At 33.6% G+C, this 101,593-nt stretch overlaps 1 protein-coding gene across 1 annotated transcript; it reads left to right on the plus strand.

Moving 5' to 3' along the window:
* The first annotated feature begins 41,116 nt into the window (after positions 1–41,116).
* LOC118181404 (protein SpAN-like) lies at positions 41,117–101,175 on the plus strand. The gene is made up of 10 exons (XM_085812885.1): positions 41,117–41,274; positions 45,604–45,778; positions 60,743–60,869; positions 68,670–68,745; positions 72,371–72,565; positions 77,376–77,508; positions 84,575–84,724; positions 96,230–96,333; positions 96,640–96,782; positions 100,963–101,175. Exons 1-10 carry the CDS (start codon positions 41,146–41,148, stop codon positions 101,141–101,143), a joined length of 1,413 nt encoding a protein of 470 aa, XP_085669011.1. The 5' UTR covers positions 41,117–41,145; the 3' UTR covers positions 101,144–101,175.
* The last annotated feature ends 418 nt before the right edge of the window (positions 101,176–101,593 follow it).

The raw sequence follows: 101,593 nt of genomic DNA on the forward strand, positions 1-101,593 counted from the left end.
CTCTCGTTCACGATATGTACGAGCATTGTACTCTCATTTGCTCCTTTGTACTCTTGTTTACATTTGTACAGGAAGCACTAAATGGTTTTATAAAAAATCAACAATTGTAGGCAATGTTATCTTCTTATCATGGTCGATCAAGGAAGACTGCATTGAAAATTATGCTAGGTGGTGTATGTGTGTGTGATGGTGTGGTGGGGTGGGTAGGGTAAAAGCTGAAAAATTACAGGACCATATCAATCATCATGTGACTTATTCTTCAGAAACCTTATCACATAACTCATTTCTGAATTACCTTCAGGCTTACAGCTGAATTCCCATGTGACTTATTCCAAAATTATCATTCGAATTTTAACCTGAATTATCAAGTGACTGTTTAATTATCATGAAACTTACTATTGAGCAACTTCCTGAAAAGATAATTGCTAGTTATGTTGCAAAATATAGACTTTATATATGTCGTCGTTCCTAATGAAATGCCTTGTTTATGATAAAATATATATCTAGATGGCAAGCCGAAACAATATCTCGATTGTTACTGCATCTATAGCTAAACAAATTGCGATCTTATGGATTTATGTTCTGACTTAACCCTAAATAACCCAGACTGAGTCACAAAAAAACTGAATTATCCAACAAATTAAAAATTTTGAATCTATTAAATTTTATGTACTTTATTATAAAGCTCATTTTGAAATACTATTATCTAGAAATTCATTGTCAAAAATTCTTTAATCCTCAAACCACATACTTATCTGAAAACGACAAAAATTTCAAGAACACAAACTTACTGTGTTTGATAATGCGTAAGTTATTCGCATGTTATTTGAATTTATACTTCACTTCATTTCAAAATTTTCTTAATTCCTTATTCTTTCTTTTTGTATAAATTTCAGAGCTTCTATTGTCTTTTAACAAACATTTTAAGTAACAGAAATTCATCGTTATTGGTAGAATATAACGCATTATTTAACCTGTAGAGACATTAGGTTAATTTGGAAACAGGCAAGATGAAAAATGAGCAAACGCCTTCGCCGGTAATCGGACCACGGATCCCTGGAATACGCGGCTAGCGTGCAGACCACCACACCACGAAGGCTTGCCAAGAAGGCGGAAAAAATACCTTATAAACCTAAAATGCATTTTGGAAATGTTCCTACTTTCATGAGTTCTTGATTCGTAAGCAATAAAACCACAGTTTATTCATATTTTAGACAAAATAGAGTTTCTTTCCATAAAACAATTTCTCAATGCTTTAGTTCCTTAGGTTCAGAAGCTTCTACTGATATATTTTTATTTCAATTAGGGATACATATTCAAAATTTACAACATTCTTATTACTTGATATGCTCTCTGTATGTTTCTCAATAACTATGACACCTGGAACAGATTTTCCAGGCAATGTAAAGTATTTCAATATATGTCTCATATGATTTAGAAAATAATTTCTATAAATTTCCAGAGGTCTATTTTTCTATGACATGATTCTCTGGTACGATACGAATTTTCTCAAATATTTTTCTTTCGTTTTACTCCCTTGTACGAAATAAATGAATTACTGTAATCGCGAAAAATTCGGGTGTCATTACAAAGAAAATGTCCATTTTGACCGCTCTCAAAAATCCATTTGAACGATGTTTTTGCGAGATAGAAATAGGTACGAACAGAAAAAGCACTTTTTTCCCCCAAAACGAATTGAAAAATGGACTTAAAAGATGATTCAGAAGCGATATTTTCGTGATGTCTGACGTATGTATATATATGTATGCATCTCGGATAACTCAAAAACGAGTAGCCTCAGAGCGTTGAAATTTTGTACACGGGACTGAAAAAAAAAAACATTTAGTTGTTCACATCTCTTTCCGGTTGCAATTATACATTTTTTGCTTTAAAATTGATTGAATTATATTGTCCTTATACTCCGGTTAACGTTTTATGCCTTTAATTAATTTGCACGCAATAGTTATAGAATTATCAACCATTTAAAAGTTGTTTAACTGCTACTAATCCTAAACGAAGCCGCCATTTGTTTAAAGCTCTTAATAGAATAGTTCCCCCCCCCGGCAATCGACGTAGAGAATTCTGCGAAGCTACTGGCTAGGATTTGTACCTAGGCAGTCTCGGCCACGGGGGATAAAATTTATGAATTTGGTGGTTCTGAAGGACCTGGGAAAGGTCACTTATTGGCCGGCCTCGGGGTCTGGCATGTCCTGAGCGGTGTGGAACCGCTAGCCGGAGGACTAGTTCCCCTCGGTATGCTGGGTAACGGCCCACTGCGACGGGCTCGCCCATGCGACTGGCAGGAGCAATTGACGACCAGTGCTGCCTGGTGCCTTCCAGGTGGTACGCTGCTCCCTTGGAAGGGGGGAGTGGACCCGTAATGTGATTTAGTTCACGAGGCAGGGCAGCCAATATTGTTGTTGTTAACAGAATAGTGAATTAAGTCCGTTTCTGCACCTTCAGTGTCTTTTTGCTGAATGGAACCAAAAGTAAAATTTCAGTTTTGTGCACCGAAATATCTTGTTTTTCCCCCGCTAGCCGAATTGTTTGTTTTTGCGTAGAAACTATAATTTTAATTGTAGAAATTGTTTTTTTAAACTGTTGTTACTGTGTTTTTCTGTATTTTATATTTTTTAATGAAGGTGCTCTGAGTTTTCAAGTATTTGTGCCTTGCCCCGAAGTCAGAACTGAATTAATTGAATTAGAAACATATCTCTAATGAAATATAAGGAAATAAGCTTAACAGAAATTCAGCAGAAATATGTATATAATTTAACAGGCCGTTCAAAGAAGTCATCTGGTGACCACATCAGATTTTTTGTTTCAATTTTTGCAAGAATGTATTTTAACTACTCAAACAAAATACGATAGTTTCCTGTCCAAAATGTAGTACACGGTGAATATTAGTTTATATGAAACTAGGTAGACTAGCAGAACTAGCAGAGCTAGGTAGACTAGGAAACTAGCAGAGCAGCGTAATTCCTAAATATCATTCTAAATATTTAAAAAAAAATTTAAAAGGGTTGAAAACTCTTCTGCAATGGATTTTCTTTTCACTGGAAATTTATTAGTCCAAAGGAGCTTTATCCCTGAGAGACTATTGTTTTCGTTTTTCGATTTTGCTTCGAATCATTCTAAATGTCCGTTTCATTTTTCAAACTGTTGCCACTAAAAATTACCGCCCTGTATTATATTTGAAGAAATTAAATAATGAAGAATCTGCATAAATGTATGTACGTACGTTTCTCGCATTGTGATAAAACAACGGTACCTAGACCCATCAAATTTTGAACGACGTAATTTTACTGCGAATATGGGCATGTGGAAGCCCAAATTTGAAATTTGGAATTTGTTTTATTACCGATTTTATATATTGTAAAACTTTAACGAATTTTTTATTAACAATCTCAACGATTTAAAAGCGAGCAACGGCAATGTTGTACAGAAAGAAACATTTTTATCTCCAGCGCGTGAGACTGTGTATCCGAAATTCTAAAGATACGCTCAATTTAAAATTATTTTGCGATATTGCTCTTGAACTGAATTTTATGGTTTAAGTGCGAATTATATATATATATATTTAGCAGGCTTTATACAGTAAGATAGAGGCAGAAATTCTAGGAAATGCTTCAGAAAGTTAAATATGCTAACTGACAGTACGAATCGTGCTGTTATATATATATATAGAGAGAGAGTTTATTTTAGAACTTTTTTAATATTTTTTTAGTATTATAAAAGCAAAAATTAAATGTTTTTCAAAGAAATTGTTCGAGAGCAATTAATTCATTTGTTTTCATAATATATACTTATTTAAATGTTTCCCCATTAATCGATTAATCGTCTGCAACCAGTCATATAAAGAATTACACTTTTGCTGCTTTATACTTAAAGTATACTGAATATTATATTTGAGACTATATAATATAACAATAGTTAAATTTTAGTTCATAAAATAAAGTACAAATGCATATAAAAAATTCCATTTATTAAAAAAAAAATCTTTTCGTCGTTGTTTGACATTTTTAAAAATTTTAAATGACAGTATTAAAAACGTGAGCAGTTTTTGCTTGAGAATTTGACGTTTCAGAGAAACCGAATATAAATACGCGAAATATTTTTTAAATTGCAAAAATTTATGAAAGAATTCGCATTTGACATGAAACCATAGTTAAAAAGAATAATAATTCTTTTCTGCAATGAAAATACTAAATAAGAATTACAACAGCGTATTTAAATCAAGTAACTCATATATGTATTACACTTTCATTTAAAGCCGAGGCGTGCAAATCATACGCAAATTAAACCCTTGACACAACCACAATTGGAGTGAAAACGAAATCTTGATCAACTTAGTAACTGTTCTGTGCGTTAAATGTCTTGAATAATCCAAACAAATCAAATTGTTAATTAAATTAAAACAATTAGCGTTTACCCTGCAGTTGCTTCTCGCCAAAAAGGCGATAAATTTCAAAATCTAGGGATACACCATTCTCTTCGGAATAAATTAGATAATAGTTGGATCTACACTTACAGGCTATTAGTGTCCCAACCCCGCATTTTTCCGTTTACCAATAGGAGACCGCTATTTCCGCTCTTTGTTTGACGTCATGAAAAATAGAATGTTTTGAAGGAATGGAAAGAAAGGAGCTCCGGAAAAAAATGAGGAAGGTCATAGTGAAATGAAACCCTCAAAATAAAAGCAAAGATAAAAGAATAGTTTTTGATAACTATCAAGTTAAACTAGTCATTAAAGGATGTTTGTCGAAATGAAGATGACGTAGCACTATTCAGAACCTTGTTTTGATACTATTAAACATCTATTATTTTAAGATGATGTTAAAAATTCTGTTCACTTCATGGTTGAATGGCGATGTAAATATTAAGAACATGAAAAGTGGTTCAAAATTCTACAAAATAAACTTTCGAATTTTAGTTAGTAAACGTAGTAGTATAGTTATTAAAGAGCTAAGAGAGAATTTTAAATCCAGTTTAATTTACCAGCTCTCTTCTCCTTATCGGCCCACCAGCGGCCAAGTCGTTGAACGCTGGTAGTTCGAATTCCTCGAATGGGCTGGCTGCATGGGACTTTTTTTGGTTTGCCTCATGTGTAACGTGTATACGAGCCAGTTTCTCTTAGAAAGTCCTAGGCATCCTTTCTTTTAGGGAAATAGCAGTACTGCGCTTTGCCATAATCTCCATAAACTGACGCTTCTCCTCATCATTCCGATTAGCTTTTCTTACATTTTTCAGCTAATAGCTACAAATAAATCATTTCTAAATTAAAATTCGGAATTTCTTTTTCAGAACAGGACAGATGCATTCTTTTACTTTATCAATTCTGCCCATTAATTTACCTAATTTTTTTCCCCTTTAAAACAACTCCTGACTTTGCTCCATATAATGCTGGAACATTCATATCAAATCTGTAATTGTGTGATTCACCAAGTGATTCCAAAGCCATCAAAAATCCCCTCCAGCTCCCGAGCGGTAAAGTCACTAAACACTGGTAGTCCAGTTTGAGGTTCGAATCCCGCGAACGGGCCGGCTCCATGGGAGTTTTAGTGGTTTACCCATATGTAACGTGTATACGAGCCTGTTTCCTTAGAAAGTCCTCCACGAAGGCATCCTTCAGGCAGATTGGTAATCACACAAACGCCAAACAAAACCAAAATCATCAAACGTGTCTTTGGCTTAATATTTATGCTCAGTAGAATACACGTTACTCTCTATACTAAACAGAGCTTCTTTGTTTACTATCATATGAGCACCAACGCTCCTTCTCTGTCGCCTTATACGGTACACTATTCAACGTAGGATGGTTGCTATAAGTTATACACTCATGTCTATAAATTAAGGATAATGCAAAATCAGGCAAAGAAAGAGTTAGAAGCAAAACAAATTTGACTTATTTGTAAAGCTTATTTATTAAACAAAAGGTAAAGAGTAAAAAAAGATGCTATATGTTTGATATTATTAAAAAAATTAGCAATTTTTTCTCCCTGGAGCAAATTACAAAAAAACCTATTTACAAAAAACCAATATTACATGGTTGGTATGATTGTTAATACATTGTATGTCTCCCAGACGATGCAATACAGTCCGTACAACGCCTAGGCATGCTGAGTATCAAATTATCGATCTGATCTTGGGGGATATTACACCACTCAAAAAGCAATGCTCTCCGAAGTTCCGGTAGACATGTAGGAGGAGGTTGACGGGCTGCAAATCGTCGGCCAAGCATGTCCCACACGTGCTCTACTGGATTCAAGTCCGGTGAGATTGCTGGCCAGTCCATACGGGTGATATCCTCCGATTGAAGGCATTCGTTTACGATGTTTGCACGGTGAGGACGGGCGTTGTCATCCATAAACACAAATTGTGCGCCCATGGCGCCCCGAAACAAACATACATGTTATTCCAAAATGACGTCCCGATAGATTTGGCTGGTCATGGTTCCAATTTGAACATGCAGGTCAGTTCTGGAATCCAGAATAATTCCACCCCAATCGAGCACTCCTGCACCACCGATGATGTTTCGAGCAATCCCAATCGAGCACTCCTGCACCACCGATGATGTTTCGAGCAATCCCAATCGAGCACTCCTGCACCAATGATGTTTTCTTGGTGGTAACGGGTTACCTGGAGCTCTCCATATAAAAGTCCGACGAGAATCAGACTGCAAGCTAAACCTGGACTCGTCGTAAAACATAACACAAGCCCATTACTGCGGTGTCCACAATGCATGCTCTCTACTCCAGGCTAACCGCAAGCGACAGTGAGTTGCAGTAAGTGGAACGCATCTGACAGGTCTACGAGCATAGACCAATCTGCCCTAAGTGTCTGTACACGGTCTGCCTTGAAATTACCGTACCAGTGGCTGAAGAGAGCTGACGAGACAGGTCTGAGGCTGTGCTCCGCCTGTTTCTTTTGGCAGTAACTGCCAAATACCGGTCCTCATTCGGCGTTGTAACTCTGGGGCGACCTGTGCTGTAACGTCTACTCACATTACCATCATCTTGGAATTGTTGCCAAAGCCTGGAGATGACACTCTGGGCAATTCCAAGTTCGTCTGATACTTCCAGTTGGGTACGCCCACATTCCAGACGGCCGATAATTCTACCACGTAAAAAATCATCCAAATGCGTCCTTTGTGTCATAACTATTCGGTTCTTGCACTGAAATGATTATAAAGCGCCTGCGAACAACTTTACTTCTTTGCGTGTATTCCTTATATATCACTCTCTTACACTCTCGTCATTGTTACGTACCATCGGTGTCATCTGGTTACTTCCCGAAATTTCCATATGATTCTTGAAGATGTGTGTAGTGATTTTACAGGTGATATATTTATTTTAGAGTTCGATTTCCGCGTGACTCTGAATTATCCTTAATTTATGGACATGAGTGTAGTTCGTAAGACTTTGCTGTAGTTGTGTTGTCTTCCCTTCTCCCTCCATGAAAGTCTAATTTCGGTTAGCTTCAAATCATAGAACGGCGACAACATTTTTTGTGATGAGTTTTCTGAATTAATTTTGGGTTCGATGATTAGTGTCCAAACATTTCGGAGGGGGTGGCGATAATGCTTTTAGTCTATATTAATGTACATGGATTTTACACTATTTCCCATCTAGTCTATATTGCTACAATAGTAGCAGTACTTACAGTGTCTTCTGCTCATGCGCAGTCTGCAAACTTTTACGTCGGGAAATTATGCTTGCAAAACTTCCAGAAAATTATAACAGATTCCCCATTTGCGTCGTTGATTTTCATATTTTTATATTACAGTCAGAGAAGTGCCTATGTATTTTTTCACCTCAGGGAAAAAGATAAATACATTCCTATATAGGCAGTTGTAACAGCTTTAAATATTATTAAAATCTTGTAGTTTAAATAATTTAAATAGATGAACATTAAGGTATTTGTGCATGGCAATGTTTGAAACCAGGATCGAGTGCCACGTGCGATTCTCACACGAAGAATGTAATTTATATTTAAAAATGTTAGAATTCGTTTCTTCTTCTGGTTTGTATGTCGCCATTTTGTGTATTAAATAAAGACTGCCGTGTTCCATCACTGGAGTTTGCTTCAAATTGTTAAAGAAGTATTACGCAGTCAAAGTAACTATAACTGTATAATTTTATATTCAAGAAAGATATTTATATTAAAGCATAGCATAGTTCACATAATCAATTTTGATCCTAAATTAATGTATTCAGAAAATAACACATATTACAAAAATCCAAAAGCCTTCAGATTTTTATATTACGCCCAAAGGGGAATTTTTTAACGTTTTGTGTGTTACTTTTATTTATTAAATATCATGTTCTTCGCACTTAAACCATAGAATTCAATTCAACAGCAATATCACAAAATATTTAAAAAGAGCATATCTTTAGAATTTCCAGTACACAGTCTAGCGCGCAGGAGATAATTCCCTTCCCCCCTCGTCTTCCCCCGCTTTGAAATCGTTGAGTTTGTTAATAAAAGCTCATTAAAGTTTTACAAAATATGAAAGAGGTAATAAAACAAATTCCAAATTTGGGCTTCCAGATGCCCATTCGAGTGGAGGACTACGTTATTCAAAATTTGATGTCTCTAGGTACCATTGCTTTTTCACAGTGCGAGAAAAATGCATACATACATACAGATTCTTTATCATTTAATTTCTTTAAATATAATTCAGGGCTCTAATATTTGGTGGGAACAATTTGAAAAGTGAAACACTGTTTTATAGTGGACGACACAAAGTGCCAAAAGGAAATTAATAGCCCTTCTGGGCAAATTACCCCTTTGAGTTAATAATTAATTATTTTCAAATGAAAATATTAAAAAATATCGTTTGATAAGTAGCATAAATAATAGATTACATTGAAATGATATAAACAGTAATCTAATTAATATAGGTTGTATTGCACTAATATTTAAGTTTTTTTTAAAAGAAAAATGAAAAGATGCTTTTTGAAAATCTATTTAATTATTTATGTCCTATAGAGAAGACGGTAATGCGAGTTTTCTTTGCCCAAGGGAATGCTTCGTATACTAGTTATTATTATTTTTATTGTTGTTGTTATTATTGAGTTTTATGAAACTTCTTTCATCCAAGCAACAGTAATTTGCAACGTTAAAAATATTTTTAATACAGCTTTCGAATTTAGATAAGATAGAACTAAACTACATTTCTGAATCATCTTTAAAGATCTCATCATGCTCCCAAAGTTATTGAAATAGGATGGTTTTTTAAAACCAAATATTTCTGATAGAATAACGGAGCATTTATATGATTTATATGATTATGACTGTAAGGAAAGTTTTTTACATACACTGTCATCTTAACTTATATAAGATTACGATATCATATTAAAAGAATCGATTTCAGTGAACATTTTCATTCAGTATGAAATATTGGGAGCAACTAATAATAAACGCAGTAATGACGTAATTCAGATCATTATTATATTTTTCTTTATGCATCTTCGAACATTTTACATCTTTCATTATAGCGTGCTGCACCCCTTTTTCGATACAAAACTCAAAATTCAATTTTATATGACACAAGTTTGTCCTTGATTCCTAAAAGGGAAATTTATTGTAATGAAAGAAGCTCCAGAGCTGCACTCTGTGTAAGTTTAGGCTCTTAATAAATCCTCGACGACCCTGTAAGTACGAGAGTAGGTTGGTTCCGAAATGGTTACATTGAGTGGGTGCGCTTAATAGGGAAAGAGCGTAGAGGGGAGGCAGTTACGGGACGCGTGTCGAGCAGCTGCTTCGGGGTCGAAGGTCAGAAGAGAAAAATATGATGGACTGTTCACCAGTGGGAAAATAAAAAGAAGGCCTTTTCCCGCAATTTGCCTGCAATTTTCCACATGCATTTACATATGTAAAATGATTAAAAATGATTGAAATACATTAAGTTCCAGTAACAATACATAACGTTGAAAGAAAAGTAAGGTTTTTATTTACTTGTTAAAGCACTTCTTTTTCCTAATATATAAAAATGTCGTATATCACTAGCTGGAGAAAAAATGTATGTTTGTTATGCGATGCATTCTGTATTCTATGTGCATCTATGCAGCTTCCCAAATGATAGTCACTTTCAAACCACACGCTCTCAACTGCGAACTGAGCTGCTGTAAAAATTCTCTGTCAAAAACATTGCAATGTAGTAGATTTAGTACAATATAGTTTGAATCGCCAAAGCAAAATACCATAACATCATAAAACACTGCGAGTTGTGATTAAGGAATCCACGGTCATAATGTGCTCTTGAATCGGTCTAAAAATGTGAAATAGTAGTTACGCGCTGAATGCAGCTTGATATAGAAACAAAATTGCTTTCCTTTTACACGATGTATAATCATCTTTTGTATTGATAAATAATAATAATAATTTTGGAAAAATAAAAAACTCGTCCTTCTTTTCGAAAATCACTACATTTATGTAAGCCTGTAAGGTATTTTCTTCCTTCTTTCTGCTTGCCTTCGTGGTGCAGCGGTTAGCACAATCGGCGCGTAATCGAGAGGTCCAGGTTCGATTCCCGGTGAGAGCATCACATAAAAAACAACCTGATATCTCTACAGTGGCGCCCGAACTGAAAAAGGGGTGGATCATGGTTCTTCACTACCAGGATTTGGCGATTGGGTCTCCTAATCCCCAGTCGCCCTTTAAAAGGGAAAGTATATAAGACTTTTTCTTTTTCCTTTCTGTATGCTTTCGTCGTGTAACTGTTAGCACACTCGGCACGTATTCGAGAGGTCTAGATGAGAGACACGGCGAGGGCATTGTTCGTTTCTTCAGTTTCCTGAAATTTAAAATTAAAAAAAAAAGAATCCTGATGTCTATAAGTATGTCCTGATGTCTATAGGTAAAAGAAATAGTAATAAAACCATTTAATACAATTACATTCCTCCAGGAGCAGTTAAACAACAAACTCAAAATGTATTTTAAAGAAATAACTTAAATTTAAAAAAATCATAATAGAAGCCAAATTTACTCCAAGAACCAAAGCAAAACTCATGCAGATTAAAAATTATCCAAAGCGATTAAACTACTGAGGGATAATACTACAAGATACATGAGAAATAGTACAGTAAATATGTTAAATTTCCTTGAAGACACCTCGATTTCTTATCTAGATTTTATACTATATTTACAGACTTATCTACGATTCCAAAGAATAACCTAAATTTCGGCGAAGGTCACTCTGCCCATGTTGTCCACCTTTCCTCAGTCATTTTCCTTCTCTTTCCTCAAGAACACAGTTCTTTCTCCTTGAGAAGGACAAAAAAACACCAAGTATCTTAAGCAAATACTTAAACAAATTTCTTCAAGAATGCTCAGCGACTTAAAACATTGCTATTTAGAATTCAGTATTGCCTCTGTATACGTCCGCGTTCAAACACACCCAACCTGGTATACGTCCGGTTTGGGTGAGAAAAGTTTTGTTTGTTATACGACATTTATTTGCAACACGACTCGAGTTCGATGAGCCATAACTGTGTGCACTACACTTATTCCGAGGCGATGCTGCGACTGCCCTGAGTATCAGTAGGCTTGTTGCCCATGAGTGTCAATATAGGTCAGTGAACTATTCCGGGTATATCTCTGAATTTTCAAGTGATTTTACCCTTTTTCGATTTCATTTATTATAAGTTCATTAACAATGAGTTTTAGGTTAACTCATTGTTAATATGAATCAAGAAACGAAGAAAATTGCTAGGATCACCATGGAAGGGAAAAACAAGACGAAGACGGCATGCATATCCGAGACTTGTCTATTGCATACTGTTGACCAGTGGTCTCAAGCTAGTGGTCCCCGAAGCAGTTTTATACGGCCCGCGAAGACATCAGTTACGTACTTGTTGCAAATACGGTGCTGCAAAAGATTTCAAAATTTTTGTTGTTTAATGTCCGAGTTCACATCCTTTTCATTTCCATTAAAGAAAAGAATATGAATAACGAACCAGAAAATCTGTAAGAAGTTAATTAATTTACAATGTGATTTGCAATGTGTAATTTAAAATGTGATAAGTCTTATTCAGAGATATGGAGATACAGAATTTTCTAATTTTTACTGGTACTTGTCAAATATTAAATGAGCTCAGTTACAAATTTTTTCATTAACAATAATCGCTTTTGTTTGGTAATGCATTTATATGTGAACAGATTTTTTTTTCACAATTGAAAATTAACCTGATTGAGCGATGAGCATCTACAATCCATGATGAAGATAATTTCAAGTAAATGCTATCCAAGGTTATTACGAACTTTACCAGAATCGAAACACCATCAAGTGTAAAACTCAAATAAGAATTAAATTAGTTTATAATTAGAGGCAAGCAACAACCTTGGGTTTTGCGTAGATTTTAATCAAGACTATCCATTTCGAGAGGAAATACGGACAAGTCCCTCTTCATCAGGATCAAAGAAATCTGCCATAATGGGGAAAACACGGTTGCATAATCGTTGTTAGCTAAGATGAAATAACGAATATTTTTACATTTTCGTTTCGTTTTACATTTCGTTTCTGAATTAACCAATAAATTTTTGGTGAAAATGTAAAAAGAAAATTTAAGCCCTCGAAAACTGAAAATGAGTAGAAAATTTATTTCATTTATACAAATACCAGACATTTGGCCACTATGCCATTAGCCTTGATCTTACTTCCCATCCGCTTGTATTCGTGGAAAAATTTATCGCTCCGGCTGATACGGTGGACATTAAACCTGTAAGAATAAAACACATGCCGGAAAAAGAAAATTTAATTGCCGATGCCCTTTCAAGAATAAAAATCAATGAGGAGGGGAATACAGTTAAGTGTGCTATGCTCACTTCAAAAGTTATCGAAAACCGTGAATCAATAGTTGAAGAATTAAGAAAAGATATGGAATTAAAAGATATTTACGCATATCTCAAAATCCCTTGAAAAGTTTGAACATATAGATTTAACAGCTATTCGCAATAGGGCGCAGCATTACGAAATAATCGACAAACTGTTATTCTACACGAAAGTAATAAATGATAATCAGGAACACCGGCCAGTGATCCCAGCGAGTCTACGTTTAAATATTTTAGAAAAATTGCATGATCTGCCTTCCGCTGGTCATTTCGGAATTCGAAAAACCGTACAGAGGGTACGCTAAGCGGTTTATTTTCCGCAGTTACAAAGAGTAGTTACGGGCGTATGTTAAGTCGTGCCATTTGTGGCAACTAATAAATGATGTTAATTACAGCCAGGCCTAGTATTTAAAAACATAAAGACCGCTTTCCCAAATGAAATGGTTGGCATGGATTTGCTTGAACCCTATCCTAGAATAAAAATGAATAAAAATAGATATTTGTTAACAATTGTAGACCATTTTTCTAAATGAGTAGAAATAGTCCCTCTTAAACGAGCTTCAGCTAAAATAGTCGCAGATTCGTTCTTAAATAAATATATTTTAAAATACGGGGCCCCACTAAAAGTAATATCAGATAATGGAAAACAGTTTGTTAGCAGTATATTTAAAAATGTGTGCACAGGACTTGGCATACGCCATCTAAAAATGGTACCATATAGACAGCAATCGAATATTGCGGAACGCGTAAATAAGAATATTCTAAAAATTATCAGAGGATACATTAAGAATTACCATGACCGCTGGAACAGCTGTGTCAATGAGTTAGGTTTTGCTATGAGAACAGCAAAGCACGATACCCCACACAGCAAAGCAGAAGACCCCCTCGGAGTTATTTTTAGGAAGAAAAATTCTAACGCCTTTGGATAAGCTGTTCTTTGTACAGCAAAGGCAAGAAGAATTCAAGTTAAAAGACAAACAGAGAATTATCGATGAAACAATTAAGAGTTCTGATGTAGCAAGACAGAAACAAAAGTTATATTATGATGGAAATAGAAGGGAAATGGAATATAAAGTGGGGCAGAAAGTGTTTAAGTTGAAACACTCATTATCATCCGCACCCGAAAGCAGGGTCGCAAAATTTGAGCCCAGGTTTGAAGGCTCGTACATTTTTGAGAGAATACGGGAAGCCACTTTTTATTTAAAGACCAAAAATGGCCAAAAACTGGTTGCAAATATTGACCAAAGCAAGCCTTACTACTGCCGTAATAATTTTCAAATTTTTACAGGATTTATTACAGCATCCTGAAAGGGAGGAAAGAATTTCGCCAGCTCGAAAGCCCAGCTGGGGTTCCGCAACACAAAAAAGGAAACAGCAGGACCAATCACCGACCAAGCGGATCCAACCCGGAAAAGGTTCAGGCGCACAAGAAACGGAGGAAAGTAATGCCGACAGACCAACGAGCCAGAACCGAGGATTCAACCAGAAACACCAGTATTCCCGGCTAAGAGAGTGAGGTTTGCTGAGGAGGTTCCAGCGAAACAGCAATTTCAACGACGTATAGAACCAAGAAGACGTAAGCCATGTTTCCCAAAGGCAACAACTACGAGAAGGATCCAAGGAGATCCAGAATTGAGGACGAAAAGAGATAAAAGACCAGCCTGCCAAAACACCCGTGCCTGGCCAAGAAGTTAGAAGGTCCAAGTGCAAGTTCAAAGACCCACCAGAGCTCAAGAGGAGACTGAAGTTCTAAAACCTGCAGCCGTCCCGCAAGAACCCGAAGGTCGTAGACAAAGAAGAGGAAAAGGAGTGATTCAAACGGCACGGGGCTTCAAAGTTCCAGAAGAAGGCTGGAGATTCTGAATTACCCTACATTTGAACAATTCTGCCAGATCAGAATGGAGGAGTACAGAACAAGATAAGTGAAAAATTTTCTGCTTATTTTACTTTGAAAACAGATTTCAATTTATATCATCTTGTTCTAAGTTGCTAAAGATGTTTAGAAAAGTTAAATCGCAGATAGCGAGATTTTAGTTGTAAATAGCCGTAATCATAGATTTTTATGTTAGCAATTTGGCATTATTTTATAGAATATTTGTGAAAAGCTTCATAAAATCACTATAGCAATATTTTTAAGTCACAGTTTTTTCAACACTGAAAAGTTGAAAAAAAAAATAGTTTTCCAAAAAAATATGTTTAACGTAATGTAAACAGAAACAGAATGAAAGGGAAATGTTGCCAAATCTGAAACCGAAACTGCGAAACTAATATTGTTCCCGAGCACTTGATAACAAATAAAAGGTTTCAAAATGATATTTGGAACATCACCAAATGTATTCAGAAGAAACATTCTCAGTTTCAAAGTATATAGAATAATCTGTGTTCCTTTAAACATCAACTTCCGAGTTAGCAACAGCACCTTCCGTTTCAGGCGTAGAACAAGAACAGCCATAACTTTGCTTCAAATCACCTGAGAGACAAATCCAAAGTACCTCTGGGAAGCTAAATTTATGAACTTTAACCCTTAGAAAACCGAAGCCTTCGCTAACCTGTATGCGATACCAAATACCAAAACGCCAGTCCCGGTCCATTACGTTCTGTACGTTTCCTTCCCTCTCCGTTCATTAACGCACAAGGAGATGTTAAGATTTCAAATGACATCCTTTTTACTTCCTAACAAAGAAGCTTCTATTAGTCTTTTAGGACAAGTTGCTTGCAATAAACTGATACAAAGCATTTAAGTAACCTGCACCTGCTACTGCATATCTTGGAGGGATGAAAACATCGCAATGTTAGCCTTTTCTGGTGGCTGTGGTCGCTTGAATGAAAGCTTATCTTGGGCGTTTTGGCCTTCAAAGAGTGAAAATACAGTAATAAAACTTTTTTAAAAAATTTCATCAAAATTAGCAATTAGAACGTATTTGGATGCCTTTAACAATATTACTGATTGCTCTCACAATTACGCATCTCAAAATAATTACGTAATGTAAAATTGATAATTTATCTGAACGTGTATATTAAACTATGTGCATATTATTCCTCTCCCCTTCCTTCATGTGCTCTTTTCGCAATGTGCTTCACGTGTGGACTTCTGTCCACGCGGATATTTTTCCGTGAAGTGTAGATAGTTGCTTTTCTTTAACCGATAAAATTATTCTAAACAATTCCAATCGGACACTTTACCTGCAGACATTTAAGATCGATGAGCTGCTTTTGTGCGCTTCCAGGAATTTTCATCGCTAATTTTTGTTATTTCTGCATTTAGTAACTATTTTTTGATCAGCATTTTAATTCACGTTTATCACATCTCAAGCTCACGGTTTATTAATACGTTATAAGACTTTTAATTTTATCAGTATATTAATAAATCATCATGCCATATACAAATAAACGCTTTTAAAGTTTAAAAGAAAATTCTAATTATTTTCTTTTCGTGCTTAATAATTTGAATGATACAAATTTAACTATTGATGTTACAAGTTGTGAAACAAACTTTCTTAACCCCGTGAAAAGGAGAGAAAAAGAATGAAAACATTCTGATCTTTCATATTTATTTATAATGAATAATCTAGGTATATTCAAAACTAAAAATTTGTTTTCATATAATTACTAAAAAACGTTTCCATTTGACAGAACATTTGTAAAAACTATTACCTAAATTAATTATTTTTTCAAATTTTTCCTAACAACTCAACAATTATTATTTCAGTTACTACTCGAGTAATATTAATTTTTTAAATAATTTATTTCAGGGGAGTATTTATTATCCGTTATAAAGAGACATTTTATAACATTTTGTTTCTTTTAGCCCCAAAAAGAACGTTAGTCCCGAAAGGCATATTAGCCTTGAAACGGCACTTTGCGTCGAAATACTTAAATGTGTTGCATCATTTTTTAAATTGTTGCCACCAAATATTAAGCATATTTAAAGAAATTAGACAATGAAGAATCTGCGTGAAGGTATGTATATTTCCCCCACTGGAAAAAACTACAGTACCAAAATGCATCAAATTTTGAATAACTTAGTCCTCCACTTCATACTTTGTAAAACTTAAACAAATTTTGATTTAAAAAACTCAACGATTTAAAGCGAGCAGTGGCAACACTATGCGGAATAAAATATTTTTATCTTCAAGGGACGAGACTGTCTATAGGAAATTCTAAACACAAGTTGTTATTAAATATTTTGCGATTTTGCAGGTGAACCGAATTTTGAGTAAGCGCCAAGAGCGTCATATTTAATAAATAAAATAAACACACAAAACTTTAATAATAACAAGAGAAAGAAGAGTTTTATAAAGCCATCTTAGTAAGGAAACTGAACATTGATATGACAAACCGAGAAAAGACTGAACAAAGCAGAAAAATGTATGCCAGCACGTAACCCTGCATCGGGAATTCTAAAGGTATGATGTTATGCTGCTTTTAATTTTTTTATAATTTTGTTGTTGAATTGCACGTGGTGTTAAGTGCGAAGAAAACAATGCGTAATAATAAAGCTAAAAAGGCACAAAAAAGGGGGAGTAGCAATAAGTGTAACCGCAGACTGGTAGGCTGCGAGCTCAACAAGAACGTAAAAAAAAAAGGGGGAAGTAGCAATATGTGTAACCGCAGACTGGTAGGCTGCGAGCTCAACGAGAACGTAAAAAAAGGAGGGGAGTAGCAATAAGTGTAACCGCAGACTAGTAGACTGCGAGCTCAACGAGAACGTAAAAAAAAAAAAAAAAAAAAAAAAGAATGAGTAGCAATAAGTGTAACCGCAGACTAATAGACTGCGAGCTCAACGAGAACGTAAAAAAAAAAAAAAAAGAATGAGTAGCAATAAGTGTAACCGCAGACTAATAGACTGCGAGCTCAACGAGAACGTAAAAAAAAAAAAAAAAAAAAAAAGAATGAGTAGCAATAAGTGTAACCGCAGACTAATAGACTGCGAGCTCAACGAGAACGTAAAAAAAAAAAAAAAAAAGGATGAGTAGCAGTAAGTGTAACCGCAGACTGGTAGGCTGCTAGCTCAACGAGAACGTTAAAAAAAAAAAAAAAAAAAAAAAAAAAAGATGTGTTTTTGATTGTTTGTTAACATATAAAACTTTTCAGATTTCTTTTTGATTTTTTTTTTTTTTTTTTTTTTTGGGAAACACGAGAAAGAAAAAATTAAGCTTTCTATACACAGCATTTATTAAATATTTTGATTTTATGGAGTACACGCCAATACATTAGTGAAAGATTATTTGGGAACTAGATGCTAATGTTGTCCGACGAAAACACTCCGGAATATTATGTACTGTATAGTAATTACATATTTCTTCTACGTCAGCTATGTCTTCATATTTTTCTTCATCAGTATATTAGTAAACTGCAAATACTTTCTCTAATGAATTTGCTTATACTGCTTACCTATGACGGCTCATGGTTTAAGAACAAAAATAACACTCGCGAAAATTTAAACGCGATTAATTCGACATATAAATAGGCAAAAGGCATGCAGAATTAATAGACAGTCCAAAAATTGCTTTGAAACAGGCTTCATTAAATGTATTACAAGGTCTCTTTAAAATGAAAAAAAAAAAAAAAATTAACTCATTCATTTGCATAAAAATCGCATTTATTCATTTAAAAACACAGTAATTTCGAAATTTAATGCACAAAAATATCACCACAGCCCGATAATTCAAAAATTGGCTTGAATTTAGCACTGCACTGATATATGCAATATAAGTAACAAACAAACTTCATCTATAACATATATAATAATATATAAGTCCAAAATCTGAGATAGGTGTTGTGTCTTATGTAAGGCTTTCATATATGGTGATATGACACTTGCGCACATGACACTTCCGCATACGTGGTATTTGTGCGCATTATTCCTTCGGAAATATGAGATTTTTTTAACAGGCGTCACCATTGTGACGCCTGTTAAAATGACACTTCCGCACAACTTGTCAGAAACATCTCAGGCACTGTCCATTCTTTCTTTGACGGTTGTTTACAGTGCTTCTTGTGTATTATTATTTTTTTTCCCGTGTTCTTTATAGAATTCGGAAAAAATGAAATGAATTCTTAAATTTTAACAAACATGTATATACGTAAAAAAGCAAATTTAAAGTTAAAATAATTAAAAAATGTGCAAACATATAAAAGATTTAATTTTCTGACTAATCTACAATATCATTTAAATTCAGATAGCATAAGTAAATCAAGTGCAAAACCAAACCATGAAAATAAATTCACTAATTTAGGAAATTAAAATTAATCTAAAAAATTTTTTTTTAAATGCATAAGTGAATGACTGTTGAGCAGGCAGGAGGCAGACTTACCAAGGGGAAGTTGCCTTCAAACCTAACTCTCCAATCATTCAATTCGCGTTTCGTCATTCATGCAGGCAAGAGTAAAAGTCAAAACCAAAAGTAAAGAGTGAAAAATGTCCAAAAAGAAATACCAATAAAGTGGTACCTTTAAAAATTAGCAATTAAAAATTAAAGTTCTAAAAGGAAAATACCAATGAAGGTTTTTGAGAAATAAGCAATGTAAAGTCAATAATTAAATTAAACTTTTTTAAAAATTAAATTTTTAAAAAATTAATTTTTCAGAAAAATTAATTTAGAAACCAATGCATTTTAGAAACCCTTGTCTACAGAAATCTTCCCGACACGAATATGCATATCAATAAAAAGAAACTAAAAAGGAACTAGACATAATTTATATAAACCAATTAAAAAAAAGAACTAATTCATAATTTAAAAAAAAAACAAATACTACTTAAAAATATAATTTCATATCTAAAAAATACTTAAATACTACATAAAAGATATTTAAATACTTAAAGCAAGTAAATAGTAAATTTTAATTCTAACTTACCTACTATATTAGCGTCAGGGTCTGCAAAAGTATTTCCAAAGTGATGTAAGTTTGTTCTTCAAATTATATAGATGGCGCTTATGTAAGTTTGATTTACTTATGCTATCTGAATTTAAATGATATTGTAGATTAGTTCGAAAATTAAATCTTTTATATGTTTGCACATTTTTTAATTATTTTAACTTTAAATTTGCTTTTTTACGTATATACATGTTTGTTAAAATTTAAATTTGTTTAAATTTAAATTTCATTCCTTGCAGCAATGGCGCGAAGAATTAATTAATTTAATTTGTATTTAAATTAAATTTATTTAAATTCAATTTATTCTTATGAAAGAAATGAATTCTTAAGGTGGATTTCACCCGAAAGTGTTTCAGTAATGAAACATCTAAAGTCAAACCATGCGCAATCTATAACCAGGGCCGGCCCTAAGCATTTTGCATACTTCTTAAATTCTGTTGCCCGTGCTTCTACAAATTCTTAAAATTATACTACCAAGTGCGTTGGCCATTCCCTAAATTTGTGCCTCGATGCTTCACTTAATTCTAAAGTTTTTGCTTTCTCTAAATTCTGCCGCCTGGTGTGGTCGTCCCGTTTGCCCCGGCTCTGGTGCCGGCCTCGTCTATATCCACTACAGTAATCGGCAGTTTCTTGTTAAGGCAAATTCTGAAGTGACAGCATGGAAATGTATTAAAAACAAAACTGCAAAGGATGGCTGCCGACACAAAATGGAATAGTTTTGAGAGTTACTGAACATTGTAGAGACATTAGGTTATTTTAAGTAGGAGATGTGAAAAGTGAGCAATGTCCTCGTCGAGACTCGAACCTGGAACTCTCGAATAGGCGCGGAGTGTGCTATAACCGTTACACCAAGAAAGCATGCTTGAAACAGGAAGAAAATACCTTATATACTCCCACCTTTAAAGGGCGACATCCTGGTGGTATCTCCACCTTTTAGTTTGGGGGCCTCTGTAGAGTCATTAGGTTATTTTGATGCAGAATACTTGAAAAATGAGAAATGCCCTCACAGGGACTCGAACCTGGACCTCTCGAATACTGGCCGAGTGTGCTAACTGTTACACCATTAAGGCATGCTGGAAGCAGAGAGAAAATACCATATATACACTCCCCCTTTTAAAGGGCGACTGTGGATTAGGGTATCCAATCCTGGAGGTGAAGAACCATCATCCACCACCTTTTTTTTTAGTTCGGGCGCCATGTAGAGACATTAGGTATTTTAAACAGGTGATATGAAAAGTGAGCAATCCCCTCGCCGGGACTCGAACCTGGACCTCTCGAATACGTGCCGAGTGTGTTAACCGTTATACCACGAAGGCATGCTGAAAGAACAGAAAGGAGGAAAAAAATACCTTATAACATATCTGTAAGTATTTTAGGTATATTTTGGCATGTTAATGGTTCATCCCTTCTTCTTTCACGTTAACGCATACATAATATAATTATTTTTCTAAAATTATACTTGTGCTGTCAATTAATTTAATTTTTTTTATATCAATTTAATACTACAAGTCATTCTTCCAGATTACGATCAAGGCGATCATGCAGTTTGGGAGGAAACCGCCACTAAACTATGGCAGAATACCCATACAAGAAATGAATGTTCCTTGCTTACAAATGTCCTTGCTTTTCGACTTATGCGAAAGTACAAGTAAGCTTTACTTAGTTTTCTCTGCTCTTGTGGGTGTAATATCGGTCTGCTTCACTTGATAACGTTCTCAGTAATGATACCGTTAAATGACCGATACCGGATATTTGTTCAAAGACCATTCCCAATGGTCTTTGAACAAATATCCGGCAATTAGGGGGAAAAGTTATCTAAATAATTAGTATTAAAGTAAATAAATAAATAAAACTTAACAGATAAAAAATTAAAAATCGGAAAGCTTTCAGATTTTATATTACACTTAAAGGGGAGTTTTTTTAACGTTTAGTGTGTTACCTTTATTTCTTAACTGTCATGTTCTTTACACTTAAATCATATAAAATTCAATTCAACAACAATGTCGCAATCTATTTAAAAACAGCATATCTTTAGAATTTCCGATAGACAGTCTCTCATGCTAGAGATTTTTTTTTTTTTTTTTTTTTTTTTGTTCTTCATGTAATGTTGAGATTGCTCGCTTTGAAATCGTTGAGCTTGCTAATCAAAAATTCGTTAACGTTTTACAGAATATGAAATTAAAGAAAAAACAATGGAAATTTATAATTCGGGCTTCTAGATGCCCATGCTCGGACGGAGGATTACGTTATTCAAAATTTGATGGTTCTAGGTACCGTCGCTTTTTCGCAGTGCGAGAGACATACATACATTCATGCAGATTCTTCATTATTTAATTTCTTTGAATATAATGCAAGGCGATAATATTTGGTGGTTACAATTTAAAAAGGGATTCAGTCTTTTAGAGTGATTCAACGCAAATGCCGTTTCGAGACTAATAGCCCTTTTAGCCCTAACGCTCTTTTAGGCTAAAAATTTAAAGCCGATCTGACACCTCCTGAAATCCAAGTAACGATCTGTCTTTAACTAGTACTTTTTATCCACACATATATTCAACTGATATAAAAAATATACTCTATGGCTACACTGAGATTCGGCGAAAATCTATGTCGCCTACTCGGAGCAAGCCCACCCGCAACAACTTACGTACCCACCAGACTGAAATTACTAATCGCCGGCTGATGCCCACTTAACTGCCAGAGCATTACCGTCCGGTTTAATCATCGGTTTCGACACGTGCTCTTCCACCGTGCGGCGCTGCCGGCTGATGGGTACCTTATTGAGTTTAATGGAGAGGGGGACTTCGAATTGGAGATGCTTAGCGGGAGAAGTGGGTAAAGCATAAAATGTAATAAATCGAGTTTCCGGTCTGATGCTGATGGAGGGGGCGAACGAGGGAACAAGAGTTATGAAGATATCTTGCTTTCGGGGTTTTTAGTCTAAGAGGGATATTCTGGGGGAGGGGAGGACGGTGGCTTCCCCTTTCGTTTTTGTTTTACTATTTTGCTTTACATTTCTGTAAATAATTTTCCCGCAAATTGCTCTTTTATTATTTGATGAAGGATGGGTATAGTTTTATATGTGTGCCATTAACGCTTCATAAAATACACAGAAATTTCTAAAAAATACATCGGAATGGTAACTTAATATTTATGAAAATATATGGAAAAAATACATTAAATATATGAAAATATTTCATTTGAGAAGAACAAAGTAAAGACATTTTTTAAAAAAATCTTCAAAGATAATTAGATGTTTTAAAGAAAAGATTTTCAGATAATCGGATTTCGTAAAAATGTTTTGCACCTCGTCGAAACCAATTTTTAAGGACTCTTTGCTTCTAGGAATCTTACCCCGGAGGACGGGGGATCAAATTACATAGTTATCCTTTCCCTCCTTCTCCCCTCCGGGGGTTCGACGTAGAATACTCTGTGAAGCTACTGGCTAAGATCTCTATCTAGGCAGTCTCGGCCCATGGAGGTAGGAAAGGGAGGAGGGGCCATTCCGCGCTAGAAGTGAAGCACTGCTTTGAAGCTTGGGTCACCAGACGGGGTGTTCTTTGTTTACATTCAGAAGCTCGCTTGACAAGATTCTGATAGTATTTCGACACACGACAGTTCCATAGAAATCGAAAAAGGGACACTCTCGGATGAAAGAAACATTCATAGTGTGATGGATAATAGCAATTTATATAGTTTACTGACATTTACGCAAAAATCACATCTTGGTTATTTTTCGATAACTAACAACAGCGATTTTGATTATGAATTTGTTTTATAAAATTCTAAGCTGTTGCACTACAAAAATATAGATTTTAAGAAAATTGCTAAAAGAGATCTGCCAAAATTTATTTTCTAGAAGATTTGAAAAGTTTGAAACTTGATGGCTAAATGTAAATATAAAATTATGTATGTTAAAATATTTGTAATTAGGCACATAGGTCAGATTAAGTTTTTATTAAATAGAGTAACGCATGCAAGGGCTATCTGCCTAAAGAGAGAGATGCCATCGAGGAGGAATTTTGAAGAAAAACTGACCTTTGAGTGGGTATTAAAAATAATACTTATAATTTTCATTCAAATTATATTCATATATATTTTTTATGTAAAACTTTCGGGTGTATGCTAAATTAGTGTAAATTACTTTACACGAAAAATATAGTGAATGCACAGAAATTAAAGATTTGCACATGCCGGAAATGATAAATAGGAAATATGTACGGGTATTTATGCATGTGCTTGCAAAAACCATGTATCTCCCTTTGACAAAATACTTAAATATTCATTAAATTATTTATAAATGTATTTGAAATGAAGAATTTATTCACTTATAAACAACTGTGAAAATACTGTGAAGAAATCTAATGATTAAATGTATCTAATTTATAATGATTATAAATGTTATCTAACTATATAATAACCTTAATATTGAATTGTAAACATAAATTGAAATCCTGTTGACAAATACGTTATAAAACTATTTAAGCAAGAATTGTTCGTATTGGAAAGCAATCTGTTAAAAGGTATTGTAAAGCAAATGCTATAAGATGCGCACTTAAGAACGTAATAAAGAGTTTTGGAATATGTATTGTTGAAATGAAGGGTAAAAAAAAATCTGATAAGTATAATTAAAAGAATTATTCCCTTTACATTTTTTAATAACTCAGTTACAAGTTTTAAATAATACTTAAAAAAAAAAAAAAAAAAAAAAAAAAAAACCACCTTATTTTATTCCCTTTCAGAAATGTTCAGAGAAAGTCAAATACTATTTAATACCTATTTAATTATTAGGAATTAGCGAAATACTTATTTAAAGTATTTCGCTAATTCCTAATAATTCTCTAATTTAAAATGAACCGAATAGAGCATTAATTATAAATTGACTTACATTTTTCGATTTAAAAGAAGCCAAAAAATCATGTCATATTTAAGAAAGTATTTTAGGAAGAAACTCTATAAATAGAAAAGAAATAATGCATAATTTTAATATTAATAATACAATAAACTTTGATCTTAATTTTTGTACCTTAACCGAATAAAATCGAATTACCTTAATTTTTTTTTCTAATGTAATTAACGAAAACTTGTGAAAATATTTCATTCAAATTAAACCATTCTGAGAAAACTGTTCTGTGAAAAGTATGGCATTTAATTCCGTTCAGAATGAAATGTTGTTTAAAAATATGTTGTTTTCACATACTTAGGACTCTGAAGTGTTGTAGAAAAAGAAAATATATACATTTATATGTATATTTGCGACGTAATTACAAAATATTTACATCCGAACGCGTCAAATCCCATTGAACTCAATGGTAAATGACCCAATGTTTTGGTCACCACGTAGGGATCGCCAGTGCTTCAGAGCAGGGTACGGAGAAACTTGTTTAGGGCGACTCCTTCTTACTTCCTACCTCCATGTCTCGGCCACGGGGGTATAAAATTTTTTAGCCTGGCGTTTCCGACGATCCGTGGGGTGAAGCTCATCTCCACGGGTCTGGTGGCTTAAGTCCCCGTACCTAGGGTATCAGTAGCCGAATAGCGCTTGAGCCATTGAGCGTCCAGTCACCACTGTCCTCGGTATTCTGTGTAAGGCCTGGAGGAAGGGGATGCCAGCGTAGTACTGGCATCATTAACGACCAGTCTAAGCTCCAGGCAATCTGTCCACCCTATCGTGGTCTCTGATCGTTGAGACGGAGGTCTTTAGCTGATCGTGTAGCAGTGGGTCTGTTTTACAGATGGAGATTAGTTTGAAGCTGTTGTTCTCGGTGATGTGGGCACCAGGACCTCAGTTGGAATGTATGACCATCCCCAAGTTGGCTTTTTGGCTGGTAACCGTGCCTAATATTGGGTCCAAGGTGGCTATTTGACCCCGTGCCTAATATCGGGGGATTAAGTTGGGTTCACCCCGCGTAATGTATTTTAGTTGACGGGGCACGTATACAACTAGTTAGTTCCCTCCTTTTCAGAGCCGTAGCTATGTTTTTTCAGAGCCCGCAGATCTTAAATTGAACCGGAGTCCACCGGAGGCAGGCGACGGACTTCTAGCAATTTCTGAAATAAATTGGGATTCTATCGGAGAGCACCGGAGCCCTAAATAAAAGAGCTGTGGCACATCCTTCATATAAATGAAATTCAGTTTCAGTGAGCAAATGCTATTTTAATAAGGACCTTAAATTTGTTCTTATGTTGTTATTGGTCAACGTCTCTCACTAATGGATGTCTTTATTAACAAACTTCAAAATGGAGTTAGAATCATGAAACAATAAATGGAAAGGAATGGAAAAATCCATTTTTTTTCACACTTTCTCTAGTGCAAAACTACCTATACATGGTCAGTGCCCAGATGGACCAGACGTTTTTTGTAAATATCAACGAGCTGATTAGAAGAGTGTACACAAACAAATCCAAAGGACTGGGCCAATGAATGCAATTAATATTCTTCAGAGTGTATATAAAACTACCTGAGCAGAAGCTCTCATAAAACTGCTTATAAAGAAAGACACAAAATGCAAACAAAATTTTAATGACATTTTTTGGAAATTTATACCGATGGTTGGCATTGTGGAATTACAAACTCTTAAATTGGGGGCATATATAGCTGTTATACACTGTAACAGAGGGCTTTAAGGCTTACTAGATATTTTAAATTATATAGGTACGCAACATGGTGAATATGCAGTCGACAGATTTAGTAAGCTCGACATGGAGCGAATAAGTAAATCAAAATATCACTCACTACCCAGAGTAAAAATTACCACAAAAAAACAAATATGCTGAATATAAACAGAAAAACGGATAAAATTGAACAAAAGAAAGGTATAACCTATAGATATGGGGAGTTTTAGGTATTTGGGCCAAGATTTAATAATAAAAATATAGCATTTTAAACTTTAAATGCATTTTTCTCAAAATCTTTTTTTTTTTTTTAACTGGCTCACTTGGTGCAAGATAAATCTAATTATTATTAACTTATTTTTATGAAACTGTGGCCTTGGCTACTAATGTTTAAAATTAATTTATGATTAGGAACAGCATGAATTATAAACAAATAGCTAAGTTTATTGCACTTTATTTTCCAGCTATCGAAATGCGACGCTACGAGCAACGTTTTGAAACCAAAACCAAGCAATCATGAATCAGAACTAGTTGCCATTCAGCATAAAGAAATTTAAATATAAATATGAACTACTTGTTGCCATTCAGCATAAAACAAATATAAATATGAATATTAACAAAATATTAAAATTAATTTTATAAAATAATTAAACACATGAACAAATATATGAAATAAAAAATATTTATTTCTCATGTAATAACTGAGCCACTACTAAACTTTGTATGCTTAATCTGTATATAATTATCTAGGGAATGACATACCAGAATATTTATATGTTAAACATTTTAGAAATTGTGACCTGTTATTTACATAATGACATCGTGAATTTATGAATTTTTTTTATTATTTAAGATATCCTTAAAATCTTATGTCATTCCTTAGATAAAAACAAGTAATTTATTATTCTATGACTTTTTTAATATAACTTTAATATTTTTTCACATAGAATGCTTCAAATTGTTTTAAAATTTGCTTCAAATTTCACGTAAATTTAATATTTTGGGCAGGATAATAATAGTATATATTAAATTTTGATATTCCATAATTATTCTCTGTAGATAATAAATGAGAAAATGTGTTTATTAGTTGTACCTATACTGCTTTTTTGAAAAAAGTACTCCAAACGTGGTCGGATACCTTAAAACCGGCTGATGCAAGAAAAAGATTGTGAAAACTTGCAAATTAATGCAGACCTATTATAAAGTCTTTACAGAATGGTAACCTATAAATGTCTGCAAAGTTTTAAACTTAAACCAAATATAAATATTTTTCTTCAAAAGTGTTGAATCATTCTCGTTCCATTGGAACGAATCGGTTGAGCCGAAATCGGTTGAGTAAATATTTTCATTCTCGACAAAAGTCTTTAAAAATTTGAATTTTTAAAAATGTGCAAAATAGCGAATTGTGTGAAAGTGGAAGGCCGTCTGTAAATCTAATAAAATGTTATGTAACATGCTCAAACGTTTCATTACATAGTTTCCCTTTACACGCAGTTAGAACGTCTTGTTCGATTAAAGTATTGTTTGGTATCTGAAAAATTGGAATTACTTTCTACCTAAAGACACTTTTCATGCCGAAATAAAGAAATGTTTTACAGCTTAGGAAATATAACGTTCCTCGCCTTGCTCTGTCTAGACTGTGCTTAGATAGTGCTGCCATCTAGTTTTAGTAAGCTGAGTTAAAAAACTATCAATGGATCAAAATAGTTTAGCCCAGCAGTTCTCAACCTTTTGAATAACACGTGCCCACCTAAACAAAAAATTGAAAACATTAGTACCTCCACTACAAAGAACTACTACCACCTCAACTCTTGAACAAAGCTCAGATCCTATAAATTTGCGAGTCTTAGAGAAAAAACTTAATCAGGATGTTGGGGTTTTAATTTTGAATTTAATAGTTAAAAATACTTTGCTTCTTTGCATACCACCTATTTTTCTCTTGCGCACCACCAGTGGTACGTGTACCACCGGTTGAGAACCCCTGGTTAGGCTATTCCAGGTAAAGTATGAAGGCGGAACTAAGCACGATAAGCGAAGGCGGATGTTGCTATCGGGAACTCTGGAAAATTCCCGAGGTACCGGTACTGTGAGTCTTGCTTGTTGCTTAATATCGATGTTTTATGAAGATAAAACACTAATCATATCTGTAGAATTTATGCAGCCAAAAAAGCCTAAAATCGAAGGACATTCTAACAAACTAATGGTAGCTGTATTAAATTCAACTTCTTAACCTCAACGCTGTTAGCTCGTCACAAATTCATGATGTAATTCTTTACTCCATTGCGTAAAAGGAAGGAAAATTTCATGTCTCGCCAACCGGATGATTTTGTAAAATATTTTAAAGATGCCGGTACCTTTATGCAAGTCAGCAGCTGTTCGCCAACTTAAAGATTTTCACATGGTTTCCCGGCAGTCTTGATGAGGACTGCTTTCTTCAGAATATTGAACTTCACAAGGATGCCAGTAAACTTGCGCCTTTATATCAAGGCAATCTTGTGTCTTGGCGAACGGCTGCCAATGAGAAAAAAGGTGCTGGAACCCCCGTACTATGGAATCTCGGTGAAAGTGGTTAAATAAAATGCCAGCATTTTTTAAACATACCTGTAAACAATAAATTACATTTTTAATATGAATTTACAAAAAAAAAAAATTGGAAAAATCTTGCTTGCAATTTTGCTATAAAACTCATTCTCTGAATGCAGGCAAATAGCTCTTGAATGTTTTATGGTAATTAAAATAAACTAAATCAAACCTTCTGTGATGCTAAACTTATTTAAAATATTTTCTATACATCATCACCGAATTTCAATTAACTTAGAAATTTTGTATTATATCAATATACATTTGAAGTTAATCGTTGACTATTTATCGAAGCAGTCACGTAAAAGTCGTGTATCTTTCTTTCTCTACCATCCAACTCTATCTTAGACCAAGTTGAACGGTAAAGTCGCTGAACACTGGCAGTTCGGACATGAATTCGATTCCAGGTGAACTGGCTGGCTGAATGGATTTTTTTTTCTTTGTATGTGCATGCGAGTCAGTGTCCCTTAAAAAGTTCTCCACGACTGCGTCACTCCCGTTAGGCTGATAGCCGTAGCGCGCTTTGCAAATAATCAACTAAATCGATCCAAACTTACACCCAGAAATTTCATATCTTCCTAGTTCAATGAAATTTAATAGCCATACCTGCTTATTAAGACAAAATTTAAGCTTTAAAATAAGAATTCAGTAATGTCATAAAATATCATGCAATGAATTTGGAAAATTTGTCATATTAATCGAAATGGTTCATGAATCTTATTTGAAAATGTTTATGTTGTTAAAAATGGCAACGACATTTATAAATGTTTTACTTAAAAGTTCTAGCCCCTCTATAAAAATATTATTTTTCCTTGGTTATTTGAATTTATTTATCATTACTTTTATGTTATTTATTACTTACTTAAAATAAACTTACATATATTTAACTTAATAAACTGCAAATATGTGACGCTTCTTATTTTACCCAACAATTTGATAGCTGTCGTCTTTAAAAATTAAATCTAAAATTAGAAGAAAATGCAATAAGGTTTTACCCAGTTCGAGAAAAACAAATAAAATCTGTATCTACAGTTTTCTGCTAAAAATTCAAAGAACTTTCTGTGTAAAGATTTTGGTACAATTTTTTGCAGTTACACTACAACTGACTCACTAATTTTAGCATTCGCTTTACAGATCAGCTTATTATCAGAAAGCAATGCGAAACACCAGGGCGCCTTCCGTAGGAGATGATAAAGTGAGAGAAAGGGAAATATACACATTGTTTTCAAAATAAACAGTTTCTATAGAGCTTTGAAAAGTAATATAAAGTTAGAAAGTCATGGCTTCTGAATGTAGGAAAATTATCCCTTCAATTTGTTAAGTCATTTCTTCTTAAAATTATTCCTTCAGTTCGGCAATGGAATGCGCATGACATCATCTCCCTCCCCCCGGAAGAAATTTCGACTTCTTCGATGACGTACGTTTGCATTCAGTTCATTGAAATTACATTTGATTTAGAAATCCGATATGAACATCCTTGAATATCATGGCTCTGGTAATGAATGATAAAAGATTAAAATTTTTAGCTTTAAAAATAGCCTGTAATTACATTTAAGAAAACTTTAAACGAAATGGAAAAGGTTTCACTTCTGTATGGGAAAATCGTTTGAGATATTTAATTTTAAATTCTGAAAGTATATTCAGGAACTATTTACATATTGTACAGCAAAATGATTTACTTTTGTACGTAACTGAAATATTGGAAAAGGTTTCTGATATTAAGCGATGAGAACTGCTACATAGATTGTGGTAAAAAGTATTGATCGATGTAATTTTTTAGGTTTTATTCGCAGAATCTTGTAGAACTCGTGATCTAGAAAACATTAGTAGGCTTTCTTAGAAAGACCTCCACGAAGGCATCCCTCCCCTTAGGCAGATAGCCCTCGAATGCTTTGCCATAATCAGATAAAACAAAACAAACTGGCCGGCATCAGCATTGGCACTTAACCCAACACTTAACATTACTTGCTAAAGTAATAGACTTTCAAAAGAACATTAATAACACATCTTTAGCGTTTAAAAACTTATAAATTACCAGTGGGAAAATTCTTTCAGCATACAATTGTAACCAATATATTAGAAAAGTAAGTTTACAATGTGCGTGCCGCTAAAACTCAGAAACGAGTTCTGGTACGATCAAGAGAGTTATATTGTGTGTAGCCCTCTATGAAGAAAGCTTCCGTTTCTACCTGAAGGGCGTGCTTTTGAAGATATAAAGGCTGGAATTTTCACCCTCTAGAAATTTCTAGAACACTCCAGAACATTCGAGCGCATTCCACAACATTCCAGAACATTCTGGAACATGGTGGAATGCTCGAGAACAGTTTGGAACGTTCAGGAACATCCCAGATCATTGTAGAACATTCCAAAACACTCTCGAATGTTGTGGAATGTTCTTGAACATCGTGGAGCATTTGAAGCGTTTTTTGTATGGGTGGGGCTGCCCATTGGTATGGGCATATAAAGCAAGATCTGTGTGGGTTCAACCGTCAGTTTCTTATCAGTGAAAGAGCAGTGAATGAATAAAAACAAACAGTGAGATGTGAGTAATCAAAGCGATACAGTGACTGAATACAAATCGAAAATAAAGTGTGTAAAGTGTACTTAGTGTATTTCTGAATAAAAAGTTGATTTAATTTACATTTAATAGAGTGCCCAAACGTAAAAGAGGAGGAGATCTTGCCAGTTTTGAAGCAAAACGGCGAAAACATTTTTAAAAAATTTATAAAAAAAAAAACAGCGAAAAAACGAAACAGTTAAAGAGCGCAAAGCACGTTTACGTTCCCAATGAACGAGAATGAGCACCGTGAGGAGGAGAAGAGAAACCGAAGAACAACGAAACGAACGAATTGAAGAATCAAGAATTGCTATACAATCTTATAATAAAAGACTGCAAATGCAAGCCTCCCATGAAAATATCACCCTACGAGAAGCGCAGACGAAGACAAATAAACAGTACAGTGGAACCTGGAGATACGAGCACCTCTACATACGAGAAATTCAAGATAAGAGGAAAGTATGAGGGAAACTTTCGTCTCTAAATACAAGCATTGACTCGAGTAACGAGCAACGAGCCAGGCTGCGAGGCGCGTTTCTTGATCCCGCTCGACTCGGGGAATCCTCTCTTCAGATCACTCAGTGTTCTTTGGAGTTACGTGTTTGTGCGCTTGTAAGTTAATTGTTTTTTATATTTAACGTGAAAATAATTATTTCACGATGCTTCCCAAGAAGACTTGTCTCAGATAGTGCTGCAAAGAAAAGGAAGAAAGCCATGGTCTTTGAAATTAAGAAAGAAATCATAGATAAACATTAGCCTGGTTTTAGAGGGACGGAATTATTGAAGACTTACCGACAACGAAGATCTGCACTATTCTGAAGAAGAAGGAAGAAATTAAGAAACTTCATGTGGCCAAAAGATTTACTGTTACTTCCAAGCATCGTCCAAAACTCCTAGAAGATGTTGGTGTGGATTAACGATAAGCAATTAAAAGTCGATTCCGTGTCGGAAGCTATCATTTGTGCTAAGAATCTGTACTTGGACCTTCTCCGAAAAACACCAGGTACGTCGACTGAAGATGAAATGGAAATGAGATTTTTGGGGCTGCTGAACGGATTAACTGGATTTCCATTATTTGCAAAGGGGAAGTTTGTTTCTATATACGAGGATTTCGCTATACGAGCTCAATGCTGGAACAAATTAAACTCGGATCTCGAGATTTCACTGTACATCCTGACAAATGAAGCATTCTGCTACGATCTGACAAAAGAATATAACAAACACAAACACGTCGCAATCGGAAAAATGAACATCTGCCAATTTTGCAATGCGACAGATTTCAGTAAAGAAACACCAGGAATCTATTTCATGAATGGAAAAATTCAACTACCACCACTGGAAGCACCTCCGCAGGAATTTCTACATTAGATTACCGGGAAAACTTCAGAATCAAAACATTTTCTTCAAAATATAAAAGCGTACAAGGCCTGCTTCCAAATGACTTCTTTCGCTGTCACTTTGATCAACACTGACAAAGATAAAATTATGTTTTTTCCATCCAAGGACAAATCTATCCCAAAATGGGATCATTACTACCACTACCCAACGAAGACTATAAATTTTTGCAAGTATATTTCATCGGAAATGAAGAAAGAAAAATATATCAATGATGCACAAAGATCAGCGGACTGAGACGAGAAATAATCCAAGATGTACAGGGGATCTTGCACAAATGCAATCAAATTATTCACATATTCAAAGCAGCACTAGACCGAATGAGTTTTTATGTCCATAAAGTTATAATTCGAACTTGCAAGAGACCACCTGGAGAACCCGAACGTTGATTTAATGCACCTCAGATAGACGAAGACGCCATCGTAATTGTGGACAATGATAACACGAGCCATGACATAATTGTACAACGAAGAAGAGAAGGACGCATTGGAGAGACACACCGTTCATATGATGCCCTCCACTATCCATTAATATTTCTACGCGGAGAGGATGGATATCATTATAATGTGAAACAAATCCAACCTGCAAGTGGCGTAGAAACAAATAAAAATTCACCTCCATGGAGTTCTATGCTTACCACTTAATGATCAGAGACATTTAAACATACTGTAACGAAATCTACAGGCGCGGTAAGATGGCTTCCCCGCAAAGCAGTTTTAGGGTTGCCATAAAATGGCAAGTGAAGAGAGGGTTGCCACATTTGGCGAGAAATCGCCCATTTGGCGACAAAATTGGCGATATGCCATGGACGGTTGGAGAACCTTCTGGAACGAATTCTTACCGGTTTAGCCCAGAATGTTCTCGAACACAGGCCGAAAGCTATATAAACCCTGCTGGTCCGCAGTCAATCAGCTTCATCGAGAGAACGAGTGTGTGTGCCTCGTCTAGAGTGCGAGTTTCGAGTTGGTGTCTCGTCTAGCGAGTCAATTCCTGCGGAGTCGATCGAGTTGACAGCCGGGCAGCGAGTGCCGAGGGGGTCGTCGAGTGCACCGAAGGAGTCTGTTAGTGTATCGCGGTTAGTGCATCGTCGAGAGAGCGTGTTGAGCTCCGGGAACGACCGAACCTAAGAGTCGGGAGCTGTGCTCGTGTGTCGTCGAGTGCATCGCGAGTTAAAGCGTGTAGAGTCACGAGAGTACGTGGAGTTCCGAGAACGACCAAGCAGAGTCGAGAGCTGTACTCCGGAAAGCAAAGTCGGGTGCCTTGCAGGAAGCTGTCTCCACCGTTATTGCCTGACAGTGCTGTGCCGCTGATTGTTCCAGCGTGTTTATAGTAGATCTTCGACGACTGTAAAAAGTGTTATTGGAACTGTCCTGATTAACATTGGCTAAATAAAGTGTTTCGATACTTCATCCAGTATCGTCGTTATTCACTCCAAATCTACGAAATAGAGAACCCCGTACGAACTGATGTCAGGAAGAATAAAACGTAACAATACAAACAGATTCTCAACCCTCGCCATTTATTCCAACAATTCTTGGTGAGATGTATGTAAAATTAGAAGCGGAACTGATGTTTTACATAAGACTGAATTAGAAGAAGCTAGGCGCAGAAGAACACACCCACCTTCGAGATACGATCATAAATGACAGTGAAAAACATGACTCAAATTATGACGAAGTGGTAAATTTCGTAAAAATCTTGCATAGTTTTTAAAATTTAGCTCTAAAGAATTTTTCTCAACAATGTTAACAGAATTTGGTATAGATTGATTAATAACTCTGTTTTTATTAAGCTTACTTGATTCCATCTTTAACAATTCGAAATTTGGGTTCAATCCAAATAAAATTCGCAACTATTTTCAGATTTGTTTTTAAAAATTGCATTTTTTAGTAATTTTTATAATTTTTTTCAAAACGTTTTGAATTAATTTTTCACATCATCATACAGTATGTATTTTTAGGCATACCTACAAAAAACTTGAATTTTTATTCAAAATTTCGGGAGATATACGTGAATTTATTCATTGACGCTTTTTGAATTTTGGCATATTTTTATAAGCGATAATAATGTCAAATATTATTTATGCACTTTTTAAAAACTATTTGAAAGAATAAACGATGCACCTTTTAATTCCGCTCATGCACAAAGAAAAAAGCGGAAAGGAAAATATGTTACTATAAAATTAAAGATTTTGACAAGTGAATTATTCTCGGTGTAAACTGAAAAAAGTGCGCCAAGATAAACTTAAATTTTTTTAAAGTTTATCTTGGCGCACTTTTTTAAGTTTCTCACCAGATTTTAAAAAATTTAATATTTGGGCATCATTTGTGTCTTAAAATAGAAATACAGAAAAAAAAATCGGTATGTCATTTCAGAAAAAGTCCGATTTTTGTTAAAATATCTATGTTAGAACAATGCTATATATAAATCTAATATATATTCTAAATAGCGCGTTCGAGATGTAAGAATGCAAGTTAAATTTCATCAATCGGCCCAGTAGATCAGGAGATGTAGAACTGTCCCGCAAGGTGTACTTACAGCCATTTATTGTGCAATGTCTCTTGAAATTTTTATAATAAATTATCAGTTTCTTCCTTCTTCTCTGGAATAATCAGTTAAAGAAATATCAACGAAACCATAGTCCTCCACAATATTATAAAATTCTGAGAGACGTATTGCATTTAAAGTCATGACAAGGTCATTCAAGGTGAATTATGAGAAAACTGAAATTAGTTATAAGAAAACTGATATTGACAATAAGTTTGTCTCGAAAGTAAAAATATAATTTTCATAAAAATATGAGTAACGTATACAGTTATTAATACAAAATTCCAAATAATATATATATATATATATATATATATATATATAATTTATTTACTATAGAAATATTGATGATATTTTCTCCTAAGATTAATTTTAGTAGAATTATCTTAAAAGAGTGAATCCATAGTTAGTAAGTTCAATTTCGAAAATTGTTTTAAAGTAATTTGAATGTAAATTGGTAAAAATGTTTGATGGGGACTTGAATTAAATCATAAATAACAAAATTTCAAGTAATTAAATTAAATGCCAGTAATCATTGCCATTGATCGGAAGCAATGATTACTTGCATTTAATTTAATTACTTGCTTTTAATTTATTTCTTTCTACAATTGAAATTTTGTTATTCATGATTTAATTCAAGTCCCCGTCAAACATTTTTAACAATTTACATTCAAATTACTTTAAAACAATTTTCGAAATTGAACTTATTAACTATGGATTCACTCTTTTAAGATAATTCTACTAAAATTAATCTCAGGAGATAATATCATCAATATTTCTTTAGTAAATAAATTATTATTAACTTACTTTGCAGCAATTGCGCAAGTAGTAGAATAACTCGATTTCGCACTGTCGTTTAAACAATTAGTAAACAGCTAATTTTGTTTCATGATTGGTTATTTCTTTCTACCATTTTTTGTGTTTTTCGCACTCCCTCCAAATATATAATAGAATAATATATATTATATATTAGGATATATTATAATATGTATTATAACATGTATTTTAATATGATTTTTCTGTATAGAATCATTTTAATGCTCTATCATGATAAATTTAATAAACGTCAAAAATCTGAATGCATTGAAAGAAAAGCAAATTGCTATGAAGATAAAAGTAAAACCACCTTAGAAAATTGGTTCTCTAGAATTGAAGGTCAGCTGATAATTACCCTGCACTCTGCGCAGAATATAAAACTGTGTTTCTGAAGCCAATGTAGAATCAATTAGCAGTAAAATGCCCTCAACAGAGATGTGGGCTACACTCTTAAATCCTTTATTAGTTGCGGGTTCTCTTTTAGCCTGTGCGTAATCGAAGAAACTGTAGTTGTTCTGCCATTCACATATCCAGGATAAACATAAGGCTGCGCGTTTTTAGCTTATGTTTCACGGAGCAGGTGTATTAAGGAGCAGGTGTATTAAAGTATGGACACGAAGGGCCATCAATTTCACATTAGTCGTGACCGAATGAATTTAATTTATTAGTCATCTGTTGAGGTAGGGAAATATATCCACAAATATTGACCTTGTTTATGTAGTAACCATTAGATGTTTCTATAAAGAGAGGGAAAAAAGGGGGAAAGAACTAGCTGACATTAAATTAAATATCATTAAATACGTCTCATTAAAAACAATCAAGCTACTGAAACTTTAATCAAGTAAAATTTAATTACGCTGCCAAGTCTGAAGACAACGCTAGAAACTTCAGTCGAATTTGGAAAAAAAAAAAAAAAAAAAAGAGTATGATTTTTTTTCCCCAAATCCACCAGAAAATAATAATTTTAATTAAAAAAGCAAAATCGAAAGCAAAATTCAAATAAAATTTAAGTAAAAAAACTTAAGACGCAGACTACTCTAAACAAAGGAATTTGATTAAGGAAAAGAATTAAGTATTTTTCAGAAGTATATGTTTTAGTCACTCTTTCTAAATCTTTTGTATTATGTTATAATTTTATAGAACAATCCGCACATTTTTATAAAGCATTCCATTGAAGACTTAGAATAGACACAGAACAGAATTTTCCAAAGAGAGCTACAGAAATAGAGAACAAATTAGTCTAAAGAATTTACAGAAACACTTTTGATTTGCTGTATAAACTTATCAAACACTAATGCTCACTATGATACATAAATAATTTACAGAAATAGAGAATCGACTCATACATTAATGGCATATATATTTATTCTGAATTTTCCCATGTATTATTCCTTTAAAATATTAGCAATAAATTCTTATTTACAGAAATATATAACAGTATAATTTATTTATTTATTTTTGGTTTACAGAATAATTCTTATTTACAAAAATAAAGAACAGAATAGTCTAAAGAATTTACAGAAACATTTAATTTACGATATAAACTTATCAAACAGTAATTCTCACTATTGTACATAAATAATTAACAATAATAGCGAACAGAATAGTCTAAAGAATTGGCAGAAATACTTTTGATTTACGATATAAACATATCAAGCACTAATTCTCAGTATGGTACATAAAAAATTTACAGAAATAGAAGAACAGAATTTACAGAGAAATATTAAATTTTTAGCCTGGCATTTATTTCAAATAATTCTAACACATTGAATTTATTATAAAGTAACTTACCTTAATCTAAAATTTAAAAAAAAATCTGATGTGTACACCACATAACTTTCTTGTATGGAATGTGAAATTATATGCATTTTTGCTTGCATTTCATTTAAATTTATTTCCTCGAGTTTCATTAGAGATATATTTCTCATTCAATTAATTCCGTTTTCACTTCGCGACAAGGCACAAATACACAAAACCTCAAAATATCTTTATTAAAAATTGATAAACATAGAAAAATGTAAAACAGAAATACAGTTAAAACAACTTAATGAGCAATTTTTACAATTAAAATCAGAGTTTCTACTCAAAAACAAGCAATTCTGCCACCGGGCAAGAAGGCATAGTTTTTCGGTGCACAAAACTGAAAGTTTACTTTTGGTCTCAATCGCGAAAAAGACACTGAAGGCATAGAAACTGACTTAATTTGCTGAGTCAATATATTGCATAATTTAATAGCTTAAATGATAATACCAGAATGGATGATGAGCATGATTTAATTTGCAATAAAAAAGACGTTATCTTTGTTTTATCGAAGCTTAATTTCTAGAGACTGGCAACAAATCCACTGTTTTCCTAATTTTCAAATTTAAACCAATATGGCTGCTATGGTAAAAAAAATTAGGTTTAGCCGCCCTTAAACAACTTTTAAATTGTTGATAATTTTACAACTATAACATGCACGTTAAAAATATTGGAAAATAAGCAAAAATCTCTTTGTGCAGTGAAAAAACACAGAATACTCCAGAGTACTGGATATTTGGTGGGTTATACTGAAAAACTGATGAATTATTTCTCTCCAAATAGAATGACAGCCACATTTATAGTAAAATTCATTGACCATGTGCAAGAAGATCTGTGATTTATTCAGACTGTTTACGAACATGTAAAACAGAGGAACTGAAAAAACATGGTTAACATGCGGTTCTTAAACCTTGAAAGGGAGGCTAAGTCCTTCCAGTCCAGGGGCCGTACCTTGGTGTTCATGTCTATTTAACATTTTGTAAAATTTTGACAAATTTTTTATTTAAAAAACTCAACAATATCAAAGCTAGCTGTGGCAATTCTGTAGGAAATAAAACATTTTTATCTCTAGCGCGCGAAGCTGTTTATCGGCAATTCTAAAGATATGCTGTTTTTAAACATTTTTAGTCCAAAGCGGCATTAGCAAGTGCTCTCGAAACGTGTAAGTGTCTGCAAATGAAAAATAAATAAATAAATAAAATGAAACAAAAATCTGAAACCTTTCAGTTTTTACATTACACGCAAAGGGGGTGTTTTTTTTTTTTTTTTTTTTTTTTTTTTTTTTTTTTTTTTTTGTGTGTGTGTGTGTGTGTGTGTGTGTGTTACCTTTATTTATTAAATATCATATTTTTCGCACTGAAACCCTAAAATTCAGTTCAACAGCAATATCACAAAATAATTCTTAAATGATCTCTAACGTTTTATAAAATATGAAATAGATAATAAAACAAATTCCAAAATTAGGTTTCTGATGCCCGTATTTGGTTTCAAACGTACGCTATTCAAAATTTGATGGCTCTAGGTACCGTTGTTTTATCACAGTGCGAGAAACATGCGTACATTTATGTAGATCCTTCATTATTTAATTTCTTTAAATAAAATACAAGGCTCTAATATTTGGTGGCAACAATTTGAAAAGTGAACCAGCATTTATAGTGAATAAACGCAAAATGCCAAAACGAAATTAACAATCCTTCTGAGCAAATTGCCGCTTTGGACTAAAAATGCCTGTTTGTGCTTAATATAAAATCTGAAACTTTCAGTTTTTTCATCCTTTTTTTGTCCAAAGGGCTTTGTCCCTGAAGGACTATTGTTTTCTTATTGCGATTTTGCGTTGAATCACTATAAATGTCCGTTTCACTTTTCAAACTGTCGCCACCAAATGTCAGAGTCCTGCATTATATTTGAAGAAATTAAATAATGAAAAATATGCATAAATGTATGTGTATTTCTCGCCTTCTGATAAAACAACGGTACATTAAAGCCATCGAATTTCGAATGACGTAATCCTCCTACGAATATGAGCATGTGGAAGACCAAATTTAAAATTTGGAATTTGTTTTATTAGCGATTTCATATTTTGTAAAATTTTAACGAATTTTTGAGCAGCAAACTCAACGATTTAAAAGCGAGCAATGGCAACACTCTACGGCGGAAGAAAAAAACATTTTTATCTCTATCGGTCGCGACACTTGTGTATCGGAAATTCTAAAGATAGGCTCATTTTAAAATTATTTTGCGACATTGCTACAGAACTGAATTTTATACGTTAAGTGCAAAGAACATGATATTTAATAAATAAAGGTAACGCACAAAACGTTAAAAAAAAGTCCCTTTAGACGTAATTTAAAATCTGAAACCTTTCAGATTTTTTAAAAATTTTATTTATTTTATTTTATTTTTGTATTCTGAATTTTTTCTGAAATTAAATTGCATAGGATGAGTTGCATCTACTAATTGATTAATGAGGCTTAAATCATTGCATTGCAATTATCATGATTTTCTCTACGTGCGCATTAAATAATTATCGATCATTCGTTTGGGTAATAAATCAAGATACACTGTTGATTAATTACTATATCTTGTATTGTCGTAACAGAATTTACTGTTTAAATAGCAAGCCTTAAGCTATTACAAATGTTTTCCGACACAGAAGATATTTAATCTTTTGGTATTATGATATGCGTTAAATTTTTGGTATTCATGTCTTTGAAAAATTAATGAAAAAATTAATTTCTTTTCGAAAATTTTGTCACATTTTCCTGACAGCTTTCTTAACCTTCCATTGTCATGATTCATGGTCAATGAATTATCCTTAATCTTAAATCATTTGTAATAGTAACTTATCTAACTCAATAAACAACTCTGAGATGTTAATGGATGATAAATTAACCTCAACCTTCCAGCATGAAACTTACCAGCAGACCCTTCCAAACACTCAACAACCCTTTATCGTGCATCTATATATGCCTGGGCATTCATCAAGATTCAATTAAATTGCGTGAGAGTAATTAAAGCAGCAAAAAAATATATATTATGGATGAGGGTTAGTAATGACGTCATACTATTTTCGTATGTAAGGGAGAAAAGTTGGCTTGCGTTCGCAGCTGAAATCTGGACAGAAAATGGATAACTTGTGGTTGTTAATGGTCGCTTTGCTATGTTTGCTCAATTCTTTCAAGTTGAATGTCAAGGGAGACGAAGAAGATGATGACGAATTAGAAGAAGAATATCTTTATTCTTCGAAGGGTTTGGTGAGTTTGTAAAACTTAAGTAGAGCTCAAAATTCCTTTGTGATATATAATAACTTAAGTGTTTGTTGATCGTATGAAATAACTTTGAAGGATTGTAGTATTCGAATATATTGCAGTAAAATCTGTAAAAGTAATAATTCATGCAATTACATGAACGTGTGATATACAAGGCATTTATTTTTTCTATTCTACTACAGCTGGATATTTATAAAAAATTGAAAATTTGACAACATCGCAGTTATTGGAACATAAATGAGTTTAGAACGTTCTAGAAAGCAATTATTTCAATAACAAGTCTCAGATAATTATAAGAGTGTACTGTTATAATTACTGAGGCTTGATACTGAAATAACAGAATTTAACTAATTTTGCATAATACGAATAAAGTAGCATTCTTTTTTAAATTATAATATCCTTCCATAAACAAAAATTAACGCAACAAACAAAGATATCACCTATTGCAAGTATCATCTTCAATAAATTAATCACTTTCGGAAAAATGACAGGTTTTAAAACATTTTATATATCTGGAATGTGAAGAAATATAATTTTTGTCTACTCAAATTATTTAAAGTCACTAATTAGTGAACAAATTCAGTAGATCTATTTATATGATAAAACATCATAGAAACCAATGGCAAATGAGTCATTAAATGTTGTGTATAGTTAAACAGAATCTGAAACCTTTACATTTTTAAGGTAGGGAAATAAGTAACAGAAAAATACTAACAGGAAATCTTGAGAAAACTTAAAATGATACTCTAAAATTCCTCAGTGTTTACAGAATACCAGTTCTGTACTTGTTCGTTTTCATAAATTAATATCTGATGTCTACCAATAAATGTATATTGTCATTGATAAATTTTCCATTGCTTTTCTTTGTAACATTAAGCAGAGTATGTTTGTAAATTTGAACTGTTGCTCACCGTTATCGAAACTGGATAAAAATAAAGGGTTCCTATTTTAAGCTGTTTATTTAGCCCAAAAGAGATGATAGTCCCGAATTACCGAATGCGATATTAGTCTTAAAATGGCATTTTGCGTCGAAACATTTAAATGCGCTGTAACGGTACCTAGAGACATCAAATTTTGAATAACGTAGTCCTCCATCCGAGCATGGACACCTGGAAGCCCGAAATTTGAATTTGTTTCATTATCTATTTCCCATTTTTTAAAACTTTATCGAATTTTTCATTAACAGATTCAAAGATTTAAAGCAAGCAATGGCAACACAATACGGAATAAAACACATTTATCTCCAGCGCGTAAGACTGACTGTCCATGGGAAATTCTTAGGATATGCTGTTTTTAATCATTTTTTGATTTTCATGTTGAATTGGATTTTAAGTGGCATAAACTCCAATAACGTGATATTTAATAAATAAAGTAAAACACACAAAACGTTACTAATAAAAGGACAAAAAAAAAAGTTTTATAAAGCCATCTTAGTACGGAAACTGAACATTGATATGATGAATTGACTGAAAAAAAAAGTAGGAAAATGTATGCAATATTTAATGTTGCATCGGAAATTCTAAACGTATGCTGTTATGCTGCTTTTAAAATTTTTGTAATTTTGCTGTTGAATTGCATATGGCGTAATTGCGAAAAAAAATGGTGCTTAATAATAAAGCTAAAAAGACAAATAATAATAATAATAATAATAATAATAATAACAAATAAATAAAAATAAAAAAAAAAAAAAGTTTAGTAGGAGTGAGTGTGTTAGTGATTTCAGCGAGTGCATAGAAAAACCTTAACACACCCTTTTGGGCAACCGTTCAAATCTGAAATCTTAGAGATATTTTAAAAAATTTTATTATAAATTATTAACTTTTCAATAGTAACTCTCTATGGTCACATGTAACTTTTATATAATAAGCGTTTATAGCTTTCAGTTAATCATTTCTTATGCTGTACAATTAAGACCTACTCATATCTTCAGATGCGTGAAGCGCCATTTTTTAGTTGGCTCCATTTTTATTTACCAGAAAGATATTTGGAATGTTTTTTGGTGGGCAGGTAAATCGAAGGTTAGAAGAAAGTTAACGAAAATTAAAATAAAAATTTTTAAAAATCGGAAATTACAACGAAACTCGAAATTAAGAACTTAGGCAATTCCTTAGTATTTAATTTTTCTTCGTATTTATATAAGTACAATAACAAAAAAAAAAAAAAAAAAAAAAAAAAAAAAAAAAAAAAAAAAAATCTGAAAGGTTCTAGATTTTAAATTACGTCCAGAGGGGGCGTTTTTTTAACGTTACCTTTATTTATTAAATATCATATTCTTCCCACTGAAACCATAAAATTAAGTTCAACAGCAATGTCGCAAAATAATTTAAAAGGAGCCTATCTTTAGAATTTCCGATACACAGTTCCGCGCGCTGGAAATAAAAAGATTCCCCTCCCCCGTAGACTGTTGTCATTGCTCGCTTTCAAATCGTTGAGTTTGTTATTCAAAAATTCGTTAAAGTTTTACAAAATATGAAATAGATGATAAAACAAATTCCAAATTTCAAATTTGGGCTTCCACATGCCCATATTCGCAGTAGGATTACGTCATTCAAAATTCGATGGCTCTATGCACCGTTGTTTTATCACAATGCGAGAAATAGACATACATTTATGCAGATTTTTCATTATTTAATTTCTTCAAATATAATGCAGGACGCGAACATTTGGTGGCAACAGTTTGAAAAGCGAAACGGACATTTATAGTGATTCAACACAAAATCGCAAAACGAAAACAGCAGTCCTTCAGGGACAAAGCCCCTTTGGACTAAAAAAATGTTTTATCTTAGATTTTTTCCTGGAAAATACTGATTTACGAATTTTTCAAACAATCAATTTGGTATGTAACGAGGCATTTAACATTTTTTAACAATTAATGGATTGTAATTTACCCAGTAACAGCTATAATTACATTCAAATTAATTTAAACAGTTTCTCATCAGTTATCATCACCTGTGGTAGGCAACAGAAAAATAGGTGGTACGTAAAGAAGCAAAGTATTTTTAACTATTAAATTCAAAAAATAAAACCCCAACATCCTGATTTTTTCTCTAACACTCGTAAATTTATGCGATATAAGCTTTGTTCAAGGTTCTTAAAGGTCTCAATTTTTGTTTAGATAGTACGCGTTAGTCAAAAGGTTGAGAACCGCTGGGGCTTTTTCTAAAGTGTTACCATAGTTGTGAAGGTTCAGGTCAGAGTTTTATTTCATTTTATGTGTTTATTGTTTCTATAACAGGTTAGAATTTCTTGAAAGAAAATTCATTAAAAATTTCTTCAAAAAGTAACCCAATGTAATCATCGCGTCTAAAGGATAAACATAATACACCTAAATACGAGTTTGGTAATGCGTATGAGTGATATTTGCTTTCAAAAACTCAAGCTTCGTAAAATGTAAGACATGCATATTTATTTAAAATTTTCTTCTGCATTTATAAACTGAATTTTGATTTTAAAAGAATTTACGGAAAAAAACAGATTTATAATTTATGTAATCTGACAAACTTCTTAAACTTCATTATTTGTTAAAATATAGCAAGAAATTTTGGTACTATTCCGTTTTGAGGACCGTAAAAAATCGACAAACTATTGTTGAGGCCATTGCTGCCAAAAATAATTGCGGCAACCCTAATGCAAGAAAGGAAGTATAATAGTAAATTAACTAAGATTAATTTCGTTTTAATTCAGGTACAAGATTAAGTTCTTATAATACTTTTTTATTATTATAACTGATATAAAAAAAGGGTAAACATAACTGAATGGAAGCATAAGAGTAAATAACTATTTCAGATCATTATTATAATTTATATTAAAAAAGGCTAAACATAACTGAGTGGATTCCTGCATTGCCTATTTTCGCTACCGAGTTATCGCTAAAGCATTATTTTATCTCGTTGGTTGTTCAAACATAATTTTCTATAATGAATGATGCCTTTTCTTTAAAAAAAATTCTATTGCAGACTTTTCGCTACTGGCCAATTTCCAAGTTGTTAAATAGCGTTATCAAAAAAGGATTTAAAAATTAAACTAATATTTCAATAGCGTCTTAAGAAATATAGAACTATCTAAACTTACGCTATTTGAAATCAGCGTGTACTCTAGATTTGGCGCTTTTGCGCATACATTTTCGCTACAACTTTTTTACGGTTCTCAAAAAGGAATAGTACCGAAATGGGTAAATAAATACAAAGGAAATACTACTTGGACTAGAAATGCTATATTAAACTCAAAAATTGTATTTTCACATTTTATATCCTAAATAAAAGATTTATGTTTTCGCTGAAAAAATTTTAAAACTAATTTTTACAACATTTACAGCAAATTCTCACCGAACTAAATCCCACCGAAACAGAAGACGGGAAACCGATTGTAGAAGGCGATATAGTGCTGCCACCTGGAAGCAAACGGCCGAATGAAATTGAGGAACACAAAGGAATTGTTAACATCCTCACGATATGGACGAATGGAAAAGTATCGTACAACTTTCACAGCTGTAAGTCAGTTAAGTACTTTTGTGATTAATTACTGTTTATGAAAATTTAATTCACATCACATAATCTCACATTCATTTGAGTCTCTTATTTTCCTGTTTAAAATAATTTCTGTTTTTTAAAATATTAATTTTATTCGCAGTTGCTAATTTAATTATTAAATACAGTAATATACTGATTTACGAATTGATTACTAGAAAATTTGAAGCATTTTTTTTTTTTTTTTTTTACTTTTGAGATGCATAGAACATAACCAATTGTTATGTTTAAAATTCTATTCAGATTTAATGAATAATACTCGAATCAAATCCATACAGTATAATTTTTAACACCAGTTTTCATATTTGTAAAATAATACATTACATTTTCCTTCCCATTTCACGATATTTCACTTGAAAATTTACATAAATGTGCTTGTATATAAATAATATCAGAAGCTCACAAGAAAAAATAAAATATAACCTTTTTGAAGTAACCCTCAAGAATACTTTTTTTAATTGCTGTTTCAAGATTAGTCAGACAATATTTCGGTTCTAAACCATTTAACAGAGTTCTATATCTTACTAATGCTGCATTCGGGATTCAAACGATTAATGTCTTTCAGTCTTAAAATGGAAAAGGTTTTGTAAACATACGATGTCAAATTTGTGCAAACTTCTTCAAAAGGGCTATTAGTCTCGAAACATGATTTTGCGTTGATTCAGTTTAAATATCGTCTGCTGTAAATGCTTTGTTTCACTTTTCATTCCAGTCTGCTGCCATTCGCAAAAATATGAGATACTGATCATTCAAACTGAATCTGTCTGTTATGGATTAACAAACTAAGCTATCTAAAAGAAACAGATGCTGTTCTGAAGAATATTATTTTTTACTGGTAGATTTAAAAATAAATGTATTTAATTCATGGTATATTTCGTTTAAATTTTCAAATCTTTTCGTTTAAAAATCGTATTGAATGACGTTATATATCTTTTTCACTTTTCAGATGTACAGAAGATAGGTAACGTTCCTATGCTAGTCTAAAAGTAGTATAATAATCTAGTTTTGCTTTTCCACTACGGCCCTCTTATGGATGTGATTTGATTTCCACTACGGCCCCCTCTTATTATGGATAATCTTTAGTAAAAAAATCTAAATTAAACTTTTCGTTTAAAACAGCCTTTTAGGCTCTTAAAATAACCTTTCGGCAACCGCTAAAATCTTGTTTTTTTTAATTTGTTTGTTGTTAGACTTGTTTATTTAATTTCCTTGTTATTTTTGCCCTACCAATGCCAATGATTAAAAATTTCGGAGTGCCTACGGTTCAAAATCATGTACCTCCTCATCAGAATTACATAAAAGCGAGCAGATATAGGAAAATTGCATAAGTAGTAAAGTTGATGCTCAATAGAGGGAGCCACATGGCTCGAGAAAGTTTAGGGATAGCAAGAATTTATAAAACTTAAGAATACATAACTTTGCTGTAAAATTTTAGATTTTTAATCATTTTTTTTGGAAATTTTGATTTTTTTATAATTTTTTTGCTATTTTATAATTTTTTATATAAACGCGATACAATACAAAAGCATAAAGTGGACAGGAAAGATTTTACGATTAATAGGGTCATTGGCATGTGTTATTTTTACCCTCCGTTTTATTGTAATTCATACTGATAAAAATTTACAATTACTAATTTGAACTATGCATTTATAAAACAAAACCAAAGAAACTGAGTGAGTAGGCACATATGCCAGACTTATCGATGGGATGGACGTGGCTGGTTAAAATTTTATTTATATGGTCTTGAAAGTTTTCCCTTGTGACCCCTGAAAAATGTCAATAACAACCTATCTGTGTAATTATGAAGGAATTAATAATGCTGTTCGTCATTTCACTGTTCTAATATTGCCCTTCTCTTGTACCTGAAGTTAATGTATAAAACTTATGCTTTTAATTCCTTAAAATATCTGCTTTGGAGCACTGGAAGAATGTGGGCAGGTTGCACATCAAACAAAGAAGTAAAAAATGAATACAGAGCAGCTGCTTTTTTAAATAAAGGGGAATTTACATTGTGCCACATGAACTTGAAAAATAAAAATAAACGAGGTCATGAAAGAGTCCGATGGAAAAAAAAAAAAATTTCGTGGACATGACCAGCTTTTCTGTCTGTGCTGCTTGAGGAACACTCATAAGAAGACAAGGAAAAAAATATCCGTGGCAAAAAAGTTTCGGACTGGGCATTTTTCCCATAGGAAAAGTGCCAAATTGAGCAGCGTTTAGATATCTATTTCGCATATGTAGTCGCAATATTTTGCGGCGCTGGGCAAAATTGCGCCGGAAACTCTATTTCGCACAGGTGGAAAAGGAGAGGAAAACTAATTAGAAGAGGATTCTGTTTTTGTATAGCGCATTTCTGGGAGGTTTTCCTATGTATTTCTGGGAGCAACGCATTTCTCGGAAAAGTTTCTTACTGAGTTTCCCAACGAATAGTCGGTTAAGGGTTCTCGAGCGAAACAGAAGCTTCGAACAGCATACAAAAGTTCAATGAATCTCTTAAAAGTGGATTTCACGGATATTAAACCAATTATGTCTGAATACCTACTTTTTACCAGTTTTCGTTATAAGTAATTCGTTTAAACGTAAACGTTTTAAACGTAACACACGTAGAAGTAAAAAGTGGAAGTTCTTGGCAGTTCCCGCCGCTATTAAATAAATGCTATTCGCGCTTTGTATTAAGCCCAGAGCTAATACAGAATGCATTGTGCTTGGTAGGACTTCCTTTTGGCTTATGCTTAGTAGACAACTTCCTCTAGTCTGCAAATTCGCAATGTAGTGATTCTAATGGAGTGGGCGTCGATTGTTATTTGTCTGATACTACTTCATGGATTCGTCAAGAGTGCGCTGGTGACTGTTTGCTAATTATGGCACTGGACATGTGATGGTATCTATGATTTGTTCCTGTGATTTTCACAAAGGAATTACAAAAGAATCCGTCTCACATCACCGCCAATGGAAAGCGTTTAAATGCAGTTATCGTCGGTGAGCGCATGTATTCTAGAACAGGTACTATGCTTTCCTCGAACTCTGCTTCATCCATCTCTGCACGAAATGCATTGTGCATCTATTCCGATTTTCAGTAGTAAGGCATTATACAGATGTCGACTGAATTCATGACTACTTTTAAGATAGTTATAGAAAAATCAATTTAGACTGTAGCAAAAGAGAATGGCAAATCAGTGTTAAAGATATAAGTTATTTTCTCCCTCCTTCCAGCATGTCTTCGTGGTATAACGGCACAGTCGGCGTGTATTCGAGAAGTCCAGGTTGGAGTCCCGGCGCGGGAGTTGCTCATTTTTTATATCTCCTGCTTCAAAATAACCTAATGACTTTACAGAGTTGCACGAACTAAAAGGCGGTGAACGATAATTCTTCACCACCAGAATTTGGCGATTGGGTGCCTTAATCTTTTATTTAGGCTTTTCTGTGATGTTTAATTGTTTGTTCAGATCTGGGTTAACAGATGGCGTTAGTTGTCCGTATTTCTGCGAAATATACAAGCATGCTTCACACCAGTTTGCGCCAAAGATATTTATAGTTGAATTCTCAATACCCTAAGACTAATTGCTCAACATTTTGCGAGCCATATTCCTCCCAATTCCATCAAGAATGATCCTCGTACACAATGTGCTGTTTATTGTTTTAAAAAAAAAAAAAAAAAAAAAATCTGAAATGTTTCAGATTTTAAATTACGTCCAAAGGGGCGTTTTTTAACATTTTGTGTGTTACCTTTCTTTATTAAATATCATGTTCCTCGCACTTAAACCATAAAATCCAGTGCAACAGCAATATCGCAAAATAGTTTTAAAACGAGCATATCTTTAGAATTTCCGATACAGAGACTCACGCGCTGGAGATAAAAATGTTTTTTCTGCACAACGTTGCCATTGCTCGCTTTGAAATCCTTGAGTTTGTTAATCAAAAATTCGTCAAAGTTTTAAAAAATAGGAAATCGATCATAAAACAAATTTCAAATTTCAAATTGGGTCTTCCACATGCTCATATTCGTTGGAGGATTACGTTATTCAAAATTCGATGACTCTATGTACCGTTGTTTTATCACAATACGAGAAATATACATACATTTATGCAGATTTTTCATTATTAAATTTCTTCAAATATAATGTAGGACTCTAACATTTTGTGGCAACAGTTTGAAAAGTGAACCGACATTTATGAGTCCGATGCAAAATGCCAAAACAAAACTAATAGTCCTTCGGGATTCAAATCCCTTTGGACTAAAAAAAAAAACTGAAACTGGTTTAAAAAAAAAAAAATAAAATAAAAAAATAAAACGCAAAGAAACGCGAATTTGGTGCAAAGATTGGGAGGCAGGACTTTGCCTCGAGCCTTATTTCGAAGTTTATCAGACTAACTTTCATCTCTAATAAATGTTTTGCATTTTGCATATTTTCATTAGTAGATACGTTTTACCTTTCTATTTCATAAAATAAATCATAATTTAAACAAGACTAACTTTTCAAAATTTTACTTTTATATGATTATTCTTCAATTTAAATTTTTCGACAATCTTTTTTTTTTTATGATCTAATTTTAAATTGAAAAAAAAAAAAAAAAAAAAAAAAAACACTCTTTCACAAAAAGTATTTGTATAGTTTAAAATATATGTAGATTTGAAATATATAATAAAAAATACAATTAAAAGGTGTTAATTTCAATTACATTTCGTTAGTTTCAATTATAATTTTCATTCACGTATTTTTTATCTTACATATTACCCGCCCCATCAAATATGGCGACAGAAAAGCCTTTTTAGAAAAAAACATTACATAATTAGCGAAACAAGGAAAAATACAATAGTAAAAAAAAATCACAGATTTTGGATATAAATAATTTTAAAAAATAAAAAAAATCTTGTAGATATCATTTTAAACAATAAATTGAAATTGAAAATTCTATTGAAAATCTCGAATTTCATTTTCCTGTAAAACACTGTAAGGAATGTTCTAATTTTTTTCAACAAATACCCTAAAAGTTCACATTTCTGTAAAATCTTTGCTTGAATAATAATCATAATCAATGTTTTGCAGTCCTTAGCTTGTAAGTGTTTGGTTTTATACTGGTAACTGATGTTACCAATATAAGACCAACATTTTCTTTTACAGATTCATGAAATTTAAATTGATTATTTTTTAAATAATCCACATTTTCTTAATTGTAAAGCAATGTAAAATGGAACTTAGAACTTAATGCATAGTAAGTAACACAATTTAGTACAACAATAAAATAAACTTTGATAAGAGTGGGCAAATGCTCTACAATGCAAATCAGCGTGCCAACTTGCTGATGGCTGTGGGATGCTTAAATACGATTACACATAGAAACCTCCGTTCCTTAATAAAGGTAACTGTTTACACCTGTTTAGGAAAAGCTTTTAAAACTTTTCAAATATAAAAATTTCAAAATATTATATTGTAATTAAATTTTCATTTGAAACATTATTTGAAATAATATATTATTAGCATCGAAATTTCTAATTTACTTATTTTGTACAAGCGTGAAGACCCCGCAGCTTTCTCCTAGTATACACATATCCAACTATTTGAGCAGTTACTTGGAAAGGCCTCCGTTCCTTGTTTTAAAGGCAACTGGCCTTTTCTAACTGCACTAAAACATTCCATTTTTAAAAAAAATTAATTCTTGTAATAATACTAAAAAACACTGTTTGTTTATCATATTCTATACTAATTTTTCATAATTAATTACTTAAAACTGCGCAGGCCATGCAAAATGGAAGGACCTAGAAATAATGCAATCCAGAGACGTTATGACGATTTTTAAAGCAGAGAGGGAGAATTAAAAGGGTTACCGTAGTTTCAGTTATAATTTTGATTCTCATATTTTTTATCTCATATATATATATACGTAGCGTATTCGGAAACTAAGTACCGTTTCATTCGAGCGCTGTCGTAGCGCTGTGGTAGGCGTCCCGCGCATGCGCACTAGTCTTTCTTGTTCACTGACTTTCAATTGTCGCCATTTTGGTTGCTCTATGTTGTGTTTTCAGTTTCCTGTGCACATTCAAAATGTTTAAGACAATTAGTTCTCCCGCTGACTGTGAGATTCGTGTCGTGATTAAATTTTTCAACGCGAGGAATGTTAAACCGGCCGAAATTTATCGTCAAGTGACAGAAGTTTACGGTTAATACGCGATAAGTGATGGAATGGTGAGAAAGTGGGTAAGAGTGTTTAATGCAGGTCGAACAAATGTCCACGCCGAGGCTCGGAGTGGTCGGCCTTCTGTTGTCATCGATAATTTGGTAAGGAAAGTTGATGAAGCAATTCATGAGAACAGACGTTTCACAATGACAACTCTTTCAGAGGCATTTCCACAAATTTCACGTACTGTTTTGTTCGAAATTGTGTCTGACCGCTTGAATTATCGCAAACTGTGTTCCCGATGGGTTCCAAAAATGCTCACTGATGTTCACAAAACAAAGCGACTTGGTAGTGCCCTAACATTTCTCACGCGGTACAGTGATGAGGGAGAAAACTTTTTAAACCAAATTGTGACAGGTGATGAAACTTGGGTGTGTCATTTCACACCAGAATCGAAACAATCGATGGAGTGGAGACACACTCATTCTCCGAAAAAACAAGAGTTCAAAGTGACAATGTCATCACAAAAAATTATGTGCACTGTCTTCTGGGATAGGAAAGGCGTTTTGCTTACTGAATTTCTTCCCAGAGGTGAAACCATTAATGCGAGACGATATTGTGAGACTTTAACAAACCTAAGGCGTGCCATTCAAAACAAACGAAGAGGAATGCTCAGTAAAGGAATTGTGTTGCTCCATGACAATACTCGGCCCCATACTGCTGGTGTCACTCAATCGTTAATTCGACAGTTTCATTGGAAGCAGTTCGATCACCCGCCATACAGCGCCGTCCGACTATCACTTGTTCCTGCACATGAAGCGCAAGCTTGGTGGCAAGCGCTTTGGATCTGACGATGAGACGAAAAATGCTGTGGAGTCTGTGGTTATCGAAACTGGCGGGAAGTTTCTTTGACGATGGTATACAAAACTGGTCACCCGCTATGACAAGTGTTTGATCATTGGCGGAAACTATGTTCAAAAATAGTTTAAGACATGTATTTTCATGTAAAAATAAAATTGGATTCGAAAAAGTTGTTTTACTATTTTTTTTTTCAAAACGGTACTTAGTTTCCGAATACGCCTCGTATATATATACTAAGTTGCGTTTTCAAAACGTGAAAAATCCACGATGTAACAGACCTATTTAAGTGTAATTGAACTATTTTATTCACGCCATGAACTCATGAACTGTAACCGAACTATTTTATTTAAACGCCATCTCGTGGCGATATGAAAAAACGTCAGTCGACCTCCAGCCGCTATGATGATAGCTTACTATGTTATGTTATTCTCAATGTTTGATGTTCTATTTGGTATATGTTTCATTTTTATGTATATTTATTTTGCTTGTAACCGTTCCTGTGTGCTCTGTTAATAAATCCTTTTAAAGCTAGCCGGCATTAGTGTCTATTGAGGAACGGCTACATCACATTGGCGCCCAACTAAATTTGAATCCAAAATGGCGCAACAAAATGTTTAGAATTTCTGTTTGGCTTTAACAAGCTCTTACTCCCGAATTTAACTTTTAGTTGCTGGAGATCGGCTCAGTTTCTTTTCAGGTGTGGACTACTGGTCAAATATTCTGGAAACCAATTCTGGAATTAAAATTGTCATACCGTGCTGCTAGCACATCGAATCATCAACTGGACAATTTCAACGGAAAAGATAAGTTTCGTTTGCATTATCGTTTAATCTGAGTTTAAAGTTCTTTTAAACTGATTATTTATTATAAGCTGCTTCTTAAAGCAAATGTAAATTCTTTACTGAAATCTCATTTATTGATACTACATAAGAGTATTAAACGAAAGCAAACGGTTTTCTGTTAACCAAACGTTATTTCTTGAATTGTAATTTGTTATTTTAAAATGTTAATGCGCATAGTAAATTAATTTGTAGATAATATTGTTTCACTGAATACATGTTTTGATGTTAAAGTTTGAATATATTCATTGACGTTGTTCATTAGAATTTATTAGTTTCGCTTCTGACATACAGCAGCAGATGTTTTCCCCCCGCGGAAATGTTTAGACTAGCGATGATTTATGATGTGTTTACGTCAAATCTTTTATTATTTTTATTTCCTTTGAGTGCTGTTGTTCCTTATTAAATGTTTTATTCTACATAAAATAAAATATTGTACTTGTTGATTATCTTTCGACGAACATTTTGAGAAAATGATTATAATATACTACTTCAGGTAAATATAATTGTTTTCAATTTAATGAATGCATGTCTTAAAAAATATTTCTTGAAGCGAAAGAAAGTAATTATGAATAAAATCGAATGACTATTTAAATAAAGTAAAAGAGTTACTAAGTGTGTGTTGCTTACTCAGCTTAATATTTTGTTAAGATTAAGATTTCGCAGAATTCAGCTTAAATATAAAAGCTTATGGTACGACATTTATGTATGTTTTGTATGTTTTGCTAAGTAGTAAACAATTTTTGAGCAATTTATTGTATGTTATTTTCTTGATACAAGTTGAATTTATGAGGGCATTTTATGATATTTTTACGACTTCGAAATAATAAACTTTGTGAGTATTATTGTTTACATTTATAAATACTGTTTAATAGTGGTATATAAATGTACGAGTAACATTGTTTACATTCATACATGCTGTTTAATAGGGGTATATACATTTTACTTAAAGGTATAATTATTAATTCTAAAATACTGTATTGTGAATAAAATCGAAATAACAGCAAATTCAGCTTCATCTTTTCCCTCCCCCCTGACCTCTCATATAATATACCTTGCCAAAGAACGAAAAGAGGATTTAAAAACTCTCGCTGCAGAACTGGGTTTCACTGTAAACGACACTATGCGAGTAATAGATCTTAAAGATCTTATTGTTAATTCTGACACTTATGATGAGGCTTTTACCAGGAATCTTCTGGAAACTTTAATCGAAACTAGACAACAAAAACAACGTGAAAGCAACGATCTGGAGACACGTCAAAGAAAAGAACAACAACTTTTATTAGAATTGGAACGTTTAAAATTAAACCTGGCAGCTGCTAGCTCAAACCCTAACTATGCCGCCTTTGCTTCAAATGCAGCTATTGCGACAAATATTCAACACCTAATCCCTAAATTTACTGGAACTTCTGACATTGCAACCTACCTGCAAATTTTTGAAAGACAATGTGAGAAAGTTAATATAAAACAAATAGATTACATCACTCATCTCCTACCTCTTCTGCCTATAGACATTTCGCAAATTATTTTAAGAGAACCAAAAGACAAAAGATTAGAAGATTATTCTTACATCAAGAAGATTCTGCTACAAAGATTCAAATTAAATGCTGAATCATTTCGAATTAAACTTACTACACACCAAAAGCACCCTGGGTCTATATGGAAAGATTTTACTTACGAATTAAACAATTATCTCGAAGAGTGGCTCCATAGTCTCGATGTTACAGACTTTGAATCACTCAAAGACTTGGTCCTGACAGATCAGCTTAAAAGAAGAGTCAGTAGTGACGTTAAGGAGCATTTTATTGATACTTGGAGAAAAATAAAGAGTTCATCTGAATTAGTACAGAAATTGGATGATTATGAAGCTGTACGTGTTAAAAATACGAACTATAAAACTCAACTTCCTGGCAGGCGGAACTATTCTTACAAACCGACTAATCCATCCAAACACAAAGTAGAAAATCGAACAAGTGACATACAGGGAACTCATAAAACCTTTTCAAATCGTGTTCAGCAACAAACAGAGGAAACGCGACCTCCTTTAACATGCTATGGGTGCGGAAAAACTGGTTTTATCAAGTCTAAATGTTCAGACTGTAACCCCCCAAAGACTTCAAATTCATCAAATTTTGGCACTATCCAAATCCGATCCTGTTTATCTTCCACTCGGACTGCTGTATTTCGAATTAGTATCGGTGGTGTTTCCGGTACAGCTTTCGCCGACAGTGGTGCTAGTCACTCAATCGCAAGTGAATCCCTGTATCATATTCTGCAGAAACAAGATGCAGTATTTGAAAAGACAACACTACAAGTGTCTTTCGTTGATGGTTTGGTATCTGAAAAAGAGGTACTTCGCACCGAACAAATCATTCTTCTCAAAGGCAGAGAGTTCAAAACTCCGCTCCTTTTGTTGCCTGATGCCAAGAATAACTCGACTTTGTTAGGAACTGACTTTCTTCAAAAAGCTAATATTGTTTTAAATCTTACTGAAAATAAGTGGAACTTTTCTAATGAACCTCGAAGAAAATATAGTTTCGTGAAACCTCATCAATCCCAAGTACTGGAAGAAACCTCAGTTGTTGTAAACAACTGCCGACTACGAGAAAATGAAGGACAGCAATTAACTACAGCCCAACGGCTTGCAACTGATGCATTGCTTAACAAATATCACACTGTCTTCAAAGTAGGGGGAGAAGCCACTAATCAAAAGCCATCTGGTTTACTTCAAACTCCAGTCTATGCTCAACGTTTTGAGACCTTGTCAATTGATCTTTTCGGTCCCCTTCCTGAAACACCGTCTCGTGAAAAATGGATTTTTATTGTGCAGGACTGTGCCACGAAGTGGACAGAACTATTTGCTTTAAAGGAAGCCACGGCCAGAGAATGTGCCACTATTCTTTTGGAGGAAGTCGCCCTTCGATTTGGGTTACCCAGGAAAATAATAAGTGATAATGGTACCCAGTTTACTAGTGCTGTTATGCAACAACTATGCTATATCTTGAACATTGATCAAAGTCTTACTCCTGTCTATCACCCACAATCTAACCCAGTTGAAAGGAAGAATAGAGATCTGAAACCACGTTTAGCAATACTTGTTGGTAACGACCATCAATCATGGAAGGATAAACTGCCATTAATAAGGTTTGCTTTGAATACAGCCAAATGTGATTCAACTGGACATTCTGCTTCTTTTCTTCAATTTGCACGAGAGTTACGAACCTTAGATGATGTAAAGCATGATATAAAAGCCGTAATTGAGAACGATAATTTTGTTCCCGAAATTACTCCATATTTGAAACGTTTTGCAAGAAATGTACAACAGGTACGAGAAAGAGTCGAATTGCATCAAGATAAACAGAAACGTTATGCTGACAGAAAACGAAGAGAAACACCGAAATTCGTTCCTGGAGATAAAGTTTGGGTCACCCTCCACACAATCAGCAAAGGTCCACTGAAGAAAACTACTAAATTCATGCCGAAGAGAGATGGTCCTTATGTGATAGTGACTACAAGATCTCCAACCACTTATGATATTGCCGATCCTCATGAACCAGACAAAATTCTCGGCAAGTATCATGTTTCAGCCTTGAATCCATATCAAGATTGAAATAAGTTTCAAAACACAGCTCGTGTAACTCCAGTGGTTCCCTTAAAGAAAAGAGGACGCCCGAAACGTGTAATACCACCCGAATCTGCACCTGTTGCACAAGGTGCTGGTGACGCTAAATTTCCTGCTTGTCAAACTGGAGCCTATTCATCTGATTCTCCGCCCGCTGCACAAAGTAGACAAAGGTCAGTTCCTGACTTCTTGCCGAGACGTCTACGAAGTCAGAGGGGGAGGATGTAACAGACCTATTTAAGTGTAATTGAACTATTTTATTCACGCCATGAACTCATGAACTGTAACCGAACTATTTTATTTAAACGCCATCTCGTGGCGATATGAAAAAACGTCAGTCGACCTCCAGCCGCCATGATGATAGCTTACTATGTTATGTTATTCTCAATGTTTGATGTTCCATTTGGTATATGTTTCATTTTTATGTATATTTATTTTGCTTGTAACCGTTCCTGTGTGCTCTGTTAATAAATCCTTTTAAAGCTAGCCGGCATTAGTGTCTATTGAGGAACGGCTACATCAGAACGTTCAATTTCGTCAATCGGCCGAATAGAACGGGAGATATAGAACCGTCCATTTTTTTCCCACTGCAAGGTGTACAAGCTAATATCCAGTTAAAAACTACGAGAACTGAAGTTTATTTGTTTATTGAATAATTACTTTCGTGTTTTATTTCTTCCTGGAGAGAAGTACAGTTGAATCAAATCTGCTGGATTGTAGGAACAACACATGCAAATTATATTGTCTCTACATTCCGTACATATTTCTGACCAAACATATTTCTGACTCGTCCGTAAATACACTCTGGCTATTAAACCTGCAACACCATGAAGGAATGATCTGACGAACGTCAAAATCACATGAAAGGAAGAAGTGGTTGGGATATGGATATGATTAGTATTTCAGTATTTTTAGTATGATAATCGAATTATTGAAGGTCAGAACACTGCGTGCAACATGTAGTCTGGCATTATATTCTTGGAAGATGGCGTTTGGCAGGTATCGAACATAGGACACAACCACTGGACGTAAGATGTCAGAAATGAAGAATAAAGATAGCAAAGTCAGCTTACCTTTTGTGCACTCAGTAGCAGCAGTTGAGTCTCCAAAACTATTGATGATTATCATATGAGGGAATTATCCATAAGTAACACGATGCAGCTTTAAACACTAATAACATATTTATTGTACTGCAACTAAAATAATATAAGCGGTAAATACATTAATGTTGACACAAGCACAAACAGAAGCTTTAAAAATATCTATAGAACAAGAGGATCATGGGATATATTAATATTACGTGATTAACATAGTTGACGTGTTTGACGCCCGTGTGTCTTGGTATTTTTTAGGGTTGCCAGAAGTGAGTTAGAAAACATTTTATTTATTTATTCTCAAATGCTTGATTAATTTACAACAAGAAATGTACCAATCTGCGTTCAAATTACCGTCGATCCGAACTAGAGTTGCACGTGTCATGTACCGAATGGGCTACCGAAACCACCACACCAGGTGCAGGGCCCCTTTGCCGAAATCGAATGCAAACAGGCTAAGCGCGGTCTCCCCGGAGCCTCGAGACACGTATACGGCCATCAGAATACTGCACGCAGAACCGGAACTCGTCTCAAAAGATGAACCAGAGTCGACGTCTGTCTCTATGCTGCATTGTCAAGGGAAGCCGAAGTAATGGTCACCGTGATGGTAGTCCATGCTGCTGCAAACATGCCCATTTCATGACTAATGGCCCGTGATGTGGTCGTACGGTTTTGCATGGCTGACCTCACAATACGTCTGTCCTCTTGGGAGTTAGTCATATAAGAGCGTTGAGATCCTGTATGACGTTCAGTATAACCCTCAGCAACACATTGATTCCATATGTTGGTTGGATGTTGACCAGTGCGAAGGGCGATATCACGGAACGATAATCCACACTTTCGATAGGCAACGATCCTGCCTCTATCGAATTCCGACACTTGCAGGTAAACATTTTATCTTCTTATTCGAGGCATAACACGATATTCTGAGCGAACTCCGACCTTACAGAGCGCTTTCCGAATAAGAAATCCACTAAACAACTTTTCTTTTATGCAGTGCTTCAGATGTCATTTCTGCCTCCTGCATCGTGTAAATGCGCATTTGAAATACTAATCATCATCTAATATCCCAACCTCTTCCTACTTTCATGTGATTTTGACGTTCGGTCAGATCATTCCTTTCTGGTGTTGCAATTTTAATGGCCAGCAGGGTGTTTCTGAAAGCATGTATTTAGCATCAACCGTTTTCGAAAGTTTTCTTAAAAACTCAAAAAGTGAATATTCAGATATTAAAATAGTTATCAATTGCTACGACTGCGTTATTTGCGATAAATAATTATTACAGCTTTACTTCTGGAAATATTAAATAATAATTTTAATAATTTGTACAAATGCAGGATTGTAATAATATATAATTTAAGATGAGGAATTAAATAACTATCATTAAAATAATTTAATAACCAGTTATTTGTATCAATATGATTGAAATTATGTTTAATAGCTTATATTTAATAGCAACATGTTGACATTTCCATTTTTTTCTTTCGAAACAAAGAACAATGCGATTCTTCAGTTCAAATAGAATAATTTTATCAGTATTCTTTAAAGCAAAATATAAATTTGAGGGAAACTACAGAGTTTTCTTTGGCAACATAAACTATTATCAAACCCTAACAGACTTGAAGAGAATTATCGCTTCATATGGAAAGAACTATAGAGTCTTGAAAAGGTTTTAAAACAAACCTTTTTATTAAATCAGATCTTGAACATAAAATGGATTTCTCGTGCTTGGCACAAGTACAAGCTCAAGTACATTTGTGTCAAGGCAATTTAAAATAACTGTAAATTTCGGAATTTAAACTTAGTGTTCGAAGACTACACAATTTATGTAACGCGAAGTTGGCTCAAACTTCTCACCGGCGTAACAATTCAAATGTCGGCAGTAATAATAGCCGAACAATTACAATCTTATCATAGCTAGCGAACCCAAATAACGAGGCCTTAAGAGGCAAAAACACACTGTGTCCTACAATCCCAAATCCTTAGATTAAATATTCTCAAACTAAATTTTCATTCTGGTGAGGAAACGAAAAAGTGAATTAATAATACGGGTTGAAATTATAAATTAACTAATAGTAGCCCTATGAAATAAATAATTTTATTTATTTAATAATTTTAGTTTTTTCTTTTAATTCCCAAACCTCGTATTTATGTGTCTGATATAGGTTTCAAGGAAATTACACTTTAAATAATCATAAATCACGAGCAACTTTCGGACACTTGAAAGTGTTACACTTTAAATCTAAATAAAATTTTCTTTAATATATGCAACTCAAACTGCTTACAACTGTTCCAGTTATTAAGCTAGGTTATCTATTGCGTCAGTTCTTCCTTTTAAATCTTTGTTTAATTTTCTTAATCATGTGTCATAATAATTTTTTATTTCCGTCGTAGCTGTGGATGACAATCTTAAAGCAATGATCGTGGATGCGATGGGAGAATGGGAAAAACACACTTGCCTAAAATTCACCGAAAAAGCTATTGATTTCAACTACTTACGATTCAGGGCGGACCAGGAAGGGTAAGTAAAAATCCAATAATAACAACACAGTTTGTATACTTTAAATTATAAATTTTTATTGTATGAGTTTAATAATATAGGACTTGCAGAATAATATTGACAATTTTACTGGTTTTTGAAACAAGAAAAAGCTCGCTGAAAGAGAAAATGTTTCCTCTCACTCCACATGTATATATCGAGTGGTCAAAATATTAGAGATATCTCGTAATAATGCATTGGTCCAACTTTAGTTGTGATCCCAACCGATATTCTTCTGGGCATGGATTCAACAGCATGCTGATAGATTTCTGGAGGGATATTAACCCATGGCGGCTTTAATTTTCGTTATGAATGGAAAATGGTGTTCTCGTTTTTGAACAGATCTTTCCACTTTGTTCTGCAAATACTGGACTGGTATCAGATGGCTGAACTATTCGTTGAAGCAATTTGAACTCCAAAGCAATCTGAGATCAGTCGTGCACTTTGACAAGACGCATTGTCCTGCTGAAAGTGACCATTTGTATCAAAGAATATCGCAGCGATAAACAAGTGTACATAGCGAAACAAAAATGGGACAGTTCTATAGCTCGAGTTCTACTGAGCCTTATGACAAAATTCAAATTGCGTTTTTCATGTCTCGAAAGCGCGACTTAGGATATTATATATATATATATATATATATATATATATCACTTTTCTAACATAGGCATTTTGACACAAAATCGGACTTTTTACTTCCTTGTACGAAGTAAAAAGGAAGTATTGTAATCCCAAAAAGTTTCAGGCAGCATATTTCAACGAAAATATCCATTTTGACCGCTATCGAATGCAATTTAACGATGTTTTTGCGTCATATCTGTACGTAAAGACACAATAAAATACTCTTTTCCTTCAAAAAAATTATAAAACTGCTTTAAAATTAATTCTGAAGATAATTTTTCGTGGCGTCTGTACGAACGTATGTACGTACGTATCTCGCATAACTCAAAAACGAGTAGCTCCAGAACGTTGAAATTTTGTATATAGGACTGCTATAACATGTAGATGTGCACCTCGTATTTTGGTTGCAATCGGCCGCACCAAACGTATATAAATATATTTATATATATATCCACTCTGTTACCCGGCTCAGTGATCTCAGTTTCTTTACTCTTATATGTTTGTAAATTGTACATTTTTTGCTTTTAAAATGATTGAATTATGTTGTTTTTATCTTCCGGTTAAAGATTTTATGCCTTTAGTAAATCTGTGTGCAATATTTTTAGAATTATCAGCAATTTTAAAGTTGTTTAATTGACGCTAAGCCTGTTTTTAATGGCGGCCATTGATGTTTACATTTGAAACAGGAGACTAGTGGATTTGTTGCCAATCTAGAGAAACTTAGCTTCGCAACAACAAAGATAACGCGTTCATTTATTGTTACCAATTAAATCATGCTTAATTCTTTCTGGAATTTTTTCGAGGAAATAAGCGTTTGAGATTTACTTCGTAATTTTTAATATAGATATTTTGAGTTTTTATGTATTTTTGCCTTCTCGCGAAGTAAGAACTGAATTAATTAAATGAGAAATACTCAATTGTCTGTGAAAAACTGTTTCTGTTTTGTTTTGTTTGCTTAATTTCTTTTATACATCGTTCTAGCTTTATTATAGTATTTGAATAGAACATGTGGCAACGATTAGATAATTCTTTAAATGATATACATTTTGTGCATTCTGAGTTATAATATGAATGAAATATAATACTGTTAAGTAAACCTAGCGCCAGAGTTTCGCTATGGTAAACAAAGTGAATTTTAAAGAATGCATTTATTCTATTGTGGTTTATGCGCTGTCGGCGAAGTAGGTTTAATTCAATCTAATAAGTTTAAATGAAATGCAATTAAAAATGCGTATCATTTAATATTCCGTACAAGGAAGTCATGTGGTGTACACATCAGATTTTTTTTTTTTAAATAACATACCAATTTTTTCCATATTTCGATTCTACGACTCAAATTATTTAAATTTTGGAAAATTTGGTGCGAAATTTACGGAGATATTCAAAAATTTATCTTGTCAAAATTGAACATTTTAATATATGGCAACCAATTTTCCTTTCCCTTCCATTATGCCGGAACGGGAAAAAAAGGCACCTCGTTCCTACTTCCAAATAATTTTAGCGTAGTGTTTAAACCACATTTCATGTTTCATCGCTTTCAACAAATATGCCAAATTTCAAAAAGCGCCAATATATAAATTCATGTATATCTTCGAAAATTTTGAATAAAAATTTGTAATTTTTTTGCAGGTATGCTTAGAAATACATCTACTTTAAGATGATGGTAAAAGTTTTATAATTATAATTCAAATTTGTTTTAAAAAATTTATAAAAATTATTTAAAAATACAAATTTTAAAAATAAATCATAAAAAATGGGTAAATTTTATTTGGAATGAACCTGAATTTCGAAATGTCAAAGGAAGAATAAGCTTAATAAAAAAAGAGAGATTAATAAATATATACCAAACTCAATTAACATGAGGAGCTAAAGTTTTGAAAGCTGATTTTGTAAAACCTACTAGTCCGATTTTTACAAAATTTGGCAGTTTAGCATAATTTAACTCGTAGAACTGAAATATGGAGAAAAATTGGTATGTTAGTTCAGAAAAAGGTCCGATTTTGTGTCAAAATACTGATATTAGAACAATACTATATATAAATCTAATACATATCCTAAGTCGCACTTTCGAGACATGAAAAACGCAAGTTGAATTTCTTGAATCCGCCCAGTAGAACCGGAGATATAGAACTGTCCCATTTTTAGTCCAAAGAGGCTTTGTCCCTGAAGGACTACTGTTTTCGTTTTGCGATTTTGCGTTGAATCACTGAATGTCCGTTTCACTTTTCAAACAGTTGCCAACAAATACTATCGCCCTGTATTATATTTGAAAAAAATTAAATAATGAAGAATCTGCATAAATGTATGTATATTTCTCGCATTGTAATAAAACAACGGTGCATAAAGCCATCGAATTTTGAATGACGTAATCCTACTGCGAATATGGGCATGTGGAAGCCCAAATTTGAAATTTGGAATTTGTTTTATTATCGATTTAATATTTTGTAAAACTTTAACGAAATTCTGAGTAACAATCTCAACGATTTGAAAGCGAGCAATGGCAACAATCTACGGAGGGGGGGGGGGAACCTTTGTATCTCCAGCGCGCGGAACTGTGTATCGCAAATTCTAAAGATAGGCTCATTTTAAAATTTTTCTCCACATTGCTATTGAACTGAATTTGATGGTTTAAAAAGAACATGATATTTAATAAATAAAGGTAACACACAAAACGTTAAAAAAACGCTCCTTTGGACGTAATTTAAAATCTGAAATCTTTCAGATTTTTTTTTCGCAGTGTACATAATCTGTAAGACTGTTGAGGTAAGCTGTAATTTGGTTCCAGGCGTATCAAGAGATCTCTGTACTTCAGGAGATTATTCTCCAGAATTCTGTCGTCACCAGTGTGAAAACTTGCTATTAGGCAAGAAACGTCCATAAATACATTCAGCTTGTCTCCCATTCAGGCCTTGTCATTAGCATGACAAAGAAAGAAACGAAATTTATTGTACCAAGTCACCGTTATCCAATGTCCAATTCCTCAGTCCATAGCAACCGTGTTTTCTATTTTATCAGTGATAGTATAGGCATCATTGACAGCATTTTGCTGTTAAAACCTTCCCGTTGTTTGTTTAATGTTGGCTGCGTTAGGCCTTCGGATATACTTTGCCCATGACATTATCCTTCTGCTTTTCGTGCCAGTCGACCTTATTGCCTAAAACTTTGTTTTTTTGCTTCTCTCTAAACACTCAAGATATTGTTTCACGAGAAATCCTAGAACATAAATCATTAACCGAATTTTTTTACCCTCACGATCATTCGTTCAAAGTCACTCAGATCTTTTGTTTTACTTACTTGCACACTATTTCTTCTCACAATGAGCGTGCCTTAATGAACATTTCCAGGATGTTACATCAATGTTGGATGTCTATAATGTAACTCTCATTCAGTATAGATATTGTATAAATTTTATATAAGAAATCATCATTGCAAAACTTACACTGAATGTTTCAAATCCTTCTGGATAAACGCTGGTTGGCCTTTTTTATGCTACATTAATATTGGGATAGTAAAAAGAAAAATTGTTTAAGAAACCAAATGAAGGATTCAGCATAAATCTGTTCCTTCGTACGAAAACATCCTATTAATAATTAACAAGTATAAAATAAATTCCTTTGAGTGACATATTTTGAAAATAAGCTTTTATTTATTGGAAAATTAACACATGTTTCGTGATTCAAGAGTAAGTAATTTCATTAAAGCTGAGTAAGTAATTTCATTAAAGCTGAGTAAATAATTTCATTAAAGCTTGATGGAATTTTAATCAATTAAAGTAACTATTTTAGTTGCTTATCTGATATAAATTTATATAGCCGAGTTATTAATTTACCGAGTTGAAAATTCAAAATCTACTGTTAATATATTAATAAAACCTAGCAGAAAAATATGTGTGTATTGCAATAGAATATTTTCAGGTTGATATCAGCTTTCATTACAAAATATTGACACTGTGTATCAGTTTACTTAGATAATTATTTTCAAAGTTATTTATTTATTAACATAATAAAATTCATCTCCTGATAAGTTTCTTACCGCTCTGATCAATTCACTTACATGAGATTGATTATGTATAGGGTGGTTATAGTTATAATGATCCTGTTTAGACCTGTGTGGAGCCCTTTCTGGTTTAACTATTCAGTTGAAACGTGGTATATATGTTATAAGGAACTTAGGAAAAAGAAATCTGCAATAAAAATTAATGGTTCAAATTTCCACCGACAGATGTCGCTTTTCATTCAATGCGGAAAGAACGCTACGCAAATTCGGAGCGTTTTCAAAGCCAGTGCTTAAATCAAGTTATTTCAGCGGAATGGCAGCGATGTTAATTTAGCGGAATGGCTGCACTACGAGCATATCGACGCTTGAAAGACTTATGAAAAGGGTCTGCGTTGGGGCAAGGATTTGAAAAAGATGATTACTAAATTTGAAGAGAGTGGGAAGTAATGTCTTCTACGAAGAAAGGGAAGGACAAGGATTTCAAATGAAACTGTGGAAGATCCTTGGTAAGAGACATGGGCTCTTGCTATGGTGGAAAGAGCATCTGGTTTCCAATATTCTTCGACAAGTGCCAGCGGTTTCACGTGATATGTCTGGGCCATGATGGACAGTATAAAAGGTTCTACGATCCATTATAAAGTGATATCCAGACAGGATCCAAGTTCTTCAGGAGCTACAGAGCTGCGTGACTGTAAAATGGAGCCGCGAACGAATTAAAATTTTTGTTTAAAGTTTGCCAAATGGACAAAAGACAGTCATGGTATATCGAAACAAGTTTATGAAGATAGCCTTATCCTTAAAGTCGTTTATGAATGGTTTATAGGTTTCCGGACTGAGTGGGATTCCATTGAAAATGCTGCTCGAAGTGGTAGGTCCACAATTTCGCATACTAACGAAAATATTTAAAATTAAAAAAAAAAGATATCAGCTAGAAAAAGGAGCAATTAATGTTAACTCGCACAAGGGTATTTTGGCAAATTATTCCATCGGATCTCTAGGATCATTGGATCTAGACCAGAGGATCTCTATCGTTTATGCCCAAAATAGGCCTGCGTAGGTTTTTGCAACTTTTGTCATGCTAATGCCCGGCCATGTTCGGTAACTGTCATGAAAAAGTTTATGGCTTGTAGAGGAGTTATAGCCCTCTATCATCTTCTGTACTCACCTGCTCCTGCTCCAGAAGACTTCGTTTTATTTCTGCACATGAAAGAGTCTAAAAAAAACAATTTTGGGATATTCTAGATAGACATTTCAAAGCCATATGAAGAGGTTCTCCATCCGATGCCAAAAGAGAATTTTTTCTGGTCTTTCCAGGAGATTGTTTCACGGCTCTTTTCATGTCGTTTTGAAAGTGCATTGTGAACGACATTTCGTCATTGTCATGAAACAGTTTATGGCTTTTGGGGCGCTTATCTTCTGTCATCCACTACATTCACCCGATTACGCTCCAGGAGAATTCGTTTTATTTCTGCACCTAAGACGTCCTAAAGAAAGAACGATTTTTGGATATTCCAGACATTTCAAAGCCTTGTGACTAGGTTCTCCATGCGATTCCAAAACAGGTATTTTATAGCTGTTCCCAGGAAATGTTTTCAGGACTGTTTTGAGTCGTTGCCAAAAGCGCACTGTAAACGAGATTATGTCATTGTTCATGGCTTTTGATGAGTTCGAGCTCTGTGACATCCACCATACTCATCTTATCATGCTCCAGAACACTTCTTCCTATCCCTACACCTAAAATAGTCCAAAGGAAGAATAATTTTGGGTATTTCGGTTTCTTCAAAACTGTGTGACGAGGTTTTCCATGCCATGCTGAATGAAAATACTTTCCGCTGTTTTCGGGAACTGTTTTCAACAACTGTCAAAACTGCATTTTAAATGACGGAGTTTCTACAGGGGACCTCAAAGGACCTAATAAATTAGTTCATATGAGTACAAAACTTATTTCCTGATTTTCGAAAAAGCTTTTACTTATGAATGCATTCATTGTTATCATTATTATCATCCTTGTATTTCTCTACTTTCAGCGTTCTCATTTATTCTTACTTCAGTAAATTATATAAATATCTCAAATTGTACTTTACTTTGTAAGGATCTTAAGTTTTACTAACGTTTATTTTATTTTAAATCTTTACTATCACTTCTTATTTTCTACTTCCGGCCAGAATTAAAAGCTTTAACTTATTTATGCAAATTTATCTTGCGAACGCCAAGTACTTAAGTTGTGGCTTTTTGCCAAGCGAGAGAGAGGAAGGAGTTAGTAGTAGCAGGCCGCTTGCCTTAGCAGTTTTTACTCGGTTGCTGGTTGCCTTCCAGGCCAGAGGTTTAATCCTCTTGATAATTTTAAACGTATTGTAGTGTTAACAGTGCTCTGTACTACATACGGCTTCCTGTTAATATATGGCCAATCTTCCACGTAGGCCCTTGTTTATTATTCCAAAGTTAAGTTAGAGTTTAGTTAATATTTTTTATATTCTTACGTTCAGACCACAAGTGGTTGGTCTCTGTATTCCGAAGTCCGGAAATTATTGTAAAGAGTGAAAAATAAAGGTTTTCGTATACCCTTCCTGTGTATCTTGTCTACTTCCCACATTTATTGAACATAGCTTTAGTAAGCTCCCTGTTCCGAGTCAGGTCTTTGCATGTTCCCAAAGCAAGTAAGACGGAACACTGAACCTGATAACTTTAATCAAAATAGTGATTTTTCTCATACGTACTTTTGACTCATATTTAATATATACTCATATACTGATATTTTCATACATACCTACGCTTTTTATACGCATATCGTTTCCCTTTAATGGTGTGATAATTAGATTGCTTGTAAACATCATAGACAGTCACAAGAAAAACAAGTTAAAATCTACCATCGTTAGAGCTTTTAAAGGCAGGAATTTTATCATTTACTTATTCTCAATATAAAGGATTAGATAAGTATTGTATTAGGGCTGCACTTAGCTAAAAATGTAATGTTTAATGTGAATAAGATCCAAATTATTTTAAATTTATAATTTGTTACGCTTGATTTATGATTGCAATTTTGTATACTTATGTATGTAATTCTGTATCTCTATTTTTGGTATGCATGTATTCTGTATTTGGTAAAATAACGACAAAATAATTCTCCTCTATATATCTTTAACAAATGTTTTTTTGATATTTCAGATGTTGGTCGATGATTGGAAAAATAAACACAATTTTTGCTGGCCAAGATGTATCAATCGGACCAGGATGTAACAGAGTTAGTATTCATATGACAGCTATCAGCTGAACATTTATAATATTTGAGATAAAAATGTGTTTATGAATTAGTTCAGAAGACATCAGAATTATCGATTTAATATATATACTCCCAAGTGGTCGATATGACATTGAGAGGACTTGATAGGAAAAGTGAATAAAATCCCGAATATAAGAACTAAGTTAAAATTTGAAAATATATGCAAACATCTTCAGAAACTAAGTGTGCTTTTAAACTGATTTTGAGGATACAGAAAACAGGTACATTCTAAATTAGTTAATAGCGTCAGGAGTCCCTCAGCAGGCTTGTCACAGTGACAGTGTCGGTCAATTCTACTAACACAAAAAAAATTATATAACGCAACTCAATGGAAATATGTAATTTAATGCATGAAAAGCACCGTATAACAATAATAACAAATAAACAATTTGAAAATCGTAGTAGGTATGTTGAAAATCGCATTAGGTATGTCTTTTTAGTCCAAAGGGATTTCAGTCCCGAAGGACTATTGTTTTCGTTTTGCGATTTTGCGTCGGACTCATAAACGTCGGTTCACTTTTCAAACTGTTGCCACAAAATGTTAGAGTCCTGCATTATATTTGAAGAAATTAAATAATGAAAAATGTGCATAAATGATTGTCTATTTCTCGCATTGTGATAAAACAATGGTACATAGAGCCATCGAATTTTGAATGACGAAATCCTACTGCGAATATGGGCATCTGAAATCCCAAATTTGGAATTTGTTTTATTATAGATTTTATATTTTGTAAAACTTTAACGAATTTTTGATTTACAAACTCAATGCTTTAAAAGCGAGAAATGGCAACGTTATATAGAAAAAAAATACTTTTATCTCCAGCTCGCGAGACTGTTTATATCGGAAATTCTAAAGATATGCTTAATTTAACATTATTTTGCGATATTGCTCTTGAACTGAATTTTATGGTTTAAGTGCAAAGAACATGATATTTAATAAATAAAGGTAACACTCAAAACGTTAAAAAAAACGCCCCTTTGGACGTAATTTAAAATCTGAAAAATTTCATATTTTTTTTTTAAATTTTTTTTGTAATTTTTTTTTTTTTTTTTTTTTTTTTTTTTTTTTTTTTTTTAGTATTATTATATTATTAAGTATTTAAGGGATCAATGTAAAGTTGAGATTTCCTTGGACGAGTAGAATAAAAGATGTTTAGATTCCCCTGAATTAGATAATAAAGAAGTTCCAGTAAGTTTGCTCAGTTAAATAGCTTTTAAATGCCTTAAGATTAGACTTGAAATTTAAATTTATTAGGTTAATTTCTTAAATATAAGGAATTTAGGCTTTCAGAGTTGCACAACAGTTCTGATCATGTAAAATCTGTCAATGAAAACCAAAGAAAATTTCAATTTTCTTTCAGGCTCTCCATAAAGAGAATTACGTTTAACATTATTAACTAGTTAGTTTTGTATCACTATGTAATGCAGTATTAATCATTTATTAACTAAATTAAAAATCGCTTTACGAAACTGAGTTCTATTATATGCAAAAATAGTCTTTTTAAATTATTTAAATTATATAATTTAAAACCTGTTCTACCAACACATGGGTGACAATCTCAAGAGTCATATAAAAAATAAATGTCCTCACATAAAAAAATTTTGGAATTTAGTATTTGCGCAAACTAAAATTCAAATCCGCCTCCCGATCGGTAAAGTGGTAGGGCTCTTGTCTGTTGTATCGTTGTACTCGGAGGAGAAGATAGGATGAAGACATGGATGTCTGTAAATGTATAATGTCTGTACGGACATGGACACATTCAAAATATACGGCTCCTTTGAATCCATTAAAAATCCACTATGTAATCCTTTTTTGGGGGAAAATCCTTCATTCCATCCGTACGTACAGATGTCACACAAAACCATTGTTCAAATGGATTCGAGATGGTCAAAATGGATAAGTCCATTGAAACATTATACCCGAAACCTTTTGCGATTATAGTACTTCATTTACTTCGTAGAAGGAAGGAATTCCTTTTTTTAAATACGGCTCGTCTAAAACCTTCATTTATTTTTACTAAAATGAATAAACGTGAGTAAAATTGTCATGATCTGAAAGTAGTTATTATTCTTATTTCTTAACCTGGAACTACAAGCTCATTTCTTCAAGAGATATTTAGTCTTGCAAATATTTTGAAACATTTTATGTATTTATTAGATTGTTATTTAAATACAATCCTCAAAAGTGGAATTGCAACACCAAAAAAGAATGCTCGTACCGTCATGCAAATTTCAGGATCGAGAGTTGTGAGGTAGATATGCAAATGATTAAAAAAACAGATACATAAAATCATTATAATCCAATTTATTAAGTATCTAATTTGCCCACCTCGGGCAGTGATACAGGCCGCAGTCCTGTAAGCATGCTATCAATGTGTTCATTGATAGCTGCCTGAGGTAGCCTTTGTCAAGCCACATCAACTCCAGTACGCAGATCATCCAGGGTTTGCGGCCGTGGTTATCGGTAAATGTCAAGTCCAATGACATCCCACAGGTGTTTGATGGGATTCAGATCTGGAGAGGCTGCCGGCCAAGGTAGGATGTCAGATCCGGTCAGGCTGTTAAGAGCACGCCGTGCGACATGCGTCATGTTGGATGCGCCCTGCAACCAGAGCAGAACAACAGACTCCACAAATTACGTGGTGTAGCGATCCGCTGTCAAACTGACGTTAATGAGGATTAATTATTACCAGGGACGTCTCGTGATAAAAAATTATGCCGCCCCGAACCATAATGCCCGGTGCAAGACTGGTATGACACTCCGGGTCGCCCGGTTGACGGCTGTCATTCCTCCACAGACAGAAACGAGATTCATCCGTGAACAAAACCCGATGCAATTCGATGGTCCACGCACTATGACGCTGACTTCCCACCAGGCGTCTAGTCTTGTATTCAGCAGTCAATGGTATTTTTTGGCAGGTACCCGTGAACGTAAGTGTACTTCATGCAATCTGTTGCGAATAGTTTGGGTGGACACAGATCCATCTGCTGCTGGAGGCAACCGGCTTCGGATGTCACGTGCCATGGAGAAAGGGTCTCCAATAGTTGACCGCCGAATACGCCGGTCTGTGTTCTCTGATGTGTACCTGTGCACACCACTTTCTCTTCGACGTGCACGCACACCTTCCTGTATCCATTGTGTGACACAACTTTGGATCGTACTCACATTGTGCCCAACACGGGTGGCTATTGTGCGCAGTAACAAACCAAGCTCATTGAGTTCGGTAATACGATCAAGTTCCCCGGTTGTTAACTGATGGTATTGAGCCGATTGAGCTCGCCGACGTCTCAGGGACATTTTCTATGCTTCTTCTAAAGTCTCCAATGCTCCGTAAACCCTCAGATGCTGTTTATGAGAAGAGAAAGTGGCTGACTTTTATACCCCGCATATGCGTACCACGTGATCCAATGCGTGCACAACTTTTATCATTTGGCATATCCACCTCACAACTCTCGCTCCTGCAATTTGCGTGACGCTACGTGCATTCTTTCTTGGTGTTGCAATTTAACTTTTGAGGAGTGTATTTGTATATTTGGTTAGGAGAGTGTTCTTAAATTACTGACAAATCCATGTTTTCTCTTTTAGTCTAATATCATAGTTCATGAGATAGGGCATGCTATTGGCTTCTACCACGAGCAGTCACGTAATGATCGTGACCGTTACATCCATATCCTATGGAACAACATGCCAGTTGCTCGGTATTCCCAGTTCGACAAAGGCATCGAAAATCCCAGAGGAGTAGAATATGATTTCACTTCTGTCATGCATTATGGACCAATGGTATTGTATTTGACTCTTTGTTTTCTCTTGCATTTGCTAGTTTTGGTATAAATGTTCTCAAAATCACGAAACAGCTTAATGAACTTTAAAAAAAAAGTGATTCTAACCAGTTATGAAACAAAACTTTCTATTACAAGTGAAATCAAGCAATTCAACTCTCAATAAAGTGTACTTTTGGAAGCATGTTTTCATGTATTGATAAACGTCTACGAAAATAATGTTATACTTAAATTCAAACTATGCACGTAATTCCAAATTTAACTATCTAAAGCTATACAGCTGTCAAGACAAGTTACCGTTAACCTCCCAAAACATTTACTGCAACTAAATCAATAGTAACTAATAGCATAATCAGAACAAAACATGTCAGCGTAGAATCTTAAATTTGGCAAAAAAGCAGTCTTAGATTAGTGTGAATTTTTATTAAATTTCGACAGTGATAAAATATTGTTCTAATTTTTTAGACAGTTCTTTTTTTAAGAAGCATAGCATTTTCTGTAAATTTAAAAGCAGCAGTAATCACACTTATAATGAAATCAAAGGGAAAAGCAAGGAGAAAATTAACACAGAGTCATCTATAGAGAAAACCGGTAACGAAATGTGAAAAAGCTTCAATTTTAAGAATTTTAGAAAAGTTGGGAAGCAATAGATTAGAATTCATGTCGTTAACTACAGAAGGTAAATTTCGAGTTTTTATTTTTTTTTTTCAAAATCTACGCCATTCGAATTTCATTTATTCCAGTTTTAATTAAAATTTACATCAGGTTATGCTCTCCTGTTTTGGCTATTTTTAAAGCAAAAATTTATTTGAATCCTATCTTCTATTTCAACTTAAAAGAACATGTAATAAAAAGAATTGAAAACGTTTTTGATTGTTAACTAATACAACAGCTGGCCTCAAAAGATTTACAATACTCACTAAGAAATCAGCTAGAGTATTCTTGTAGTTCTCTAATTTACGTTCTCACTTACCTTCAAAAGGCTCTCAAATTTATAGTTAATTTATAGCGGAATAACATATTCTATAAGCGCTTTTCGAAACAAGAAATAAATTAATGTTCAGAATAAGCCAGAGTAGTAATTAAACTTAATTTACTGTAATTGAGATTTGAATAAAACTTCTAAATTTTGACGATTTATCATGATGGAAGCCAAGAAGAATTAGGCAGTTTATAAGGTATTTCTCCCGATTTCTTAGCATGCCTTCGTAGTGTAGTGGTCAGCACGCTCGACATGTATTCGAGAGGTCCGTAGTTCGAGTCCCTGCGAGGGCATTGCTCATTTTTCATTTCTCCTGCTTCGAAATACCTAATGTCTCTACGTTTAAAAATCAGAAACTCAAAACTATTAGGAAATTATCATAATTATCACCCAAAAAAGAATGCTATGCATAGGATGTGCCGTAAAGCTATTTGAAAATTTTAAATTATCGAGCATTTTAACAGTACGCCTGTCAGATGCACTGCGATAGTGTTATATAGAAGAGGTATATTATGTACCGAAGGAGATACTAACTTTCCACCTGGACTATGTAACAATAATCGTGCAGGATTTAATATATTTCTAGATGCTATTAATCTACTAAATTTAACAGTGATTATTAACTACTAAATAATTATTAACTATGAAATTTGCTTGATTTTTGCACGTAAAATAGTCTGAAATACATTTATATATAGGGATTTTTTTTAAATCTCTAGTTCCAAACTTTATTTATGCCAAAGATTATCGCTTCTTTAAGAGCTAAAAATTAAATTCAGAACTTGAACTTAGGGGTTCTGTGATTATTTTTACTAGTAGTTATTTTAATTTGCTAGTCTTGTCGGTCTTTTCTTATTCCCCTCGCTTTTCTCGCCAGATGTAAATCAGTTAGGGTGAACGAGAGTATATTTAAACTGAAGTAGAGAAAAGTTTAGTTAAAGCGTGGTTTCGCTGTTGTGAGTGAACGTTGTTATTCTACAAGCTGTTGACTCTGAATATCGGCTTCGCATTCTTGCCGCCAAAGTTATTACCATGTCGCTGCAGGTTAAATCGAATTGTGTAGTCTTGCAGTACTCTTTGCCTTTGAATTTAGTTGTTACATTATCTTTTTAAGTTCCTCACCACAAGTAGTTGGTAATTGTGTTGACATATAAGTCCGTGCCGTCTACAAACTATTGTGCTCAATAAAAGGGTCTTTTACATCCTTTCTTTGTAGTATTCATCTTCGACTCTTTACGAGAATTCGCAACATAGATCTTTAAGTAGATCTAGTAATATTGTATGTTAGCTAAGAGGACTAGATCCCACAGAACTTATTAATTAAACTTGAGTACAGAATTATTAAAATTTATGTTCAACCAGTGATTTATTCAAGGTGAATCTAGTTAAGGCGTTTAAACTGCTATGGAAAAAAAAAAAATTAACATATCTTACTACATATGAGAAAGAGACCTGAATTAATTCCTGACTTCTTGAATTAATTTTATCAATTATTACTGATTTGAAACTAGATCATATATAAAAAAAGATCTACAGTGTCAGTTTTGGGATTTTCTATCTAAAGATAACTTTTAGCTAAAATAACTTCTTCAAGAAATTTGCTGTTCATTTACAATCTTTTATTATTATATAAGGTATTTTCCCCCTTTCCTTTCTGCATGCCTTCGTGGTGTAGCGGTAGCACATTCGACGTGCATTCTAGAGGCCCAGATCGAGTTCCGGCGAGGGCATTGCTCATTTTTCACGTTTTCTGCTTTAAAATAACCTATTGACTCTACAATTAGTTTGTCATAATAACACAAATTAATTAATTTTTTCTGTCGTTTTCTAGTATTATATGACATTTTATACATATCAATAATTAAAATAATTTCTTCAGTTAAATGCAGGCATTTGCTTGATTTGTTGGGCAAGAGAACAATTTTTTTCATTAGATATTTTGAGTTTTATCTCTATTTCTTAATGTCGCATCTTTTTCTGAAAAAGCGTTATTTCTGACAAAGCATTATTCTACCTTGCATTGTAAACTTCACAGAGAAATATTACAGTACTGAAAAAAATACATTATTTTCCTAGTTTCTCATAGCGTAATGGCAAACTGCACATTAAGTTGATCAATGTTAACGAATTTCGCTTACTGCGCATGCTCAGTAGTGTACCGTTGGTGTGGGAGGAAATACTAGCAACTAAGCAGAAGCAACCCTACACAAGCCTGTTAGTCATGTTGGTTTACATGTTGGTTACAATTGCAATACTACAGAAATTTGTGTGTGGTTACGTGTTTCTGTTTCATTTCATTTTGGTTTATTTTGTTCATAAACATTACATTTAATATCAGTTACTTGACTTTAATTCAGTAATTTAAACTGGATTTATTCCTTAATTTGTTAAAGTATATACGAATGGACGTATGGTAAATACTCAGTTGCTTTTTTTCCTCAGAAGTATAATAAATAAGTATTCAGCTGATTTATTTTGTAATGTTTCCTGTTTTGTAATCCTTCTTACATGAAAATTTGAGTAGTTTACAATCGATATTTACATTCTAAGTAATGAAGCAATTTACAACCTAACACGTTTTCACGAACTGTTTGCGCCCACATAACACGAACTGTTTGCGCCCACATAACACAATATCAACTATGTACCGTATTTGTCTTCTTTTAAAATTGCACCAAATTCTATTCTGGGCATGCGCAGTAAGCGAAATTCGTTTAACATTGATCAACTCAATGTGCGGTTTGTCATTACGCGTTTCTCAAAGCGTTTATTTATGTTTTTCCTAAGCAAGTTGTAGAGTTCCTCACTTTGTAATTCTAAATTAATGTTGGAAGTGAAGAATTTAAGAACTGATAAGCGAATAATCGCTTAAGTTCGGTGACAAGAAACAACAAGATAGAAGGGTAAGTAACCCTTTATTATTCCAATAAGATTTAACAAAACTCCGCCTGGGAACGTACAAACAAAGCCGACACTTAGGCTTTAACTTAAGAGACTAAGAATTAAACTAAAACTAAGATTAACTAAAAGAAATATAGCCGAAGCTATCAAGATTCAAATAGAGTTGGCCCCTTAACTTATTTGAATACGAAGCAAAGCATGGGACTGAATAAATTAACTATATATATATATATATATATATATATTATATTCGTGAGAAACTGTAGGATTAGTATAAAGAATAAGAGATTTTCTAGAACATCCGTTACAGAGAGACCTTGCAGAATTTTTGTTAAAGCATTATGAAGTTGTTCATACAATTAGTAGAATTATGTGCTACAAGAAATGTGAATATATGAACTATAATTATTTTTGAATTTATTACCTCTTAAAGAGAAATGGTAGTATATTTACAGCTTACCGCAAACAGTTCAAAGGTTAGCGAAATAAAATTTCATTAACCTGTCTTTTCCCAACAGAGTTAACATTCTGTAATTAACTCTGCGTTTCTAGCTCGCTGACCCATAAAAATTGAAAAAAATGCTCAACAAAAGTTTTTCGAGCTCAATGGTACTTTTTCTAGTAATTGACTTCTAGTATTTCTAATTTTATAATAAGCCTTTAAAGCAGAATTTAAAAATTTATTTTCAAAGTTTTTTTTTTTTGCATTTTTATATATTGAAATTAAATTTAAGATTAGACCATTTAATGCCTAGGTTAAATCCAAATTTTGTTTACTATTTAAACTTAATGGTGCTGAAAAAATATTTAAATGACGAGTTTTTTAAGTCCATTATTTGCCTAACTTTAAGCATACCGAATAAAAAGCACTAGTATTATGTCGCACTAAATTATTTCAAACTGAGTGACTCTTATTTTTCTTTTCCAGGCCTTTACCTCAAAATATTTCCAAAAGAATACTATAGCTGCCAAAAACATTCATCACCAAACACTAATAGGATCGGGAATGAAAATCAGTTTCCGAGATGCTAAGATGTTGAACAAAATGTATTCATGCAGCGGTAAGAATTGCTTAAAATATTCTGCACCCACAATATATACAGTATTCCTATTAGGGGTGTTCAAATGAAAAAGTACAGATATGCTTAAGTCTTTATTCACAAATAATCACCAAAGACCTGAGCACAACTATCCCACTGTTTGACGAGAAGAAGGATTCCCTCTTCCCAGAATTCCTATAGTTGTGACAGCAGCCAGTCCTCCACTGTGTCCTTCAGCTCTTCGTTCAAGTTGAAGCGCTTCCTTTCGAGATGTCACTTTGTAGAATCATTAGGAAGCGGTATAGATGAAAAATGAACAACGCCCTCGCCGGGAATCGAACCACGGACTTCTGGAATACGCACCCTGCGTGCAGACCACCACACCATAAAGGCATACAAGAAGACGGGAGAAATACCTTATAACTTCTCATTAAGTCGTTCACCTTGTCGATGAGTTCAGCCGCAATTACCATTTTTACCTGGCCTGGTCTCGGGTCATCACTCAAGCACTCCAAGCTTTCACGAAAACTGGCACTCCGCTTTCTCACTGACTTGTCGGGCACACAGTCTGCTCCGTATACGACCACCATCCGTCGAAGAATATTGGGTGGTGTAACCCCTTCCGCAGTCAGAAATCTGATAACATCCTCGCTGTTCGACGCTCAATCGTCGAATTCTGCAATGTGAACGTCAAGATATCATCACACGCACTGGCGATGTGTTCCGTCAATTGGACGGAACACATAACTACCTTCTTCACTCCGGCGTAATGTGCGGCCCCTTGCGCATGCGCACAACCACGTCGGATACTGCATTCGAGTCCTTAGATGTCTCACTACGTTATGCCAAAGCGGCATATTGAAATTTCAACCGGTTTGGTTGTTACGACGTTTCGTACCTTTTCATTTGAACACCCCTTATGTACTTATGCCTCATCTTAATTGAGGATTGAAGTCTTATAGAAATACCTCATAAGCTCTGCTGATAGTAAAACTATTTACTGTGGAAATGTTTGAACGAAAAGATCTGCCATTTTGTACATATTCATCTAAAACCGACAATTAAAAATAAAGTAACTGTGAAATGAAACTTTTCAAAAATCACTAACAAACTTCCTCTAAAGACAGGGGATAAGTACAGGTTTAAATAATAGTAATATATTATGTTAATTTATACAGAACTATCCCGTTTGCAACAATCAATGAATGGGGGGGGAGGGTAAAATATCTTTGTAGTAAAAATGGATAAAATGCACGAGGCATGTTTTTTACGTAAGTAGTATTTTGATATTACATAAGAATAATTTTTAATAATGTCGTTTTTACACGAAAGACTGGGCCTTAATCTCCTTTTCAGTGTGAGTTCCGCCCTTGAGTTCCACCTACATTAGGGCACTCATCGCATTGTATGACCAACTTCTGAATTCCAACTTTATAAAAATCTACCGCCTGGTTTGATAACTTCCTTTGGTTTCCAGCTTGACCACGAGCTGCGATAATTTAAGCATTTTTGTCATAATTTCATACAAAATATTTCTTGAAATTTGAGGAAGTTTTGTAGGTAATCATGAAATCGTGAATGATCATAAAAATATCGTCCATTGTAAATGATGGCTAGATGCAGAAAGTTAATGAAAAGTTCGAGAAAACGGATGTTTTACGATTTCGTGATAATCGCTGGTTTTCACAAGTTTCAAGAAGTGTCCTATGTGAAATTGTGACAGAATGCTTAAATTATCAGAAATTTTACTCATCTTGGGTGCCAGAAATAAGTATCAAATCAAGTGGCAGATTCCTTTAGAAATGGACTTCAGAAGCTACGACACGATAAGTTCCTGAATGCTGGTGGATTAAGGCATAAGCTTTCATATACAATAACAAATGTTAAAGAAAATTGCCCTTGTGTTTATTATCGAAACAGTACTTATATAAAAATTCATATTTAGTATCTAATTCACCCATTGATTTAAATTTATATAAAATGGATCCACCAGATATGAATGATATTACAGTTTCACTTCTTTGTTTCTATGAAATGAGATGGAAAAATCCACAAAGGATGAATACAGCGTGTTCGAAGTTCTGCGTTCATCGTAATCTACGTAAAGTTTTATGGAATAATTTCAGATGAGTCTTAAGATTTCGGTCTCGAAAATATACAGTAAGACAAAGAATATCTAATGTATTCAACAAAACAAATCTTTCTCGACCTAGAAGAATGATAAATCTACAAGGTTATATCAATCAAATAAATTGCCAAACGTGTTCTTCGAAATCTCAGAAGCCTCAAAGATATGCGAAGCATGTGTCAAAAACATAAGTCTTGAATTTATTCCGCGTACCCGCATCTTCTAGTAATCATTCAGGATTTAGTTGATGATCCTCATAAAAGGGATAATAGGTTTTGTAATTTGTCTCATCTCTTAGAAATGAGTTAGTTACTTTGGACAAATGAACTCATACGTTTATACTTGTAGATGGCATCGTCAAGAGAAATAATGAATGATTATACAATCATTAAGGATTATATAATCCGCAGGTCAACCATTAATAATGGTCATCATTAATGGTATAGGTCATTAATAATGGTCATCATTACTGGTATAGGTCATTAATAATGGTCATCATTAATGGTATAGGTCATTAATAATGGTCATCATTAATGGTAAAGATCATTAATATATAACCATTAATAATGGTCATCATTAATGGTTGTACAATCCGCAGGTAGACGAATATCAACTTCATTGATCATTAACAATGCAGTGCTTTTGAAGGACAGCAAACGTTTTATAGTATTATCTTCCGCATACATTGTTAAAAATCATCAAATTAAGTTATAAAAGTTGCAAACAAAAGATGGCGAAACATTGTTCTGTTATTTGGTGTTTTGGTTGAAGCATTATTTGGTAATATTTCAAAACATGCATTGGCAGTATTTTGAAACATGAACGGAAAATGTTAAACCATGAATTGGGAATATGTTGAACCATAAATCGGGGACATAATAAACCTTGAGTTATGAATATATTAAACCATGATCTAGAAGTGTATTACATAATGGATTGAACATAAGTTCAATCCATTAGATTTGAAGTGTATTACATAATGAAGAATATGTTGGACCATGATCATTAATTAAAATTATGTTTACGATTAATTTTACAATAATTATACAATATAATTAATTAATTGTACATTAATTATAAACATTATTAGTAAACTATGCCACATTAATCTGGTGAATTTGACTCGTACATGGTAAGAATACAGTAACATTCTTCGTGGTGGGAGAAGGCTTGCATCTGCGATATTCTTAAAAAACGTCTTGGAAACAAAGTTTTAACATATAGAGTTTCTGTGAAATGTTCTCGATTTTTCTTGCATAAATACCGTTTCACTAGATTATCTAAAATAAAAAGCTAGTGGCATTTAATGTCTACTAGCAAGATAATCAATTTAGCAACGTGGTCTTCAACAGGCAGAACACGCTCTAATTCTAATCTCTAAAATCTTCCTTTAAATACACTTTTCTTTGTACCTCATTTGAATATCGTGCAAGCTAGGAATTTATATTCTGTCAGGAAAATAGCAATGAGATACGTAGAAAGCTGTGAAATAACTGATTAGAAACTAAAACGATACCCTACAATATGCACTAGTTTGCAAACCTTAAGCAATTTTTCTGTTTTTCGGTGTATTTCAGAAAAACATCAGCTGAAAAGCATAAAATTCATGCTACAGAGATACAATGTAGTACTTAAAAGGATGAGAAAAGTATAGCAACAGAAAAAAAAAAAAATGAATAGAGCGCATACAACACACAGTACGAAACGAATAGAAAAGGCTTTATTGATGGAGTGGCGTTTGTACAAAAAACTGCCTGGCCAAGAGTGAGAACAACACAGAGCCTTAGTAAAGAGTTGTAGTTAGACTTCCCCTAACTATAATGGCTGCATTGCACCATCTGTCGATGCTCAACTCCAGATTATCTAACAGTTCTTGAGGTAAGAGTTCCCATTCTTCATGATTCTTGTTCTCCGAAGAGTAAGATCGTACTGCCATCCGTCTCCTTAAAATATCTCACTTATGCTCAATGACATTTAAATCAGGGGAGCACGCTGATCAGTCCATTCTGTGAATATTTTCCCCTTCCAGGAGCTCCTCGACAGCGTGAGTGTTTTGTGGTGGTACATTGTTATCAATAAAAACCAAGTTGGGACTAATGGCACCCCGGAAAAGATGCATATAAAGAGAATAAATTCATGACGGTAACGATCTTCGATGAGTGAACTTCTGTCGAAAATATTGAGCTCCATCCCTCCTTTCATCATAATGCCTCCTCATACAAGTACGCCAGGACCACCCCAATAGTCTCTTTCCTTGATGTTAATGGGATGACTGTATGTTGCTATCTCTCTTTCCATATCAGCTGGCTCAGAGAAGCGTTCTCAGCCTGAAACGACGTTTGTTGTTAAAGAGATACGACTTCGTTGATGAGGTGTCCAGTCTTTGTGTGCTGCCGATGAGTTGCTGTCAATGGTATGCAGCTTTCAGGATGGTGGACAAATAGGCCACCTAATAAAGCCATCTGGCCACAATTAACCGAGACACCTGCTGTTCGTTTCATGCGCGCAACTGCTGAGCAACGTAGCCCACTGCCTGGTTTCAATCGCTTTTCTGATTCTAATATCTAACGGTGCTTCCGATGAGTTGCTGTCAATGGTATGCAGCTTTCAGGATGGTGGACAAATAGGCCACCTAATAAAGCCATCTGGCCACAGTTAACCGAGACACCTGCTGTTCGTTTCATGTGCGCAACTGCTGAGCAACGTAGCCCACTGCCTGGTTTCAATCGCTTTTCGCCTGCAGGACTATACATCGGTCATCAATTACCATTGTTTTCCTTGGCAGATCACCACCAACCCTTCTTAAAGCTGTAACTGTCGTTTGAATGGCTTGCTTTCTAAGCTCATGAAAGAACAAATTTATCAATTCCAAACACTCTTCGGCGACAAACTTCAAACTGCGCCTCCACAATCTTGCCAATCATTCTACCACGTGTAAGGCGTCCTGATGCATTTTGTGGCCATACTGTACGTCAGTCTTATGTTCACGTGCAGAAGAACGCCTTGGAACTGTTCCTTCCTTTCTTCCTTTTCCTTCCTTGCACTGTTTTTGCTGACATCTGGCGTTTTGCGTGCTCTGACGTACCCTCTGATGTCATGGTTCTGATATTTGCATGACCATCATCTTTCAATTGAGTTGGAATTTTAATATACTGATCGGGAGGGGGAATGTTTTCAACAATTGCATAGCTATATATTGAAAAAAGAGTTTGTTGCTTAAGTTATGCACACTGGTGTAAGTCTGATGCTAATCAAGAAATAATTCGCTATATTTTAGTGGTAAACTTAGGGGGGAGGGAATCTGCTTCCCAGTTTGTGCTATATTCTTTGTTTGACAATCAAAACAATGATAGTGCTTAGTGGGCAAAAAGCCCTTCATACTTTCGAAAGGAGTCAACATTTCTTAAAACTGATTCTTGCTGATTTGTGATCTCGCAACTGAATTCCAAAATCGATGATGCTCAACTGAATTAAATTGAAAAGACCTCACTATCATCCCCCAAATGAAAGAATTCGCTTTCGTAAATCAAACTTTATGACAATGTTGGCATTTTTCTACGAAAACAAAAAAATTTTTCATGATGAATGTGTTTTCGTGAGACAAATTATTTGAAGAAATGTTAGTTAAGTATTCGTAATGCCTATGGAAAGAAACTCTTAAAGTCCGATCTGAGAATTCAACACATGATAATTGGTTCTTTTTTCACGATAATACATTAACTCAGTAAACAGTTAGTTTAATGATAGATGTATAGGGAATTTTAGCCGAATCCAAATATATGTATTTATAAACTTACCCAACAATTCTGTTTCGCAGATCTGAACTCAAATGATTACTCTTCAGTTGTCGAAACTGAAGTTACTTTTGAAAAGGCGCTTTTTTGATACGTCAAAGAAATCCAAAAGGCTTTAAATGCTACAGAAAGACACACAGAGTTTGTTTTAAACTTTGTTAGATCGTGCCATTTAGTGTACAGATGCAAAACGGGTGCATTTTGAGCATTATATCATCTGATATTTTTATCAACATAAACTAACTAGGCGTTAATAGACTGTGTAATGAACTATTCTCAAGTACGACAAAGTCCAGGAAAAGGGTGTAAAGAACCCTTTATTAAATTCAATATTATTCACAGATGGCATCGACTCGTGCTTACAAATGCCAACACTTTCGGCTTAACTCAGAAGTTAACAAGTAACTTAAAATATGTAGAATAAAAATAAGTGAACCTAACTACGTTTTCACGGGTTACTTAACACTCAGCAAGCTCTGACTCGTAAATTTCGGCATAAACAAACTTAATGGCTGGAAGCGCTCAACGTCATAGAAATCTAATCGCTAGTAATTAAAAATTAACAAAGTCGTCTTAAGGCAGGCAGAGAACGTTCTCTTTCCTTCTGTCTTTCTCTCTCTCTAAATTCACCTTCTAAAGCCTTCTCCTAGATACTAACTTCTTTCTACCCCATTCGAATACACGCTTGCCAACTCATTCTGGAAAGAAAACGCATGTTAAAGCGAGAGTAATAGGGACGGTTTTCTTCTAAATAAAATTAACTGTTAAGTAACTTAAATAAATCCCCATAATATAAAAAATGATCTTTTATGTATTCAATTATAAATTTAATGTTATTATTTAATTGTCGAATGGTTTTTAGCAGTTCAAAACTTCCTGAAAGCTTAAAATATCCCTATTACATGTTTAAAAAAAGATCTGACGAAAAGTATGAATAATGAAAAACGCATATATTGTGGTATTTTTTTAATAAACTAGTATTTACTGAACTTTACGCAGCAGAAATATGTAACTTAAGTTTCTACGACAAAACTTATAGTTACATGATTGCATTCGCTTCAACAAACGCAACTTAAGCATAATATGGAAGCAATATTCAGTACATTACTTTCAAATAATGCTGTAGTTTCTGAAATGTCAAATTAATACTACTTCTTATTTTCAGCGGGCTGCCCCAACAATAACCAGAGCCAGTGCTTAAATGGAGGATTTTTATCACCATACAGAGGAGACAACCAACCATGCCATTGCGTATGTCCTCCAAAAAGTTCTGGCGAATTTTGCGAATACACTGAAGAACCATTTGAATATTACGGTAAGTCAGAAATATATTAATAAGGAAAATCACAACAATAAGAGACAACTTCAAAAGAAGAGTATTAGAATTCGAATCACTGTTTCCAATCTATACAGTTTTGGACTAATCTAAACTGAAATCTTCTTGACCAATGTTTCAACAGTCTGTTCAATAGGATTAAATAACAATACTCATAACATATCACGCGCTTTGAGTTCATTAGAAATGATCAGCTTTTAAGCTGAATGTACTACGAACAGTTTTCCAAACTTATTAAATTTATTTTTCAGTCAGTATCCATTAGGTTATGACTATTTCTGTACTTCATTCGCATTTATGAGCATGAATTCAACTTAAAAAATCTGTACTGTCAGTTTGCGCGCGGTGCTTCAGTACAAATTTTAAATTTTTGGAAAATACAGTTATTTTTTTCTTTATACAACAAATTCTTATACGTTGTTAAGTAAAATAAATCAAGAAAGATAATCATCTATGTATAAGGATGACACACTGAAAATTTCATATATGTACGACAAAAACAATTTCACTTATTAAAACCCTAAAATCAGCTAAAATCCTCACTTTTTGTGTTGCGCAAAAGTTTATATCATGTAAAGAATAGAATTATCTAATCGTTGCCACTTGTTCTATTCAAATACTATAATAAAGCTAGAATGATATATAAAAGAAATTAAGCAAACAAAACAAAAAAGAAACAGTTTTTCACAGACGATTGAGTATTTCTCATTCAATTAATTCAGTTCTCACTTCGCGAGAAGGCAAAAATACATAAAAACTCAAAATATCTACATTAAAAATTACGAAGTAAATCTCAAACACTTATTTCCTCGAAAAAATTCCAGAAAGATTTAAGCATAATTTAATTGGCAATAATAAATGAATGCGTTATCTTTGTTGTTGCGAAGCTAAGTTTCTCTAGATTTTCAACAAATCCACAAGTCTCCTGTTTCAAATGTAAACATCAATGGCCGCCATTAAAAACAGGCTTAGCGACAATTAAATAATTTTAAAATTGCTGATAATTCTAAAAATATTGCACACATTTACTAAAGGCATAAAATCCTTAACCGGAAGATAAAAACAACATAATTCAATTATTTTTAAAGCAAAAAATGTACAATTTACAAACATATAAGAGTAAAGAAACTGAGATAACCGAGCCGGGTAACAGAGTGGATATATATATATATAAATATTTTTTTTTTTTTTTTTTTTTTGTTAAAACTTTTTCTTGGTCTTAGCAAGACCCACTGAGTTTGTTCTTTTCTTAATTATTTATTATTTTACATTAATTACAGGTTTTCTTACAGTTTTCTAAAATCTATTATTTTAAAATTAAATTGTTAATCTTTTAGCTTGCAAGCCCAGCCCGTATGTTTTTGTATTTTTAGGACTAATAGCTCATCGCTATTTATTTTCGTTTTGATTTTAATTTTAGACTAGATTTAGGAATTTTTGATTTTTTTAACACCTTAATGTGTCATTCTGAGCGGACGCGTCGGGAAATTGGAACAGAGAATTGAGACTATTAAAATTTCCAAGACACTTTGTCAAAAAAAATTTTTTTTAGCGAAAAAGTTTCAATTGTCTTTTTCGGGGAAACGCGTAATGGGGTTAGCTTGATTCGACGTTCAAATAAATGAAATTTCCCTTGAAAAGCCTGTTTGGAAGTCGAATTGGGCTAATTTACCATTTTCCGCTTACTTTTTAACTTTTTCTGTTTTTTAATTTTATGTTTTACATGTCTAATGATTTGCTTTTCATGTGTTTTAATTTTTGAAAACGTTTTAAACCTTTTGGAGCAGCAGCTCTTGGTAACTTTTAGGCGAGCTTTCTACAATTTTTATATTTTACTTATTTTGCAGCATATTGCGCAAGATGTTTTCTAGACCAAAATTGGTTTTTCAAAAATTGTTATTACTGCTTTGCTTGATAAATTATATAAATAAATTTATATACGTTTGGCGTGGCCGATTGCAACCAAAATACGACGTGCACATCTACATGTTATAGCAGTCCTATATACAAAATTTAAACGTTCTGAGGCTATTCGTTTATGAGTTATGCGAGATACGTACGTACATACGTTCGTACAGACGCCCGAAAAATTCTCTTCAGAATTCATTTTAAAGCAGTTTTATAATTTTTTTGAAGGAAAAGAGTCTTTTATTCTGTCCTTACGTACAGATATCACGCAAAAACATCGTTAAATTGCATTCGATAGCGGTCAAATTGGATATTTTCGTTGAAATATGCTGCCTGAAACTTTTCGCTATTACAATACTTCCTTTTTACTTCGTACAAGGAAGTAAAAATTTAGGAGAGATTGATAAAAGAAAGAAGATTTCAGTATTTCATGAAAACATCCGAATAAAAATGACTTAAGAAGCCTTTGAAAAGTAGCATCCTAAAGTATAATATCCAAAAGTATAAAGTATCCATCCTTCTTTAGGTTACCAGTCTGAGATGCCACAGTTAGTTAATTGATTATGACAATGCTTATGATGGCTGTCTGCCCTAGAAGGAATGCTTTCTTGGTGGAAGCTTTAAGGAAAGATAATTCGTATTCATGTCTTACATGAGGGAAATCACGAAAATTATGCCATCAACATTTTACTTGAGCATCTAAAAAGTAAACATAAACAATATACAACATAAATTAGTTCAAGACAACATAAATTAATTCAATAGTTTAATTAGAGTGCTTTTTGTTTCTAGAAGATATGTTCCCACACAGTAGGCGGTAGCTGAAGTTAAAGGCACCCAGAATCTCCTGGACTATATAAGCTCCAATCTGGGGAAAAATGAGAGCCAAAAAAATTAATTGATTACAATTAACCTCATTTTAAAAATTAGTCTGAATTTTACTTTCTAAACACAGAAACAGATGTATAAATATACCACAAATATAGTTATCGGAATCATAACGCTGTGTGTACTACGGATCGGGACAAGCTATTAGCATCCTTTACTGTAAGATACCTATTGGAAACAAATTCATCAGAGTTATAATAATATACATTAGGTAATTAAGTATTACTTTAATACAGGGTTTCTTATACTAGGGGTCGCGAGACCTGCAGCAGGGGGTGGCTAAAAATTTAGCAGTTTTGATATTTCTTTAACTTATTATAATAATTTTACAATTACCAAATATTTTTACACAATGTATTTGTAAATAGACAAGGATAAGACAATACAGACAAAGAAAAAAAACGAAAACGTTTCGACGCATTCTTTTTATAAAATAAACGTTCATTTTCTTTGCTTTGCATATGACGCTGTCATTTCGTCTGCTACTTATTTAAAATTTTCACATTGTTCTATGTCTTAAAATTAGAAATTAATGACCTAAAATTGCAAAAGTGTAGTATATTATTAGAATACAAGTTAAAAAAATAGACAGTTTCACTCACGCGTATGTCGGATTTGCGCAATACTTATGGGGTCCCACAAAAGTTTTGTAAATATTATGGGGTCTTGTGGGTCGCGGAAAAATCTCAGTGATAAAAAGGGGTCGCGACTGAAAAAAGTTTAAGAAACCCTGCTTTAATACGTAATTAAGTACTAATTTAAGTATTAATTTGTAAAGTTATTTATAAGCTAATTAAATTAGTTTCTTAGGAAGCTGTAAGGTACGTTTCTTATTTTCTTAAAGAAACTTTACGAAGTCGAACAGAAAATCTGATTTTGTAGCACAAATTGCATGCTGTGCTTAATTATTCATACCTAAATTTTAATAAACAGGGTGTTTATAAAGTCCCTGACCCATTTCAATGTTTAATAACTCATAAAATAATGAACATATAAACAAACTTTTGGCATTTATTGATGGAATAACTTATATATATTTTCCTTTTCAGGTTTGAATATCTTTACTTTTGTAAATATCGTCTGCGCGTGTGGTTAATTTCAGATGATTTCATTTTCCAGTCTAAATATCTGTACTTTTCTAAATATCGTCTGCTTATTAATTGCATTTCTCTCTCTTTTTAGTCCAAAGGGATTTGAATCCCGAAGGACTATTAGTTTCGTTTTGGCATTTTGCGTCGGACTCATAAATGTCGGTTCACTTTTCAAACTGTTGCCACAAAATGTTAGAGTCCTGCATTATATTTGAAGAAATTAAATAATGAAAAATCTGCATAAATGTATGTAAATTTCTCGTATTGTGATAAAACAACGGTACATAGAGTCATCGAATTTTGAATAACGTAATCCTCCAACGAATATGAGCATGTGGAAGACCAAATTTGAAATTTGAAATTTGTTTTATGATCGATTTCCTATTTTTTAAAACTTTGACGAATTTTTGATTAACAAACTCAAGGATTTCAAAGCGAGCAATGGCAACGTTGTGCAGAAAAAACATTTTATCTCCAGCGCGTGAGTCTCTGTATCGGAAATTCTAAAGATATGCTCGTTTTAAAACTATTTTGCGATACTGCTGTTGCACTGGATCTTATGGTTTAAGTGCGAGGAACATGATATTTAATAAAGAAAGGTAACACACAAAATGTTAAAAATCGCCCCTTTGGACGTAATTTAAAATCTGAAACATTTCAGTTTTTTTTTTGGGGGGGGGATATGGGGTTTTGGATATGGGCGCATATGGGGATCTGAAAATCCCTATGAATACCGTGAGGCACAAAGGGATTCCCCAAAGGTTAATGTATGGTGTGGATTAATGCACGACCGAGTCATTGGGCCTTTCCTTTTTACAGAAAGGACGGTCTCATCAGTCGTATACTTACACATGTTGGAAAACTTCGTATTTCCATAACTAGAAGAGATTCAGCCACATGTCTTTTTGCAACGAGATGGTGCACCACCTTCATTGGGGTACCATCGTTCGTAGTTCTTTAAATGACCATTTTACAGGAAGATAGATTTGGCGAGGATGTCCAATTCCTTGGCCATCCAGCTCACCTGATATAACGCCACTGGACTTTTTCCTTTGGGGATTTGTAAAGGACAACTTTTACAGGAAGAGAGTGTCGAACATGGATGACCTAAAAGCCAGAATTACAACCGCAATAGCCTCTGTGGATGCCGACATGCTTGCCGGTACCTGACGTGAAATTGAATATCGACTTGATATTCTCCGTGCGACGAAGGGGGTACACGTGGAAGTTCATTGACAAGGGTCATGAAACTTTTTGAGTCTATCAAACCATTTATGTTATTAATTTTAATCTATCTTTATTATTTTATGAGTTATTAAACATCAAAATGGGTCCGGGACTTTATAAACACCCTATATAATCCCAGGATGAGCATCTTTCAGCCCTGCGTATCTTTCTAAGCAATATAAATTGAAAATATCTCAAAGAAATGTCATTGATCTTAACATCTTTTTATTCAGTATAGCTAAGTGCTGGCTAATCATAAAATTACTCTCGCAAAGGCAGCATGATGAAAAATTCGCCACTTCGTCCGAGCGATGATGTTAATGCCTCATTAACAACATTATGGGCTGCTGAGGAAATGAGTGTGTTAAGAACCCTACGATAACCACACACAGAAATGAAATGTAATAAAAATGGGGCATCTACGCCCGTGAGACTCATCGGCCAGTGCCTAGTGCTCCGTGCGTTTTAAGATTTTAGAGAAGATAGTATCTTTTGGAGTTTCTTAATACTGCTATCTTGAAATTCGGTGATCACCCTTCACCAAGGTAATAATTTTTACGACCACACCCACGTTTGACACCCCCTCCCCCGCACACAAAGTTTAACAGGATAGGATATTTTGAACACATGTTTAAATACTTTGTTCTACTATTGGAAGCTTTGAAACTTGTCGCATACTTTTTTCCAAGAACTACCATCTTCGGCTTCTTCAGAGCCATTATGAATTCTACAAGAAACTGAATTTAGGTATCTGAAGAATTAAGTAAATTTTCGTTTGAAGAAAGTCATAGGATTTCAGTAAGTTTGCGTTTTTCAATTTTTTTTCTAATAGGTGATTTGGATTTTGTTTTTTCAATTTTGTTTCTGATAGGTTATTTCAATCTTTTTTTTTTTTTTCAGTTTTTTTTCTAATAGGGTTTTAATTTATTGCCGAAATAGGATCTGCTTTGGTTTTTTTAATGCAATCTCTGTAAAAGTTTTTCGTTTCCTTGGAATTAAAAGTTTAGTTTAGAGTAACTGGGGACCTCCCATTTTCGGAGTATTGTTCAATGACTGTTTGTTTGAAAGTATACTTGTATTGCGATCTATTTATATATTTGAATTTGAATTTCGGATTTGCATATAATGTTTTTACACCAATTTGGTTTTTTTTTCGAATGGTCATCTTAACATTTGTAAAGTTTCTTTCTTTTGTAGTCAATTTAATACAATGTTATGCTTTTTTTTCCCTTTTTCCAATGTTTCGAAGACGTGTAGGGAAACTCCTGGTACATTTGATATTCACTTTTTTCGGTTTTGTATGAATTTTTATGTATTGTAAATTTCTTTCTTTTTTCGGTTTTTGATCTCAAATTTACCCTGAGAACGAAACACGTTTTTGAAAATCAACATTAATCAACTTTTATAAAGCTTTAATTCATTTTCTCCTGATGCGTTCTTAATGGGAGATGCAATAAAGGTAGATTAATTTTTATATTTTTACTAACTTGTATATATTTTCCACTCTTGCATTTTTAGTTTTCGTGTTTATACTGCTTTGATCATTTTTACTTTGAATTGTTTTGATTTTATGCTTAACCACTTTACAAGGGTGCAATTATTAATGTTGTTAAGGATTCGCCTTGCTTTGACTCAAATTTGCTTTTGGCTTTAGATGCTTTAAGTATATTTTATTTCAGTCCTGCAGCTATAGCGCAGGACGGGTTTTAAAAAATTTGTTTTTAATTTTTGCCTCTTATTAAATTTCTTTATATATATATTATATGTTGGTGTGGGTAGGAGACTCACTAGAGGCTGAGCGGTAAAGCCGCTGAACAGTGGTAGTTCGGTTTATTTCTCCCACTTTTCTAGCGAGCCTCGTGGTGTAGTGGTTCTGCACACTGAGCCGGTATTTCAGAGGTCCGTAGTTCGATTCCCGGCGAAAGCGGTTGCATATTTTTCATCTCTCTGGCTTCCAAAAAAAATCCTAATGTCTCTACAGTGGCGCCCGAACTAAAAGGGTTGTGGATGATGATTCTCCGCACCCAGGATTTGGCGACTAGGTTCCCTAAAATCCTAGTCGCCCTCTAAAAAGGGGAGTATATAAGGTATTTCTCCCACTTTCCTAGCGAGCCTTCGTGGTGTAGTGGTTCTGCACACTGAGCCGGTATTTCAGAGGTCCGTGGTTCGATTCCCGGCGAAAGCGGTTGCATATTTTTCATCTCTCTGGCTTCCAAAAAAAATCCGGGCCCACCAGCGGCCGAGCGGTAAAGTCGCTGAACACTGGTAGTTCGGTCCGAGGTTTGAATCCCTCGAACGGGCTGGCGGCTGCATGGGCGTTTTCGTGGTTTTCCCCATGTGTAACGTGTATACGAGCCAGTTTCCCTTAGAGAGCCCTCCACGAAGGCATCCCTCCCCTTAGGCAGATAGCCCTCGAGGCTTTGCCATAATCACACACACTAACACTAACACTAACACTAACACCAAAAAAAATCCTAATGTCTCTACACGGTAAGGCCTTCGAATCCCGGTGAACGGGATGGCTATATGGGCATTTTTGTGATTTCCCCCATATGTAAAAAATATACAAGCCGATTTTGCTCAGAAAGTGCCCCCTCGGAGGCACCCCTACCCCTACGCAGATAGCTGTCGAGGTTTTGCTCTAATCAAATACACCAGACCAAACAATACATATATAATTTAAAAATTGCTATATTGTATATATACTTATAAAATGCATATATATATAGTATATATATATGTGTAATAATAAAATCACAAGGAAGCTGTATCGATGCTTGCTTAGATCCATATTGAAGAAGATTTTGATTGCGTAGTATGCTAATAATGTTAACTTGGTAATATCTAAAGAACGTGGCATCGAGGCAGTTTTAATTCCATTTTTATTCGCAATTGATATTTGTGGCCACAATCACTTGGCACTCTAGTCGTGATTTACAATTTTTGATATTGTTGAGCTAGAAAGCAAGCCAGCGAAATTACACCTTAGCACAGCAGAGAGCAAAAGCTGAAGTGCGTAGTTATGCAAGATGGAAGCACGCGAAGAGAAAAGTTTTGGTTTGCAATTTGGTGATTGGCCAAGCGGCATCTGCATTAAGGGTTACGTAAGATCGCATTCTTAATTTGAATGACACAGTTTAGTCTTAAGCGCTATTTTTAGAACAGAGAGATGAAGTTCCCAAATGAAATAAAAAAATAAACGAGGTTATAGTGAATTAAATTTAGAAGTTTGCTTTCATATTTTTTATCTTACATATATATATGTATGTATATAAATAAATATATATGTATATAAATATAAATATATACGTAAGATAAAAAATGTATGAATCAGAATTATAATATAACTATAAACATTAATTCTTCCTCTCTATTTTAAAATCGTAATAACTTATCTGCATTGCGTCATTTCCAGATCACTCTATGGCTCGCGCAACTCCGATGACGTAATAATTAAGAACTGAAACTGTCGTTGTAAACCAAAAATTTTCTCTTCGCGTGCTTCCATCTTTCAAACTACACACTTCAGCTTTTGCCCTCTACTCTGCTAATATGTAATTTCGCTGGCTCGCTTTCTATCCCAACAATATAAAAAATGTAAATCTTCTGTGGAAAGGCACGACTAGAGTGCCAAGTGATTGTGGCCACAAATATCAATTGGAAATAAAAATGGAATTAAAATCGCTTCTACTGCCAAGTTTTATTTACGAAATCAACACATTAGCTTACGACACAATCAGATTACTTCCTCTTCAGTATAGGATAACTACGCATCTAACAGTGCTCCGTCATTTCCTTGTGCTTTTATTATGACATATATATATTAAGAATTTTGTATTTAGATAGGTAAGTTTAGTAGAATTACAATTAAAATCATTCTATTTCCCCTTGAAATGAAGCGAGAGACAAATTTTAAGAGATAGTTACGCTGGAAAAGTAAGAATACAGGAGCACGTGCATTTAGCATTGAGTAAATGAATATCTCGGTAATTTGTATTGAAACTGAATAAATGTAATTGACCACTATGTTAGCTGCAACCGTAATTCCATTCTCATACTGCTTTCCAGTAATTTCTAGAAGCACGAAGTACGAAAAATAGCTCGCGAACGGTTGAAAAGTATAAAAGGCCAGAGAGAGAGAGAGATTGCGTCAAGGTTCCAGTTGCATAGTTATTTGTGTTGCGAGTTATTTAGCTTCGCTTGAACTGAGATATCGGAGTTAGCTTTCTCTTTAGATGCGCTTTGCTTTGCGTTGTGTTTAACGCTTTTTTAGTAGTTTGAGGTATAACTACTGATTATACTGCGTGATATTGTGAACACTTGTAGGAATATCTCTGAGGAAAATTCCAGAGTTCTGTTCTATTTCTTTTGATAAGTATAAATTTTATAAACCTATTACCGGACTTGTGCATTAAGTCTATTACCAACCCGTATGCACATAACAATATGTGTTTGTGTTTGTGTGTGTGTGTGTAATTTAAAATTTACTAATTGCTTCAAAAGCCTAACTAACCATTAATGTTGATTTTACATAAATATATTTACATTAATGAACATGGTTTATTTAAGATTTTTTCTTTGATATGTTATATCTTTTTTCATATTTTGTTAAATTTGTATACCTTTATACATAATGATATATATATAATTTAAGGATATCATATTAAATAATACGTATTATAACCCAAAACTGCATCCATAATGTATATTTCTGTATTATTAATATCTTCTTTCAGTATTATTAACTATTCTTAAGAACTTTCCGCGGTGTAACTTGCGTCATTTTATTCATGTTATGCCCTAATCAAAAACAGCTAAATGCTTACATGGCATTAGAAAATTAAACCAAAAGCAGCGACCACGAAGTATTTGTAATTTGGAAAACGGTCCTTAGACGTGAAAAGATTGAAAGCCATTTGAGTTAAGACTATTTTCTCAGTTACTCAGATACTTCGTATATAGTATATAGCATTGCATTCGAAATGCAAAACTCAATATATACACTACGGATTCATTAATGTACTAAATATGTATCTTTCTACCCCTACGTCTTTTAAAAAAAAGATGCTATTTGCCTTATGGTTTATCGTTCAATAATCCATTTTCATTATACAAAATTGCATTCATTCAAAAAATTCAATTTGCTTTTATATTTCTCTCTCTATAAAACTGAATGCAGAAAAGTTAGATGTTTAAACGATCCCCCGCATTTTTTCACGACTCAGATGCGGGCAGTCTTCTCTTTTTCAGCTTCTCCGTGTTTAAGGTCTTTTGTAATTTATAACTTAACCGCATAGTATAAACAGCATTCAGTGACAGAGGAGTGAATTGGAAGAGAAAGCTGGGTGTGAAAGGACGTGTAGTCATTGCACTTAAACATATTGTTACGAAATGTAAAGGCGCGGTGAAATGGCTACCCAGCAAAGCAGTTTTAGGGTTGCCATAAAATGACAAAGGAAGGCAGGGTTGCCACATTTGGCGAGAAATCGCCCATTTGGTGACGTACCATGGACGGATGGAGAACCTTCTGGAACAAATTCTTACCGGTTTAGCCCGGAATGTTCTCGAACACAAGCCGACAGCTGTATAAACCCTGCTTGATCCACAGTCAGTTAGTGTGCGTCTCTCATCGAGTCAGTGTGTCTCGTCTAGCGAGTCAATCCCTGCGGAGGCGATCGCGTTGACAGCCGGCCAGCGAGTGCCGAGTGGGTCGTCGAGTGCACCGAAAGAGTCTCGTAGAGTATCGCGGTTAGTGCATCGTCAAGAGAGCGTGTTGAGCTCCGGAAACGTCTGAACCGAGAGTCAGGAGCTGTGTTCTGTGTGTCGTCGAGTGCATCGCGAGTTGTAGCGAGGAGAGTCTCGAGATCACGTGGAGTTCCGAGAACGACCAAGCAGAGTCGGGTGCTTTGCAGGAAGCTGTCTCCACCGTGATAGCCTGATAGGCTATGTCGCTGATCGTGTCAGCGTGTTTATAGTAGATCTTCGACGACTGTAAAACGTGTTTTGGAGCTGTCCTGACAATACTGGCGAATAAAGTGTGTTTCGATACTTCATCAAGTGTCGTCGTTATTCACTCAATCTACACGAACCCCGTACGAAAGTGAAGGAAGAAAATATCGTAACAACTGGTGTCAGAAGAATATAAAAAATCGCAACGATATCGTCATTTCCTTTTATTGTAGCTTTTCTTTTTGTGAAACTTAACGATTCAATAAATTCATTGTTGTATCTGAAAGTTAACCTTTCATCGATTTAAAAGCGAATGCTACAGTTTGTTACTTTACTCAAGTATAAAAATAAATATGTAAATAAATTAAATATATATGTATATCAGTGCATTCTTCCTGATATCTATTTATATTTTCTTCAGATCTTCCTCCTTGTGGAGGGAACATAACGGAAGACACAGAAATATCAACTCCTGGTTACCCTAACAGACAACCGCCAGCTGATTCTTGTAGTTGGTGGATGCAGGTAATTTTAGCAATATATGAATGTGATTATTTCAAACATTTGACTTCCTAATTGCCTATTTTATTTACAAAATGGCAGTAAAATAATGTCTTGTTGAAGTTACTATTATTCATAAACAACTGCTTCCATAATACTGATTGCCGAAAACAAAATCCATCTGAATTGTAATAAATCTAAATCAAGTTTTAATCTTTTGAGTACTATGTTCTCACTCATTTGTTTAATTATTTTTACTTGTAAAATACTTAAAAAACTTATCAAAAGAAATGAATATCACGGTTATATTTCATTTTTTTTCAAATGTAGGCGCCTGAAGGTAAAAGAGTCCAAGTTGAATTCATAGACTTCAGCTTTCATCCTCGTATGGAGTCTAATAAGACCATATTCAATCAGAAATGTGTAAAGGAAAGAGTAGAAATCAGAACTAGAAGTAGATACGACGGAGATATGTAAGAACGAATTTTTATTTATTAATTATGTATTATAATAACTAATTATTATTTATGTACGAAATTAATTCATCTTCTATAATGACATATATAATGTAAAATGAAATAAAATAAAAAATAGGTTTAAAATTCATTCCATATTCAATTCGGAATAAGTCGCATGCAAATACCAAAAACCAGAATCAAGTGTCAAGCCTCAAGGAATAGGGAGGCAAAATATGCCAAAAACAAAAATAAAAAATGTTATTTGCATCGTTTGCTGCATCCTCATCAGGGGTCGGTGGAACGAAAGACTGTTTTTGAACTCACAAAGATACAAATTAAAGTTTAAAATTTAAAAATAACATTAGAAATGCAATAACCTTAGAAAACAAATCAAAGTTATCTATGTCTGTCAGTCTAACCCCTATATGCGGAAGTAAGCAGTTCGAAGTTCGAGTCTTTAAAACAAAACTTTCAAAGATAATGATCCAACAATAGAAAAAAAAACTATATGAAAACTATAAAAATATACAGGCTGGGTAAAAAAATAATAGCAAAATTCATAAACAAACAAAAAAACTTTAAAAATCTAATAAAAATTTTCAATTTGAATGGATCAACTCCAAAAATATGTAAAACAGACGTAATCCCACATATGTAAAATTAAAAAAACATAAATAAAAATTTTATCTAAAAAATATAAAATAAAAATAAAAATAACAAATAGAGGTTTAGTTCTTAAAAATTGAAACAAAACAGCATCAAAAATGTTTGAAATGGAAAAACTATGTATACGCTTGTAAAGTAGCAAAGACTATAATGAGTTAAGTAATGATTTTAGATACACTACGAATTTAAAATTGATTAAACTATATATATACTTTTACATTCACTTTGTTCATTATGTATATACGCACACACACCTCTACATTTACTTTGTTCATTATACAGCTGCTAATTTACTGTATACACTTTGAGGGCTGGTACAGGAAATTGTAACAATCCCATTTTGTAAATTAATTTTACTTAATTTTTAAATAATTTTAATTAATTTTTTAATTTAAATTAATTTTGTAAATTAATTTCTACTTGTAAACGAGGTTATGAAAATAAAACACTTTCCCTATCATTTGTTCTTGCCTGTGTTGCTTCTTTCACTTTTGACCATATATTCCTATATATGTATATATATATATACATAAATTTTGTTTTTAATTTTTAGCCTCTTTTTATGTGTCTTTATATAAAGACATAAAAAAGGCTAAAGAGGCTAAAAATTAAAAACACAATTTTTATACCCGTCCTGCGCTATAGCTGCAGGATTGAAGTAAAATGAACTTAAAGCATCCAAAGTAAATTGGCGTCAAAGCAAGGCAATTCCTCAAGAATATTAATAATTGCTATAGTGTATAAGTGTATAACACAATATCCAAAACAAATCAAAATTTAAATAGGGATTAATAGAAGTACAAACTCTAAAAATAAAAATGCAAAAGGGACAAAAATATACGAAAAACAAAAATATAAAAACTAATTTCCTTTTCCTGAAACTCCATATCAGAACTTATCAGGGGAAATGAATTAAAGCTTCATACAAGTCGATTAATATGTTTCGAAAAGGTGTTTCGTTCTTCTGGTTAATTTGAGATCAAAAATCGAAAAAAGGAATTTATTAAATTTTCAATTAAGACATTAAAATTAATATAAAACCAAAAACTCGAGTCTCAAATGTACCAGAATTTTCCCTATACGCCTTCGAAACAGTTGGAAAGAAGAATAAAACATAACATTGTGCCAAACTGACTACTAATATACATATATAATCATTTTATTGTTTTGGTTTTATATGTACTCTTTCCCAATTTTTTCTAGTTGAACCGTAATTTTTGTTTTTATTATGGCATTTTTCTTTAATTTGTGTTTATTCATTTTGTTTAATGTAAGTAATAGGTTAACCTTCAAAAATATTTAAGTGGTATTTTCGTTTTCGTTTTTAGTTTTGCGTTCTTGAATTATATATGTATGTATGTAAAATGTAAAAAATACGATGGCTTTGTTTTACGCGAACAGGCAACCTTTAATTAACTTTCCTCAATTTCCAGCTCTTTCCCCTAGACCAGTACTTTCGAGAATATTCTGGCTTCTTATGTAATCGCTACTATATAAATGCAGAGTTCGCGCCATTTTTTTTAAGCAGACTACTTTTCTCCTCCTGCGGCTATCAGACCTTTTGCTGCCGCTCTTCTCGTCTGCCTTCCTTTGCTTGAACAATATGACGCAGTAAATATAATGTTAAACCTATTTATTTTAAATTACTATAGCATATGTAATCTTGGAGAATCTAAAAGAATAATGACATTTGAATTGAAGAAAGATGTGCAATTAAAGTTCAGTTCTTCTGTGTTGTGATTCTTCTGTAAGCCACTCAGCCACAACAATGTCCGGATTTTGATACCAAGCTTCATTCATGTGCCAATTTGCCAAAATATCATATATATATAATGATATTAAAAATAAATATAACTCCTAGTAAATTGAGCATATTTCGCAAAAAATTAAGAATTTCAGGGTCGAATCAAATGTTAAACCTGATTAAACTAAAACTAAAATCTAAATTCCATGGCGCAAATAGCCAAGCCCTGCAATGTCCCGAAATCTGCTTTCTTAACCATGGGCCCTGGGGTGCGTAAGCATATGCACTGAACAAGTGGTCATATACCCTCAACAAGTGATCTTGTCGCAGGACCTCCAATGTATAGGTTCCCAGCGAACTTGGTACTCATTTTCTCGACCCAAGGGATAAAAGGCGAAGTCGACCTTGCCCAGCCCGGGGTTCGAACGCGGGACTTGCGCGTTGCGCTAGCCACTGCACCACCGGGACTGTTAACCCTGATTAACATTGCAGTTTTTTGCACCAACTGCAATGAAGGTGAATACAGGATTAAATTTAACCAAATTTTAAATTATAGGTACTTAGAATAACTAAACTAAAAGAGATTGAAAAAGAAGTAAATTTGGTAAATATAATAAATCTCCTAACTGTCAAGCAAGAGCTAGCAGTTGAAGTAAATACAATTTAAAATTACGTCCAATACATGAGTTAAAAATTTTTTTAGTAAATTTGAAATTTTAGAAACATGAACACTTGAAAAGTCAATAACACAATGCCGATTCATCAGAGGGAATTAGCTTAACTTATCTTTCCCTCAGTTGGTCAGATATTGTGTTTCGTCCTTCTCATACATATGTAATTCTTTAAAAAAATTATAATTAATAATAATTTTTTCAAATTAATAATATAAATAATTTATTATCAATTTCATATTTTAGAAAACTTTAACGAATTTTTAATTGAGGAACTCAATGATTTCAAAACGACACAAATGGCAACACTTTACGGAAAAGAACATTTTTATCTCCAGCGCATGAGATTGTGTATCGAAAATTCTAAAGATATGCATATTTTAAAATTATTTTGCGATATTGCTGTTGACTTGAATTTTATGGTTCTTGAACCATATCATGTTCTTTTCACTTGTGAAAAGAACATGATATTTAATAAACAAAGGTTAAAAAAGTCCCCTTGAGCTCAATGTAAAATCTGAAAGCTTTCAAATATTTTTTGCATTTTATTCAATTTAATGTACGAAATTATCAGATATTTACTGGGATAAAAAAATAGAGAAAGATGTGATGTGTTTCAGTTAATCAGCTTTCAGTTGAATTAGGTTATTTGGATTATGGCAAAGCATAGGAGGATGCTTTCGTAAAGGATTCTTTAAGGGAAATTTATTTGTATTCGTGTAATCTGCCTTCGAGAAAGGGAAAAGTTGAGTGTTAATTACAATAGTAAACAATTGCATTGAGGGGACTTTATTTTAATCGTATTTGTTCTTATCAACCATCATTAATATTCAAATTTGATTTCTTATTTATTCAATACGTAATGTATTACATTAAAATTTGAATATTTTAGATTTTTTTTACTTACTAGTTTAAATTTAATTCAAAATTTCAGTTTCATATAAAATAGAACTGCTTTAGTGTAAAATATTTTATCTCAACCAATAGTTGAATTTATAGAGTAATCACTCGAAGTATTTGTTTATTTATTTTTATTTCCTTTCCTTATTTATTGTTTATTGTTTTTAATTGATTTTACATTTTTGGTTTTAAATATTTATCATTGGACATGCAGGTTTTGTGGTGAAGATATACCGCCAGGTACAGTGGCGACATCTGCCGAGTGCGAATTCATCATCATCATTGACACTAATGAGAAAGCTCAAGCTGGAAGAGGACTGAAAGCAAAAGTGACATTTGTGGATGAGGAAGAGACTGAATATTCGGAAAAGACATTAGCTTCTCTACTTCCTTGAATAATGTTAATAAATGTTTTTTATAAAATACCTTTCCATTTTTTTAATGTTTGATTTCTACATTATTCACGTAATTAGTCATTTAATGATATCACTGGCGTTCTTTTCTCAATTAAGCCATTTTGGCAATGAAACGAAAACTGTATTGTCTTTAAAATGTTGTAGATGACGTTTTGAGCAAGTGTAAATATGCTAACATGAAACAAACTTGTGAAGACCAAAGCCTGCATCTGGACTAACAGTTGACTTCAGAAGACAGACATGATTACAATTATTCCTTACATGCAAAATACCATGTGAAATTTCCTTTAATCAGGAAAAAAACTTTTGCTTTTACTTAACAAGACACATCTTTGTTCGAATAGATATACCTATGAGTTTTTTAACCCAAAGGCGCGTTATCTCGAATGGGCTATTGGTCTCGAAACGGGATTTTGCATTGTCCAGGAG

The sequence above is a fragment of the Stegodyphus dumicola genome, chromosome 3 (genome assembly GCF_044657685.1).
Source record: "Stegodyphus dumicola isolate Sdum_Otavi_A_Nest chromosome 3, ASM4465768v1".
Taxonomy (NCBI): domain Eukaryota; kingdom Metazoa; phylum Arthropoda; class Arachnida; order Araneae; family Eresidae; genus Stegodyphus; species Stegodyphus dumicola.

Bases quoted from the DNA above. Each gene is read 5' to 3' on its own strand.
- LOC118181404 (XM_085812885.1), top strand. From the start codon at position 41,146: ATGGATAACTTGTGGTTGTTAATGGTCGCTTTGCTATGTTTGCTCAAT. The intron at 45,779-60,742 runs GTAAGTCAGTTA...TTTCCGTCGTAG, and splicing joins ATCGTACAACTTTCACAGCT to CTGTGGATGACAATCTTAAA. The intron at 72,566-77,375 runs GTATTGTATTTG...TTTCTTTTCCAG, and splicing joins TCATGCATTATGGACCAATG to GCCTTTACCTCAAAATATTT.